Raw genomic sequence first — 126,375 nt, forward strand, 5'->3', positions numbered from 1 at the left:
GAGTATGAACTTAGCCTAATCCAGATGGAGACCAACACATCACCCTTCAAAACTTACTTGAATGTCCCATCAGTTCAATAATGACTTTCTGCATTTCACTCTTCAGAGACATTGAAACAACACTTACAACTGTTCCTGACATTAATATTCTATTCTCAGCCATATACTTTGGGTTTAATGCCAAATTGGAAAGCCAGTGCTGTTAATTTGTATCTTTTAACACAAGTTTTGATAAGAGTCACTTGTATTAATTGATGTTAATAAACTAATGAGAACTAAGAAACTAAGAACATGATCCCAGTGAACCTAGTTCGACACAGAAATGATTCATCTTCCTACAGCTGCAATGAATTGTGGTGGAGTCATGGTCAGTGTTTCACCCATTTCACGCAGCAGGAGCTGAGAACAACTAAAGTCCTTTGACAGTTTGGACTTAACGCTTTGTAGCCAAAATAAAGGTGAAAAGGTCAGATATCTCATGTGGCATCTCCTGAACAAAGACTACGCCCTTATTTCAATTTGTACACACTCTAGCATAGTTGTAAGCTAGAAGAACAATCTGTACAGCATTATTACAGAAATAAAGGTTTCAACAAGTCCATGCTACCAGCTCTGTGAGGCTCTTCATTGCAGAAGTCTGACACCAGTCAACATGATGAAAATGACAATACTCACATGTGTAGCATAGGTCACCTTGTTCTTAGTTTACCTGTTTGCAGACTAAGATTTGATTTCAAGCACTGAATGGAAAGTACTTCTAAGGCTGAATGCATGCAGTTTTGCAGGTATTTGGACAAACTGAAAAATCTAACCTGACTTGAAAGGAAATACAATTCATTCTGAGGGTGACATGAATGTGTGTACCAAATTACATATCCGTCCTTCCTTATCAACACATTACATTAAAATCCCCCCAAAATGCCAATTTGCTGATGTGGTGGTAAAGAAAAAGTCAGGGGCTTTCCACATTCAGCAGGATTCATAACGACCATGAAAGTCTGTTCAAAGAGAAATTGCTGTGATATTTCAGTCTGGCCCAAAGTGTTGTGCCAACCAAGGAACAGACTAACATTTGTTCATCAAAAAAGGGAAAAGCAGAGATGAATACAGTACGTCAGCCTATTCATTTTATTCTGAATAAGGTCTTTCTTATATTAACACCTACGTACACAAATATTCTCATATCTGACTCTGCACTTAGTCATTCAGTCTCCTTCAGGACAGGAACTGGATTCAAAAATAGATACACAAACAGATACACAAGGCCTTCAGTGATAGTGAACAGCTTCTTTCAAAATAACCTAAAGGATAGTATTAACAAATGCTGTCAAACAATTCTGAACGTGACCAAGCTAGACTGTATACTGTATCTGAGCCCCGCATGGGCTCAAAAAGTCTGTGTCAATGGGCTCATTCAGCCCACTTAAATGTGCGTAAAGAGGCTGAATGTCCTCATTTAGCTACAGTACAGTAGATTACAGTGTATATGAAAACACACACACTGGTACCACAGCTATGCTAACTGCTGGGCACTGCAACATTTATTAAAGCCACCAAATAAACAAAACACGTGACAATGTTGTTGCTAGTTACCAGCTGCAATAGCATGGCTCAAATCTGTTTCATACATATGTCTATTTGTGTGTCATCATCGCAAAACAAGGCCCTGGAGAGAACTACTGTAGTTGAAACTACCACAGAGGCAAGTTAGAGTCTTTGGAAGGAGTGTAAATGTCTGTCTGCGGAGAGATCTTGTCTACAAAATTTTGCTCCTTGCAGGTGAGTCACAAAACTTTAAAGAGGTGCAGCTGAGATTGAAATGAAGTTAAATGTGTAGTCTGACCCATGAGTACTGAATACTCATTTAATAATTACTACATTATAACATAAGTATGTTGACAGATGGGTGTGATCCCCTCGCAAGTTGGTTGTGATTGTATGTAACTAAATGTAGTTTCAATTCATCAATTTAAAAATAATTTAATGTTCTCGTTATGCGTTTACATGTGAATCCCAATGAAACCAGTGTTATGTCAACGCCGTAATGCCATCACACTATATTAAGTTGTGGTGTGGTGTAGTATGATAGATATCATTGATAGTCATCCATATTCATATTAGTCATGCCAAATTAACTGGGTCAGTGTCTGTGTCCCTGGGGACTGTTCAAAAAATTTCAGAAGTTCACATTTCAGAGGTTTTGCAGGTCCGAATGTGGAAGTTTGGAGTTTTGGGAGATTCACTTCTTAGTTCTTGTTGTTCTTTTCATTTACAAACATCTCTTAAAATCTGTTCTCACTTGAGAAGCCATCAGAACTGCGAGGCATTACTACATTAACATTCAGTAAATCCAGCGGCACAGTGATGCTACAAGATCCTAGATTTGAACCTGCTGGTCAGCTGGAGACTTGCTGTGTGGAGTTTGCATGTTTTCTGTGGGTGAAATGGCTTCCTCCAACAATCCAGAGACATGCATTGGGATTCTAAAATGACTGTAGGTGAGAGAATGAGAAGTCTTGGCTGTCCGTCTATCTGTGTCGGCCCTGTGATGGATTGTCCAGGGTGGACCCAGTCTGTCTCTCTATTTCAGCTGGGAGAGGCTCCAGCGCCCAGTTACCCTCAACAGGATAAAGCGTGTATAGCGGATGGATTGATGGATACAATAAAGCAAACTATTCAGATGTTTCACATGAAAAGCCTTTCATGAGTGAACCACCGCTCTCACTGACACTACAGGAATGGTTGACATAGTTTTGTGAGCGACATCAAAATACAGACATTTCTGGAAAACACGTCCTGAAGAGAGGAAATGCAGAAAGAAAAGAGGCAGATGCTACTATTCAGTAATGCATTATCTCCAGATAGGCATATACTATCAATGTCCTGATCATTTGTTGTGCCATGGTTAACCATATTTGCTCTCTTTTTTGTCATTTGTTGAAGCTGAAGTATCAAAAGATGTGATAGTGCTCTTAAACTCTCTGGCATGACTGCAGTAGCACAGCTGTTTGGACAATTTGAACTTATGGGGGACTTACAAAAATGTTCTTGTTTTTATACTTCCATCAGAGCAAAAGTAAGTTAAAGATTGTTAGCACTGTGAGCATTAGATAATTACCTGCAGCTCACCCTGTCCCTTCGCTCCCCATTCTTCTGGCAGATGGATTGCCACTGCAGATATGGATGTGAATGGCAAAGTAAATATGCAAGGTGGACTGACTGCGTTGGCACTGAAGAGCCCTTGGAAAGGCACTTGAATGGCCTCCTGTTCTCAAGTAGCTATACCTTGCAATGGAATCATCTTTTATCATGCAAACATTTGCTTTTGTCAAACAAAATGACCCTCTCTGTTTTGTCTACTTGCTGTCCATAGTACAATACTCGGTACAATATGCCTCAGACACTAGATCGGAGAAAAAAGACATTATTTTCAAACAGCTTTGGGTGCGAAATCATCAATTGTTTTCATCAAAGTAAAACTCTCATTTCTTAAAAATGACACAGGATCTTATGTGTCTTTTTGCTGGAGCCACAAACCACAAAAATGGAACCATGGTCAACCAAAGAGATGAACTTGATTGCTTTTTTTGAACACAGACACAAGTGTGAATAGGGAATTAGATACTCTATTTCATGCTGAGAAACAGTGTGGAGTCTGTGGTCTTGTTTACATGAAGAAATTACATTTTCCAATCAGCTGACAAGAGAATGAGGCCTGCTCAGTCTTTCTATATGGTAGTCTTTGAACAGGACTGACAAGCATTCTTGCAGTCATTCTATGGCATACTACAACATACTGCATCATTGTTTAGGTTGCCTGAAGGTTTCATCACCGAGGTTACTGGGAGAGCATGCATTTTACAGGTCATGGCTGTGTTTATTTCATGATATGGGATGTTATATAGAAACTGTGAGACAAACAGAAATATGTGGCTGCATTATGTTTCATATGATGAATGGAAAATTAAGTCTAGTAAGCAATACAAGTCCCCAAAGTAAAAGCAATCCTTAATAAAGGATGTGGAAGCTCAGTGTTGCAACATCATCGTCCAGCTTGACTAAGAACATTTCTGCAGCCCAATTACGGTATTCAATAGAAAGGTTAATATCTCTGTAAGCGAAAAAGAAAGGGGTCATATCCTAAATAAAGACAAAGATTAAAAAAACTAACACATAACGACTCAAATTAAGTGGCAGTTCTGTTAATATTTGAGGCGTGCTGTGTCAAAGAAAGACCAATCTGCAGAGAACAAAGGGGCTGCGTTCTCTTCAGTGAATGCCAATGGGATGCAGGGGGCAGAGTGTATTACAGATCAACTGCTGATGTAAGCAATCACACTGACCTATCAAAATGCCAACTACAATGGTATTCAAGGCCACTGTTAAACACAAAAGCTAACTGTCTGCTTCATATTGGAAAGCAGGTGTTGCAACTGTTCCACAACAGGGCTGAAATATACTACATACAATGATTTCTAACACAGTGGCTCAGTTAGAATCCCTCATGACATAAGGTTACTGTAAAGCTTTATTTTCCATAAATATTGAAATGTACACTTTAATGTAGACAAATTACACATCTTTGTATGTTCAGCTGATCTGGCTAGAAAACTATCCAAGCTACATGAGTAGTTAATTGGAATTAATCACTTAAAAGTGCACTAATCGGTAAATAATTAGGGGTCATGTATTGGAGTAAACAAGTCTATTGAGAAGCCCAACAAGGCCTAATGACAAATCTAGTACAATTGTCAGCTTTGGTTATGTTTTGTTAATTTTTGTAGAAAGGTTGTAAGACTTTATCATAGGTTTTTCTACACAGTCCTGAGTGTGTTTTGTAAAAGAGCTCCGAGAAGCAGCTGTGCACAGTGTTTCAATAGATTCAGGGTATTAATCAAACTTCCTTAAAACTAAAAAAAAAAAAACACTTCCAATGAAGCAAAAAAATCAGTTTGTGTAGCTCCACCAAACAGCTTTTCTAGCACAGCATCATCCTCACGTCATTGTGGTGTGCCAAACCACAACAGGCATACTACCACCTCTTGAGGCAAGATGGTGGAAAACGCCATGTGATATTTGACATTTGGTAGAAATAGCAGTTGTAGCTTACTCCAGCAGCCAAAGCAGGCCACAATACATCCATTTCACACTGAAAAACATCAATAAACAACATAAAGATGAGATTTATGCTGTACAATATGAAAGACTTAACAAACTATCTGTATAGACATCTATAATATAGACATCTGGTTAAACTACAGACCTCTGTGTAAGTGCTGCAAACACAACGTTCTCAAAGTTTTTCAAATGGATTATCCAGGGTTGTCTCCCATGTAGTCCTGTGCTAGTATTGTAGTGTGCTACTCTTGCAAAGTCAGACCTATCTCTATGCCATTATTCTGTGACAGAGGGAAAACACACATATTATTTCTTTAACCGAACTGCAATCGTCTTAGGCGGAACTAAGCCCAGGATACAGGGGTGGTGTCCCTGCACAATAGTGTCATGGGTCTTTGCGTCAGTGGAACATTTGCATGTTCAGAAGAAGAACTCTCATTGAAATAGCTAAATCACTGTCAGAAAATGCCGTTTTTAGCGTGCCGGTTACCGCTCTGGGGTTGTTGATGTTTCACTTAGTAAATGGGATTTTGAAAACAGAAAGACACGGATAGATAAAGGAGAGGAGAATGCTGCATGAAATCTGCAGCATAAATGGCTGGCTTATACCAACAGTCTACATCTGTTGAGTCACACTAGCAGTTAGTTATCCTATGTGTACCTGAAACTGAATAGAGCCACTCCTAGCTTATTGGGTACAGCTGGTAACATGTTGACATACATTCACCCACAAAATTGTGAAGGAAGTGATCACATACAAGGTTGCGTCATTCAACGCTTGCACTCTTACAGGAACAGCTGAATTTGTCCTGAAGACAACTTGAACTCAGTGGCTGCTCAAGTTAATCTAAAGACAACAATAAATTGCAAAGGACATCATTAAGCTGATTTTGTTTTTCCAGAGAATGTCTTTGAATTTTTTTGGGAAGCTAGGAACACATAAAATGAAATGCCAACAAAGTCTTGCTTTTGCATGCAGTTCCTACAATGACTGCCTATAATGTGTATTAGTGTTTCCAGTGTCACCTGGTCAAGAAGCCCACACACATTGATGTTACTACTAAATAAAAAATTCTGCACAGCTCAGCCAAGCTGTAACAGTCTCCGCTTGTTATCAAGTAAATACATTTTTCCGAGACTACTTTTAACACATGCACACACAACACATACACCCACACAACACTTGTCTTCGAGATGAGGCTGTCAGGCATGCAGTTGCACATGGGCACCTGTTCACCATTCGACCATTAAAAAAAACACTTTGCTGACTGTGTGTCTGCTGCTCAGTATCCTGTAAAGTCTGAAGTGGGCCACTTAGAAACACAGGGGACATATGTGTGCAAAGACATCACTTGACTTCACGGCACATATTTCTTTTTCTAAAATATAAACAATAAAATACTATGTCAAATCTCACACAGAATACACAAACGCATACCAAATAAATGAATGAACAAACTATACGGTGCCATTTTTGACTGCACATTAATACAACGTGTGCATACTTTATTGTAACTTCGACCTCACCTACTTTTGTCACCTTATCTTGTTTATGCTTCTACATCTGATACCTCGCTATTAATGTACAAAATGTGAATCTTAATGGTTGATCATTAAGCAGTAACAGCAGTCACATCAGATCCACTTTACAACAGAAAGCTACAAGAATAACACGCAGGACGATTGGAACAAAAGCTGTTTTGATACAAATGATGGCATTCCACAAACCTGCAGGCGCGAATACAGACACACAGAATCTGCACAGTCATCAAACCAGATGACTGAGACAGATAAACACTCACTCACAGTCGCACATGTGAACTGTGAAGATGATTAGCTGGTCTGTAAATTATTAGTATATTCATTCTTACCCTCCATAGGCTCCAAAAGTGAAACTCCTCTTTCTCTGCGGCATACCGGCTAACAGATAGCAGTGAGTCAGTCAACTCAGTGCTGAATGGAGCCAGCACTTGTGTCACTTACGCTGACTGAGCATGTGTGTGTGTGTGTGTGTGTGTGTGTGTGTGCTCTGTGCGTGTCAGTGTGTGTGTTTGTATGCTTTGCCTGCCGTCTGAGTTCCACTCCCCCAGCCTGGACTAACGTGCCCTGCCTCTTCCTTGCTCACACGCCTCCTTCACAAACAGGGGAGAAACGATGAGAGGATGAGGGAGGATGAGGGAGGATGAGGGGGAGGGGGCTGCTGACCATGCCAGTCTCCCAGGGAACCAGGACGGCTGTAGGGGCAGTCACGTACAGGCTACATCTCCTCCCTTACATCAAGAAAACAGGGATCACTGAACTGACACCAGTCACACAATGGAATTTCTAATTAATTGATAATATAATATAAAAAACGGCTACAGGCAAAGATCATAGAGGAGTTCTTGGCATTCTGGGAGTTTGCCTAGAACAAGTCTAGCAACACTAGTCCTCCCTCACTCTGTCACTGGAAGGCAGCTTGTTAAACAAGCTGTAGACATCGGCGCAACAGTTCATCAGTCTTCACAAATGTCGTAATCACAGAACCTTGCCCCAGGTGAGCAGCTCCTCTCCTGCATGCTGCAAACAGTGACCTCTGAACATGGTTCTAATCAGCTCATTCATCTCCCTCCTAATTCTTTCCTTTTGTAAGCCCATCACCTCCGGTATGCACACAAAAGGAGGGTTAATGTAGCACAGAGTTGTCCCGCATTACTAATGGCCGCGTCGATTAAATGGAGTAAATGTCTGGACATAGAGACTCTCCGTGTGCAGGCTGTTGTGTCTGATAAACTGGCAGCAGTGACAAGAATGCATTAATGCTGCCATAGATTATTGAATAAAGTAGGATTGCAGTCTCAAGCGTCTGATAGACATTCACTTCCAAAGCATTTGCACTATGCTGGATGAAACAGACTCCTGTTCTCATGGCCAAGTCCAGTCCTGCTGCACAGACGTATCATATGGAGAGAAGCAGTGTTTTTAGTTGACAACAGTTAATTGAACCCTAAACCGTGAATAAATAAAATCTCACCAGTCAAGGACCTTAATCTCCCCAAGGGCCAATGATGTCTTCATCACATTAACTGCAAAGCACTCATAGCAACGGAGCAGACAAGCACTTAATTAATTAATGGGTCTACCAAACAAGAGCAATCATGCTGATAGGCAATTACATCATCTCTCCACAATTACGTCACCCCTTTTTACTCTGAGAGTGCAGTTGTCTAAAAAACATTTCACCACAGTCCTTGGCTGACTTTGCTTGTAACAGGTTTCACTTTGTCTCTTGGCCATGCTGTAATTTATCTAACTTGATAGATCTTTGGCTGATAGAGACTTGATTGACAGTGATTACTGATTTGATTGACATTTTGTTTTTAGCCATGTGAGGGGTTTGGCTCTAGGGATGGTCCTGTCAGTCCGTCTGACAGTTGGTCGGATTGTCATTTTGGAAAAATCTCTGAAAATATTCATTGATTTTGCCATGAAGCTTTGTGCAGATATCCGTGTTCACACAAGATGACACCTACTGATTTTGTTGATATCCTGACTTCACCTCTAGCACCACCATGAGGCTGACAGTAGCTGTTCTGAGTGGAATCTCTCAACAACTATTATGATCATACTTGATGGAATCATTTGTGCTCTTTTAATAATTTATTGTAATAACTTTGGTGACTCCTTAACTCTTATAAGGTTAAAACTGGAGTTTGTCTTACCTGTGCTTTGTGTTTGGTATTAATTAGAATGCTGACATACTAAACTAAGGTGGTGACCTGCTAAACATCAATACAGTAGCACTGTCACAGAGTATTGGCATGCTGACATTAGCAATTTGTTTAAAGCACTGCTTTGCCTAAGTACACTCTAAAAAGTAATTAAAGGGGCCTTTTTCCACCACTGAATTAAATGCATAGCTACAAGATAAAAAGTCATTTTGTAAAATTTAGATTAACCTTTTACATGGAAAATATTATTTTGATGGGTTGCGTTAACATACTAATGTTGGTAAGCGCATCAACTTAATATTTCATGTAATTTCTGCATCAGTTGATTTAAAACTTAATCAAGTTGATGTAAGTTAATGTAACTGACTTGATAGCTTCATTGTTCCTCAGCTTGAGGTCAGAATTCAAACTCCCTTCCTTTACTAACGTAAAACTGGAGCAAGATTTTTTAATTTGCTAACTTAAAAACTCACTTAAAAATGACTTAAATATTCAGTTTAAATATTCTGGAAATACTATTTGGAACAACTTAATTTTTCTGAGTAATCAACTTCAAGTCTTGAGTTTATGCTACCAATTATGATATAATTAAAAATGCCTTAGATTAAGAAGGGAAAGCTAATTTCCTTAACTCAGTGTAGGCAGTTGTTTGAATATAATTTCATTAGAAGTTGTCAAACTCAAACAGATTGATGCAAACTGTTAAGTAAATTAAGCCTAAATTTTATATTTTAGAATGCAGATCCTAACAGACCTGCCATACTCATTGTAGACTCTCATCCAGAGTGTCAGCTACTGTTATATTTGATATTTTTAATCTGTTGCATTTTCTCAATTGTTAAAAATTTTGTGTTACAATATCTGGTGATCCGAGCTCACATAAAAAAATAAGTTTGCTAAACAAAAAGCATGAAAAAAATACAGTGCAGTACATATCCACCAATAAATACTACACCATTACACAGAGTAGTTAGCTAAAATCCACAAGTACAAAAAAAATCCAAAGAAAGGAGAAGCTTAGATGTCAAGAATTTGAATACAACTATGTGAAATTGTCATTTTAGACTTGTTTTATATATCAAACAGTTCATAGCTCATCTGACATAAAAAAGAAATCTTCAATAAAACAATTAGTTCAGTTACTTTAACAAAGAGACAGCTCTCTGGCTCCTCGGTATCCCCATAGACTGACTTTATTTAAGTGCCACTCTATTGATTTAGCACATCAGTCTTGGTGCTACCTTCACTGCTGTCCGCTTTCCTGACAATTCAATTAACTAAAGCAGCTGCGGTGTGTGTGAGGCATCAGAATGGGCAGAGCGCAGACAGAAGCCTTTAATCACATCACCTCAGGAACAAGGCTCAGTCCTCCAAGCAGCTTTGGCTCCTCTTTTGTTTTAAAAGGAAGTAGATGGCCAGGAAGACGGGCAGGAAAACTCTTGAGACGACAAAAAATGGTGATTCCTGTGCGATAGCCATGCCGTCCAACTACTGATACCACAATATCAACAAACACCCCTGGGCTCACACCACAGAAGCTTGTGAAAGTCCTATCTCTTGAGGTACAATGTCAATTTTCCCATCCCTCTGTTTCACGTACACCTGAGCGGTCGTAATATTAATCATGAACATATTTAAAACCATCCTAAAGCCGTAATGATCGTTAATTCATAAGGCAACACCGATGGATGTTATTGTTAGTGCAGGTGTAAATAGATGTGGGTTGCCTCCTCCCATCTGCAGTCTGTGAATGGGAAAATACAGCCCCATAAACTCAATAATTTATTTCCAGTCTGGGCTGAGGAACGGTAGCAGTAGCAGTTGGGCAGCTGTTGAGGCAGAGCTGGTGTGTGGTATACGAGAAGTGAACAGTGGACACAACTGAGGCGAAGATCTTTCATTCATGCTCAGCTTCGCTTTCATAAGGCAGGAAATTTGCTGCCGAATAAATGAGCGTTGTGCCCGTCTAAGGAGAAGCAGATGCTGATTAAACAAGCAACACGTGGAGAGGCTTTTGTTAAGGGAACTGGCTTGTAATTTATCATTTCTGTTAAAAAGAAACTCAGTTTTCTATATGCAGGGGATTAAACGTGTCTAAGGCTACAGACAAACATCATAAATCAACTGCAGCACAAAGTAACATGAAGTTAAGGGTGAAGTATAGCCATGCTGGCTCAACAAAAGCTTTATTCAAATAGAAAACAATGCAGCAATTCAGCTGTGTTTATCCTCATTAAAATTTAACTTATTCTGTAATGTATGTTTCTCACGGTTTATTTTAGCCATTTTCTGGTTTGGTGTGGAAAAATCCTGCGATGTTTTGTTATTGATTTTTGTTACATTAAATAGATAAAGAAAAAACATTACTGAATCAGTTTCTTTTTATGTTCCTTTAGCCTCAAATAACTATAAAAATAAACCCAAAATGAGTCATAAATACTTTTTAATGATCATTTATTCTATATTTATGAAAGGGTATCATATTTGTTAATATTCAGCATGAGAAACCAAGCATTAGCTGGCTGAATTTTCACAGGACCTCTACCCTAAAAACAGCTCATTAAAGAACGAGGTCAATCATTCCACAATATTTTGACTGTATTGGGAGGAACAAGCTGCCTATGGCCACTGTATACATTGTAAATATTTTCCTGATACTCGACTCAACAAGGAGCATACATATGTGCGGGTATTTGGAGAGGGTCAGCGAGTGGAGGAAGGGGTACCATACAAATATTTGAAGGCAGTGAATATTCAAAGGGCAATTGTGCTTTGAAGCATGAGGAAATAAGCTGAGCTTTATCTCTAAGTATTTCGTATTCATTACACTTTTCCAACTTCAGCAGCTTATTGAGTGTAAGAGTGCATGACTGGTGCCAAGGCAGACGTAATAATTTGAAGTCATTTTGTTATGTTTGGACGGTTCATATTACCTGTCAAGTCACACTGGACAGAAGAGGGTCTATTAACTCACTTCACTTGCATTTTTTTGTCAATTCAAGGGATTTGAAGGGACGTTTAATATTAAATTTGGTTTGCAATTTGGCACTCCTTCACTTCTCCTTCAATTTATGCAGAATTTACATCAGTTTCACATCCTGGATTTTCTAGACATGCCAGGAGAGCAGACTCCTGCAGCAGACAGCTGAAAATAACACAGCTGAGAAGAAGTTACAGTACAGATTGTTGACTGGCTGACGGGGAGGAGTGGAGGAGTCCAGTGAAGTGGACCATCCTCCTCCCAGTGAGGTCACGTGGCCCTCAGGCCCCTCAGGAGGCAGCTACACACACACACACACACACACACACACACACACACACACACACACACACACACACACTGTGGCCTTTCATAGCCTCCATAGTGTTTTGGGTTCAGGATACTATGAAGAAAAGAGGTGCTGTTTCAACGTCCTCACATTAAATAAATATCCCACTTTAAGTTTCACTTTTTCGAGCTCCCTGTATTGCTCTCCTTATGTTTTTAAATCACCAGGATGCTGGCCATTATCTCTAGCTGACAGGTCTGATTATACATGTTTTTGTGTGTCACTCTTTCTCATTTTTGCAATAACAAATGGTTCCATGTTGAATATTTCAAATCAGGTGACCAATAATTTAATATCGGAGCAATTTCTATACAGCATCAGCCATGAGATCAATTAATCATGGCAGTCTGACGTCCTCAGACGATTATTATCCGATAGAGGATGAGGCTAACAGCTACAGGGACATGTTGCTCATTGATCTCGGTTGCAGAAAAAGATCTATTTCAGTTATAATGGATCCTCGGTGCCATGCTATCTCTCCGCTGTGTCCCAGGCAGCTCCATGATGGATGGTTCTCTGCGACTGAGAAGGACTTTGCCTTCACGCCAGGTGATCAATAGATGACTCGCCACAGCAGAGACAGACTCGACTCGACACCACTCAGCTTTAAATCCCCCAGCTGGTAGAGGAAATGTCACCAGGCGAAAGGGTAACTTTTAATCCCTTTTCTTTGCTTTTTATTTCTTCTGACTACTGTGGCAGAATTGACCGGTGTAATATTAGCTGTTTGTGTATTCCAGTGATGTTTGCAGCGAAAAGGTCAATAGGAAAGTTAGCAACGAAAGTGGGCATCTTTATGTTGCGAGTAACTTTAGGTGGTATGAAGAGAAAGTCTTCATGGGCATGCGTTTATTACTGAGAGTGTAAGTGATGCTCAGGATAAAGCAGAGTTGCAGTGCCCTCTCCTGGACATGGAGGTGTAACTATTATGACACTATCCTCAGTCAATTTATTCTAAAACACAATAAATGAACTAATAACTAAAAGTATTAAGGTCTGATGAGGGTAATTTGTTGGAAAACATTGACAACACAAAAACTACATACAAAATGTTTTAAAAATCTATTTTTCTGACTAATAACGATTAAAAACGATTTTTTAACTATTTCAAGGTTACAATATATATTTTTTAAATTTTTGATTTTTGATATTTGACTGCTGGACTGCAGAATAGTGTTTTCACTGCTGTTAAAGGTTGTGCAGGGATTTAATATTTCAAAGCAACAAATGTTATAGTGCGACAGCTGGCAGACAGAGTGCATTAATGTCATCGAACATGCTTTTTTAAATTATTGAGCATAACTTCTTTTCCTTCCCTGCATGATTTCATTGCAGTTTTTAGGTCAGACCCATTTGAGACGATCTTAGAGATGAGGAGAGGATTGCAAGGTTGAGCATAATCTTCAAAAAGACACTTGAAATAACTGTACTAAGACGTCTTTCAGAGAAAAATCTTATAAAAAAAACTGGTTCTTTATCACATCAGATGGAATGAGTCAAACCAAGTCTTCAGGTTTGACATCCATGTTGGTTATCAGCTCGATATGAGCCTAATGAAATAGTTTGCAGGGTCACAGCTTCAACACTGCAACAGCAGGTGTCTCCAAAAATAGAGGCAAAGTGCTGCATGTGTCACCCAGAAAACAGCACTGCAGGGTCACAGAGGGCAGACGTGGTGATGAGTCAGAACTGTGCTTAGAGTCCAGCAACAGACAACATATGAGTCACACAAAAGCAAACACAGAATATTACAAATTATGTGCACGGTTGCCATAATGGCAATTTTAGAGCCCTCTTTCTTCCGAACAAACATCCATATGGGGGCCCCACACACCAGATTGCGTGGACTCCCTGTCATACAGCTCAGCGGTGCAGAAACAAGAAGCAACATAAGGCTATTATGGAGAGCAACGGCACACACTGTTCATCATTTATGCTAACTTCATGCTTAAATGACAATAACCTTTAGATTCATGAATATTCATACTATCTCAAGAAGGTGGCACATTTGCTACGGATGACGAGCGAATGCTAAATTGCAGTAGGCTACAGAATCGCATACATTAAAATGACATAAGTGGCACATGTGATTATAATAAGCTTCTCTGGTACGAATCCATAAGTGATGTTTCTGCATATATTAAAGGGACGATTAAGCAGTTTGGTGTCTTGTAAAAGAGCTGAAACGATAACAAACAGGTTATATGTTTTGCAGTCTCCATCCATGAATAGCAGCCTACAGGTTATGCAGTTATACCAATAATTTATAAGTCAAATAGTGCAACTGACCCAATACTGCAATGTACTACCCCTATATTTACTACGTTCTGCACTATTAAAAAATGTGTCCGCTTTATCTAAATGCGCAGTTTATAACCTATGTGCAGCATGAAAAAAAATAGTCACAGTGACATTACATTAATTTAATGAAAGTATTACTCTGTTGTTGGACTGGTTCTATGCACTGAAGAGCTGTGGCACTATAAAAAGAACTTTTCAGTAATGATCTTTTTACAGGACCACCTCCATCAAACAGGATAAAGACATTAAGGATATGTCTCTTCCCAGGGACATAAACAAGAGCCTAAAGCACAGAGCCAAAGTGATGACAAGACCCTTCTCTGAATGTTAATAAGCTGACATCAAAGAGTGAGGATGTGAGGTACAGCACTGCGTAAACCAATTCAAATAAAACTCACTGATCATGCCCATACGCTCTTGTAGGCATTGAAACTGCTGAGTGGGAAACAGTACAAAGGCAACTTGTGATGGAAATCAAGAATAAATATAGAAGCCCCACAGATCCAGAAGTAGAGCGAGGGTGACTCATTCAAAGCCCATCAAAGAGATAGCACACTTTCACTCTAATAAGCTGCTTGCACTGGTCCAGTTGACAGCCTCTTCTGCGCAGAGAATGTACATAAATGCAGTCTGCAGATGAATAATTCAACAGTAAGGGAAACATTGCATCCAATTTCTAAATAAAAAGGCCTATAAGTATCAACAAGAGGCTTTAAATATTGTTTGTTTGGTAGCGGCAGCGGAAGCACCCGGACAGCTCTATAATTAAGACATCTCAAAGTACAACAGTGACTTTTAAATAAGAAGAACGGTGGCACATTTATGGCAAAAAAAAACCCCCAACACAACGAATGTGGTTGCTAATAATATATGTCTCTTGCCCATTCACATAAACCATCTCCATGTTCTCATCAGAGTAACAGCACAGCTTCATTTAATGCAGCTTCTCTTCCCTCGCTCACACAGGGTAACACCAGCAGCTTGTATTTTAGACTTCAGAGACAGGGCTGTAATTTACAAAAGGGTTCAGTAATATATGAGACATAAGACTATAGCATTAAAAGGAAACAGGAAGGGTGAGACAAAACTGCGCTGCCAGAAAGTGTCTGTTCACACACGTGTATGTTTGACACAGTGCCAAAGCAGCATCTTACATGTATGATGATCAGAGCGTGTCTCAGTAGCAGCCAGTGGCCTCACATAAACCAGCGTATAAATAATCTATGTGAAATCTGCCAAACCTTCAGTGGAAAGTGACTGAGGAAGAAAGAAAGAAACAGACAGGAAACAATAAGGAAAAAAGTGACTGCTGAGGGGGCTTGTACATACATATATCTATATGAATCAGACTTATGATTTATCTAAATATAGAGACAGACAAACACGCTCTGTTTGTAAACTACAGGGTCAAGAGGAGGATCAAGAGGTCAGACAGGTCATTATAGACCAGCACATTAAAAGTTTCAGTTAAACTTCCAAAACAGTCACTTCCCAAAACAAAAAAGATATCTACTCAAGCAGGCATTAAAAGAAGAGATATGAGCTTATCTGCTTGTATAAAGAACAAAAATATATGCAAGTATTTTGGGGGGGGGGGTTTATGTAGTTGCCATTGTTGCAATAGCAACACAAATGAAGACTCATGATAGATTTATCTATGTTGTATGTATGATGTTTGTATTACTCATATGTTTCTCTGTGCAAAACTAATGCAACATGTCTCATAACTGTACATCCACTTGCTGCTCAAGTAAAGATGGATGGATGGATGGATGGATGGATGGATGGATGGATGGATGGATGGATGGATGGATGGATGGATGGATGGATGGATGGATGGATGGATGGATGGATGGATGGATGGATGGATAGATAGATAGATAGATTCCATGAAAACACCTGTAATTATAAAGAGATAGCTCTAATTTAACAAAGAAATGTATATAAATATTTGTTTTTCTTGTAAATGTCACTAATTGTATCTAATTTTAGAAATATATTTACACTATTAAACCTGATTTTACAACCTGACAACTTAAAATAATTAATAAAAAGGATATATTTGTGAAGTTAAAACTGAAATTTTATGATTTTATAGTTTAATTTTTTAATTTAGACATAAATTCAGTTGTTTTTGGGAATTTTATTGATATTTTCCAGTATTTACAAATTATTTTTTATTTCACAGATTTACAGAAAAAATATTTTTTAAAAATCTCAAAATAAAATAAAAAATATATAGAAAGTGAAATACATCAAATAACTAGTCTACAAAAATGGCTTGCATATTTAGAACTCTCAACAGAAAAGAAAAATCTGCTTATAAACATATGTTCCTATACATGTTAAATATCCAATGTACATAAATCACTTGTATTTTTAAAAACCTCAAAATAAAATAAAAAAATCAACATAAACATATGTCCGCAAATATACGTAACATATGTATAGAAACAAACATTTGTACTAGTGCACTACATGACTGTTTCGTCTACATGAAAAATCAGTCATCTCTTTGAGTATCTTCTGTTATTAAATTAATAAACCCCCAACAACAAAACAGACACAAAAGCTTTTTGGGCTAATGGTGATTTAACCTCATTCATTACAGATTAATTGCCTATCATGTGAGATGTGATTCATGATTACACAACAGCGAGCTCCGCTCCAGGACTTTGGCAGAGGCCAATTAGGTTGCTGCCTGGAGGCCACTCTGCTCTACTCATCCTCCCAGTCTCTGTAACAGAAACTTAAGATTTCCAAATTCAGCAAGCCGAGTCCATCTGCTTGTTTATTCTTTGCTGGTTAACAGGAACGCAAACCTCATGAATTAACAAATCTGTTGTGGTGTTTTAATGCTTTTGCCGAAGAACAAGGATAGCAACACAGTACAACAAACTAAGTCTGTGTTTTTTCTGCAGGGTTTCTCTTTCTGTTTTAGTTTCACAAGGCAGACGGATGGAATATCATCTGCAACTGGTAAAATCTTCCTACAGTAAGCCGTTAAAGTAAAGGTCCTGTTACATTTAATAATAGAAAAGGTTGCTGCATGGTGGGACTGGCTGCCAGAGCACAGAAACCCGAGTGCACAGCTTCCCATGACTAGCGTAGTCACAGACACAGAGGCACTCAGCTGGAAATGTAGGGAAATGAAGAGAGGTTGGTTTGAGCAAGGAAGGGAATGGGAGAGATTTACAGGTGAGAAAATGTTGGAGTGAAGGACAGAGAGAGGAGGAAAAATAATGAAGAAATGAAACTGCAAACAGGAGGAGCAGTGTAACTGGAGAGATGCAAAACGGAGGCTTAAAAGTGGATAAAGTGTTGCAAGAACAGGGTGGCAGAGGAGAGTCTGATTTTAGAAACTAAAATCTGTGCAATCATTCCCTTTGAAGGACTGTCCCGTGGAGGTTTCTCTACCAGCTGAATCAGATCTGTGTTACAGCACACAATAAAGGCTGCATTTATTAAATGTATTAATTCCTGCTCATTTGTTTTTCAGTGAATTAAGACTTTCTGCTTTATTGCTTGATTGCAAATGCATCACATATAGAAGAGGCCAGCTGACATGAAAAAAGCTTGTGCTGGCAGCGTCTGCAGCTCAGATGTAGACTCATGCACTGAAGGCACAGAGCCATGAAATAAACTGAAACACCAGTCAGCCCTGCAGAAACACAGATGCACCACTAAAGATCACATGTGGTGTTCAGTAAACAAACAATGCCGCATTTGTAGCTGCAGCACATTCGTCTCTATGATGTGTTTTACAATGAAAACTGCTAATTAGTCACCAGTGTTGTCAGTAAATGCGATAAATCCAATTTCTACTGTTTTGCAATGTTGTCCTTAGAGTTTATAAAGAATTAAACTGGAATCAAATCAACCCCTTAAAAGCTTTGAATCTTCACTTTTCCTTGCATAGCTTCATCTTGCACAACCCAAAGTAGGTCAAATGTTATGTTTCTTGATGCGAATGTGATACTGTTACAGTGCTCCAGTGCTTTTCCAAGCCTAATTTTCCCAGCACACAATAGAACAAAACATCAAACCAAGGAGACCTGTAGCCGCGCACTCAGGATTCTCTAATCTGCCAAAGGGGTGAAGTTAAATATACAAACACGGGTAATATTGTGTTTCATCCCAAAGAGAACTGAACACTGAATGGAATATGAAGCCCAACAAGCAGACAGCCAAGAGAGGTGGTGATGTGCAGGAAGATGCAGTCTATTACTCATGCTGGAGGGTCAAACCCACACACTGGGCTTCATGAAGGAAACACAGCATTCCACAAGGAAAAGTTAACCACATATGGCTCAACTTCAGCCTGTCAGGATGTAATTCTCTCATCAAATGTTAAATCTATAGAGCCTGATCAGTGATGCTGAGGTGCAATTAATAAGTTAATCTTTAAATAAGGCGTTTAAGATGCAATCATCATAAACTAAAGGCGTAGCTGCAGAAACTGACATGAAAAGTGACATGAAATTTAAATATTATTGGGGAAAGGACTAAATAAACACCAAAGCAATGGCACTTCAAAGGGCATTTTGACATAACAGATTCTAACTAAATGACCAAATAAACCATATGAAACAGTTTTTTTTAAACAGTTTGGTTTTTTTTTAAAAATTTAGGCCTACATATTTTTTAAGTTTAGAATAATTATGTTTCAACTAGACAACATGCTACTATAATACTAAACCATAATTATTCTGCTGATACCTAACCGCTGTATTATTACTCAGCTGTCTTACACGCTTTATTTTCATTGATAAAGTGAAAAATGGCGACACGGGACGATCTATCTGCAGTGTCTTCTGCTTTGAGGTCACAAAAAAAGAAGCTCGACTTTTACCCGAAACGCTCGACTCGAAAAGTTCCAAAAAAATATTCGAAAAACTAACAAATACCCACCTCACGGGATAAATATCTAAAAGCTTGTAAGAAACGGTTTTGTTAAAATGGGGTCTCTCTTGAAAACAAACTTTTGGACGCTACTAGCTCAACAGCAAAAAGACTGCCGCCTCGTAAACAAGAATAACACATAAATTTAAGTATCTTTATGCGAGTCTTAATTATCTGCGTCAAAATACAGCGTGCATTTACGTCAGAAAACAAACGGGCATTACCTTGAAATGGTACAAATTAACAGCAGCTACACACCGGTTCCTGGACGGGACAGCACCATTAAACTTACACAGCTTCCTCTAACGGTTTAAAGCCACAACTTCTGACACAGAATAACAACAGCTACACATTTTACTGAACAAATACCTCCGAGGTGAAGCAGACAGAGCACAGTACCTTTGCTGTTCTGTTCAGGCAGGCGGCTGAAAGTGAAAGAATTCGTGATGCCGACTACGGTGGTGATGAATGGATGCTGCGCTGCCTAGCAACCGAACGACCAATTAAATAAATGCAATATTTTTATCAGAGAAAAACGAATTGTACACACACACACAGCATGTCATTAACTCTTCAAGTCTGTGCCACAGTTCTGCTCAATTCAGTCATCTCAAATTAACTTGCTTCATTGTAATTCATAATTACATATAAATGTGTAGTGTCCAGTATGGAAGGGGAAAAGAAGAAAACGCATATTTACATGCAACTTTAATACTTTATTTGTTAACATTGTGCGATTGCAGCCCAGTACTCCATAGCTTTATTCAGGCAGAAACCAGATTGTCAGTCCTGTAGTACATGTTTACATACGGTCTCTGTACAGCAGCGAGATCTATAGCACCCTCTTGTGAGCTCAACGGGGAAGTGCTCACTCTGCTGAACAGAAACTGTGTCCTGTGGAAGAGAATTGTGCGGAATCTTCTCAGACAAAATGTAAAATTTCTGTATAAAGGATAACCTCAGGCTATCTCAAGTGTTTGCCAGTCCTAAGATACGAAATCCCATCAGTCACTCAAGAGAGCACAGCTCTCATCCTCCGATTCTCTCATCTTATGATAGACATATCCTCCAGAAACGGCGTCTTCATGCAGCCTGTGCAAAGCTGATCCATCCACAGAGGGGCTTCGTGCTGCAGAGGGGTGCGACGGGGGTAGAAAGTGTACGACTGGTCATAATTCAAAAGGCTGCTAAGATTGGTCATGTAGATGTCTGAGAAACGGCTCAGACGCCTGGAGAAGTAGGTGGGGTTGTGACACGTTCGGAAGATGCTGCCAAAGTGAGGATTGAACAGGTTCTTTGTCATCACCCTGGGGTGTTAAAAAAAAACAAAAAACAAAGTTAGTATCACCTTAAGTGGATCTGCATTCATACAAGTTGTGAAAGACACTGCAGCTCAGTAGAACTAGACAGACCACCGAGTTCACTGAGGTGAAGGGTTAAGATAATGAGACTCACCTGAGTTCTTCCCTTTCCCTTTGCCATTCCTGAAAAACCTCTTTAGACTCTGTGCCTCGGTGCATCTAAGATAATGAGCAACAGCATGATCAAGTTGAGGTCTACATACACACAAAAGCACATGAAGACCAAAAAAAAAAAAAAAAAAATCTGATCCTCAGTTCCAAAGTAAAAAAACAAAACACAACTTGTATTCTTTGCTCTGAATCGGATTGAAAAAGTTGCACCGTTGCATTTCAGTCACACTAACCAAGAAAAGAGCAGCTTGTAAACAGACGTTACATGCACTACAGGACAGCTTGGAAACTGGAAACCTTTTTCCATACTGTTTTGTGATCATATCAGTTAAGAACTAAGGCAAATAGCTTAAATTGTAGGTTGACGGTGGTTAAACAATCAAGGGATTAACTTTGTACCTGCAGGCGTTCCATCAAGCCCGTTAAAGCCTGCAGCCAGGTGAGGTTCAGGGCGTATTTGTCAGTGCTCACCACTTTGGTTTCATTCTCCAGCTCAGGTACGATGGCTCCTGTACGCCAGCCATGTCGCAACATAAGGTCCTGCAACCAATAGCACAATTGATTTGGACAAGTTGGAGCAGTTACAAAGAATTCTTGTGTCCTACAGGGATCCATAAACATTCAGTATCTTTATTTAACAGAGGAACAACACAGCAAAACATATGGCTCCTAAAGTGGGATACATAAACACAGTTTAGCATTAAATTTTTTTTTTTTTTTTTAAATCAGGGTGGATGTCTTCATTATATGAGTGAAACTGTGGCTTGATAGATTTTAAAGTGTTGCTGCTGCTTTGAATTTCTAATCTACTTTAAACTTACAAACCCAGTAGATTTTCAGAAAGAAGTCAGTATCTGGTAGTACCTCACATAAAAACCTCACACTGAAATGTCTTTTAGCTGCTACGTTGTACATGACACTTAACTGGTCATTTTTCCTAGTGCAACTTTATGTCCTCCACTTAATTTGAGGCATCATGTCTCATTACAGTACATGATCTAGAACTGTACTGTATACTGGACAATAAACATTTGTCAGATTGCATACATTCATATCAGTTTAACCCGCTGAACCCCAAAACATCAGTCAGCAGCTTTAAAAGGTATGTCGATCATCTTCCAAAAATACACTTTTCAGAGTTAATTTTTAAGGCTTTTATCTTTCCAACCACATTTAAACTAGTTATGTGACTTAAAGATCTGTTGGGAAAATTAACCAAAACTAAGCTCACAATCTTTTTTTTTTTTTTTTTTTCCCCCATAAAGAGCAATCTGCTCAACATGCCTCTTTCAAAAGTTTGTCAAAAATACATTTAGCAGTTCTGTGCTCCTTGGCATAAGCAAGAAGAAATTCGCTCATAACAATTGAGGGACTATTCGGCTGAACTAGGCTGATCTGCAGGCTATGTTTACACATAGGATAGAAGACAAGTATAGAAACAAATTTCAGATGAAAGTAGTAGAATATCTACAGCATGCATAGTAACATTTTGTCTAATATTGGTGACACTTGTGGAACATGTTTATTTTTCATTAAATAATCAAAGAAATTCAACCTTTCGTTTGTTTTTCTTTGATGATATTTTGCAATAGTCCTTTTCCATACTGCCTTACAGACTTCTAGCAATGGTTGCATTGCTTCCATAGAGGTGCAGAATTTAATAAAACAGTAGAATTTTAGCCTGCAGTGAGTTAAAAAAAAAAAAAAAAAAGTGATCAAAAAGACTCAAAGTGCTTGAGGTTCAGAGGGTTATATCTCACTATTTTAATTGATCTTCTCTTGTGCGCTTGCCTTATGAAACACTTTGAACTGCATGTGTTTGAAAGGTCCAGCACAAGCTACCATGCCTTGCTTTCCTTTCTTACTGGACACAAAAGAAAAAAAAAAACTGTTTAGTTAATGCGTTTCTAAAGCCTTACAGTGCCCAGTAATCTAAACCTATCCATCCATCATCTATACTCTGCTTAATCCTCATTAGGTTCATGAGGGGGCTGGAGTCTATCCCAGCTGACTTGGGGTGAAGGCAGGGGACACCCTGGACAGATCACCAGTCTGTCACAGGCCTACACAGAGAGACCATCAATCACACCTATGGACAATTTAGAATTACCAATGATCCTCAGCATGTTTTGGACTGTGGGAGGAAGTCAGAGTACCCTGTGAGAACCCATGCATGCACAGAGAGAACATGCAAACTCCATGCAGAAAGATCCCAGGCCGAGGTGCAAACTGGGGATCTTCTAGCTGTGAGGCAACAGTGCTAACCACTGAGGCACTGTGCAGCCCTTAATCTAATCCCTTCATTCTGTATTTAGCTGCCATCTAGTGTTGGAAATGTTCACTGTGAAGTCTTCTCTGTCCACACCCAAAGCCACGCTGGACTTCCAGACTCGTGCTATAGATGGAGACAGCGGGCATCTGGTAGTGTGTGCATGTACACGACTATAATGGGAAATAATCAAGTCACAACCTTAATTTAATATTAACAAGGATGGGCAAAAAAACCAAAAACAATCCTATTTTGCTTTATTCTATGCTGAAAAACATGATTTAAACAAGAAATTCATTTTAATCACTAAAACACAGTCACCCATAATGTGGATCCTTTTGTACTTACAGCCAAGTCACTATAAAGATGGTCTCCAAAGTAAAGAACCTTTGAGCCTCGCCAGTGAGTCAGTCTGAGAAAGTCAAACAAGTTCCCCTGAAAAAAAAAAAAAAAAAAAAAAAAAAAAACAAGTGAAAACATGTAGCATTTACAACATGTAAAGACTCAGCCAGAAAGATAAGTCCAACTAACTAGATGACCAGGGGCTACTTGGTTTTCAAGGGAGTTAAACAACCTGAAGTATAACTGACCTGTTTGTAAATTTGTCCTTTGTCCAGACTGGTAATCTTTTCCCACCGAAGGGCTCCATTATCATCCAGGCGTCTGAAAGGTCTGCAAGAGGAACAATTGTGAAGGATACTTCTAAGATCACTGTCTGAAATTAGAAACTGAAGCGATTTTATCATCATGTCTGATGAGAAGGTCGTGCACAATGTTCACCAGTTTGAATTACTGCAAATAGTCGCTCACTTGATACAGTCGGTGAAGAAATGAGGTTTGTCTGCCTGCACAATGACAACATCAAAGAAGTCCCTCCAGTTTTTTCCCACCATGTGCGTCATTCCTTTATCCCTGTGCACAGAAAAAAAAAAAAAAACTCAATGTAATAATTTGCAACAGATTGGGTCAAAGTGAACTACTGCAGACATGGAGCTCTAATAAGCAACACTTACACAAAGCTGAAGGGACTGTTAGTAATGAGGAACAGTTTCTTTCCGTGAGTGACCAGTTGATGCAAAACGGCATCCGTCTCTTCTCCTCTCAAAATGAAGTTATCTGTAACACAAAGGAAAACCACCCAGTAACACACAGTAGCTGTAACGTCAGCAGATGTGCAGGCTTCAAGCAAAAATGAAAAAGGAATTCTTACCAAGATCTTGCATGACCCATTTGTACATGTAGCCTTTGAGATGAACCATGCCAATTGCTTCCTGCAGATTAAATATAAAGGTGTTAATATTTTTCACAACATGTTAAACAGTTACAGGGTAATTCCTTTAATCCAGATTGAGTATTTGCTACTGGGAGACAAGTCGAAGCTCCTGATACAAAGGAAGAAAAGGTCCAGTTATTTTTGTGCATGCTAAAGTTCTCCAAACTGAGTCTCAGTCCTCACCAAAAGTAGTTATTCTCTCTGTCACTCATTTACAGCACTATGTAACACATTTTCCTAACACCTGTCTAGTTTGGCCTTCAGACAAAGAATGAGCAGCGTCCTCCCAGTCCGCCATTATTTCTTCAATAAAGCCAGTTTGGCTAAAGCTTCATCTCTGCCCATCTCTGTATCTACACATCTCTACATTTTACAGCCAGCTGACTAGTTACAGCACGAGTTATTCAGGAGCCAAGCCTTAAAGAGACAAGAGCTAAAACTAAGCGTTTCAGATGAAGGATGAAAGGAGGTTCTTCAGAAATTAACTGAATTAGATTGTATTTTTGAATTTAACATGTAAACATGTTTTAGCAGGCCCCAAAAATAAAACCATGAACCTGTAAATGTGCATACTTTGAGCTCTTTAAGAACCTATGAGTTTGCATGCATGTTTATTATTAAAGAAATGGGTGCTGTAACTGAAACCGCTCACACCTCAGAACAAAAGGCCAAGCAGTTATTGTTCTTTGCTCTACCCAGATGAGTTCACTGCCAACATTTCCTACACTCAGCAGATTCCTGAGCCTCCAACTGAAGAATCAGAGAACATTAAAACAGTCAAACACACTGGATGACTGTGTTTCTCAGTGTGAGCTACGGGGTGAGGCCTGAACTGAAAACAGGCTAACATTTAATACAGCAAGTCATGGGGAAAACTTACAGAGACGTCCTTGAAGAGGTGAACCGGATCATAGTCAATGTCATTGGTGATGAAGAAATCGTTTGCCACGGCCAGGAGAGTCATCTCAGGAATGGAGAAGATGTCCATGAACTGCTTCACTTTTGGCCCCTGTGTAAAGAACGTATGTTAATGCCTGAAATTCACTTCTGTTAACTCAAAGGTCATTTGAATGACTTCCAAATCACAGTATGAACCATTTTCTACACAACCACTGCACATTAAGAGGCCTCCCTGAAGAGAGCCAATTCCCTGAAGGAGCTTAGAGCCACATGAAAACTATTTAGTGTAGGAATGTTTTTCAAGGAGGATTAGGAAATGGCAAGAGGGAAACTTCCTGCTGCAGGGAGGCACTTAAAAGACCTGTGTTGAAAGTTATTCCAGCCTCATTCCAAACATCTGAGTCCAAATGGCTCCTAATTGGTAAACATGTCACTGTAACTTCTGTAACTGACAGACTTAATAAAGATTTCTACTTTTTGTGACCAACTGAGTGCATCCTTGCAGAAAATCAGAACTAAAAACAAAAGAGGTCGGACACAGTTCTCATGGTCAGCTTTTTAGGGACTGGAACACTGCCTTCCAGCGGATTCATGACGACAATGGAACAGATGAGATTACAAAATTCCCCATTGGGACTTGTGTAATAACCAAGTCACGCAAAGCCTGACATTATGAATATCTGTCGACAGCACCAGATTAAACCCTGATCTTGGTGTCTGACAGTGGCCCAATCAGATTATTTTATTCTGTTGAGCCTGCAGTCCTAAAAGGGACTTTCACATCTGCCAAACCAAATGCATGTTTCACAGAAAGTAAGGCACAATAAGTATCATAAAGGTTAGGTTGTTATACTACTGAACTAATGTGCCTGACTGAGAATCTCCAGTTGTATCCATTTAACTGTGCAGAACTCCACAGCGAGCCTCCTCACCTTTCCATAGAAACCACTGTCCTGCTGCAGGGGCACATGGAAGGTCCCACCATAGAGCTGAAGAACCTCGTCGTCTGGTACTGGGCTCAAACCCCTGAGAACAAACATGAATTAATGCACTAAAGCTAAAAAGCATACAGAGCATTATCATATCAGACCCGACGTGGTGTTTAATCTGACAGTAATGCTCACTAAATTAAATATTATAACATTTTTAAGAAAAGGCAGGAAAAAATAGAGTTTTTGATCTTTGGACCACTTGTAGAGTTGTCGCTCACCACAGTAAAACAAGCTGGTCCCAAGGTCAACTGAAGCTAACCTCTAATTAAAATTATTTACATTGCCCAACATACATCACAGGCCTCCCCAAAGCATGACTATGTCTAGATTCAAACCTCATACAGCGTTTGTTTTTTGTACATCTTCTGACTTCAATGCAGAGGCCTGCAGAATGACCCCAATCAAACACAATGACACACTGAGGCTCACAGGACATCCTTATCAAAGCCTCTCTTCAGATGTCACGTGCTGACCATCTATTTCATGAGCCAAAAGATCAAATGGACCTATATGACAGTTTATTAGTATGGTTATGATTCTCCTAAACAGTTATTGTATTCTAACCTCTATGATTATATATTTCAACATATCTATTAAATATATGCAAACAGTGAAAATAGCCTGCTTCAACATATAATTGTTAATAATTTCTAAATAACAGAATCAAATTCATGTTACACATGTTGATTCAAACAAGCAGATTGTTCACCAAAATGCATTTCAGTGTGCTTGAAAGTGGCACTTGCATTTTGTAACCGCTGTAAACATCTTACCGATATACCGTTCCTGGCTCAATGTAATGGAAAGCATCGATCTTCATCAGAAGGCCCTACAAAAAGGAGAAAATGGGTTTCACTTGTAATCATCTGTGCTGGAAATGTAAAGATTTATATCCTGAAAGAGGGCTTTAAAAGAACATACCTTCTGGATGTCATAGTGAAGACCCCGAGTTGCAAAGTTTTGGATGTAGTCATATTTGCGGATGCCCTCTGGATACTGTCAACCAAGAGGACAAAGTGGATAAAATAACCTGAATTTAAAAGTAGTTGTATTGCCAATATACTGGAGACAACTACTGCAAAACACACCTTGAAGTGTTCGATGAGGAAGCGTCTTGCTGTGTTGTAAATCATTGTGTTGAGGGCGTCTGAGTACAGAGCCAGTGTGTAGTCATAGTCGAAGCCATAGATATCCACTTCAGCCAAGTTTACCTCATTGTTAGCATAGACAGCGGCAGCGTTCAGAGACTTGCATGCACCTGGTGGGATCAGATCTGATCCAGGAAGAAAAGACGAGAAACTATATTGAAAACAAACAATCAGATCAAATCACACAAAAGACAATGATTCAGCGAGAACAAAACTGGTTGTTTGAGATATGGTAGGATTAGAGCTTTTACATAACCCGACTCATGTTTTAATGTAAAATAAATCAGTATTGTACTCTTATTTTAATTAAGCGTACTGATTACGGCTTTCTGCAGAGAGGAAAGAAATAACTTTCCAATCCAGTGAGACTGGCAAGCTCACCGGAGGTTGTGTAACTTGTGGTTCTAAGATGTCAACTTATTGAATCCAAAAAGGAACATTTAGTACAGAACATCTCATGAATTCGATATGCACGTGCACGGAGATAAAGGAGACATTACGTCTTGTAACAGAGGTTACCTGCATGATCTTTTTTTAAAATCTACCCACTGTGTAGTGTAAATGCAGCCACACAGCTACCACATGCACACAGATTAAACAAACAGTTTACATTTGGTTTCTGAGTCAGTCTAATACCCTGACTGGAACAGGAACACAGAACTGTGTCACTGTTGACCTATGTGAGAAAGTGGGCCATGGCGTTTGTCCTGGGACAGCTGAATGAGGGCTGCAGCTGGGCAGCAGACATGCATCCGCCAAACATGAGGCGGTTTCCCTCCAGGCCTATCCACTACTGAAAACACCTTACTTCCATGCTGAGTGAAAAAATTTGATCTATTAAATTGAAATTCTAACCAGGAATCCATGAGGGGCTTAAATTAAAACCTTGCATGTCAAGAATTTGTGGTTTGCACAGAGAGCGAAAATTTTGCATGTCAATACTAAAGACCAAATGCACATCGATCAAACAGGAAAAACTGATGTGTTGTGATGGAATGCAATGAAGCACTATTCTGAATATTCAAATTTTATAATTTTTTTTCTGTCAGTTATACACATTTGCAAATTAATATTTTACATTAAAATTAAATTCATTAGTCTAATAATAAATAAAAGTAGTTACACTTTAGTGAAATGTTGCTTGCAAGGTAATGCATCACTAATACTAAATTCTTAGAATAAAGCCCAAGAGCCACTAAATGCAGAATACAATTTTAGATTCCCCCGACTACTTCTTAGTCTCTCCATGGTCTGGCACTGCTCTACATCTCAGAAGTGTTGACCCTTTATTCTGCACCTGGAACAGTCAGATCAGAGAATCAGCTGCTGTTTAAAGTTCCACAATCCGGGCTTAAAATAGAAGTTGGACTTACTGCCACGGTTTTAGCCCATTATTGTCAGAAGAGCCCAGCCTCAGTTCAAAAAGTTTGTTTTTAGTATTTTATTGCTTTTACTACTCTTTACTGTCTTCTGTTTTATTCCAACCTTTTCTCTGCATTTTAATGTTCACTTCTAGTTAACTACGATGTGGAATTCAGGGCTTTTAGTTGTAATTAGACGTAATCAAGCTGTTTGTTTACGGATACTCCGGATGCTTCATACTGCATACACAGTAGGGCTGGGTCGTGGACAAAATAAACTCTGACATTCAAATGTTTTTAGAACAAACACCCATGGCAATGCAAAATCATGTGTACCAACACATTTTAGTTGCTTGTATTTTAGCAGTTCAAATATCTCTAGAGGTCCACTTTGACTCTTATAATGCAGTTTCACAGTTGCCAAGAAGTGCTTGCAGCTCCTGCAATGTGATTGAAAGGTTATGTGTCAGAATGATTTCATTTTATTCATTAAAGTTGCATTTTAAAGATCATTGCCTATAGAAAAACTGCAAAAAAGATAATGTCCGTAAACCACGCTAATTATAGTCAGGTTTCAGAGACAATATTATATTGATGAGTAAATGTGATGCCTGATTACACTGTAAATTACAAACTTTTCCTTAGTCACAATTAGGAGAAATGCTCGATTTTCACAAAGACATACCAGAGCTACCACCACAGATGTGTATTTTCTCCTTATGACTGCCTGACTCAGACAAAAGCACACTGAGAAGTGGTTCAACCGGACAATAATCAGGTTTTAGCAGAACACTTGAATCTATTTTTACTAATTCCCACTGAATGCCAACATATACAATCACATGCAATCACACAAAAACTGCAAAACATGTTTCAGTCGCATGCAGAGACTGCAAAACCAGATAATACAAAGTACAGTTCAATTTCCAAATAAAGACAAAAATATGAGACATGTCAAATACATACAGTCTTAACATCAGAACAGAACTGTAATACTGATCAGTAAATGTGATGCCTGGTTACACTAAAGTACAAACAGTTTTGATCACAATTATTTGGTTAGAAATGTTAAACTCGTGCATTTGCACATAATGGCTGCTTAAGTCAGATAAAATCTCACGGAGACGAGTTTAAACTGGACTTTGTGGCAAAATACTTCAATCTGTTTTCACTTATTCTAGTCAGATGCCAACATATGCAATCACACCACAACTGCAACCCTCAAGTTTCCGTCGCATGCAGGACTGTACTCTGCAGTTTTCTCTGGGTTGTTGTCAAGGCCAAATAAAGGAAGTGCAGAACAACTTGTCCAGACTTCTCCTTACTGACTTTTTTTTTTTCTAACCGCTCGCTGTTGGGTAAGTTTTCGCCTAAAATGCGTTTGGCACAGAGGGAAGCAGTGGGCATTAACGTGTCATCTGTGCGATTTGGCCACTTGAAAAGCGGATGAACAAAATCCTCAAAAGTACAAAATGTCTTCAGTGTCAAACGGATCAACACGAAGTGACGTGAGGTGGCTATGTCAGGACAAAAGAAGGGGGGGGACGCTGGTCTTACCGTGCACCAGCCGCTTCAGGTCATTGTATCGAGCCCACAGGTAGGCTCTCTGGTCTGTGGCTGCAGCGTCGGAGGTGAACGACCGTCTCTTCACACCGGGGACACCCGGAGCACCCACGGTCTCCGGAGCTCTCTTCTTGTCCGCCGCTGTGCGCGTGTGAGGCGGCTCGCTGGGTGAGGGCGCGTCGCCAGTCGGCCTGCCCGAAATGCGTTCATGACTTTGCCCTTGTTGCCTGTCTGCGAGCAACGAGCAGGAGGTGGAGATTCTGCTCGCTTTAGTGGACCTGGCAACAGGAGGAGTCCCGTTTCCTCTCGCTAGTATTGTGCGGGTCAAAGCGGTGCCCACGGTCTTCAGAGACATTTCTGCCACGCGATGTAAACACATCGACAAAGCGCTGCTTCTGCTGGAAAAGGACGAAAACATATCCCTTTATGTAGCCCCGCCCCCAGGGGCCTCCCTCCGTTTCAAACGTGAAGCCAATCATGTCTTCACAGTGATTTATCGCTTCGATTGGACACACGAGGCAACCGTGTTTACTTTAGGTTTCCACAAGCAGTCAGGAGCTTCCTTTGTTTGAGTGATTTGTTTCAATGTTGGTAAATATACACAATACCAGCCAAAAGTTTGGACAAACCTTCTCATTGAATGGGTTCTCTTTATTTTCATGACTATTTACATTGTAGATTCTCACTGAAAGCATTGCACTTGGGGATACATTTAAAGTTTTTGCAATTTTCCAGACTGAATGACCTTCAGTTCTTAAAGTAATGACGGACTGTCATTTCTCTTTACTTAGCTGATTATTTCCTGCCATAATAGTTGTCAAATAGGGCTGCCAACTGTATACCAACCTGACCTCTGCACAACACAACTCATTAAGAAGGCAAGAAATTCCACAAATTAACACTGACAAGGCACGCCTGTGAAATGAAAATCATTGCAGGTGACTACCTCATGAAGCTCATCAGGATAATGCCAAGACTGTGCAAAGCAGAGTTTACTACATAATTCCAAATGTGCTCATTCATAGTTTTGATGCTTTCAGTGAGAATCTACAATGAAAATAGTCGTGAAAATAAGGAGAAAACATTCAGTGAGAAGGTGTGTCCAAACTTTTGACTGGTAGTGTATACATGAAAATAAATAGAAATGCAGTGTCTGTTAGAAAATCAAGATATGGCTGAAACAAGACTAGAATAGAAAAATGTAAAGTAATGCTAGAAATTATTATGAGTTGGTAGTAATGTCATATATTCATTGCAAATGAAAATGAAATATTGAACATGAAATTAAAGTTTTACAAGAAAAAAATGAAATGTTGCACAAGAAACAAACATTATCAAAGGCAACTTTATTGTGTATTCTGCCATATGTGCAGGACATAGACAGATTTAAAATGCCGTTTCTCTCAGACCCCAGTTTGAAAATGCAAGGCATAGTAGAAAAACAAAAAAGACAAAATACAGTGAGAAACAAGCAAAGACACTAAGATGTATATATGCAAACATTGTACGAGGAAATATAATACTGCACATGAAATTAAAAATATTGCACTAGAAAATTAAATACATATGAATTACATATTAAAGTGAAAACTGATATTGACATTATTGTGCTTTAAATGTCCAATGGTTCAGCTATCATTCCTGCAGAAAAGCTAGGTGTTTTTGCAGATATAATCATCATCATAATTACTATTGGTATATAATACTTTTTTAAAAACAAAGGTCTACTAAGTGCTTTGACAGACAAAATGAGGCAAAATCAACTACGATAAAGTCGAAATAAGAAGATGAAACAAATAATAAAGAAATAAAAACCTTCAAGTCCCTCTGGTCATTATCTTAACCAATAAAAAAGTCATCTGTCTATTGACGCTCCATATTTAAAAGCGTTTTTCAATATTAGAAAAATCAGCTCCTGCCTTAAAATAGTTTAGCTCTTTAATGTTGCCTCCTTTAATATATGCAGATTCAGATCTATGAAGCCCCCGTCATTATCTTCACTCATGCTTCTATACTTGCTGCAGCTCGAGCACATCAGCTCACCTATGACTGTGTTCAAACACTGTAAAACTGCTCTACAGCACAAAATGGTAGTCTGGTGTAATTCAGCCACACATGTTAGAACCAGAAGAAGAAGAAGAATACAGAGATCACAGCATTGCAGTTTGCAGGATTGGTTACTTGAGTTTGCTACATATGAAACAGAAATCTAAGTATATCTTTTTGGCAGTTGTAATTAGTAAACTGTAGTTTCATAGTGGAAATATTCAGCCATGGCTTATTTTGTTGATAATGTGACTTCTAGCATATAAAGGCATACCATATGAACAATGTAAAAAAATGTGGTTTTCATCAGTTGCGGTATTTTAATAAACAAAGAAGACCAGAAGGGGCCTCACCTGAGGATTTAAGGCTGTTAGCTGGTTCAAACGGGGCAAGTATTTCTGCTATGTAGCTTAGGGCCAGACCCAGACGTGCTTTAACTGATCAGCAGAATCTTAAAATCAATGGCAAAACAAACAGTGAGGCAATAGAGAGAGACGAGGAAATGGGTGATGTGATGCTGTCTGCTAAAACCAATGAGAATTTACTGATCCTTAATTAAATGGCAAAATGATCCATACAGATTATTTAGTGGTCTCTAATCAAATGTAAAGGTCCTTCATTAATGTTGCTAAAGTCAAAATATGTAAGAAATGTAAAAAAAAAATGCATGAAGCTGTGTGACCTTATATACTGGGTTTGTACTTCTACATTTGCATGTTATGTTTGCACTTGATTTATTTTATTTCTTAAAGGGATGACATGTTTTGTAGGCAAAGTTTTAATTTGGGAGGTACTTTGTAACTGAAGCTGTAAGATAAATGAGTCAGATAGAATAAATTTTGCCTCTGTGTGCTTTCCCTGTGCTGACTCACGCATCCTCTGACGTCCTGTTTAATTCTGAGGAACGCTGTGTAGGAACACCCTGCAGAGTGAGTTAAAGCAGTGACAAACTGGTTCGCAGCGAAGCTCAGACTGCTGAGGTTGGAAAACTAAGCAGTGATCAGGACAGGGGGCAAAACCAAGAGGCTAATTACAGGTTTAGCAAGGCGGTGAGAGCGGTTAAACGGTGTAAACGACAACTCTCTGCTTTGCTTTGAAGACAACTGATAGAGATCAACAGCTTTAGAACTAAATCCCCCAACTCCATTAAAAACAAGCTTGTGGGCATTGGCCTGAATGAGCTCTATTGTTGATCTGAAGCACAAAGGGGCAGTCTTGACACCATGTCTTCTGATTCCCGCCATCTTCTCCAGCCTGGGGTGCTGTTTATCCTCCAGCTCAGAGGCTCCTCCCTCCTTTACCATAACCATGATTTGTTCCACCCTCGAGACGGACAACAGGCTGCTCAAAAGTCAGAAGAGGTAGAACCAGACAATCTGTCTCTGCCTTCAAACTCTGCCGACCTGTTGTCTCTGCTGTCTAAAGACGTCTTTAAAAGCCCACTGAAGACCTGCCACATGTCAGCCTGCTTCAAAGCCTCGACTATCATCCCCATCCCCCAACACAAAGATCACAGGACTTGACGACTACTTGCTGACCTCTGTTCTAACGATTTCAATAGAGGGCTTCAGTTGTCCAACTCAAAGAAATCAATGGCCCAACAGGGGGTCCACCCAGTGGTTCTCCTACAGAGCCAGCAAATCTGTCCCATAAGTATTCTACTATGTTCTGCAGCCACTTGTCCCTTCAGGAACCTACCGTAGGATCCTATTTGTGGACTTAAGTTACACCTGCAGCTATAATCATGGCCTACTCCACCAGCGAGTCCAGCTTTTCTAGTATATCATCATTCACTCTGTTGCTGCTGCTGCAGAGGTCAAGAGCAGACTGCAGCGTATCATTTACTCTGCTGAGGAGCTGCGATCGTCCCTTAAAGGACCCCGAGGCTCTGCAGTCCATCTAGACCCAAACCACACACTGCTGACAGAAGTTTTTAAAAACTTTTCTTGTGAATGCATGGTGACAACTGATGATTGATTTGTGGCACCACAGAAGCTAAGCTCAACCTGAGCAATACTAGCTGTGAGGCTCCACTGTTGCTATGGAGCTTTTTAACAACCACATAAGATTTTCAAAAAAACCCACACTCATCAGCCATCATTGATCTAACTCTGGGAAGTAGATCAGAGGATTTAGCTGAAGCTTTGATTTAGGTGAAATCAAAGTCAATGCAACGTCATCTTAATAAAAGAGAAAAGAAGCAAAAATCATTTTGTCTGCAAGAGAAATACTTAGTAAATCCTTGATATTAAAATATTTCTCTTAGTTATTTCTAAGTAAAAAACAAAACAAGTATTTGTATAAGCACTAAAAGTCAACAGCAAAAAAAAACTAAATGTTCCTGACTAAATCAAGTAAATATGACTTCATGCTACTCCTCATGGATCCACTTGGATCAAATAATACAGGAACTGACAAGTTTAAAAGTACTGCTTTGGTTCGAGTGCAGAAATAAAACCTGTTTCTCCTGCAGCTGCAGTCCAAGATTATACCTATTTCTTCTGCATGTTTGTATAATAAGGCATCTCTTTATCTTTGATCGCTCCACTTTTATACATTCATAAGATGCAAAATCTCTATGTTCAGTTTGACCTGTCCTTTCTGTGTAACAGCACGTTGTGTAAATCAACAACCATTTCTAGTTATCTTAGCTTTTCATGAAGAGATCTGGAGCATGTCAAACTTGTTCAGCAGGCTGGTCTCAGAGACAACACAAGCTCCGTCAGTAAATACTGAGCTCGGACAGTCTGCTGCAAAATATGTGGCTCCATGCCTGAGTAAATAATCCACAAGAGATTAAGAAGCTTGATAGTCTGATGTCTGTAAGTAGCTCTGACTGAGGGACTTTCCTTTAATGCTTTAATCTTTGTTGTAAATAAACTTGGCTGATTTTGCTTCAAATCATACTGAAGTAATTTTGTATTTTGATACATCTGAGTAATTCTTTGCTTTTGTTTTACTGTTATTTATGTGTCATTTTGCTGTTGTTTTTAAGTTACTCTTGTAAAAGATTGCTCTTGTTCTTTTGGCCTGCCATTTTTATTAGCTTGTTGATGTGCCTCTTCACGAGGTCATTTATCTGCAGTGAATTATTATTATTAGTTTTTGAATTCAACAAATTTCAAACCATTTCCACAAGATTATGTCCAGATTCCCACCTCCACCCCACAACCCTCACTCTGCTTTGTCTCATCTGTCACGCTTAGTTTCCCAAAAATGGGAATTTTGTTATTAGTCACGCTGCTGACTGCATTAGCTCCATCTGACCTCAGCCTTAGTGGTTGATTTAAATGAAGACAAACACTGTGTTAATGTTTGAAAAGATCTTAGAATGAACACTTACCATCACACCCCTAGAATTGTGGACTATAACAAAGACACTTACCAGTACTGCACTTAAGACCAAATAATAGGTATTTTTTACACAAGTATTTCCACTTTATTCAACTTTCAATTCCTACTCTAGTCTATCTGAGAATGAACTATCATACTTTTACTCCTCTACATTTGTCTGACAGATTTATCAACTTTGTTAATCTTTCATTTTTCAGACACTTCCTGTCCAGTGAAAACCAACTATCTCTTAATCTGGCAATTTTAAATGTTAAATGATAAACAGAAAGATTAAGTGTTCCTTAATGGGCTGAGAAAATTCTCCTGATCCTTTATCTAAATAAACTATTCAATAACCCTGTTGGACGTGCTGGAAAATCCCCCAATGTCATGAAGCCCTTTCTGTCCAACTTCATGAAATGTTGACCTTGTAAACATGTGGTTCTCAGAAGACAGAATGCTTCAACGTGTGATGACCTCATCAAGCACAGCTGGAGATTTAACTGCCCGGCAGTATATACATGTGGTTTAAATTAGCTTGACCTTAAACCTGGAGGAAAACAAAATACACATCAATGGAGCAGCAGTATGAACAAAATCATGTACAATAGGATAACATGAACATCTAGTTTTTATATCTCAAGCAAATATTGTTGATAATACATACTTTACTGAAGTAATGTGCATGTAGGAATTTTACTTGTAGTGGAGTGTTTGCACATTGTGGTTCTTTGATCTGAATACTTGTTGTGTATACCACAAGCCTGCCACAAGAATTACCCACAAAATAATGGCCTGATATATCTATATCCCGTATCATAAACAGAAAGAATTCGTGTATTCGGTTATACCTGATTAGGGATAGACTGATTATCATGGCTGATTTTCCATTTTTCAGACTATCGTTTTCAGTGTATCAGCCTTCAGTGATTATTGATGAATTAAATGCGCTACTTCAGGTCTGATGCAACCATCTGTCTCTATCTGCTGTCATTCTGTGGTCTCAGAAATGCCTCTCAAGTAGAAACTGCAAATACTGAACAAGAAACAAGCAAACCAGGAAATTAGCTCTCTCACTGTGGCTAAGGTTATGCTAACGGATAGCGACTAAGTTAGAAGCCAGCAACAAATTAACCTGAAATAGAGTCTGGAAAACAATAACTAATAATGCTTTAAGATATGGATCCTAGTGGGTAGCGAAAGTGATAGAACAGTAAAAGATGAAGAAAATAGAGAACAGCAGACGTAACTACAGGAGACAAACTGATCAATCTCAGCCGATCCCACATAAACAGAGGAGAGTGTCCTAATTTAATCATTCCTGTTTCTATTTTACACATTCAGTTATAGTCACTCTTATTAATAAAGAAGCCTAGTTATAAATGACATGTTCCTGCTATCACATGCTGTTAAAACTTTACATTTAAGCTGGTTCCAAAGATCTGTTATCGGCCTTTCTTGATTAGCAACAATAAGCATCCCTATACCTGTCAAATACTGTTTACACTCAAGACCAAGATCAGCATACAGTGTTGGCTTGTTTTTATTTCTTCATGACAAAAGTGGGTCACAGGTCAATAAAACTTGTATACACATAAAAAGTTGAGGACCATCAAATGTGGTACGTGGAGTGGGTGCATGTTGTCTTCTAGAACAATTTACACAGAATGCTGACCACATAAATACAGTTAAAATATTATACAACAGTGGTAAATTAAATTATACACACATCTTCACAGAGAGAATTAAATAGATTAAGAAATCCATTTACAACCTTCAGTGTAATATGACATCATGATAAAGCATTTTCACTTTTTAGTGGGAGTCTGTGAACTTTCAACCATAAATAGCTGAGCTCCTCTTTCACTTCAGAAACTGCCAACATCATTTTCAAAACGTTACAGCAGCAACCATGAGCCATGAGTAATTCCTTCATAATCTTTACAGTAACCATGATTAGCATAACAGTTCTCTCAAATCAGTGAGCGTTAATTTCAAGGGAAATTCGTGTTAAATTATTCTTTAGGTAATATTAAAGAGTTGTTACAAGCTAAAAAGTGAAAATATTTTACCAAAATGTTATCACCTTATTCAGTGCTAACACTGCTCAATGAGCTTCCTCAAAAGCAATTAATACACACCTTTAAAAAAAATGTACAACTACAGTGCTGGACAGTAGTCTCTATTTAGAAAATGTGGTGTAGTCTAAAAACAACAGACAGAACCAAAACCAAGGCACAAAAACAAAACAAAAAAACAAACAAAAAATACGTCAGCAGAATGTGGCTTCTTCTAGAAAACCACACTCAGTAGTAACAGTAACAGGGCGGCTGAGCTTAAACAATTGGGGTCAAAGTTTTGTTGCGTTTACTCTTCAAACAACTGTTTCCAAATCTGGTCTAAAGGACTGTGATTGGTTTCATCAGGCAATTTAAATTTAGGCTGCTCTGGAAGAGACAGGTATAGTGCCAATAGTAACATATGGAATGCTGTCCTATAATTACAGCCCTGGTGTCAAACTACTTATTAAGCGATCCTTGTAGGGGTCATCCATGGACATTTATATGTTTTTTTTTTCTGGTTACCAATGCAATGTCATGTGTTAGTTACGATGCACTTTAAATGTGCAGCTTTCTAAAATTTAGTGCATTTGGATTAAAGTTAGAATGTGTTACTAGATGTAAAGTACAGTGTAATGCTTTTTCAAAATAAGGGGCATCATTATTACTTCAATTTTCTACAAGCAGCAACCCCAAAAACACCTGCGTACGCTATTAGCATTCCAAACTGAAAACAGTGGATGCTGCAGCCATAGAAGAAGCAACTCGCTGTGGGTGATACTACTTCCTTACTACAGGATGTGCGTATTTTGGAAGCACACAAAAGCATGGTGATCTAAAATGATGAAACACAGAACACGAATATTGTTGCTTAGCTGTTCAAAGGAGCAATAAAAAGCAGAAGTTGAATGGAGACGGTTGTCAGTGTCATTGAGAAAAATGGGCATGGAAGATGTATCAGTTTTAGGGCAAACCAAGCCACTTGAATTCTTGAGTGATGTGAGACAGTGTCTTTTAAAACTAACAGCCTAACAAGACGAAGCCTGTCAATGGGATGCCTGCAGTTGCACCACACTGCACTAAGAAATGATTTTCAAAAGCTGTTGATTCTAACAGATGTCAAATGTCTGTTGTAAAATAGCTGCAGCTGGCCACTTTTAATTGAAAGCGAACATACGCTTTAAAACTCACCTTGAGCCTAAACAACAGCAGGAAGTATACAGGCACTGTCCTGATTTGTTCTGCATAGTTTGCAAAGTAAGATGCACATTAAAAATTTCCTAAATCATGTGTCTGAATACTCAGTGTTTGACCTGAGGTGGTGAACTTATGGCTGATCTGTTTCCATATGAAATGGCATATTTACTGCCCTCTAGTTAAAGGGTGTGGCAGAGAGGCCCGAGTCAAAGAACTAGAAATGTCACAGAATAAAAAGGGCATGAAACTGCACCACCAGGAAAAGGAAGAAATCTCAAGACAACAGCAAGCTCTACTTTTAAGACAGCAATTCTGTGAATAAGGCTGCATTGTTCTATAAAAACAACTACCTGGGAAAGCTATCACAGATGACCTAATGGCTTACCAACACTAAAAGATGCCAGACAGGCCTGGACAGGATGCCAGACTAAAGGCAAGAGTGTAAAGACTTAGAGCCTTCGGAGAACAGATCATAGCCTTGAATCAATCTGAGGACAGGAAATATTGTACACAAGAAATCTTTCATTCTGGAATAAATACCGTCAACGGTTCACCGCTACACACAGCCTTGAACAAGACCAGATGGAAGTTGGAACCACTTTGGACAAGACACAGTCAATGACTTCACAGAGAAATGAGCAGCGCATTTGTCTCTTCATCCTTCTCCAGGCTGCATGCAGGTTTCTCCACTCCAAGCAGAGAAGACCAAGAGGGTGGGATGAGAGCTTTTTTTTTTTGTTTTTTTAAAACTTTTTTCAATCCATGGTTCTGGTGGGCAGAGAGGGTAATGTAGCATCATATCTGGGATGGACAGGATGTCTCAAGTCAGGAAAGGAGGAGGGAGCCGGGGAGTCAACATGAAGACAGGTCCTTATGGAGAAGAGGGGGTTTGGAGTAATGGAAGGAGTGTTTCAGCGCTACAGAGACAGGGTGAGACAGAGACAGAAGAAAACATATTTAGTTCAACTTAAAAACTTGGAAAAAAGTACATGAAAAAGGCGAGGGTAAATTATAAGGAGAAACAGATCAATACAACATGGAAAGGATGAGCAAATTAGGGCAATCAGCTAAATGTAGGCAACACAAACATCATTAGCTCTAAACAACATCTGTGCAAAAACACAACTGTTTCCATTGTTTATTAGATCTTATGTGCTATTTCATAACATAAGGTGTAGCTTATTTTATACTTATGCCAAAATGAATAGATACAGGTAAAGTAGTTAGGATTGAGTACAAATCTGCTGGCTTCTTTATCTTGCCTTCTTATCTCCTGCGAGATGATTTAGAGTGTGAGCTCCGAGCCCTGGAAGATGTAGCCGGAGCTTTATTACCAGCGTTCTTACTGACATTTGTGTGCAATTCCTCTGTGGTTCTATTAGTAGAGTTGGATAATATACGTCTAGACTCTCTACAGATTCCAGTCATCCTGGGTTTGCCAGGTGGATTCTGATAAGAAAGCGATGTGGTTGTCTGGGACCCTGAAGATTTTGCACTAAACTGTGAAGAGACCGAGTCTGACTGAAATGCGCTGCGGCATGCAGCTGCTGCTTGTACAGAATTAGACCTGTGAGGCAACTGTTTTCTCCTTACAGAAACATCTAAGTGTGGCTTTAGATCAGACTTCTGCTGGCATTCAGCCCATGCTTCAGATGTGTTAGGATACACACACACAGCTTTGGAAGAGGTTAGATTATCTATAGATGAAGAAAACAAGGAAGATTTTAGCCTGGTTGAAGATGCAGGTACAACCCGAGTTGTGATGAAGGTGTCCTGACGTGTAGGGACTGAAGCTCTCCGGCCTGACGTGTCCTTTCTTGAATCGCTGACATGTGTTTTGACTGTTAACTCACTGTTAACAGAACTGGTGGAGCCTTTACGCGTCAGGGAATAGCCATGACTCAACTCTGTGTTAAAAACATCACTGACACTACGACTTCTAATGAAGGTGGCATCTCTTGGGAGAGCCTTGCCTCTGTGAGACGGACTGCCTGTCTGGACAGGACTGTCAGGACAAAGAGAAAGAGGGGTTCTTACAGGGCTTGTGTGGAGGCTTCTTGTTAGAGCTCGCAGGTGGTGAGTGGCCATGGCAGGAACGCTGCTGCCGAGAACTGGGCTAGACCGTGGACTGCTTCTCAGTGGTGGGCGAGCAGGACTGCTTCGGGGGCTCCGAGGGGCCCGGCCTGACTTGGTAGCAAGCTCTTTGGCCCTGGAGCGACGGGGGCTGCTGTTCAAGCTGTGGGGAGACATAGGAGCCTCCAGGTCCTCCAAACGTTGGGTAAGAGCCAGTTTCTGCTGGATGGCCATACGCAACAGAGAATTCAGGGTCTTCTTCTCATCCTCAGCAGCTGCAAGCTGCCTCTGCATCTCATCCAGCTGGGTAACATACTGGTCACACCTGAGAGATGCAGACACCACAAAAAAATGCAACAGGCACACACAGGCAAGAACAAATTAGAGCAAACACACACGCAAAACTCATGCTAATCATGACTATAGTGGGTTAGACTTTAAACACCAGCTGGCACTGCAACTAAAGATTATTTTCATCATTGATTAATCTAGTGTGTTTTTTAGTTTGATTAATCAAAAACCATCAAATATTTACAAATACAAACACGTTACCAAAGTGCAAAGTCTTCAGATGGGTTACATTTTGTGTCTAATAAAATTACTGAATTTACTCTGATATTACACAGGAAAAAATTTGCCAAAGCTTCAGTATTTCAGAAGTTTATTAAAAACAAATGTGAATGGGCAGTTTATTAATTTTATGTTGACTGACTACTAATGATAACTTTGACCGCAGAAAAAGATCTTTGCATTTGTAGACAACAAAATTAAGCTGAGAGTGTGAGTTTAAAAATGGACATTGCCTCGTTGTCACACAAAGTAAAAATGCAGGCACTCCAGTTCTCCACATGGTGGCACCACTAAACTTAATAATAAGCAAAGAGTTTTTTTAAAGCTATAATCTTCAGCCTGTCGGAACAGACAGCAGTAGTCCTTGATCACTGTCTGTTCTCCAATCCTCCTTAGCAGACTGTCAAATGCCAGCTCATAGCTGTCTGGAAAGGGCCTAGACAGTCTAATGCGAGTGCAATAACCTTCTCTTTTATTTCAGTAGAGAAATAACAATACAAGCATTTTTGTTGTTTATGAAAAACAGAAAAAACTATTAGTTTAATCACTCAATCCAACACTCCAAATAATAATCAAAGTTAACAAATCGTCAGAAGAGATTAGTGAGTGAAATGTTGTGGTCTGCAAGTTTAACTCTTAACAATTCCCTTTGATAGCACCTCTATCTAATGACCACCCATCTCTTGCAAACATTAGCCTTCTCCCTCTTAAGGTGACCTGGCTTGATGGGACAAATCCGTCCTAGCCTCCTCCCCCGTCAGCACAGGGCAGAGCATGTGGTTTGTAATCTTCACGTGAACCAGTGGACTGTCCACAGGCATAATAAGCACTGTAAGCTTATTACATGAGTGATAGCAAAAGCTGTACCACAACAAGAGCACCATTACTAAGCATGAAGGACTACAGCACAGATTCAAAGATAACTGAAAAAAAATGAACATGATTTAGTTCAGAAAATTTTAAAGCAACCAAATATAAGCTAAAATATTTTTCCCCATATGGTAATATGTTTGGTTTATTTTATTTAGTCATTTATTTGATCAGGGACCATGCAATTAACATAGAAAACTTCTGATGTATTACATATAGAGTGTATAGCATTAAGCTAATTTTCAACTCCCGTCCCTTGCCAAATCATAACAAAAGGAAGTCTTACCGACTGGCAAACATGACTCGGAGTGAAGAGAAGGTGGCAGCGTCCTCTTTCAGGGCTTTGAGCTCATTCCTCAGTTTCATCATAGTCTCTGACACCATGCTCTTCTCTGTCTCATACTTGGTTTTCAAATTGGACAAGGCCAACTCTGCAGTCTGCAATGATCAAAATCAGAATTCACTTTTAAAGTTAGATGTTAAATACATATGCATGCATGGTTTGTATAAAATAATGCATGTTAGTAATTAAATTGTATCACAAATGATTAAATCATTTAGTCCAAGAATTCCAGGACATGTGCTGCAGGATAATAACACAAGCCAAAGTACTGAGCACGCTAACTGCTCCACTTGTTTTAGATTTTTATATTAAGTAACTTAGATATAAACACAGACACTGTAATTGCAACATATCCTCTGTTAAGACCAATCTGTCAGAGCAAATAGGATTGATGGAAAATCATTGCACTGATGATGACAGTAGTGCAAAACCAACACTGTGAGTCTTTATCATAAATACACATTTTCTTAGACATACAACAGAAGCCCTAAACCCACTTTGTCCCTCTAATGTGATCACTTTTTGGGTATCTGTTAACTAAACACAATAATCAGTGTAACAGTCTCACATGTTAATACTGTGATTACATCAGATGTACCAATGGGCAGCTATCATAGCTCTAGCAATCAGTCGAGAAGGTAAAACGCTGTAACTGAGTACTGCCAGCCAAGCAGATTACCCTGAGTGCGTGTAAAAGGACTGACAGCTCAGCAAAAGAGAGAAGCAGGCCATGCAGAGGTACAGGTACAGCAACTGGAAGGGGGAAGGAGAATTGAACATCTGAAGAGTGCAACAGCACAGTCTGCTCAAGGTGCAGGACCACGTGAGTGCAAGTGACTGTCTAGACAACACACTGATGAGACGGGTCAACCAAACTGCTTATGTCAAGATTATGCACGTATGGCCGACCCGATAGCCAAGTGGTTGGGTTGTATACCGCATGGGCTTAAACGCCTTGAAGCAGCGATTGCCAGTGATTAGCGGCCAGCCCGGACATTTTTAGCCCTCTTTTCCTGCATTTCCTGCCTCTCTCCACTGTAGCTATCAAAAAAAGGTAAAAATGGCTCAAATAATTATCTAAAAAAATAAACAAAGTTACGCAGTGATAACTTGCTCTCTTGCATAATCAAGCAATGAAGTTAATTAACAAAAAATGAGCACTTTGATTCTGTTATGTCAGAGCATGATCTCCACAAAACATGCATGTTCATAGTACTAGCTGATTATCATCAAAAATGCAATTTGCAAAAATGCTACAAATAAATAAGTTTTCTCTCACTAATATGTAAATATATGCAGAAAGGTGACCAAAATGTAATCAGATCATGTACTCCATATGGGTTACCCTATCTGTCATGAAAATATGATGCTTCTGCTACTTTATATTACATATTCACAAGAATGTGTTTAGAGAGAAACAGTCACAAACTGCATGGTTAAAAAGTAACAGAGTGAAGATTAATTTACAGACACTCTTCAGTACCAAGGCAGCTGTTCTCAGAATTCTTATCCATACAAAAAATATATCAAGCCAAAAGAGAGCAATTCATCTAGTAATAGCTAAACTCGGAGACACTTGTACGGTTAGATTTGATCCGGCTGAGCAAGCTAATCCCTCTTTAAAAAACAAATACATGAACATTAAATATTACATAACTGAACAACATGAAATACCACAGGGATGAGGCTGGGTGGTGGAAGGAGGTGTGACAGCAAATGGTGTTGGCATGAATGAGCTTGTCAGAGTCAAAGTGTGACTGGTTGTAGTCAGTGCCAATTACACCACAAGTGCACCTCCATATCTCTGCCTAAACTAACACTATGCTTCATTTGTAGACGAACTGCTTCAAAACACTGCAAAAAGAACAAAACAAATCACTCGAGTGTAGTCGCTGCCTGCTATGGAATACCTGTTTGTTAGCCTTAAGGACAGTCCTGAGGGTAGCAATCTGTTCTCTCTTGGTGCTGAGGAGGGACTTGAGTTTTAGAACTTCCTCCAAAAGGCTTTCAGCATCCCGCTCTGCCTCGCCGCTGCTGCTGAATCCTGAGTAAGGCATTGCACCCCTCTGACGACAAAGGTCCACTGCCACCTGAAAGAACACAAAGGCAGTGTGTTTAATTCAAATGTCAGTTTGGCAATGTAAAATTTCTTACAGTATTGGAGCAACGTTTAATTATACAGTATATCACTTTATCATTAATGATAAAACACTAAGTCTGTTTTACAATGTTTAAAATTGATCTCAAATTTCTTAATAATATTACTGAGTTGGGTGAAATTTATCGAAAGAAATGTTGAAGAGCAACTGCTTTTTCATAATATGCAATTCCACACATAAAAACACATGTTCCTAGTGCCTCAGACACGGTTGTTTTCACAAAGGATTCTGTGTAATGGACAGCCACAACTCAGCTTTGACCCCTGATAATCCTATCCATTCAAACGCATACACGTGTTAACGCAGCCGTCACCAGGCCTTGGATTTGTGTAGCACGGGAACTACTCCACTAAGTTCAGAGTCTAGTAAGAGTATTAGGTTCAGTGAAAAATCTCTGAGGGAGAAAAGGCTTTAACCCAATACAAAACCCTGGCTTTCACAATGAAAAAGTTTAAGAATTCTCTGTTCTCTAATAAATGTGATATGTGAGTTGCGGTGCTGCCTTACCCGCAGGTGTTTGATCTGGCAACGGATGACTGCTACCAAGTTACGAACGTTGGAAGGGTCCCTGAAATCCAGGGTGGGAGATCCAGGGCAATTTGGAGAATCCACACTGGCTCCTGCACTGTCTACCTCTCCCATAAATTGCAATGCTGCAGCTTTGGAAATGAACATGTCATTGGCTCGAGGCTTCTTCTGGGTGTTGGGAGGATAGACGTGTGATCTTCGTGCACTGCCTCCTCCACCGCTTGCCCTGGCGCCATCACGGTAATAGTCCAGGGTGACCCGTTTGGGTGTTAGGTTGTTGCACACACAGATGTGGTGGTAGAGGTTGGACAGCTCCTCAGAGAAAGCCAGCAGCTCTTCCTGAGCAACGCTCAAGTGCCCTTCAGAATCAATTGCCACCTTACGAGTGGCTCCAATCTCCTTCTCCAGATCGCTGATGCGCTCTTGATCTTGCTTACTGGACTTGATGCACTGACGGATTTTGTCAGCCAGCTCCTGGGCCTCTGCCCTCCAACGATCCTTCTCCTGCTTGTATCTCTGCTCCAGGGTGTTATAACGAGCTCCTGCCTGAGACAGTTCATCTCGCAGCTTCAGAAGCTCTTCGCTAGCTGAGCGCATGCGAGCCTCCAGCACCTCCTTGCTCTTGGTGTCCACCTCATAGTCAAAGACGGCACCGTCTCCATTTTCTGTCTCATCATCTCCATGGTCGTCGGTGTCTTGGTTGTGATGCTGACTGCTCTGCACTGCTTCAAGCTGCTGGGTCAGAGAGCCAACTTTGTCTTCCTGCTGACTGAGTGCTTGTTTGGACATTACCAGCTGCATCTGCAGTTCCTCCACCTTGCTGACCAGGCCGGACTTCTCTCGTTCCGCCTGCATACACACACACAGACATACAAAACATGAAAAACTTCAAACCACCCATTTCAGTCCTGACCCAGGTCACCTGAACTAATTATTCACTCATTTCCATAAAATAAAGGACCATGTACAACAGTTCACCCCCACCACCTTTATTCCTAATACATATTTTATGTTTAACACAGGCTGACCCCATTCATTTCCACAGTCGAAACATCTGTCGAGTAGGAGCTTTCTAACCCAACCCGATTTAAGTGCATCGTGAATAATTTAGCATCTTCAGACAGAGACGAATGACAGTTCAAGACATTCTTAATTTTCTAAAGCGCCCTTTGTTTGTGAAGATGTGAAAGTGTATCAGATGGGAGCTGACTACATTGCTTGGTGAAGTAGACATTAGATTATATTATTACTCCTCCTCTTCCCTCTCCAACACGAGCGGATGTGGTATAAAGCAGGAAGTGGCAGACATTAGTGTTAACAGCTCAGCCACACACAAAACTGAGTGACAACAACCTCACTGAGTGCAACAAAGGGAGGCGGTATTTAAAGCTAGCATGACAGAGCAGATGCTTCCAAATGCACTCAAATGAATCAAAAGAATTCAGACAGATTTCAAAATATATTGAATCTGTATTTGCAATTAGAATGTAGTGCATAGGACACACACAGTCCGTTACCTTTCATACTGTTACGTAGAAGCCATTTTGTGTTCCTCCATCACTGTCTAAACATCCCTGTACTTTAAAAATTCATATTTAAAAGCTCCAAGACATTACCACAAGGTAAATATCACAGTAAATACAATGTTATCTTTGGTAGTTTGTCTCTATAGTGCTAAAACACTAATTCCAAACAATGCACTGATCACTGCAACACCAGATAATATTTTAAAACATTAAAAATCAATTTTAGACACACTCATAAGCTCAAACCAATATCCAGGGGATTGCTGACTGGCATTTGAATTTAGCCACTCTACACTTAACGGTTGTAGTATTATCAATTTAGATAATGTTCACACTACCGAGCCCATTCGGTAAGTTTCTTGCAAATCCTCACTTGTTACTCTATACACAAGATATCCCAAAATAAAACAAAGAGGCAGACTGTCATAGTAAAATATGGCAATAATCTTCTTTTTCTTTGGTGCACAATATGAAAAGCATGATTTAAAATGTGTTTATGTGTTGTCCTGTTGCCTACCTGTAGGAGCTGCTGTTTAAGTTTCTGACTGTCTGAAAAGTGCAGCTCGCTCAGCAGGTCTGACACCAGCCCGGAGGCTGGAGCACGCAGGAACACGTCACTGTTGCGTGGAGTGGAGTAGCGATGGATGAGGCCGTTGCTTTTAGAGCCACCCAAGTGAGGAGGGTGAGCAGAACTGGAAGCAGATCCAGGACCATTATTAAAACCGCTGTCCTGGTTCTCTTCCTCACCTTCACCTTCTCCCTCTCCACCCTGGCCCTCCTCCTGGCTATCATCCAGCTGCTCCAGGTGGAGCTCCAGGTTCCCCACAGAATCAAAGGGGTTAAGGGTCAAGGCAGAGAGCTCTCGCCGCAGACTGTTCTTCTGCTCCCTCTCCTCCTTTAGGGCTTCAAGGGCCTCATCCAGCTGCCTCTCTGCAATCTCCCTCAATCTTGCTGCCTCGTCCAGCTGTCCTCGCAGTTCCTCCTGCTCCTCATTCTTGTGGGTCAGCTCTAGCTTTATTGACTCAAATTCAACCTGAAATGTGATTAGAAGCACAACCGGAAGATTCAATTTAATAGGTTTTTCTCTGCTGTTTTTCTGCTGCAACACAGTTGAATGCACATTCTATCCTGCACCGACTACATTCAACACAGGCAAGATGAAAAAGTACAGGTAAAGAAAACTCCATTGCCCATGATGTTTCTATTGTAAAAATTAACAATCCAAAGACAGATACAGCAGATGAATAAATATTTCTCAATTTCAGCCAAGTTCAATATTTCTATGGACACAATCCTGCTGACTAGATTTTCTGTGTGGCCTCTAGTTGGGGCTTGGCTCGGGCCATGTGACATTCCCCACCATCTCTTCCTTTCTGTGCTACTCTAATGTCAAATGTCTCACAGTTAAAGAGATGCTATGTTTTATCTAAAAGTCAAATCACAGGTCATGTGCACACTAACAAACCTCTGCTACATTTAGAACTAGTCAGGGGCAGTTTGACAGAGGTCAGTACACATCAGTATCCACATCCTGTATCACGTAAGACAATATTTTTGTAAGCCATTTTGAGCACATAGAGATAAAGTTGTGATTGAAAGTCCTCCAAAACTTCAAAAATACTCTGAAATAGAAGGTCCCGATATCACTCACGAAACTGTCACATTGAGGACTGGTTGCCATGGTGCTACTCGCAAGCGTAATTATTTCATTTAGATTGTACTGTCAGCGGAATGCTTCACTAGCTTTAGTATCTGGCTTCCAAAGGAAGCTATATGGGGAATTTGCTGAAAAATGAAAAAGCAGGTAAGATGAATTCTTCCTCTGCTATGGTAGCAACTGAATTTTCTGCACAACATTAATCACCTAATAACTGCACAGTCCAGTCTATTCAAGAATGGCCATCTTGTAAAGGGAGTGGAAAGTTTCTCAGCAAATATTTGAAGATTACAAGTTTGTTTTGCTCTAATATATGAAACAAACACAAAAAAACAGTACACTAAACAATAACCATATGATAGAGATAGTGTGATAGTGAAGAGCTTCACTATCACACATATTATAAAAAACTTCAAACTAATTTAGAAATATGTAGATCAACACATTTCACACTTCAGTGTTATTCTGAATATCCACAATTCCACAATATTACAGCCAGTGGGCAGAACTTAGCAAAGTGCTGGGTAACAACTGACCTGGTTTTCCTTGAGCACAGACACCTGCTTTTGCAGAGATATGTTCTCTTCTTCTAGCTCACCATTGTCCTGCAATTGCCGCAGCTCACGGACTTTATATTCCTTCATTTCATCCCTCAGATGGCCCTTCTCTGCTTCCAGACATTCGCATTCCTGTGGAACACAACCCTCTGTCATTTCAGTTCATTGCAAGGAATTAAATTTTAAATCCACAATTGCTTATTTCATGTCATGTCCAGTTAACTTTGGTTTGGGAATGATGTGCACAGCTAAAATATCCTTCAGTGATTCCGAGTAATTTCTATAAATCATGAGGAGATGGGGTTTAACATGTATATGATACAACACAGGTGTACTGAGTAAGTACGCCAAACCTTCTTTAGTTGGGTGGAGACTACCCCCAGTCTATCGATTTCTGCGTGGGCATTGCTTAGAGCAAGACGTGCTTGCTTGAGTTCTGCCTGAACTTCCTCTATGCGGGTTGCCATGGCAGCCTCTTTAGTGGCAGTCTCCTGCAGCAGGCTCTCCTCCCTGCACTCTCCATCAGCAGCTGCACGCTTCTGGCTGCTCACGGAATCTGCAAACGCCTTTAGGCAAACAAAAATGATTAATGAAAGGGCAAAATTTGCAGTATTGGATAGTGTATACTATGATACACGTAGGAAGGACGTTAATGGTGCTGGGATATAGTGCATATCATATCAAGACAGGAAATACAATCATTTTAAACAAAGGAGAGGCAAAAGGACTTCCCTGATAATCAGTATCTGAAACCTGCTTGCAATGAGGAAACAGCTGATATGGTTCAGTAACCTTAGACCTGAACAGCCGCTTCCACATGATTTGATACTGTGTATTTGCCTCGTCAATACGAGACGATAAGTCTGTTCCACTTAACACTATAATAACATGCATGTCTTCACAGCTTGCCATTGTCAGGATTCTTGACACATTACGCATCAATGACTGCTGATGAAAGAACCATCAAATAAGGTGTTAAATGAGATGAACATGCTAGTAAACATGCTCTATTTAACATTGTGGCATGGTTATATAACGATGCTAATTTACAACACACGAGTTTGTCCTGCTTTGCTAAAACCCTGCCAAAGCCTAGGTGGGTAAATAGCCAAGAAAGGAGGTTTATGCAGATTATAAAAAATAACTGAAATTCTGTACCACTACGCCCCTTAAGACATAAAGAGCTTTTCTTGATATGTAGTTACAAAACCTCCCAGGGGAGCAATTTTACTGTTATTCTGACACATTTACTGCCAAGTGTCTGTAATTGCCAATAAGCCTGATTTTAAACAGGGTTTCCTTCTTTAATATAAATAGGTAGATGGAAAAACTACAAAACCAAAACTCTGTCCACATGATGAGATTTAGTTTTATGGGATTACTTTCTTACATAAACTTGTTTAAAAAGCCTGTTCGAGCAAAACTAAATACCGTCAAGGGCCATCTGGTGCATTTGTGGCGAAATTTACATCAGGGCACAGTATTAACCCCTGAGACATTTCAACACATCAGTGAAATCATGAGCAATAGATATTTTCAAAAAAAGACCTTCAAAGACAAACTGTAACAGTCAGCTGGAGTGCAAATGTATAAACAACACTCCAACACAGTAAACACAGTTGATGCGGTTGTTAGTTTTACTGCATAGTCAACTATGATCAATTGTTGTTAGAAGCATATACCATAATTTCAATACGTCTGCAACACGAATGACATAATAATCTGAGCTTTGACTTATAGGTCTATACTTTTTTTATCTTGACGATCTGGTGCATACCTCATTCAATTCTTAAGGCTTCGGAGTTTAGAATTAAAAGTAACAGTTTAAGACACACAGAGAAACAGCAGCATAATAAAAACCACATGCTGACTAACTGGCTGTGGACAACGTTGTCATCACTAAATCGTCTTCTCCTCCTCTCATGATGCCTCTAACGTCAGATGATATGCGAGGGCAAAGCTGACTCAGCATGCAATCACAAGCCACTTCATTCAAAGTATAACGTCAGGTCACAACCGCAACAGAACGCTTATTGTGGCAGCAGATACTCGGAGTTAAGAAATAAAATTAAGGGATAAGCCATCAAATTCATGTCACACTATAAGTGGAACATGTTAAAAAAAAAAAAACAGCCAGTCCACAGACGTTAAAATTGAAATGAACAGCATGAGAAGGGACACTGTGCCCTTATATTTCAGCCACTGAAATGTTTACAGCATTTAAATTGTGGCAACAGAAAAAGCGCCTGGAGGCAGATGTTTTTACAATACCATTTTTGTACACTGACAACGGATGGGAAACCGAATAATGACATTGATATCACTATCCCACTGTGTCATGCTTATGATATCCTGCAATAGTTTATGACAGATGTTTGCATATATTCCATAAGTAAACACAGAACAACGGTTACTGAGTTCATCCTTCCAATAGAACGACACATTCTGTAAAAATCCACTACATATGGTAGATGGTTGCCAAAATAAATTAAATGCACCTTATTGGCAAATCTCAAGTTTCGACTACTGTTTATTGGATTGTTAGTGTGAAATGTGAACACAGGAAATTCTTGTTTTAATCAACAATAGGTAATAAAAAAATCCTAAAATTGTTGTGTGTTATCTAAAAATTGTACAGAGACTGGGGAAATACTAACTTCAAAGCCTCCATGAAAAATCTATATCGAATGTGTTGTCTACACATAACTTGAGGGCACTGGGTGTTCCTACCTCTTTGAGCTGCTGTAGCTCCACTTTGAGGGTTTCATGCTCTTCTTCCAGCTGCCTGTGTTTCATCTTGAGGGCAGAACTTTCCTCCAGCACCACCAGACCATAGCGGGCTGCCTGTAGCTTTTCCTCTGTGGCCTCTTGGAGCTCCAGGGTCAACCGCACCACCTCAGCCTTCAAGTCTCTGCTCCCCATCTCTGCTTCCCCTTCTCCCTCGACTGCTGCACCTGCTGGGTCTGCATCCGCCTCCAGCATCCTTGCCCGGCCTCCCACTCGTCTGCCAATGTTCTACTGGGACACCTGCCTCATTCACTCCTCCACTCTCATTACCCCAAACTACAAATGGCAAAACACAAAAAAGGTGGTTACATAAACTACTTGGAACAATGGCCAGGATGGCAAAGAGGTTTTGTATAAATCATATTGTGGCACTAATTAAGCCAACTGCAAAGATTAACTTTGAGATCGCAGTTAGGAAACACTTCTACTTAAGCTCAAAAGGCCAAAGGGGCACTAGACAAATCCAAGCCTTAATTACCTAACTGTTGCAGTTTGCAAATATGTGAACACCAGCTAGCAATGCCGACTCTGGTTATATCATGCTATATATAAAGATGTGGGGCTACAACTAACATAGTGCTTAGGATAGATTTCTACTTATGATTCCTAGAATCTCCACAACAGAAACAGGATGCCACTACTAAAATGAGAAGCAAGACTAGATTGTATTTAACAGAGGTGTTTTATAATCATCATCTTTCAGGATATGCAGATAGTTACTAATGTTAGCTACACATTCCTGACAGCTGGTTGAGGAGTAATTGCCCCTAAATGTTCTGCACAAACAAACCGAAGAAAGGATATTAATTTGCGTTACTTGGATCAACAGTATATTGACTGGGTGGGGCAGATGCTCCCCCATTTCCTCGTGTCCTCTTGTTTGACCGAAGATGGAAACACCAGCCGCCGGTTGTCAGGTGCCAAATGATGAAGTTAGTCATCCAGAAAGCATCTGTTTCCCCTGGGCGGTTAATCATAACATCAGCTAAAAGTTTTCAGCTCATATTGACCACTGTGCTTCCAAATACAGTTGATATCTGGGGGATGTAAACTATTCAGACAGGGATACAAAATCGAAGACGACACCGGACTGGAAACAGGACACGGCCGGACAGCTAGCAACAGTAGCGTTAGCCTAACGCTGATGTAGATAGTCAATGAAACCGCAATGCTAACTTACTAGCTCCGAGGAGCTCAAGAGAATGCAGCTATCTAGCTTCGAGGCTTCGTAGTTGCATATATTTACATAGCCTTTACTGATTATCCACCATCGCCTACCCGACCAGCGGGGCTGTTCTCCCATCGCAACGTCATTCGGACCCTGTCAGACAAGCTAATTAGCCGGATAGCCATCATTAGCCAAACTCACCCTGTGGTTTTATCTCAAAGATGGGACTCGCCGCTTTGAAGCAAACGTGAATTCTGCGCCTCCCTCAGGAGCTGCCAGCAGCGGCGGCGGCTAGTCACGATGCTAGGCAGGGGTAGCAGCGCAGCTTACCGAACAGCCGCGTCCCTTCCTCCCACCCGGTTCTCCCGTTTCACAGCGAGGTCGAGTGTCAAACGCGCGCCGAAAACGCGAAGGCACCATTACCCCCTCTAGCTTAGCAACGGGGCAATGCAACCATAGCAAGCGTCGACCTTATTTTTCGTATTTTGCAGGCATGGTCGGTGCTGTCTGCCCAGACATAAATATAAACATCAAATAACCGAATACAATATTTATAATTTAATAATACATTTAAAATATGAAAAATAACAAAAGACTACAACGGAAATACTTCCGTTTTACTTCCGCATGTGCGCATTGGCAGATTGAGAGTGTCCACAATGAAGGTTATTACCTGGAATATAAACGGTATCAGGACTTTCAGAAGCGGCATAAAAAGGGCCCTTGACTCACTAGATGCAGATATTATCTGTGTTCAGGAGACCAAAGTGACAAGTAAGTGACTAGCAGTGGCAGGTATGAAAACGCGGGAGTTTGGCATGGAGTTCCCCTCAGGCAGACGTCTGCCATGAAAATAATAAAATCAAAGTTAACCCTCGCTTTGTCTCTCACAGGAGACCTGCTGGATGAAAGGACTGCTATTGTTGACGGCTACAACTCCTATTTCAGCTACAGTCGAGGACGCAGCGGCTACTCAGGTTCATTTATTTTTTTTAAAGTTATTTTTTTGGCCTTTTTTTTATTAGATAGGCGCACTGAGAGAGAGACAGGGGAAGACATGCAGCAAAGGGCCGCGAGCGGGAATCGAACCCGGTCCAGCTGCGTCGGGGACCAGCCCCTGTACATGGGTCGCCTGCACAACGCGTTGAGCTATACGGGCGCCCATACTCAATTTCATTCAATTGTCATTGTGTGTCTGGTATTGTACTTACATTCAGTGGCACCCCATACTGAAATCAGTTATTATTAGTTAACAGAAGATCCTACTGCACTGCACTTGCTCTATGGCTGCTGCTGACTGACTATGCCAACTTATTCTCATCCCTGATGTGCACAGGGGTTGCCACTTACTGTAAGGACAGCGCCACTCCATTTGCTGCTGAGGAGGGTCTCACAGGTCTGCTGACCAACCATGAAGGTGCTGTTGGTTGCTACGGTGACCACACTGAGTTTTCAAGCGAGGAGCTGCAGCTTTTGGACAATGAAGGACGAGCCGTTATCACACAACACAAAGTCATGTAAGGGAAAATATTCTACACTGACTTTTCATCAGCAAAGCATGTTATTTGTGCTGTGTAGGGTGCTTATCTTTGTGTATTTGTATCTTTTCAGAAGAAAATGATCAACTATCTATGCATCTGGCAAAAAACATTCGTCTGACCTGTCTGTGCCTCTTTTTGACTTCCACAGGTGTCAGGACAAAGAGCAAACTCTTACTGTAATAAATGTATACTGTCCACGGGCTGACCCTGAAAAGCCGGAGCGAAAGCAGTTCAAACTACAGTTCTACAAGTTGCTTCAGTGTCGGGCTGAAGCTTTACTCAAAGATGGGAGGTGAGCGTTTCCAGACTGAAAATATGACTGCAGCTATGATGAGGCACAGGTGCAGCCTGCTTTCACCACAAATGGAACCATTCAAATTTTTAACGGAGCAGTCGTTTGCCAGTTGTTGTACACTGTTGTTTTTATTTTTTAAAAGCATAATTATGTAGGTGTTTATACATTCACTGAATCTTAAAGCAGGAGGCTATAGGAAAAAACATCTGTATTTGCTAAGACAAGTTCCAGATATAAAATAAGGCTAGCATAATTTTCCAGTTTGGTGATAAAATCCTCATTTTTGGACGATATATGTACCTCTCCCACTTTGAAATTGAGCTGTCTGAGTTAATTGTTTTGTTCTGTTCTGTTTTCCAGCCATGTGATTGTTTTAGGAGACGTAAATACATCTCATCGGCAAATAGACCACTGTGACCCCAGTGATGCTGTAAGTAAAAGGTTAAAGGAATAGTTCAACATCTTTTTTTATATCTTGTAGAAAGTCAGATTTGAGTTACAGAGATGTATACCAATGTCTTGACTGTACAGTAAATTTGAAGTTACAGCTGGTAGGTAGTTAGCTTAGCATTGAGATGGGAAACAGCTTGCCAAGCTTTGTCCAAAGTTACCAAATGTTTGATCAGAAGTAAAAAAGCAAAGATGCATGTTTCCCAAAATGTCTCCGTTATGCAAAGCAATAAAATAATAATACAAAAAATGATGGATATGTTCCTGTGTATGTATCCTAATAATGCATTTGTCATCACTTAGGATGATTTTGGTGAAAACCCTGGGAGGAAATGGCTGAATGGCTTCTTGCATAGCCTCACAGAAGAAGAGGACAGGGATGAGGAGGAACGTGATGAAGAATCTGAGGTAACAGATCCCGTCAACGGTGGAAAATTTGTGGATACTTTTCGCTATTTCCACCCATCTCGCACCAACGCTTTCACGTGCTGGTCAACTCTGACTGGAGCGCGGCAGACCAACTATGGCACACGCATTGACTACATATTTGCCAATTACCAGCTGGCCAAGGAGCAGTTTGTGGCAGCAGACATCATGCCAGAAGTGGAGGGGTCGGACCACTGCCCTGTGTGGGGGCAGTTGAGCTGCTCTCTCCTTCCCAGTTCCAAGCCTCCCCGCCTCTGTACTCGCTATCTGCCGGAGTTTGCTGGAAAACAGCAGAAACTCTCACACTTCCTCGTTAAAGTGGACCAAAAATCTATTGAATCTGAGCAGAAGAAAGATTTACCTGGATCTCAAGAAGAGGAGGAAAGGAGGGAGAATTTAAACCCACTGGGAGCTGGAAACAATGCCAGTAAAAAGCGGTTATTAACATCAGACACTGTCATCCCAAAGGGGAAAAAGACTAAGACTGCAAATACTTCTTCAAAGCCACAGGGCAATCTGCTTTCCTTTTTCAAACCCAAGCTCACAAATGTCAAGCATTGTGAAAAAGCAACAAGTGGGGATGAAGTTACCTCATCACACAGCGACCAAATATCGTCCTCCACTAAACAAGAGTCATCAGTCTCAGATGCCGTAGCTGCTGATACTGAACGAGTCTTCGACACCACAGCAGAAACTGACAAAAAGATGAAACATTTAACCCCTCAGCCTGCCGTCGGGCACTCAGAAGCCAAGAAAGGAGCAACATTAGGGTTTTGGAAGTCAGTGCTCCATGGACCACCCCCACCACCCTGCTGTAAAGGCCACGGGGAACCCTGTGTACTTCGTACTGTGAAAAAGGATGGACCAAACATGGGCAAACAGTTTTTTGTGTGTGCCCGTCCTCAGGGACACGCCTCCAACCCAGAGGCTCGGTGTAATTTCTTTGCGTGGGTCGACAAGGGGAAGTGACATGTTTACTGTACGGACCACAAGTTGTTCTCTCAGTAAAACCTCTAGTTCCAACAAGTGTTATGACAACATTATGCTTTCATCTGTTTTAAGTGTTCACTATTTGTTTTTTTTTTTTAGCTTAATAATAAAAGACAGTAGTTTTGTATTAATTTGAGTTTGATTTTATTTGTTCCTTAAGCTGAAACAATTAGGCAATAGAGTAATTATTCAACAGGAAAATGATCTGTTTTGATAATCAACTGTGACAATGATTTTACCCCAAAGTGATATATGTCTTCAGGTTGCAGCTTCTAAAATGCAGGAATTTGCAACTTTTCTGTGTTTTTTGTAATCAAAAAATGAATCACCTACAGTTTTGGGCAGTTCTTTATACAAGCTAAACTATCTGAAGACACTACCAAGGGTCCCGGCAAAGCCCACACTGTGAAAAAAATTTATTAAAATTAAATTAAAGTTAAATTACAGATTGTAGCAGATAGTTCAAATTTGCATGATAACATAAAAAACTAATTTGTTGTATTATAACATTTGACTATAAAGTTGCACAATGTTTTACTGTATTTAAATCATCAAAAATACTGTTATTTTTACAGATATTTTCCATTATTTGAAAGAAAAATTATGTATTTTAGAGACTGAAAAATGGTTAATAGTTATTTAAGGGTTATTTTGCTGATTTTCCTTGTTTTGTTAAATTACTGATCTAATCTAATGCCTAATGAAATCACACATACACTTAATGTTCACATCAAAAATATGCGTTATTACACATAGTAATTTGTTCTTTTACAGCGTGTAATCATAAAATTCCACAATATAACTGTATTTCAATCAGGTAAATGTATAATTTTACTGATATTTGTTTTTGATATAAATTATTTCATTGTTTTTAATGTATTTTTTTATGGCACCCTTGCTGCCTGATTTTTTTTTTTTTTTTTAATCGGTGTAGCATTTCCCCCCCCCCCCCCCCCTTTTTTTTTTGCCACATTACAGAATGAATGGTCAATTACGCAATTGCTGTTAGGTTAATCAGTGATGAAAACGGCTGTTAGTTGCGGTCTTACCTTTTCTCGTTCCGTAATATTGTACAAAGAGTGTGAAACTGGCCTGTTTACTTCGGAGAATGTTGAGTTAATGTGCCTCACGTCATGTGGCTTCTGATGGTCAAAATGCCAGATAGTTTGATAACAAACTGGATATTTAGTAATTACTTCTGGTTGCCGCCGTTGGTCATTGTTTTTGATGTAATTTACTGAGAAGACTTCCTTTTTTTAACCTTAGTATTTGCGTCCACTAGATGGCAATGTCAGTGAGCTGACAACACAAAGCTGAGAAGAAAAGAAAAGTAACTTTCCATAGCAACATGTTATATTGACAGTACCAGCTGCACAGCCACACCACAGACACTGTAATGTAGGTTAGTGTACAGACTGTCTCAATTATAATTCAGTTTTGCTGTAAGGGTTTAATGAAACCTCAAATCAACCTCATATTTTTTTATTATGTTTTTTTTCAAAGGCTGAATAATTAGAATGACATTTATCAAATTACAGACACTATAATAAAAAAGGGGTCAGAAATTTACAGCCTGAAATATAGAGCATGTCAGTGGTTTCATAATGCTACTAAAAATTTCATATCCCCATCATTATGCTTATGAGGGCAGGTATATACTTTGTGTACATGGTATTGCCAGATTTTTAAAAATCTTTTGGGATTTGTGTCAGGTTACTACTAAAAAATGTGATAGGTCTTGAGTGTTTTTTTTTTCACCAATATTTTTAACATTTACTGCTCGAAAAATATATAAAATCTCCAACTCATATTTGTTCTGTTGCTTTACAGCAAACCTTTGTGGGGATCTGTGCGTTCTCAACACCATACGGAGTTTAATCTGGCAGAAACCAACTGATAAAGATTGTTTCAGGTTGAAAATTCATGAAAAAATGTTACTGTTGTGGCCCAAATAACTGGATTAATAAAGGCTGAATTCCAAATAGATTTCTATAGTTAACTTTCATCAAATAATGAAGCCTTTTAAATGTATAGAAGTTGTTGTGTTAGAAAATATGAAAGAAAAAATAAGGACAATTTGATGAGAAGCTTATCCTGCATGCCTCACAGTATATTTCCTTGAAATCTTTGGTTGTGCATTCCAACAAAAATTATTAGTTAATTCAGAAAAAATCTAAATAGATTTGCGTTCATTTTTTGCATGATTAATACACACAGTTGTGTTCTTTGTGAGAATTTCTTTGAAACTTTTGTTCCATGAGTCCCACATTTAATTCTTTCTATCTTTCAAATATGTGAAATTTGACACTTTCTTTCGAGAGCCATCTTTAAAATGGAGTTTCTGCCAGATAAAACCGCCTGTGGCCTTGAGACTGCACAGATCTTATACAAGTTTGTTTTCCAGCAAGAACAGAAATATTGCTGGAACATCTTTAACACTTAATGAGCATTAGATGTTTAAAACTGGAAAGGAAAAAACCTTTTAAAGTGTTTTTTGTTCCTTATTTTTTGTTTTGGGTGCCGGTTTCTGACAAAACTCAATGAAATGTGCCAAACTATGCAAAACCCTGTAGACCAACAGCATATCTGTCTCCATATGCAAAATAATTGGTATGCAGCATTTTTAAGCAGCCCTTTGAAACCCTAACTTGCTCTATAAGTCCCAAGTGTAACTCCATGGCTGTAATTTGATAAATTAATCCCCTCTTGACTCTATCGATCCATCTTCCATCAGAACAGAAGGCCAAAAAAGAAGTCATTATGTTACTATGCACAACTGGATTATAGTATTTTATAATGTAGCAGAGGACCACGTGTGGCCTGGTCAGTCTGAAAGAACAGGGAGTGACTTGGCTTGTGACATGGCAGGAAATTTCTTTACGCGCGCAATCACTACCGCCCTCCTTCCCCCATTCTTTTTTTTTCTCTCCTCTGGCAGCTGCAGAGACCTTCATGACTGTAAAAAGCAGACTTTGGACGCAAACCCACCAACAAGTTTTAACTTCAATCCTGCTGCTTCTTCTGTCCACACTGAAGAAGTCCATCTGACTGTTACTGCAGAGGTGAGTAGAAGAACTGCATTCTGGCACTCTGCATGTGTTTCACTGTATGGGCTGCAGTACACCTCCTTTGCACATACCGGGGAAGAGAATGAAAGTAGTTGTTATCATTACCACTGCTGATGTGCTGGCAGTAGAAATAATATACACAGAATGTTGTATCCATTTTTATTTTTGCTGGGTTTCTCTTCAACTGAGGGTATATATATATATTCTCGTTTGCAGTGTGATGTGCTGGCAATACACAGCACAGAGGTTGGATTTTAAATGACTAACTGAAATGGGAGCTCATCTTGGCTACAAATGCTGGCATAGCTGCTGGAACAAAAATAACATGTTTGATGCATGGTTTTATCAAGACACGATGTCTCCTGATGAACTATATTTTACATGAGTTTGTAATGTTAGATGGTAGTTGCATTGGTGTTTCCAACTCACCACGTCCCTGGGGTTATTTAAGGTCACTGACGTAGTCATTATCTTTAAAATATTTATATACATCTTATCTATACAGGCCTTCATTCTGATATGTTACTCGCAAACTGTTCTCAATAACCAAGCCTTAACAAAAATATTGAAATATGGTAGTGATGTTTTGTTTTTCTTTAACTATGACTATAAAGATGACGGAAACATTCTTTAAAAGGTGTTCAAAAAAATGTGGCCACAAGAACTAGATATGATCTTTAGAGAACAGAAAGCTGCATGTTGTAGTACAGGATTTGTGTCAAAGTGAGATAAACGAATTGTGGGTGTTTCTTGGGTGTGCAAGCCAAGCTTATATCTCTGTTAAAATGAACTTTATCAGTCAACTGAAATGTCTCTGAGGAGTAGATGATATTTTGTTCTGATGAACTACTAAAGGACTGACCACGTGTGCTGCTCTCAGGACATATAATGTCCTATTTTATAATGTTACTCATATATATGGTGTCTGTCATATATATTTATGTATATGATGTAAAAATGGAAATGCCATCTTTGGACTGTCATTGACAAATCTTCAGTTTTCCTGAGATCCTACTGGGGACATTTAAAACATCCCATATTTTGTATCATGTGTGTTCATTTCCACTATTGCACATCAGTTCAGGTCTGGCTACTGGAATCACTTTAAATCACTGTGCCTTGAAATGTGTAAATAGTGTAGATTGACTTTTGAGTTCACATTTAGTGTTTCTATAGATATTAAAATTAGAAGTTTTTTGTTTATATTATTGTATAAACAATATAGTATATACTAACCTTTAATGTTAATCTTGTTACTAATCTGTCTTTTTTGTTGTATATAAGCTGCTGAATATTTGAGTTTCCTCCCAGATTAATAAAATATCTATCTATCTATCTATCTATCTATCTATCTATCTATCTATCTATCTGGTTTTGAATCTAGCACACACAATGTTTCCACTCTTAAGCACAATCACATGTGAGCAATCTTTAAAAAAAGCGCTTATCTCCTAAGCTAATTACCATCACTATGACTTCCAACAGGATGCAAACTGTCAGTGAGAATCCGCCCAGTGCTGAAACAAAGCCCACCCCAGCTGACATCCACTTGACCCCTCCTTTCTGCTTGCTTCGTCCATAATGACAGGGTTACTCTTTTGCATGAACGCCACAAGCCTTTTTATGATTGATGACCCTGTGGGATTAGCTGTAGTCTTGAAGTTCAGACTGTCACTGAAACCTACAGATAATTCATTGCCTTTGTATGGGGTCCAGTGCTGCCATGATTTCAGTGCAGACAGCTGGTGAGAGCATCCCCGCTGAGCCTTTTGCAGCACCGACACTACCTGTGGCTGGTTTAACAAAGGGTTAAGTCTGGGTGTTCCCATTTCCTGCTCGCTCTCGCTCTCTCCCAGCCCTCTAATCTCCCTCACTCTCTCCTCTCTTCACTACCAAGGAGCTTTGGAGAGCCTCCCAAGAACAAACCTATATATAAACATTGGTTGAGTGAAACTTGAATGAACTTGTACAAGGATTTGTTCTGTCTGTGTTCAGAGACGTAGCTTTCTGCTCAATCACCAGGGTAAGTTGCTGATAAAAATGCATGTGTGTGTGTCCTTTAGATGAGTCCTTGTTTCTAATGTTGAGGAAGAGAAGGGAAGGGCTTACTGTCAATAGTGTGCTGGTCTTGCGTCAGACGAGTGCCATGTGGTACGCTCTGCTGAATAGTAAAAAACTATTATCTCCTGTGTTTGACTTCAAATATTTTTTTGTTCATTCAAAAGACTGAACAGTTGGTAAAGAGAACAATGGTAGTTTGGTTGTATAAATGAATGGAAAGTAGTTTTTCTTTTTTTTTTAACCATTTTTCACTCTTTCCACTGTGTAGAAGCTGCTTTTATGGCCAGTGAAATATCTAACATTGCACAAGTTCTCAGGCAGCTAGGTTTGTCTAGTTTTTTCCACCTTCCAACTGTTAAAATGTAAGGCTTGAGACAGTAGTAAAATCTACGTTTTGTCAATATGAGACAAGGTAATAATCTATCAAAACTGTGAATGTTAAATTACAAACCATTCCTGACATTTAAACTATGCTTTGTTGGCTTTATGTTTTGGCTAGAGGCCATGGGAAAGTCGTCAGGTATGTAGCTAAAGAAAGTCACTCAAACCAAACTTGACCTGAGGCCAGTATGCAGGGAAAAGGCTACTCTGTATTTAGACTAAATAGCACCATTTACACAGGAACCCTTTGTTTATCTCCGTTGCCCACTGCTATCAAGCACCAAGCTGTATGGATTGTTGTGAGTCCACAGGCCTGTTCAGCACCGAGCGTAGGAACACAGAGAAATTCCAGTTTTGTGTGAAACTCTTAAGGAATGGCAAAATGTAGCACAACAGTGTCCTTAGGGGTTAGATGTGAAAATCCTGAGGGCAGTTTGACCCACAGACAAGGGAAGTATCCCATGACCCCGTGGCAGCAGCACAGACCTACGCTCATTCCCAAAGTGTGTCCATGCCAGCTTTGTGTGGCCTGTAGCAGATTAGAGCAACATAAGTCCTCTGACAACATTTGTTATATAAAGCCTTTCATGTCACATGAGCTTTAAATGGATTGACACCTCGAGTGAAAGTGTCCCATTTTCTGGAATTTAGTTTTGTGGACCAAAACAGTCATGCGGAATACTTTTAGGGAGTGAGCAGGAGTCCAAAATAAAGGAGAGTGAAAGGACTTTTTGCATTGCCGCAAGAAAAAGCAGCATTCTTGCTGGTCTTGGCAAGTGGGAAAAATTACAGTGGTGTGTCTCAGAGCTTTAAAAATAGGTCTGCCCTTTGAGAAACATTTCGTGTTTGTGTTGTATTAGCCATATTCAGTGTTTCTTGAATGCTGTGGCTCCTTCTTAAGTACTAGTTTACTGTTAACAGCGTAGTTCAGCACGTTTCCCATTCTGCAACTGTTACATCACTCAATATCATTTCATTGGTGAACATAGCCAACGCCTTACATCGTAAATATATCACAGTTTCCAGCTTCCTGAAAGACCCACTCTCAGATCTTGGCTCAACTTTAGCAAGTTAAGACAGATCAGAGAAAAGGTAATGCATGCAGAAGGAGCATAAAAGAGCTAAAGACACGTGGTGAGGTCAGCCTGCTGGTAGTTATTTCACAAATAAAGGAAAGTTGGCAAGATTGGTGCTTTTTCCATGTGGGAATGTTAAACGCTCTGTAAAAAAATTCCCAGCCGGCATGATAATTCCTGATTTTATAGTAGATTATTCTTAAGTGTATCATAAATTTAACACCTGTTTTGTCCACTTTCAGCCATTTAAAAGTTTAAAGAAGATTCTTTCCGTTCGGCAAAAGTAGATCAACCTCACCAACCAAAATGGAGCTTCAGAAGATAAACGGACACAGCAGGGATGATGGGTAATAATAACAATAAGCACATCATATCAGCTGTTGAAAGTCCAGCTCAAGAGATTAAAATGTTTTTAATCCATCATTCTACATTTCCTCCACCAAATATAAAAGCTAATTCCGTATCTTTATTGTACTTATTGATTATTCTTCCATTGCAGGTTTGATGGACTCGATGCTTTGGCAGAACATGAAGAGTTTCTCCCCCATAAAACTGGCGTAAAAAAAGAACTCCACTTCACAGATGTGAGTGCTTTTGCTCTGCCGTATGTTTGCTGCGGTAAAATGAAAATGCAGTTAATACTCCTCATGCCGTTCATGTGATTTATGGTTTTGAACTGAGTCACCCTCTGTCGTCCTCTTTTTGCAGTTCGAGGGAAAGACTTCATTTGGCATGTCCATCTTTAACCTCAGTAACGCCATAATGGGCAGCGGAATTCTGGGATTGGCTTATGCGATGTCCAACACTGGAATCATTCTTTTTCTGTGAGTGTTCCAGCCAAACACACAATCCCAACTTTGGCTAAACTGTGTGTCTTCTGCTGGTGTGTTTATGTACATCTCCACATATGTAGGTCATTGTATAGCTCGCTGCGTAGCATTTAAGTTGTCCCCTCTTGTGCAAAGGGAACAATAGAGTATATATTTCAGCCTCTTGTGATTTATATTTAGTATTTGGGTAAAGCCAAATGTGCACACTGCTAGAGGCTACAGAAATAGAGCAAGGCTGTGTGTCATGTGAGAGTTTGAATTCATGAATAGGAGACGGACAAGAGCAGTGCTGGTCCTCACTTTTTATGGCTTTTCTTAACAACTACTGCTTTTTAGCTTTTATGTTGAGTCGTTTTAGCTGTTTTCTGTATTTGTGTGCCTTTTATGATGAAATGTTATGTTGTGTCAATTGTTGCTCCGGGTGTTTGTGTTTCAACTCACTAACTGTAAAACTCTTTGTGCCTTTTGCCTGGATATCATAAATAATCATTATCATCATTTTAGACCAAAGCTGTGGGTGACAGTTCACCAGAATAAGCGTTAGATTAGAGTTTGTGGATGCAGATTCGATATGGTCAACAGAGGGTCCTTATAAGGTCAGGAGTTGGCCCACGTGAGTGTGTATCATCTGACTGTGTGTACTTGTGTTTGGACACGTATGTGTGGTGGCAGGAGGATGTCAGTGTTTCTGTGTGTTTACCTGTCTGTAGCACATACAGTGTTACACCTAGAGCTTAGTATAACCGCTACTGTACACGCCCTGATCTGTCAGAATGTACATTAGAGCTCATACACACGCAGCTTCTCTAAATCAGATTTGAGTGGTTAAATTTAGACCCCAGTGATCAGATCCAAGACACGCCTGCTTGGATCAGTCCTGCACTATGTGGCGGCTGGAGTCAGTTTCTCACAGCTAAACTCTCTTGTGTGGATGGGACAAAAAAATCAAATGCTTCAAGAATAATCATGACAATATCTTAATAAGCAGAATGATTGTCTAAAGGAGTTTCTAAAAAAATGTTTCTGTCATGTTGTAAGTGAGTTGCATTTCCAAACAGAGCGTGTTCTTTTGTGTTTCAGAATCCTGTTAGTCTTCATCGCTGTTCTGTCTGCATATTCAATTCATCTGCTGCTGAGAAGTGCTGGAGTTGTGGGTAAGAGAGAGATATGACTTAGGGTACACTGTAAAAAAAACCAATAACAAATCAACAACAAATCTGCAAATTTAAAAAAAAGATTTTGTTATTTTACTGATTTTTTCTGCATTATTAAAATATAGCAATATATCAACACAATTACAAAAAAGACAGTAAATTTACATGTCTAAACTTTTGAAAACTTGTAACTGTTAATGGGCATAACATTTCCATTTTAATTTCACAAATTACTTTTTATTTAATAGATGACACTGTTAAATTGAAATTTAATACTGTAAATATATTTCTAAAACTACATACAATTTGCCATAAGTACCAAGAAAAAATATTGGTTCTTTAATTTACACAAATTTTGTTTGCTAGCTGAGAGATGCTTTGCATAAAGGTTTTCACAATAAAAATGTTGAATGAATGTGTTATCATATGAATCACATGTATATGTTATATATATCCATAAAAATTGCTAATCTATCAAAATACAGCTTTTGTCATCATATCAAGGATACAAATAAATACATAATATAGGCAATTTCACAGTTTTTCCACATGTATATATCCTTTACTAAACACCAAAAAGCCAAAGAATTATACATAATCTCTCAGGATTAAGGCTGTAAAATTAATCCTAATTATGGAAAACGTATTTAATGAGATGGTTATTTTCTTTTTCTTTTTTTTTTTTTTTACAGTATTTTGGGCACCTCAGCTGCTGATTATACTTTTGTTTAAGTTTATTTCAGCCACAGAGTCATTTATATACCTGAACAAATTGCATAGAATAATAATATTTGTGTGTATTCAGGCATCCGGGCGTATGAACAACTTGGGAATCGGGCTTTCGGCCCTCCAGGGAAAATGCTGGCTGCCTGCATCATTACGGTCCACAATATTGGAGGTAATGGGATGCCATTTCTTCCCTTTGATTTCATGTCTGATATCTGTCTTTAAAAGTTTTTGTATTCAGTTAGATAAGATTAAACAAACATAGCTAAGCAACACAAGTTAAGCTTGTTTTCATTCATCTTTAGCAATGTCCAGCTATCTCTTCATCGTAAAATCTGAGCTCCCACTGGTTATTCAAGCTTTCCTCGGTAAACATGAAAACACGGGGTGAGTGTCAAAATGATTCTTAGGTGTAGATTCACGCATAGTAGTTTCATTTTTTTTGTTTGATGGTATACTGATTTTACATCTGTTTGTCTGGCTGTTTTGTAGAGAGTGGTTCTTGAATGGAAACTACTTGATCATCATAGTTAGTGCTCTCATCATCCTCCCTCTAGCACTCATGAAACAACTTGGTATGTTTTGCATTCCGTTGTCACGTTTTCCTTTCTCATTATTCCTCATATTCTCCCATCACGTCTCCACTGTGATTTTCTGTTGTATACAATTTCATATCTTGCACTACAGTTACAATATCATCACTTCAACACCCTGTCTACTGTCTGCAATAAGTAATAACTGTACAACGTGTTGCTATTACTGAAATCCAGGTTACCTTGGCTATACAAGTGGCTTCTCTCTGTCCTGCATGGTGTTTTTCCTCATTTCGGTGAGTCAACAAAGATAAAAACAATACAACCAACTGTTCTTCCATTGAATATTTACCTTGATTAAACTATTCCTGTGCCTCCTCAGGTTATATACAAGAAATTCAACATCCCTTGTCCGCTGGATGATGAACATGATAACATAACTCATATTGCTGACCACTTCCACGAACATAACAGCACAGATGACTTCTGTGAGGCCAAGATGTTTACCATCAACCCTCAGGTGAGAGAATAAAACGTTTTCACATCACCTGTGTCTACTTTATTGAATCGTTGTGTGTGTTTTTATTTCATGGTGAGTCCAGCAGATTCACCGCCACATATTCTGCACTGGAGTGTGTTAAGTCAACAGCACCAAGGCGTGTTAAGTCAACAGCAGTGGCAGGAATAAAACCGTAAATCATGTGTAAGCTATTGACCTTTGCTGTGTTTTGTCTTTCAGACAGCGTACACCATTCCCATCCTGGCTTTCGCCTTTGTTTGCCATCCAGAGGTGCTACCAATCTACACTGAGCTGCGAGAGTAAGCCAAAATGTTGTAATCTCTTTCACAAAATATGAATGCGGTTGTTTTACTGGCACACACAGGATTGTGCTAAATGTTGTTTAAACTAAGGGGATTTTTCTGCTCCACTTTACCGTAGTGCCACCAAGAAACGCATGCAGAACGTTGCCAACATCTCCATAATGGCCATGTTTGTCATGTACCTACTGACTGCTCTGTTCGGTTACCTCACCTTTTTCGGTAAGGCTTAGGGAGAGTCAAAGATCACTTTGTCCTGATGTTGTGACATTTCAAATGAATGACTTACTTGTACGCAGACCCCATATGCATTTTGCAGTGTTTTGAATGAGAGAGTACACTATGCCATATATGTCATCGGCCGTCTGCTCCTGTGTTTAGGTGCTGTGGAGTCCGAGCTGCTCCACACCTACAGTCGCGTGGACCCGCTGGATGTCCTGGTTCTCTGTGTCCGTCTGGCTGTGCTGGTGGCTGTAACTCTGACTGTCCCTGTGGTTCTCTTCCCAGTAAGGAAACAAGTTACTGTATATCAGAAACAAGACCAATAACTCCTCTAGTAATTGTATTATGGATTACATTAAATTGTCTATAGACAGAAAATGCATCAATCATAGGTTAATTGTTAAAAAATATTTGGTGTGTTGGTCAGGCAAACAAGACGGTTGAATCTTGAGCTCTCTAAATTTGTAATGGATTTGTTGTATGGACCAATCGATTAATCAGGAAATTCTAAAAATGAAATGTAGCTACAGCCCTAAGAGAATATTTAAATCTTAGTGTTTAAAACATATATAAAAACTGACATCCAAGGATATATAAAAATATACTAGATATAAATATTGATAACGCGTGTTAAAGAACCTTATCACACTATAGTGAAACCTGCTAACAACAGCAGTGACAAAGTTCTCCACAAAAAAAGGTCCAACCCAAGTAAAAGACTTTAAAAGATAAAATGTATTTATGTGTGTGATGTCCCCTGTGAGAGTGGGCCCAGTCTTGAGCCAGGAGGAACTCCACATTTGCATGAACATTTGCTTTTTCTTATGAGGATATTCGTTTGGATAGACTTAAGACCGAATTATTAATTTTGGCACATTTTTTACTCAGGGTGGTTATGTTTGAATACTACCACATGTTCCTGTTAGACATGCATAACAATTCTAAAATCTGTTCCTTTGCTTCCTAATCACTGTTACCCAGGCAGATCTCATACTCACAATCTTCATATCACAGAGCCAAAACACTGCTTATGTAGACTCTGCACCAAATAAATCCTTCTGCCGAATGATGACTGTCTCAGAGAGTGAAACCCTTCATCCCAGCTGTTGCTGTTTCAGTAGTGTGTCGACTGTGAGGAGCTATTTTAATGGTCAGACTCAGCTTTTCAAGATAACAGAAAAAGATTAAAAACATACACATTAGAAGAACACACAGCAGATCCTTCACAGGCCAAATTAAAGAAACAGTTTGACATTTTGGGAATTACGTTCATTCAGTTGAGAGTTCAATTAAAAGATCTAAGTCACTCTCGTGTCCCGACATGTTTGTCTACATGCGAAGCTAAAGCCAAGAGACAGTTAAGTTCAGCAACCACAGAGAACAACAACAAGCCTAGCTCTGTTCAAAAGTTAGAAGATCAGTCTAACAACATGTGTAAACCTCTTTAATTGACACTTTTTCTTTGGGTTTTTAATCCATGCAAAAATTACAGGAGGACGAAGTACTCGGATCTTTTGCCAGTGCAACAGTGTAGAAATACTCTTTCACAAATAAACGCCATGAATTGCATTTTTATTTACAGAAGTACAAAGATATCAGAATCAAAATACTAGTATGCTTTCTTCTGAATGGAGAATCAATAAAGTTTATTTTTAATCATTTATGTAACTTCTGTTTATAACATGTTATCATTATTTGTCATTAGATTTGTCATTAGACAACCAATGTCATTTTTATTCATGTATAGTGTTTATTTAGTATAAATTATACTAAATGTATTTAATTGTTATGTAATTATAATTAAAATGAGAACAAATGTATACCAAATTTATTAGAATAATAATTAATCCAGACAATGTAGTGAAAAAAAAGCAGAATATTTGCCTCTACACCAGGGCTATTCAATTAAAAATTCACTGGGGCCGGATTTTCAGACTAAGAACATGAGCTGGGCCGGATGTTTTTAGCAGACACTGAGCAAAGTTAACCATTTAAAATAAACACAAACAGATAACAAACACACTGGATGTTTATAAACGTATTGCCACATCCAAAAGGACATAAACACAATAGAAGAGCAGTACTTAAACTAAACCTGTGCTGAAATACTGCTTCTTTAAATTTTACATTTCAAACACACAACTTCAACACATTTTGATAGGTAAATATAAGCACATGTTAAGGTGCATATGAACATAAAAACTAAGTGCCGATTAGAAACACCATCTTTTGTTTTGGTCACATCTCAAAGTGCATTAAAAAGTAACTTGGATAACAGTAACTTTTCAGAACTTGAGACATTTTTCTTCTTTTGAAATAATAAAAAACAGAGTTTGTCCCTGTCCATATTTGGTCTCATCTGAGACAGTCACATCTTCAGTGCATATAATCAAAAAAATAAACAGTAGGCACAGTGATAGTTACTATCCCTTTGAAATGAAATAAAGCTGACATCAAAGTGCATAATAAAGTGCAACTAAGTGAAATAACTGTCAAAACAAAATGTATTTCTTAAATATTAAACTTATAATAAGTGAACAGAAAATAGTCACATAAATACATAAAACTACCTTTAGTGTCTGCTACAGCACGCTGCTTTGTTGCACTTACCATGTCTCGAAGACATCTGTGGCGAGAATGTTTGACGTGTCAGACCTGTTTGATAGCAGATGTCACACTCGTCTTAACTTTATCGTCCGTTAAAACTTCATCCACGACAGCCAACATGCAGTCCTTCACAGTTTCTGAGTCTGTGAACAGCCTCTTTTTCGTGGCCCTTTCATGGGCTGTGCAGGTCTGTTTCATTGTAGTACAGCTCCGGTTGTAAGATGCAGTCAAACTCTGAATTATAGCCGCTCTCTCAACGCAGCATGTTTTTCAATGTGGTGTCTTCGGACATGATAATCTTTCAGCGCTGCAAAGCACTCGTTGCAGAGTAAACACATTGGTTTGGCGTTCGGACTTGGTAGTAAATAAATAAATACTTGTCAGTCCACGCAGGATTAAACCGACGGTTTTCCTCGCCGATTTGTCATTTCAGGATAGAAAAAGACATGATGCTATTTTCGCCTGTATAGAACTGCTAATGTTAACTTTTCAAACACGTCTCCTCAACGCAATGCATTGTGGGTTAGTTGCTAGGTTACGGCAAGTGTTGCATTCAATGTTCGCAATAATGTTGGAATTTTTGTAAGAACTTGTCGTCTCGAGGGTTGCTTTCGGGCCGCATGTGGCCCGCGGGCCGCTAGTTGAATAGGGCTGCTTTAGATGGTTGGAAAGGGGTCATTGGGGGGTGGGCCAGTTGTGAGGGGTCCGCGGGCCGGATGTGGCCCGCGGGCCGCCAATTGAATAGGCCCACTCTACACTGTAGTAAAGTACAAAATAGCAGAAAATGGCAATACTTAAATAAAGTACAAGTACTGAAACTCAGAATTGTACCTGAATACCCAGAGTAAATGTACTTAATCACTTTCCACCCCTGGCAAGAATGACTGTGGTTTTATAAGAGGTTCTGCTTCTGACTCTTGGCTGAAACCTTCAAGTATGTTGAACTACAAAGTTTTACACCACAAAGTTTCAAAGCAGGTATTTTGCCTTTAGCAAGTCAGAAATTCCCTGTTAAAATGTCAGCTAGTTGATGCATGTAGGACTTTATTTAACAGGGGGCTTTAAAAAACAGCTTCTGTAACACTTCAATCTCACCTGTAGTGAGGGGACAAGACCAGCCTTTACTTTTACAGATTTTTGGGTATCAGTGTTGACGCTTGGTATCTTATTTGTAACAAAAATACATGACATTCTTCCTCTTTCCTTCCTGCATGTGTGCAGATTCGCAGGGCCTTGCTTCAGATCTTGTTCCCTGACAAACCTTTCCACTGGGCCCGACACATCGCCATTGCATTTTGTCTCATCTTCCTGGTCAACCTACTAGTAATATTTGTGCCCTCTATCCGTGACATCTTCGGCCTAATTGGTAAGTTTGCACAGAGTGAATCTTCTGGGCTATGATGTGAACTGTATCTCCTGTGAACTGTGTAATGACAAACTGCTTTCAACCTAAATAAACTAATATCTTTCACATCATCTGCAGGAGCCACATCCGCCCCAAGCCTAATTTTCATCCTACCTGGAATCTTCTACGTCCGGATTGTTCCTGAAGACCAAGAGCCTATGAAGTCAAGACCTAAGATTCAGGTACAGATCAGCTCCTTTACCTATCAAATGTTTTTCTTGGTAATTTAAACGTCATGTGTTCTTGATATAGATGTTGTTTTCTTGCAGGCCGCGTGCTTCGCTGCATTGGGATTCATTTTCATGATCATGAGTTTGTCATTTATTATCACTGACTGGGTGACTGGAGAGTCCCGAAGTGGAGGTGGGCACTAGCTGCCATGACTGAAAAGAGGTACTACAAGCAGAATGTGAACCAAAACTCTCCCTCTTATTAAATTACCCCGATCTGCAAAGTCCTCATCCTAAAGCCGAACAGGAAAGTTTGGCTACACAAGGCGGAGAATATGTGAAGGACCTTCACCTACTTAAAAAAAAAGGAAATATTTCAACATGTGATGGGGCAGAAAAACATCATCCTGTAACGGAGGAGAGAACACAGATGTATGAAAATACAAAGTAATGTGTTCATACTGAATCAAACCTGTTTGGGGGTCATGTGCAGCAAAAGGATGAATGGGAACATTGTGACTAAAATGGAAATCCCATTTTAGAGTATGGATGTGTACAGTTCCACGGAATAGCTCAGTCACTGCCGACATCCTTCTACTCTACTTCCCTACATCTCAGATTATACACGACCTTAATTTGACAGAGTTGTGAGGCAATCCTTTCCTTTTCCCAGGTGTTTGTTTTTGATCAAACAAAACCACACATTTCAGTTTGTTCCTTCGTCAGTTGCAGTTTGAAAACTGTCAAATTTGCCACTGCAGTGTTGCTCAAATTTCCCTAAAACTTGACAGACTCAGTTAAATGTGAGCAGCAGTCGTACATAAACAATTTCATTCAATCGAAATACAATTTTCTGTGACTCTTACCTGGAATTTAACTAATGTGCTTAATGTGAAGTAATCTTGTTGTTTTTGACACGTAACATGAGTGTTGTAAAGGTGATCCTCTTCAGAGCTGAGTCTGAGCTGCCCACCAGTCCAACAAATATGGTGCAATTAGTGGGATTTTGCTGCTGTTCATGAAGGTTAACCACACAATTACTGACAATCATGTGTGAGTAAACACACACACAGAGGTGGTTTGTACAATGCAAAGTTTTTATGTGAGCCTGAACATCCGTAGCTGCAAACCAAAGACTATATTTATTGTGTCGCATTAAGAGAGAGTGTAACACACTATTTTTTTTACCATGTTCGGCAAAAAGCCAATTCAAAATTGTGCATTAAAACATCAGCAGTGTTAGAAATGCTGTGTTTGTTTCAGCCGTCCCAGAAACTATTCTGTATGTTGAATAATATTAAGTTAAAATGAATGGAGTCTCTTTTTTGTCTTTAAAATTTGACTACATAAAACTTTGTTATTCATCTTGTACATTTTTAAATTAATTTGAATGTTGTCAATAAAAGGTATTTCATTTGTACGTGTTTTGTGTTGCTTTTTAATTCAGATAAGAAGTTGTAAAATAAATGTACTCACAGCAGGAGATGAGATGAGTTGCCTCCTGAAAATGGAAGTAACACATTCGTTTGTGCTCGGCATCTGAGTGAAAGAAGAAAAGTGGGGGTTAGAGAAGTGTGGTTGTCTGTTTCCTGCTTTGAGTTGGTGTGTGCACAGAACAGAACAGAGAAGAGAAACTTCCTTGACTGTAGAGCTGACTTCTGACAGAGTGGCGAGGACGCTTTTTCAAATGCTCAATGCATTTTAATTTAAGATAACCTGAGAGGTTTATCAGAGGACCATGAGCCGAGGATCTAAAAGTAAAACGGACAGCATACCGAGCTCTCTGCTGAGCCTTCAGGAGAATGAGAAGCTGGAGGAGCTGCTGGGCAGAAGGTGTGCTGTAAGTTCTGAGCTGACCTGACCCTAACCCATGTTCTGCTTCATCTGTCTTCACTTGTGTCAGTTGTGACAAGAGATTTTCTCTAAAACTGAAAGGACAATGTATACATGACAGCACAGGATGTACTGACTGCTCCATAAAACTAAGTTCAGTTTCCCTCAAAGAATTCTCTCTCTTGCCCTTAAACTGTAAATGTGCACAGTTAAGAGTTAAATGAGTTGAGGACCGTTACTTCCTATATTTATCTCTGCTAACATCAGTGTAGAAGCTGCATCCTTTTCTCTACTGCTTTTTGTTAGTTTCTTATTTCATTTAACCTATTTTACTCCATTAGAAAACCAGTATTTTCTTTTTTAAAAAAAATATCTTCTTCGAGCAAATCTAACGTATGTCGATATAAATGCAGTTTAAAATACTAGCTGACATTAGGTCATCAAAAAAGGAGGTAGCAGTAACAGGAAATGGTGGCTGAACCATTTCTTCCTCTGCTGTCAGAATTAGACACTCTAGTTGGTTTACTCTTAGAGTAGAGCAGAAGTTGCTTTGTTCCTGACTCTCCTCTGGCTGCTGAGGTAAACATTCTGTAGATGTAGCTGACTGGTATAACAGCAAAACACTAGACTGCCACAGGCTGCTGATTTCAATCATTTAGACATTTGCTGTTGGGAATAAAGAGCATCACAAGACTTTAGGAGCTTATCTGAGTAAATGAAAGCAATGAGGAAGTTAATCTTCCCCGTGAAACTGCAAATTTACATGTGAACTGTAATAAAGTGCTCTCAAGTGTCCTATCAGAGCTGAACTGTTTCCACTGTCTGTTTTGTCTGTGTTTTAGTCCATGGCCACTGCAGTGGCTCAGTTGTTCATGGCTCTGCCTCACAGTCCATCCATGTGGAGCCTGCAGCACACTGGAGTGGTTTGCTTCGTCAAAGACAACCCTCAGCGCTCCTACTTCATCCGGATGTTTGATTTGAAGGTAACCTCCCAGATAATGTACTAATCCACGTATCAACCCCCTTTTAGACGATGATCTAATTACTGAGAATGTGTTGTCTATTTGAAAACCATTAAACTGTGACTCAAACATTACGTGAGTAATACTGAGAGACTGAGCTATGAATGATGTTTTTCCACAGGCAGGAAGACTGGTTTGGGAGCAGGAGCTTTACAACCAGATTGTTTATTCGTCACCACAGCCGTTCTTTCATACCTTCCATGCAGATGTAAGCACACCCTTATTTGACCCCTGCAGCCACTTCTAGCTGTGATGCAAGAGTTTCTGTCAAAATTATCATTGTAGGTCACAAATCGTCATCAAGTGCTATTGAAGAGACGCCTGTCTTTGATCTTTGGTGCACTTGTTGCACAATGTAGGACTGTCAAGTGGGGCTGAACTTCTCAGAGCAACGGGAAGCAGAGGCCTTCCAAAATGCTGTCGAGGAGAAAATCAACCAGAGAAACAACCGTCAAGGTCAGTGAGGCCACAGCCTCTGCTTTGATGAATATTTTTAGAGTTGGACAGCAAGAATAACATTTTTGAAAATTATAGTGCATAATTGCAGTATCTTTCTGTGTAGGCTATGTTCTTGTCTATTATTTGGACTGTGGAAAACATTGTGGAAGAAAGTTTAAATCAGCTTGAATAAGGCAGATTTCTGCTAAAGTCTTTGTCTTTAAGTAGACCACTGCAGACATTGTATTCTCATGATATTCTTTGAAAATCTTAAAATTCCTGACAGACTGATTTAATATTATTGAAAAATAATGTCTTTAAACATATATGACACAGTCACTTACTGATTTTAAGGAGCCTGGAGTGGAATGCAACTAAGCACTTTTACTTACGTGTTGTACTTCTACTTAAGTATTTCCATATTGTGCTACTTTGTGCTTCTATTCCACTGTATTTTAGACTCAAATATTCAGTTTTGTACTCCACTTCATTTATTCAAAATATTTAGTTAGTAGTTATTTTGTAATCAAATTATTAATATAAAACATACATCAAATAATAAATTGAGCTCCATTACTATAGGTTAAGCTATCTGACAGTGTATAAAGTTACTAAAATAAGCTCCAGCATGATGCACATATCAATGGATCATAATTATAATCTAATAATATAAAATATAGGATGCTGAAAGTGGTCATAAAGAGTATTTTTACTTTAGGTGCTTCACGCATATGTTGATGCTTATTTTGCACTTTTTAAAAAAGTAGTAAGTAGTAGTTTTGCACTGCAATATTGCTACTTTTACTCAAGCAAAGGTTCTAAATACCACTGACTTTAGCTGTGTAAATGTGTTCTGGTGATGCAAAATGGTTTCTCCCTCTCCCTATTTGCAGAAAAGAAACAGCGCCCTCTGCCGACTAATGGTGAGAAAGCACTAGGTTTAAGAACTGTGGTTTTCTATTTTTAAACGGGTCGCAAACTATGAGGTTAAATGTATATTTTTCTCTTTTCCTGTCACTGCAGACAGAAGTTCCCTGCCTCCGCTCCCACCAGAAAAAGGTGCTTCACCTCATCATGTCCCTGCTGTAATTTGATGCTGATGGTGTATTAAGTTCAATAATACCAACATATCAACCGATATATGCTCTGTAATTCCTCTAAAAACAGGATCTGGAGGCCCTGGTTCTTTCCACATGGCCACAGTGGATATCCAGAACCCAGATATCCAGTCTTCACGCTATCGCTCGATGCCTTCACCTGCTGCTACCTCAGTTCTGTCTGGCAAAGGAAAAAAGGACAAAAAGAACAAGAAAAAGGGCCCCAAACTCTCCAAAGCAGATATAGGAGCACCCAGTGGGTTTAAGTGAGTGTATAAGTCAGTGAATGTATTTCTATGATGTCAACTAGCAAAGTGTGGTTGTTATTTACAGAATATGTTTACAGAATAGCATTACATTCTTTCCTTCCTCTCAGACATGTCTCTCATGTCGGCTGGGACCCCACCAACCTTGACCCCGACCTGTTGAAGCTTCTCTCTCAAGCTGGCATCGGAGAGGCTGACATGAAGGATGAACACACCTCCCAGCTCATCTACAACGTCATCGAGCAGTCAGGAGGCATGGAGGCGGTCAAAAGGGAGGTGAACAGAGGAGGTCAGAGTCACGCTGCGTTACTTTTAATCTATTTATTAGTCCGGCTGGTCCACACAGGCTGATGTCATGGTGTAAAGCCTGGACTGAGTTGTAATGTTCATCTTGTTGTGTTGCATCACAGCTGCTGGACCTCCACCACCTCCACCTGGCAGACAGGGACCCCTGCCTCCTCTGCCGGGCTCTGCTCCAACCCCTCCACCCCCACGAGGCCGCTCTGGCCCCCTGCCTCCCATCCCCGGCCAATCACAGCGAGGACCCCCGCCCCACCAGCCTCCTCCAGCACGTGGAGGCGTGCCACCCCCACCTCCATCAAGCCGAGGCGGCCCTCCACCACCGCCGCCACCGGCACACTCATCACCTTCTCATTTCTCTTCACCACCATCCTCCAGACCTTCTCATGGCTCACCCTCCATGTCCTCCCACAACCTGCCTCCTCCTCCTCCGCCAAGCCAACAGCGCTCTACGGGTTTCCCACCTCCTCCTGTCCCATCTACACCCAGCAGAGGAGGAGGAGGAGGAGGAGGAGGCCCGCCACCTCCGCCTCCTCCTCCACCACCTCCTCCTGCTCAAACAGCTTTCCCACCTCCTCCTCCTCCTGTCTCTGGTGGACCTCCACCACCTCCTCCACCATCCGTTGGAGGAGGAGACAGCAGAGGAGCTTTGCTCGATCAGATCCGACTGGGGAAGAAGCTCAGAAATGTAAAGCAACTTGTTTTTTCTCAAGAGTGTAATTATTCTAAATGCAAAGTTTTTGATTCACATGCTGTCATGTGTCATAATTAAAAGTGTGTTTGGACATTTTTAGGAGATAATAAACATTGTCTTCCTTTTCTGATGTGTCTTGCAGGTGACAGACACTCCTGATTCAGCTCCACCTACACCATCAGAGTCAGGCGAGGGCATCGTTGGTGCTCTCATGATGGTTATGCAGAAGCGGAGCAAAGTCATCCATTCGTCTGGTAAATATCAGAATACCAGTAACGTCTTTTCACATGTGATACATGAGCTGAACCATCAGGGTGATAAAACCATTATATTTGTTCTCTCTTTCAGGTGAAAGCGAAGATGAAGGCGGTGATGATGATGATGATGACGATGAATGGGATGACTGATGTGTTTGCGTATTTGTGGTTTTTAGTTTTAACCTCTGAGCTGGAACACTGTTCCATGTGAAGATCTGTTACATGTTCAATATGTGCAAACTTGAGTCTTATAAGTGAGAAAGTGTATAGGCAATTAAGTAAATAAACAAGAATTTCAATATACAAAACTGGAAAGAACAAATTTATGAGAAATCTGAGATGTTTTTATAGATCTTCCAACATTTCCAGTGGAGGGTTCTTTTGCAAAACAACACATAGCAGTGTGTTACTCATTGTGAAGGTGAATGGTGGCTCTGACTGGAAAATACCTTGTTCGTTGTCCTTCCTTTAAAAAGAGTAATTTAAAAAAATCTGTAAATGTAGCTTATGACTGAACATCAACAAACAATACTAAATCTGAGCCAGTTTCATTCCCATTTTTATAACATAAAAAACTTAGGTTCCTGTATCATTTTCTCATACATCTGTGCAAAGATCCCCAAATTCCCTCGAATACCACCACCGACAAAGTGCATAACTGGAAGAACACTGTACGCTATACATATCTTCAACACTCACATACTCTAGATCACTAAAGCACAGGACAGAAAGGGTGTCATTACATGACAACATCCAATGGAATTAGCTTAACAGAATACATTACACCTTACAAACATCATAACACACCGAGGTTGGAAACAGTAAAATGTACAACTTGCAACAAACAACAACAGTACGCATGCAAAATATGCATTTATGCCATCATATTATCTTCATACAATACAAGAGTAATCCATATCATGACCATATATATTATATTCACAATCAATATATTACATTTTCTGTTTCAAGATACTTAAAAGAAACCATACCTGTGTTTGTGCATGTTGGAGCCCGTTAACTATACGTTGCATATACTTTACATCACAGTCTGCCTTTTTCCAGAACAACACCAAGTTTGCGTGAGTTAAGTGATCAATCCCAATGTGCAGTCTTTGTTCTTTCTCACCACACTAACGGTACAGTTGCGTGGCAAATACGGCCGTGTTTGGAAAACCAGAGATGTATATTATTATTTAGAATGTGGTCATCAGTAGTGTAAAATATATTTAATATGTCTTTACTGGACTGACACTTGCAAAACCACCAATATAGTACTTTAATGACAGAATGACAGCAGCATTACCTGCCTGATGAATGGAAGTGACACCCAATGTGTCAAAACGAAAAGTCCACCATGAAGTCCAGACAGGCCAGTGTTGGACAGCGCTGTGCCTGTCCTCTAGCCGAGGCCTTGGTCCTGGCTTTCTGTGTGCCTGCGGCTGGTCCTCTTGCGCTGCTGCTGCTGCTGCTGCTGCTGCTGCTGCTGTTTGGGGCTGAGTTGTTCCCAGTAGGACTGGCAGTACTGGTTAATCAGTCTAATCTCAGGTGGGAAGGGGGTGGAGAGGAGGGACGGCTGAGGGAAAGGCCCCGCCTGGCGAGTTTTTGGCTCTTCGTCATCATCTTGAGCAGTGAGAGCTAAAACGATGTCTCGGTCGAGGATACGCAAAGCCACGCGGGCCACTGTGTGTTTAAAGTTGTTTTCTGTGGCGAGGCAGTGGTAGAGGCCAGCGTCTGACTGGTTCAGAGACTTCAGAAGGATGCCATGGTTGGTCTTCAGAACTCCCACACGGTTGAGCTGCAAAAAAAAAGAATGAAACAGCTTGAAAGTCCAAAAGAAACAGCTAAATATTTACATTTGTGTCTTTATTATAAGTAATAGAAAAATAAATAGTCTGCGGTGAAGCAAAATGCACTTATTTGCTTTCTTGCTGACGGTGGGATGAGAAAACAGAAATTTTTCATGTCTGTCTGGTGAGTAAGAAACCATAGCCAGCTGCTTGTATGTTTACTTTAGATTAAAACGTGCAAACAGCCTAGCTTGGAATAAAAGGTTACGTCAGAAACAAAAGTTTACTGATTAAGATGTAATATGTGGTTTGTATGTAAACACAAACTGTGCTTTACAGGATCATGTGCTGGACTGTATCTTTATATTTATGGGACAGACATGATAGTGCTCTGGATCTTCTCTCACCTGACTTTGAGCTAGAAAGAAAAGAAGAGTGGTTCCCAAAATTGCCCAATGATTCCATTTATATTTTGCAACATTTGATTTCTCTTCCTCACCACTTTCCTCTTTCCCTCCCTCTGAAAGAGCCACTTGACAGTAGCCTGAGGAGACCGAGGCTGACACTCCAGGAAGGTGCTGCTGCCTTCCACCCCAAACTGTACCGTCTCTCTCAGACGCTTCTCCACTGCACATGTAGACAGAAAATTAGTCATGAAAACTGCCTATAACTAAAAATTCGAAGCGTGTGATCAGTAATACATAAAAAAAATGCCTCACCTTTAGCGTTAAAGCCTCTGCACTGCCTCAGTGGATCACCATGTTTAACATCCTGTCTTCTGCTCCTCCTGTGACACAAATCGGAATTAAAGTTGAGACATAATTGACACATTCTTACTTTATTGTCTAGAAGCGTTTCGGACCTCTTGGTCGACGGGGTGAAGGCAGAGCAGCTTTCTCCATCCCAGGCACAGTAGGGGTCCCGGGCCAGACAGCAGTCGGAGCAGGCCCTGCCGTACACACCACAGCGGTGCAGCGACACCTGGGTTAGCCCCGCGTCCGAAGATACGTACAGTTGTTGCTGCAGTGACAAAAGCGAAACAAGTTAAACTCAGTGAGGTTGTGAATAACTGGCTTCACTATATGCAGTGGAATGTGTATTACACAGTCTTTAGGAACAAGGTGCTCACTCTTTTAGATGATATCTTCATTGTTTTGACTGGAGCTCTGGTCTGTAAATTAACAAATAGTGAAAAATGTAAAAAAATCTTCATCTTTTAGAATATTGTATTAAAAGTCTTTTCAGGACCATGTAGTGAAACACACCCGAAAAACCTCCACTTCCTCCAGTGTCAGTTCCTCCATGCTGGTTGGGTCCTTAGGCAAGACTATGACTTTTTGCACAGTGCCTCGGTCTAAAGGTGACATACATTACAATTAACACCTACAGTTTGTTTGTTTGTTTTTTTTTAAATCCTTTAAGCAGGCTTCAGTCCTGCAGCTGCCTCACCTGTCCCCAGGAAGAGAACCTCGTAGCGTCCATCCACAGCATCCACCTGATCCACCACCAGAGCGGTGAAACGGTAGTCCACCCCGGTTCTCACCACCAGAGGGCGGCGATGGATTGGATAAACAGGGTGAAACATCAGGGGATGGGCTCTGATGAAATTCACAGCCTCATCTGAGAAGTTCTTGGAGGATCGGATACCAGGAGTGAAGGTTCCTCCTGGACACTGGATGGGAAAAAGAAGGTGGTGGAATTTCTTTGTGTGTGTATATTTGTTCTAATAATATGTTAACTTTCTTTTTGATGCAGATTTCAACGTCAGTGATTCATTTGAGTGTATGACTTTAGAGACAACATGACTGAAACCTACTGTTCCAGGTCGAGGATAAGGGATCTTGCCAGTGTATTCTGTCCATTGGTAATTATGTCCGTGTTTGTGAGCAAATGGTCCATTGAAAACATTGCGGATATCAGCCATTGAGTACACACATACTGCTGAGCCTTTGAAGACAGAGCTGGAGCACAAACAGACAATTAAGGTGAGAGTTAGAGGCAGAAGACAGCGTGCACCCAACCCATGAAATTAAAGTGTGAATTAACCACAAAAATGTGTTAAAAAAAAAAAAAAAACCCAAAAAACAAAACAGAGTTAATGAGGCTGAGTGAACCACACCTCCAAGAATTACTTACCCTGCAGTAGTGAAGAGAGCGTACACCATGGGGTTTCTTTCATCCTGCGTTGGCTGAATAAAGACGTCCCCTGCAAGAGGAACGATATGCAAATCAATAACACAAAGCAAGTCCAACCACTTGCAATTACAATGCAATCAGTTCAAACGCAGTGCTTATTTTATTATGGCTTTACGTAGTTCATCAAATCGTGTCTCCACTCCATCTTCTCCTATCACCGAACAGATAAGACGAGCCTTCAGGAACGTGGTCCAGCGGTTCACCAGGGACTTCTGCCCTCCTTCATCATTCTAGACAGGAGAGAAATTAGGTCATGATTCAATATGTGCAACGCGTTTCTTATCACAAGGTATGGCGCATATATTTTCACATTGTGTACAGTGTGGTTGGGCTCACCAGACACACTCTTCCCACCCGGGCTAAAACGGTGGGGCTCGCCCCGCCGCTCGAGTCTAGACTCTTCTCACGGAAAAAGAAGTAAAGTTTGTCGTCGTTCTTTTCTGCACTGTCAGGGATCTGCTGGATCTGAATAAACACAGGTTCTAGAGGATAAAAACACATGAGCAGAGAGAGGATTGACACAAGTGGTTGTCAAATAAAATGAGAGGAACCATAACCTGTAATCTTCAACATTTACCTCCTCACACCCTCACTTACTCACCGTTGAGCCACCTGGAGTCATACTGCTCTGTCCTGATTGCTGTTCTCCCTCCCATGGTCCTAAACACAGCAGCATCTGTGCTCATGAAGTCTATATGAACCCCTGCATACAGGTTATTATCTGCAGAAGTGGGACAGTAAGAGAACAAAGCGGTGAAATGTTTATAGTTTAAGGAATTTGAGAAGATTTTTTTTCCTGTCTGTAAATCAAACATGTCTTACTGATCAGAACCGCAGCGTTCTCCTGTTTGGGATCGTAGGAACATTTTCCCTTCCCTGAATCCACATACCCAGGGACCAGCCGAAACAGGTAGTCCTGCAGAGGCGGATTAGACAGGGAGTATGTGTAAAAATAGGCTGCTAACATGTCACAAGGGAACATGGGAAAATCATAAACAAATCAGTGTCCTAGTTTGTAGTCCTGAAATATTTATCAGGACAAAGCTTTCCAGGTCTACTGCTGGGGGACTTCAGCTGTAAGATCCCACTTGGGGGTACTGTAATTGTCTGGTTCACCTCTGCCCTCCAACCTCGGTTGATGAATGTGCAGATGGGTTGGTACGCCCCCGTTCCACAGGTGTAGAGGTGGGTGCGGTTCCACGGCTCTATCAGCCGCACAAAGTTGGCACATTCACCCTGGACAAAAGGAGAGTAAGACAAATGGAATTCAAACAACGCTGCGCCGTCTTGAAAGCAATTTGTGAAAGAGCAGGATGTAAACACATGATCCCACCTGTCTTCCCTTTCCTGTCATCTGACATTCTCCCTTTCTCTTAGCAGATGCTGGCCAATGGATCTGTTTTTGAAAACACCCAAAAATTGTGAATTATTAGGGACTTAGAGGCTTAATACCACACAGCAAATAGCAGACTGGATTTACGAAGCAAGCTGCTGGAATGTGTACGCACTATAAGTGGCTCCTTGTTGACATTGTGCATGTCCAGAGCCACCAGGTACTCCCGGCTGCCCAAGTACAGACGGCCCTGATCCTGGTCCATCAGGAGGATACGGTAGTCGCTGGTGTTGAAGGAGAAGCTGAAGGGTCGTGCTGCTCTTGTGTCCATGAGTTCTGTACAAAAAGTGTTGTCGTTTTGTTGAAAAATACAAAAGAAAACCAACAGCGAAGCTAGCAAACCTCTCACATCTTTTCACATGATTCCCTTTATGACTTTAACACGTTTCATTACCGACTTGGATGAACTTGTGGTCCTTTAAACAACACCTCTCAGTGGAAAATGTGTGTCACTGATTAAATATAACTCAACTTAGAGCATTTTAAGAAACATATTCGCTTTTAAGATCTCAATATTTTATGTGTCCCGGCTGCCTGATTGAGTTTAAGGCGCTGCATGCCCTTTGGAGTTAGACGAAAAAGCAGGTCCCTTAGGAAACATGGTCAGTGGAACTCGCAGCTAATTCTCAAGATCAGGTTTGTGTTCAGCGGAGCATAACCTGTTAAGACATGCTGCGGTGGAAAATGTTTCTCGTTTTTTTTTTTTTTTGTTCTCCTGAAAGCTTTGATTGAACAATTTTCATCGCTGCGAGACAAATGGACTCTGAGCAGCACTCTGCCTGTGAACACTCGTTTCCATTATTCCATCCAGCAATTTAATGCATGAGTTTAAACACAGAAGGAGCCACACACACACACACACACACAGACATGCACACACACACACACACACACATCTGTGGCATGTGCAGAATATTGACCGCCATATGTGCACACTGGGACATGGCGGAGACATGTCAAAGACAGCAGGCTTATATAATGACAAATGTTCGCAGAGACCCTTAGAAGCAGGCTTACAGGGGTTCAAGAGGAAGCAGAATCTTTATTTACATCAAAGTGCCTGCCATCTTCCGTTGGAGGCCAGTGTTAACAGGATGCAGTCAAGGTGCCACTAAAATAAGCTATGCAATCGGATCTCCGGACAACACGGGATGGAGTCACAGAGGTGGGACAAGGTCCGGTTCTGTTCCCGGGAGGTAAACACAGGATAACAAGGCTCTGGCCGAGCTCCACTGGGCCATAGTGGATTCACTGGACAGGCTAAATGTAGAAACACCACACCCCTATACATGTCTCCATTCTCCAAAAATAGCAAACAATGTACTGCCATCATCTGGTAAACATTCAGCAAACACTTATCCCCTGACAACATTCTGACACTGATAGGGAAACACTGGGAAGGACATACAATTGAAGTATGAAGCTACAGCTGGGCCACTATGAGCTCTCATGTTACAACTTGACAACATATTGTCACTAAGGCACTAATGACTACTGCCATTTAGTCCCAGACTTATCTCTAGTATGAACAAACTGGTGACAGCACGGCAGGAGCATGAGATTCTAAAACGTGGCTTCGGTTACGCTGCGCATTTTGCTCTCTAGCAACGCTGACTAATTCTCTCAAATGAGTGTCAGTCGATCCCTTTGAAGTGTCTATAACTGACACAACTTCCAGCAGCAGAGGAAACAATACAAGGCCTCTATCCTCTGAAGGCCTCCTGTACCCCAGAGTGTCACTTAGGCCGACTCATTCGCTCAGAAGAGTCACATGTTCTCCAGCCGCCCCAAAACCTCCTCCACAGGCGCCTCAGGGAACAAAGAGACTCGCTGTCACAAACAATGAACAATAAATCCTTGGAGTGGCAGAAAACAGTTGGAGAGTAAATCCAACTTTTCGCCGTTTTGTTTGGTATTAAGGGGAAGGGTGAGTGAGGTTGGTGAATGTGGGTGCTTTATCGGTGAGACCTCACCAACGATCTAAAATTCAACACGTCTCGGCTGCGCTGAACAAGCTCCTGTGTATGAATAAGTTATGAAGAGCTCTGTGCAGATGTGAATTCCTTCATCTGAGAGGGACATGATCGAGCTCAAGACCAAACTTGTGTAATTGGTCAGACTACTACTTTGTTCACCATGCTGCAAAAACACATTGGTACTTATAAGCTGTTTACTGAAAGGGGATTAGTGTTAAAGGTCATGTAGAAATGCACTGCAATTACTCTCTCAAGCCTCAGATGTAAGTGTGTCTCTGTACACCAGCACAGCTATCAACAGCATGTAGACAGCTGTTTTCAGTCTCATCAAATCGTCTGAATTCAAAACAGCTCTGCATCTGAATTCCAACTGCCACTTGTTATCAACCACAGATCTCGTCGTCTAGCTCACCTCTAATCTGTCTCAGATGACTTTTGTTCGGATTGCACCAAATCGTTCTCATGGAATCGCTGCACTTTAACAAGATAAGCCACCAAATGCGTTAACGCTGCCTGGACCTGACATGCAAACCAGAACGCTGTGACTCAGCTCCACATGAAAGCACGCAAGAATGTTATAAATCTGATTCCCGCCTCTAATTCTCACTTGCGTGTAGTTCAGGTGTGACGTGTTCGTGAGCATCCACACATTGAGGTGACAACATGACAGGGATGCAGAAATAACTATAATCATCCAGCATTGTTTTCATCAAAGGTGTCTTCCACATATTTGTAACATGACTCTCTACCGTTACACTCAATGAGGACTGGAGTTGACTACATGGGAAAACCCCAAATGCCCACAAAAAAGGCCTTAAAATCACTATCCGCCTCTTCTTGAATTTACACCCAGTGGCCGTTCTAAAATATCATTTTGCTTTTGCGATCAAATTTCAGGTGCTTCCTTTTTTGTGGCGTCATGTCAGACATCAAAACCAAAGAAGAACTGACAGATCAGGACATAGTGTGTGTGGGCTTTAGGGTGTGGACATAAACTCTGCCAAAGGGCACCGCAAGTAACCAGCCACACGTAATATCCACCTTTTGTTTTCAGTGTTGCACTGTTTGACATGTGGCAGGAAGCAATGTTCTTTACATATGCATAAAAAGGAAACATAACCGCCGTGTGGGTGTGAGTTTGTGTGCATGAGAGTGATTCAGTGGGAGAAACCAAACAAGCAAAATAAACCATTATGAAAATCCTTACTGCCAGAGGAGTTTTAGTTAATCTGTGTGAACTCACCTTTGAAGGAGAGGCGAACCCGCGGAGCAGACTGCTGCAGGCCCGAGCCTCTGTAAACACATAAGGCCAACAGGAGGAGTTGGGCTCCAGATGCTGTCATGGTAACAGCCATGCAGGTAGCCCACAGAGATCTAAATCTAGAAGAAAGAGGAATGAACTATTATTATAGAGTGCCCCATGAGAAATATGAGACAGAAAAAGAAGGAAGGACAGGCAAGACACACTCTCTCTCTCTTTCTCTGATCTCTCTGATCAGAAGTTTGGCCTGCAGCCTTCCAAGGCAAGGCGTATAGTTTGGCAGGAGAGAACAACGTCCAAATCTTCACACCTGCTCTGGAAAATATGACAGGCCTATTATTTATTTAAAGTGTAAATGTAGTGAGGTATGTGTCAGGACTGTATAAAGGCACTTGCAGTCATTTGGAAAAAGTCTGAAGAAAAGCAGATTAATGTCTTGTGGTGTGTACGTTCTATTAAACACGTTACATTTTCTTGTGCATATATTTCGCTGGTGTTTTTCACTGAAGACTGTATAATAAAAGATGATGAAGATGCCCATCAATGATTCCCTCCGGCTCTCCCTCAGTCTTTCAACAAAGCCCGTCCACGTACCTCCAGAAGTTGAAGAGTGAAATACATGACAGTTCAAAGAAACAGGTAGTCCTCGCTGAAACAATTTCTGACAGTTTAGGGGTGTTGAAACGTTGCCTAACTGTTAGACCTTAACTCAAGCATTCATTATGCATCTGCACTTTGCTGGAGAGGATCCCATATAAATTATGAATACTAAAAGCTGAGTCCATAACATCCATTAAATTGTCTCCCTGAAGGTGTGCTTTGCTCGGGGTATAAGCTATCCCGTGGGCTTTTTCTTTTTCTCATGACATCCATGTAGCCGAGGCCTCCGGTGCACATGGTACAAGCCTGGAAATGAGGGGAGCTTTTAGGGAAGAGTTGTTCATGGTGAAAAAGGGGTGTGATCGCACAAAAAATGCTGATTGTTTTTGCTTTTCTCCAATAACTCATGATTTTTGCGCGTGACACATAATGCAACCCATATGCTCCCATAAAAAATAAATCTGAACATTGTGATGAAATGACTGGCATGGTGACCATTTAGAAATTTGAAACAGAAGCTACTGGGAACACCTAACAGCCTTCCTGGCATCATCCTTATCTGCTCATCAGGGGGGTTCTGATTTCTGTTCCCTCTGTCAAACACTGTATATTAACTGCTAATAATACACCCGCAGACGTGTGTTCAAAATGAGGCAAAATGACAGCTAGAAGAGAGCCTGTGTGACTTCAGAAATAAAAGGCTGTCAACAAATATGCCATTAATCATCTGGTCACTATTGAACATATGGTAACAGACACATATTTGAATGCATGTATAAATGTCAATGAGCTGGTGAATTTCTATCTGTGCGTAATTTGTGTCACATTCTTTACATTTAACCTGCTCTCATCCAAAAAAAATTTTTTAAAGTCAAATTTGAGTATTGAAAATCTTAAAATACTTCAAATTCACCAAACAGGCATTATTAAACTACTAAATCTTTGTATCGTGCCTTAGGGGCTTTCAGTAGTATTAAGTGATGGCCTGATTTCGAGGTATTTCCACGGTGGTTCTGTTGGTTTTCTGCGCAGGGTGGGAACGGGAGGACAGATTAAAGTTCTGCTGTAATAATATATGGTTCCCCTTTAAGAAATAATTATAGGATTTTCTATAACCGAGTTCTTTTTTCAGCAGAGGAGTGTGCACTTACCTGTGAACTCAACATCCAGAAATAGGAACCGTACAAATGCGTGCGCTTCAGCCATCTACCAACGCAGAGCTACGCTACAGAGTAACCAAACGTGGGTTAAAAGTTAAACCAGAGGCAAGTTAAATGTCCTACCTTTGATTTCTGGCTCTGTCGGTCGCCGCTGTGCCTCTCAGATCCACTCAAACTTGCGGGATGTTACCGCTGCATTCCCTGCGTTTTGCGCTTCGGGAACTGGGCTGGAAATTTTTCCCTTTCAGCGCGACTGTGCGCAGACAGAAAGCAATCCGATAGGTTTGAAAATCCCTTCCAGAGAAGAAAAAAAAACCTAATCAGTCGCTATTCACCGACGGTATTCTTCCAGGCAAAAAAAAAAGAGAGAGAAAATCACACACATACAGCTGATCCCTGAACGCTTGTTCCACTTTTATCCAAAAGAAAAAGTTTACGCCTGGATGGCAGCACCCATCACCGTGATGTGGTCGAGATGTTGGTCCATGGATCCGTCAAAGGGGGAGTTTTTGGGGGGTGACTGAGTGAGAATCAAGTGACCAGGTGCAGGTGTTGGGAGAGCGTCTGCCCTGCTGTCCTCTCCCTTCTGTTCTGCCCCCACCCAGCCTTCCCTCTCCTGTTGGCCCACAGCAGCATTGGACCAAACCTCTTGGTACACCATATGGGTATGATTAACCCTGTCACTGCTGGTGAGCTCAACACTGCTCCACTCTACTGTAAACTGTTACTAATCTATGTCAGTCCCACACTTTTCCTCTGGCAAAGCTTTGTTAGACTGAATAATTTAGTCAAACTGTTGGACTCTTTTTATAAAAGAGGCACCAGGGGGGCTGGAGACTATTCTTGTGCATGATGCAGGGACTTAAATTTACTATTAAACACCGAGAGGCTACCGGGACAATGTCACCATTACTCTTCAGCTCTACATGAGAGCCAGGTCAGCCGAAAAAGATTCCAGGGATTCCTTCCTGGCTGGCTCCAGCGCTCATGACAACAGTGACAAAGCAAGCAGAAGGTGGGGGGGCTGGATGTAAAGGCCATCCATCCTTTTAACAGAGCCTTGAGAATGAAATTAAAACCGCTTTTACAGCTTCTCTCATCATTACTGGCTTTGTGGATGAGCTTTGACGCAGTATGGTGCACTGAAGACACAAAAGCAGAGGGTGAGTGCATTCTGAGGAGCAGTCCTGGAAGACAGTAAAATAAAATAAACACATGAGCCAGTGTGATGTGTTAGTGTGCAAAAGGTCACAGAGGAGGGCAGTTCCTAGCAAACCTCAGACAGGTTTACTTTACACGTTTTTGAAATCGTCTTTATTGCACGTACTCAGGTTTGATTCATCTTGTCTCAGAGCATGCAAGCAGTGACTTTATCTGAAGTTGGGTATCGGCCAGATGTGATGTAGGCGGCGGTGTGTCAGAATGTGTCCAGGAGGGAGTCTTTGTTTCCCGCCCCACAGGAGGCATCGCTGTGTTTCCAGCTGAGGAAATGAGTCATGAGTGTGTTCCAAGTTCAGGTTTCCGTCTCCTCTCAGCTTTGTCCATGGACACCGGCACACTGACCAGCTCCCACCACTTCACGAGCCCCCCTTTAACGTCATCTGTATCTTTCCCTCCATCATCCGGTGGTCTTATCTGACCGGCATACACGCACCACTGCCTCAACTTGCTGAAAAGATAGCAGCAGCTCTTCACTCACCATAGAAGCAGGTATTTTCGCTTTGTGTACGTGAGTAGGCAATAGTAGCTCAGGAGTGCTGCTACCTCCAATGTGATGGATGGACTTTGTACCATGGAGACAGTGTGGATTAGAAAACAACAGTGGCTGTTTTTCTGGTCCACAAAAAGCTCTGTCAAGAGGACCCTCTTGCCTAATGGATAGGTAATGTGAAATGTGAGGTAGACATTTATCCCTGTAGGCCAACCAAAAGCTCCGGATGAATCCTGGGCCCTCAGACACATCAATCATGACTATTTCTAGGGGCAGAGTATTGTCCCCTCGAGGGAAAACAACCCATTATTTGGCCCTGGGATGGTCTTTCCTGAAGTATATTGATGAAGTGAATGGTGTTGGAACATGCCCGTAACTTTGAGACATCCAGGCCATCAGCAGTAGGTTAGACTGCAGCAGCCCTGAGTGGAAATTACAGGGTAAAGAAAATAAAGGTACAATACACACTGGGGTCATTGCACTATATTCAACCACAACACTTCTGACACAGCTTTACAAGCCTTCTAATTATTATCTTACAGGTCGGAAAAAAATGTAAACATCAAAATGCAAGATAAGGGAACAGGTGCTGTGTGACATCCATGAACGTCACACGCCAATGATTATCAAAGGAGAGCAACTTTGGAAAACATCTTTGACATGAAGGCCGCATACGTGGCGCGCATTCCAGTTGCAGCCTGCTCACCTCGTACTGAATTGGAAGTGAGGTGACTGCAGGCTTTCACTGAGAACACTGTACAGGCAGGCATATTGTAGCTGCAGCTTCCCCGAGATGGAGCAGGCGTCCAACATGCCACGTGTCCACCGGGCCAGCCAGCCACCATCTGCCTTGAAGACAAGACTGGCACTCTCCCTTGCTATAAAATGCAGCTGGGAGAATCAACAGCTGTTGAAGAGGAGCTCTTTCCAAATAACAAGGGGTGTGTGTTTGAGAGGGAGGGAGGGTAACTGTACATGAAAAGAGGATCGTGAGGATGTGAGGCGGATGAGTGAAAGTACAGTCCTTGCGTCTTAAAAGGTAAATCTGTCAGCACTCTTGCAAAAGGCTTCAGTAATAGCTGGTTAATGGTTAAGTGTCCCCGTGAAATAACAGTCCAAAATGTTATTTGTTTTCTGCAAAGCTCCATCTTAACCTCTATGACAGACATTGTTTGTGCACAGAGAATCCGTGAAAGAAATCTGCCATGCTGAAAAAACAAGTGAGAATGAGAGTGCATGTGGCTTTCACTTTGGCAGACAAATTTGTGTTCCCACATACATGTGTAAAGTGTGTGCAGACACAGATGCACACACATGCACTCTCTGCTCTCCTACTTGAATTAAAACGAAATTGATTTCTCTTATCTCTGTCCACACCCTTGCTCTCTGCTCTCTTTTCACACATCCTTGAGACACCAGACTCCAGGTGAATTTCAATGTCAAAGACATGAAGGTAACGCAGGCGCTGCAATCTGTTCATTCTGTCAAGTACTTGTGTGTGTGTGTGTGTGTGTAGGTGTGCGCGTGCACTCACGTGCGTGTGTCTACAGTATGTGCAGTGTGATTGGTGGGGGTTAGGCCTATTCATCTGTCTGGTGTGATCATGGCTCTCGGTAACTGGGCCTAGGCGTGAGTATGCACTCTGTGATCTCCCAGATAAGAGTCATCCATCTGCTGTGTGTATCTGTCAGGGCCCAGGCAGCTCCGCTTATCACTGCACTCATCCATTTCCTTCAATCATACTCACTCTATTCTCTTCTCTCATCCTTCACTGTTTTCCCTTTTGCACAGTTCAAATGCTGTGCTTCATCTTGATTACCTGAAAAGCAGACGATCACGCATACACACATGATGGTGTGAAAAACCTGCAAGTCTGCGTGTGATGTGCAGCTCTGCATGCATTTGTGGAGGTGCAAGGAGGAATGCACGCTTTAGCAAGCAAAACTACACTCATACACGCACACACACACACACACAAGTATGCACACACACACAAACACACACACACACACACACACACACAAGTATGCGCACACACACACACACACACACACACACACACACACACACACACACACACACACACACACACACACACACACACACACACATGGGTAGTTGGTATTCAAGGGCCCTACCTCAACCTCCCAGATTATTCTCCATAGATGAGCCTCAGAGAGCAGCACAAAACCCTTTTCTTGTTCACTATACAGCAGTAAATATCCTTCCCGACATCAATAACACAGATAAAGAATTAACTCCTGTGTGTTATCTTTTCATTTTTCAGTCTACTCCGAGACTCCAAAGAATCTCTGAAAACGTGAGAACAAGAAACCACATGACAAGATGATTTGTGTACAATAGCAACGTGAGCTCAACCCAGGGGAGTGTAGTTTACACTAGAGAAGCCATTTAGGATTTTGCTTCCCCATACATAACAAAGGCTTCACAGACAACACTCAGACCTCAAAGCATCCCAACCATGGTTTTTCTGTCCCAGCAATCTGTATTTAGTTTGTCACAATCAATATTGTAGGAACCAACCCTATTATTAATTCATAGTCATAAAAACATGTTGTGCTCTGAGGTGGGCTGCATAAAGCTGCTTCAAAGAGAAGACAAACACTGCGTTTCACATGGGATCACTTTATGGGGTATAATGCGTTTCATCATCAGTATTAATAGTATATGCCCATCCTAGACGGCATACCCTGGCTGCTACTGGGCCTGCAACAGGACAGGTTTTTGCTCGTGGAATATTTATAGCTGTGCATTAAAAGTGGAATCAAGGGTTTAAGTGTACCATTGCAGCAGCGCTGCTGTTCCTTTGTCTGGGCCTGTCCAAAAATGTCTTGCCCCAGGCTATTTGCAGTGCTACATTCAAAATGTCAGCGATATCACAAACTGCCGTCATATCAAAGGACAAATACATTAAAGAACAGCTGTAGCTCAGCGGGTTTTGTTTGAATTTTCCCTTCAAGAATGTGTTGCAGTCAAACTTAGTGGAAATGGCTTTAATAAGTTACACTTGTATGCTTTATTGAGTCCTTTCTTGGTGCTTCAGATAGTTGAGCACCAATATTTATATTTTTCATTTATCACATCTGAAACCGAAATACTTTTATGAAAATACTTATATGACATACTGTATTTACTCATAACTAAAACTTACAGCTAGTCGAAAAAGGCCAATAAGCTGAACTGCACTGCCATCTTGTGGCTAATTTAATGCATAAATTCCACATCGATGCGCTCACCACCTACAAAATATAGCCATGTATTATTATAACTGAACGCTACTGTATATGTGAAGCAGAAAGACACAAAGCTGAAACAACTGTCTATTTTATTAAGTCTGAGCCAAAAGGTGGACATGTATCTTTAAGCAAACAAAATCAACCAAAAGCAACATACAGGTAGGTATCTTTAACTACAGTGTTCTATAAAACACAGCACACAAAATATAACTTTTTAATCATGTTTATGAAAAAACTCCAGATTATTAGATAAATTCATCCATGGATTAAACATGTATTGTCTTATCCAAAAGACAATGCTGAAGTTGTATTTACAGGTTCATTGCTAAGAAAAGTAAGCAAATACAAATACTAGTTTTGTTACAGTGCACCCCATGATGTTGCTATGAATTTAACAACATTTACTAACACTGTGCACAGCAAATTAGTTCTTCTACACAGCCTTGTAGGTAATGTAATCAACCTGTCTTACATTTCGTGCTCACAGGCATGCCGTAATGTGGACGTGTAGAAAAACAAAGCAATAATTACCATAGCTTTAAGAACACAATTCTTGAACACGTTACATGAAATTAAACCTTAATGTCTTAGAAAGCAAATTAAGTTGAAATCTAAGGAAACAAAAATACAAACCTCTACTCAGTGTAGGAGCGTATTACGAAAACGTAGGAATCCACGGAAACATTGGTCAAACTACGCCATGATTTTAAACATCAGAGATGGTTTACAGATTGTTAACAGGAGTGGAGGTTGGTGTGTAACAAGACAGAACATGTAGAATAGGGATAAACACAGGTAGCCTATTAAACAATAATTGCTTCTATTTACTACAGTAGAGTACACATTTCTTTATACACAACCAACAACAACCAGAGTGTGTAAATGTCTGAAAATCAGGTTCTTTCAACACAACTACCATCATGATCATCCCTGAGAACAAATTTTGGTTCAGTACTCAGTGCATCTGAAGTGTACTGTCATTATGTCAAATTTAGTTTGTGACGTATTTGCAATGTCACAAGTCAATTCCAAAAACAGCCAAAGCTTTCTCGCCTTGAAATGACCAACAAGTAACGCCTCTGAAGGTTTCAGTGTTCATTAAAGAATTTGCAATGCAAAATTTTATGCCACTATGTAGCGGCAATCAAAATCTCACCTACATTTGAGTAGGCTGTTTCGCAATGTTCCTCATTAAATAGAAGAACACTATTTGTATGAAGTGACGGGCATAATATGCCCAAGAACCTGTTTAGAAAACAAACATTTTTGCAAAGTATATCAGAATGCACAGTACTGACTGTATAAAATAGAGGGGGAAACATGTTGCCTTGGCTTTATTTTGATAGTTAACCCTGATTTAAAATGCTTTTGTGTATTTTAGGTATAGAAAAAAAATCAAAAACTGATATTCTGTGCATAAAAAGGACTAACATCAGGAAGAAGGTTTCAATGTTTGTTCCGTTAGTCTTCGACAACCAAGGATCCTCATCATCTTCTCTGGTCCCCATGGTGACTCGCCTTCTTCAACTCATACCTCCTCTTCATCTTCGTCTTAGGCCTCCTCATCCTCCTCCTCCTCCTCCTGGTCGCTGTCATCAGAGCCTGCAGGACAAAAATGAGGCAGCTATAATTTCAAAGGATGGTTGTAATTATTGCAAACATTCTATATAAAGAAGAAAAACTCCATAATAAACACATCATAATGAAGAAAGTAGAAAAGGAAGATGAACTGCCACCCAATAGGTTCCCAATCCTCTCATTGATTATTTATAATAATGGTGAATTTGTAACACTGCTGTTAAGAGTGATGTCTTACCGTCAATCACAATTTCTCCACCATCATCCTCCTCCTCTGGACTCTCATCTGAGGAGGAGATATTTCTTGTCTATTCAGTTTAGCCCGTATTACTCAGACATAAATATTTCAGCTACAACACAACCCAGTGAACTCTGTGCTAATAAAACCTCAGCCTCTCATTCACAGATTTCATACATGAGAATCATTTTACTACTGTCTCTATTAGGAAGCCATCTCCCTCTCCATGTTCAAAATAAGCTAAAAGGTAAAATGAGTTTCAGATGTGGCTTTCGGGGTCTGAACTGTCTTTGTCAGTTTTGCTTTTGCACTGACCTGCACTCGGCCCCCTGTCCTCCTCTTCCTCCTCTTCTTCTTCCTCCTCCTCTTCCTCCCTACTGTGGCCTTGTTCAGCTTCACCAGTCTCCTCTCCGGGCTCGTCATCAGAGTCAGAGATCACCACACAGTCATCTCCATTCCCGTTATCAGCTGCTCTGGCCCCGGTGCCGCTACTGGAGGGAAAAAAAAAAAAAAAAAACAACACACACACACACACACATATATATGATCTTGTTAACAGTGAACACACTCATTGTTTCGGTATGCATCCCACCTGGTTTTGGTGGCAGGAAAAGAAAAAAAATCAGGAAACTGTTAAAGTTTACACATGGACTATAATTTCAAGGCTATTTCTAGAATTTACAGCTTAATAAGTGGTTTATCCACCGAGTGCACATTACTGTATAGTTGCCAGCAATTTCAATAAACACATGAGAATTTGTTTGTTTTACCTGCCATTCTCCCTCGGTTCCCAGAGAGGAGTGAGGTAATATCTCAGAGGGTCTCTGTACAGGTCGTCCTTAAGTATCTAAATAACAGCACAATCGTCGGTATATGTGGAAGCACATGTCTTAAGTGTTTCAATACACCGTACACCTTCCTGCTTACCAGAGACAAAAGTTTGACTACAATATTGCACATGCAGACATTGTAAGTTTTGAGATTGTATTGTTTGAAAAATTACTTATTGCATCTCAAAGAAAACAACATTAGTTTGTACATATCTATCAATAAATCTTGCACAACATTGTAAATCGGCTGCATTTCATTCAAAACATTTAGGCTTTTCTTTTCTGGCAGACAGCTGAAACATCGTGATGGCAATTCATGACAATTTAGTGCGATCGAATGTCAAAGAGATAACAAAACACCACTGAAAAACAGATGCAGGTTGGAAGGTCTGAATAAATTTTTACCACACTTTTAAAGACAGCAGATCCCATATCAAACTTGTTGATTTCTCTCTTCTGTTGTCATCAAAAACATGTATTAGCACAATGTTGCAGTCATCTGTACCTGAGCTACATCATCTTGCCCTGGGTTGCTGTGGTCACTGAACCAGCTGAAAAACGTCTCATAAACCCCACGCGATGACTTCCTGGGTTCACTGTGGGCTGTCAGGTTGTGTCCACGATGCCACAGGATAGGGTTGGAGAATGACATGGGGGATCCTGAAGACATGAGCGGAGAGGAACAGATTTTTATGCAGATTTCAGTTTGCCTTAAAATACAATCAAAACCTCATCTTTAGATATGCTGTACTATATTAGCTTAGTCTGAGAGATAACAAAAGTAAGTGGTTTTTCTGAACATTAACCTCATGAACTGTATCTAAATGAAACACAGCATAAGCCAACATTGTAATTGTGGTATAGACTTAGAATTGTCTTCTATATAGATATTATGTTTACAGTGTCGAGATGCAAATTCTGACTCTTACCATCATATATATAGAAGTTCATTCAATATTCAGGACGACTATGTCTTGAGTTCACGACCACATGTTTATTTTTACCTGTCATCCCGAGGTGCAGCTCCTTCATAATGATGTTATTCTGGAAGTAAGGGTTCCGTCTGAAGTGGAAGCGAATCCTGTAGCCCAGTTTGTTATTCTTGAAAGACTCAATCTGAGAACGACACGAGGAAAAGCATGAATTTCACTGCTGGGTACATCCAACTGCCAGACATGTAAGAACATAACACCAACACAGCCTACCTCAAGATCGGTCATGTAACTAAGAGCGTCTTCATCAGTCTCATCAATGTGAGCTGAGAGATGAGGATGGTTCAACAGCTGGCACACTGAAGCTAAGAAAAATACTCAACACATGTTCATTTTAAATATACAAACACAGAGCAGGAGTGGAAGGTGAGACACTTTTCATTTTAAGGATACAGCTGTCACCCAAAAGCCAGGAATAGTTTTTGTGATGGAGCTTCTCTGATCCAGATGTGGGCGCCGCTGACGACTAATCTTCAGCTCCAGCCGCTGGTGAAGTCGGGCACTTTTCTTCTCAAGAGCCTCCAGTCTCATTTGTACTTGTGCCAGGAGAGCCACTGATTGCCTCATCTCCGGGGCCATCTTAACTGACACAATGGCACACTCCCCATCATCATTGTCCTCATTGTCTGATGGAAAAGAGGAGCTCGGCGTGGATGAAGATCCAGATACGGATTCATCACCTTCGTCTGCTTCAGGCATTTCATCTGCATCTTCTCTGTCAGTACTGTGCACAGATGTGGAGCTATCTGCAGCTGCTGCCTGTGTTTTAGAGCCTAATCTTGACGACTGGTGGCCCCCACGTTGTTTGAGCTTACTCCCCTGTTTCACCTGTTTAGCTTTCTCGGATGAGCAAGGAGTCTCTTGACTGTCTTCTCCGTCTCCTCCTGTGAGACTGGCAAGTGCTTCAGCAGCTGCTATGGCTGCTGAGTCGGATTGGTCCATGGGAGTTTTGGGACGCCGCTCCTTTCCTGCTGTCTTTTCTGCTTTTTCTTTTGCATCTGTAGATCCCTGTGCATCTGAGGACTGTGGTTTGTCAGTGCTGCTGGCATCGTGGCCGTCAGCAATGGAGCTGTTGACAGGTTGTGCACCGGTGCCATCCGTGTTGTCCGTTTGCACAACAGCTGGCTCGTCTTTTGACTGGCCCTCGCTTCCAGCTGCTTCTTTACTCTCAGCCTCGCCGTTTTTGCAACTTTCTGAATGAGCACCCGTTTCATTTGACTCGTCACTTACTTTTGCAGACTTGCAGGGAATCGTGCTGCCCTCATCGTGCTCGGGTGATGGACACCGTTTCCTTGATGCAGAGTCAGCGGACTGTTTGCAGTCCGTCAGTTCACTCATGCTAGCTGGCTAGCTAAATAGCGAACAAGCTAAGTGGCCCGCAAGCTCGCACAAATTAAACTTAAATGCAATCGACTACACCACTGAACTATCTGCTTAGATAACAGTTATGGTTTTGATGCTTGGCTCGTAGTGCAACCTACATTCTCAATGAAGCTAGAACAGGAAGCAGTTCTCGTATTTCTCCGCGGCCTTGCGGAACGTTAAAAATTAGCAAACTGTGGCTAACGGTAGTTAGCCTGCGTTACCCAATTCTTGTGTCCTCGCGGGGACGGCCGCACCACATTTTCACCAATAAAATCCCGACAAGGAAGACTCGGCACAAATATTGGAATCCTTCCGAGGTATATCGCCATAAACTACAACGCGCCTTCTTTATATTAGTTTATATTTGGATTATCCGTTAGCTTACTATCTGTACAACGACGTGAGAGAAAAACAATCCTCTGATTGGCTGCGGCACGCCGCGCTAAAATGTCTCCACCAATCAGCTGCAAGGGTGTGTTTACACGGTAATCTGAGGCAGTGGGTTCACTGCGCAGCGAATGCAGAGCTGTGTCGTGAGAGCATCATCACGCTAATAATTGCACAATATATTTTCACACGAAAGCATCAGAACAAACTATAAATGGCACTATTTCTAACATGCGAACAATTTGAAAGTGTGATATTAAAATGTGGAAATTTGTGATTATAATGACGCAAGAGCACAAATGCAAAACCAGATGTGAATACACATTTGGCTTTGTGTGCCTAACAATTTATTAGAGGCAGTGGGCGTGAACAGTGGCTTTAACACGGCGTCAGATGTAGGTGGGGTTTCAGACCTATTCCCAGAAAAGATTTGGGACCACATATCACTATAAATAGCTTCTCAATCAACCTTGTGTAGCCTTTCTCCACTCAGTTGCTGCAGGTTAGGCAGCAAAGATCATCTGGACCAGATCAGGCCTAGAGTCAGATATCAGGGAATACCCCCTTGACAATAAAGAAATAACATAATCCTTGTATCATCTATGTTAGGATAAATTTCTCTCTGGATTGCTGGTCCTTTCAAAGAAGGCTTATTTAGAGATACAGTTTGAATGGCATTAAATTACAAAAGCAGCACTACACAAAGACAGTAGTGGGAGGTCAAATCAAACTGCACAATCTGTGATAAATTTAGACATGCAGCATTTGCATGTATAATGAAACATGCAGTGTTGAAATGATCATTTTCACCTGATGATATAGGCCTATGCAGAGGTTTCAATAGGTTATAACCCCATTTCATCTATATTTTGAGTTAAAAAATAATGATACAGAAAATAGAAAACAAATAACAATAAAATAATACACATAAAATAAGATTTTAAATTTTTTTAAAGGTTCCTCAGAAGGGTTCCTGGGAATCCTTGGTTTTGTTGGCTTTTCATGTGTATTTTTATAAGGTCACATCTTTCGTTCAAAACTAGCCAGGCGCAGTGTCCATAATTATTAATGCTGTTAGGTTTCATGTATCATGTATATGTACCATAGTCAGGTAAAATCGTATTTTGTGTAATTTGTGTAAGGTTTACATCCTTAATATGTAAAATGTTTTGGTAAATCCAAATCATAAATAAAACTGCATGGTCTTTACCCCAGTATTGAAACTTATTAGGTAATTTGTTACGCTAGTTATATTGTTTTACACTGGAAAGCACTTTAGAACAACGGTTGTTGATTTAATGTTCTATACAAATATCTTGACCTGACTTGACTTAACGCCGGCATTTAGCCGATCTGATAATAATCTTAAATCCTATTTCCAGTAGTGGGCGTATAGCCAGCCCGAACCAAACAGAACAAGGGGGAGTCGCAGGATTATACCACTTTAAACACAAATTTGGGGCATGGAAAACCCGGTTGGTCAGTGCTAAAATTAGAAGCTGCTGCTTCCACTACAGCAGTCAAACTGCGATGCATAAAGTCATGCAAACCCGGAGATACACTATCACAAGGGCAGTAAAGACAAGTTTCCCATGCGTGACATTTAACGCCAGACGCTGACTGAGGAGGCTCTGTGCGTAACGCTAGGACGGCGCTGGATCAACACTGGCCACTGCTGCGCAAACCTTGGCTGTTTGGTCGTGTTTTCTGGAGACGCCATATGTACTCTTTTCAGCGTAAAGCTCCCCTGAGTGCTCACTTCTGCAAAACATGTCTTTTTTGACCATACCAAGTCAGGAGGGCCTTTTTACCACGATTAAAACAAGCAAGTCAGACGAGGAGGCAGAGAGCAGGTCACCCATGGACGCCGAGGACAATAATGATGATGACGATGAAGATGATGACACCGACGTTCGCCTCATCCCAAGATGCTCCCCGGTGCCCAGAAAGCGAGGTGCGTCCATCTACGATGAGACTGCTGAGTACATGCGGATCCATTTGGCGTTGTCCGCCGGAAAGAGGGTGTCATTCGCCGATACAACAGGTGGGGACCTGGTGGATATGAGGGAATTTGTAGCCTTCGATACGGACGAGGAAGAGGGGAGCGCAAGGTGGGAGGAAGAGGAGGCAAAGTACCGAAAACCAGAGCGAGAGCCGACCTACACTGTGCACCCAGAGTTTAACGCAGCCGCCGGCGGTGCCCTGCAGCAGGCTGTGCGCTCCAACAAAGTGGAGGTTGAGCAGGTGTCTCCAGTAGAGAATGAGCCACTTGCCTTCAGGGTGCTAATAAGAGTCTTGAACGTCTCCTTCCACAAATCAGTTTACATCAGAACCACCATGGACAACTGGGCTACTTACTTTGACCACCCAGCAGAGTATGTCCAGGGATCTAATGATGGGGACACTGATCAGTTCTCCCTCAAGCTGTCTTTTGCACCTCCTTATCTCACACATGGCTCCCGCATTGAGTTTGTTGTTCGGTATGAAACCTCAGATGGTGACTACTGGGCCAATAACTCCTCTATGAATTACGTGATAACTCTGCTCCTGTCCTATGAAGAAGATCCGGCTCTGGCAAACGCCGATGTAAAACAAATCAGAAGTATCCTGAAACCTCCAAAAGCTTACAGGTACATCTCCTGTCGTACGTGTCAGACATCCACCAAAGGGATAAAGATTTTGCAGCCTGAGATTCCTTGCAGATTGATCAGCTCACTGTTGATCAAACTTCAGTATGCTTAAGGGCCTTGAAAGCTGTTCATCCTTATAATCAGCGGGGAAATTAGGATGCTCAAAAGCCTGATGATCCTGAATAATAAAACTGATCTACATATTTCAGTCTTCAAATCATAAAAAGGCAGGGATAGATAACAAAAACACAGGGCATGTGCATCAGCTACAGAGTTGTTCACTGAGAGGTTTTTCAGCTTCATTCAGTGCTTCTGCCTGGAGACTGTATAGTAAAATTCAGCATAGTAAATACTCCAGTCTAAAGCAGAACAGGATGTTAATAAACAAAGTCACACAATCTGTTGCATAATCAGTGTACAAGGACAGTGAGCAACTTAGTTGAGTTCATGATCTGTTTCTACTTCAGGTTTTGCTCTGGTGTCTGCAGTGCTATACAGAAAGAGTTTTTTAGAGCCTACACACCCCTCTCAGAATGCCATTCACCCAGTGGCGTTTGAGGCGATCAAAATAGGCAAAGGGCAGGTGTCGTTTTCAGCCCCGGCGTTTCTGTGCACTAAAATTTACCTCTGACCTTTTCTATCAGAGTCACGGGGGAGCCGAGCAATTTCAAAGGAGCCCGACTGAAGATTGGCTCGTCTCCCTTGTGTAATTAGAAGGCTGGCACACAGACCATTTTGCTTCCCTCTGTACTCCATTAAAGTCAACTAATCCCCTATTTTATTGCGGCATCAACATGAAAGTGTGTGCTGAATCTCACAATGCGCAGCGACGGAGACAGAGGACAGTAGCAAAGGTCCCCAGGCTTGTTAGGGCCTATAAAAGGAGTACACAGTGTATAAACCAGTGTGGTTGTCATGTAGGGTCTTTGCTGCTGCAGCTGTTTGGAAGCAGGGAGAGGCCAGATGGGCTGTTAGGGATGGATGAGTCACTGATTGAAAAGAAGAAGTTCGCAGAGCAGAAACTGCATCAGAACACCCACCATAACAGCAATTACAGGTTGATTAGGTCCTTTGAAGTTGGCTGATAATTGGATTTTTAACATATTAACAGGGCTGCCAGTGAGAGGAAAGGTTATTATGGGTTGGAACAAGTCTAGACACCAGATTGTATTTCTGTGCTGATGGTAATTACTCATAGTTCAGTTTCTGTTTTGAAGTAAGCCAATGCAGCCTGTTAGGTTTGAATCCAGGTAGCAGTAAATATTACACAGTAAAGCCCTGTAGCTCATAGTGAATATACTGAGACACAACCATGATGCTCTTTTATGTCAGTGTTGTCTGCCTTGATGACCTCAGTTTTGCTTTGATATTAGTCTTTTTCGCATCTATTCATCATTGTGGCCTCGGCCAAACAGGGCCACATCTCCAGATCCAGCTTGAGCCGAGCTTGCAGAATAAGTTTTATTAACTGCGGTTAAATCATTTGTTAAATTTATACTGCACAAGCCGTACAGCACTAACCCACCTGCCCATACAACCACACTGACCCTTGTCATTTCTGCTGTCAGGGTCAGTTCAAGGTTGGGAACATACGCGTGGCTGAATGTCTAAGGTCAGACGAACCTGGCATCTCAGTTGTAACATGTATAGCCAGTGATGAAGAGCGTAGCTGTGAGTGATTTTTCCAAAAATTTCAAAAGAATTAAATAACTTTTGCATTTATTGTGTAGGATGCCATGCTTGCCATTAAGCTTGAAAGCAACATAAAATAGTCACCTGAGTACGGAGCCAATCAAATGATGGTTTTGTGTCGCCAGACCTGTAAAGTGAAAAAATCTGAGCCAAATCTGCATCATATTTCATTTTCTAGAACTAGAATTAAAGTGCGTAACAAGTAGAAGCTGCTTACGTTGCCCTTGTCACATGCTGATCACACTTCTTGACCTTTACTTCATTTGGCATCCTCTGCTGGTCTCTTAGCAATGTTACGTCCCCCCTCTTTCAAAAGAGGTGCCTTCTTACAGTAAACATTTCTCCTTTATGATTGTGAGCGACTATCATTGGTGTCAGAAGAGCATAGGCTGTGCTACTGGGTATAAAATAGAAGAAATATATTCATTCTGTTTAGCTCCATTACTGGTTTAGTAATTACTGTCACCACAGTTCCATTTAATACATCAACTTTAGTATGACTTCTGTTGACATGTATTGTGCTTGCACTTACCCTGAGGCACTCAGTAATTTTTCCACCATCTATTTTAACAAAGGTTTTTGGCCTTTAAAGCTCTCTGCTCAGCTGGTGCAGGAGCTTAGAAACAGAAATGTATAAAATAGGCAATACGGTACAAAGAGATACCCAAGTATATTCAGTAAAAATAGCTAATTCAGCACGTTAGCACTGCGCTGTGTCAGCAATTGCTCAGTCTAATTATCCAAAGCAGGTGTTAATGATGGAGTTGATGACCGTCGTCTTCTGCTACTGTAAATTTGCATTCTCTACACATAAACCTGGTGAAAATGAAAATGATATGATTTCTTTATAGACATGCATAACTAATGCATCTGCTGAATGATTCAAAGTTTGCCTTTATAGCATGAGATGAGCATAGAATACAGAACTGCCTGAGTGAACCAGGATGTGGCTGTAAATCCATTATTTTGCTGTTCAGCCTCAGCTCACTTAAACAACATCTTTATTCAATCTTTAATAGGTTTTGCCTTGTGCATCTGCCCATGGTTCATTTACATCGGTATATAGACCCGTCTATACACTGTGTATTTTCATTGTGTGTCATTAGGTCTCAGATTGCATCATTATCACACTGTTGGTAGCTACGCATTATGCGTTGATCGATATGATTTTTTCAGGGGCCAATTAAAGATAGCTGCTATTTGGAAGAAATATGTATTTGCAGTTTTAACAAAAAGAACAATCTTGCGGTCAGAATTTAGAAAAACCTAAATACTAACACAAAAATATAGTAGAAATGTCTTATTTATGCTTTATGAAAGTTTTAATTAAAATTGCATTTTTCATCGAATTATTTTCAAGTATTTATATGCTGTTATTCACGAGTGTTCCCCAATCAGATAACAAACATGTGGGAAACATTTCACAAAACCACAGGGGCAGACTACAGATAGAGAGAGGTGGCTGCATCAGAGCCAAAGCATTTTTAAAGTAATTTATTTTCTCTGAAACTGGTAAAAAAAACCAAAAAACTAAGTGATGCCGATAATCAGATAAATGCTTAATATCACATCCAATGATGGGCCAGTAGAGGTTGATTTCTAATCGGCATGTAGTCTCTTTGGAGGTTTCAGCTGTTTTGTGTGTAGCAGTGTTTAATGTGATTTACTACTGAGTGATATTGCCATGCCTTTATATTATCTAATAACCCAAATGTCTCTCTTTTCTTTCAGCATGAACGACCATTTCGATTCAGAGGATGAGCTGGAAAAGGAAGAAGGTACAGAATCACCGCTTTTGTTTCAAAATCACTATTGTCATGTCTCTTCACTATGACAAAAAGAGGACATAAATAGCTCCATGTCCATAATGCAACTCAGTGGCAGCTTTCATTAATATCTTTATCATGTAAATAGAGACAAATCCAGTTTAAAGCCACAGCCTCTGAATAAAAGATGGATGTAGTCACCATGATGTCAACAGTTGGTTTGTAGGCTACTGTTTTCACGGATGGAGTTTGGCATTTGGCTGTTGTTATCTTGCTATTTTGAACCTGGACAGGCAAGAGGTGCAACTGACTGAAAGCTCAAACATAGCAACCTGTCAATCACAAGGTAGCTTTACCCAAAAGCTCTAAATCGGACCATATTTTACAAAACAAACCCTATGTTGTATTTTTGAAGACTTAAAATTAGCAACTGAGACCATAAACTCTTTAGTTAACTGTTTAGAGGCATTAAATTAAGTGAGAAGTAGGGCAGGATCATTTTCACATAGACATCGATACAATGAAACTTGTTTTTGCTGCTAGAGAAGTCTATCTATCTATCTATCTATCTATCTATCTATCTATCTATCTATCTATCTATCTATCTATCTATCTATCTATCTATCTATCTATCTATCTATCTATCTATCTATCTATCTATCTGTCTATCTATCTATCTATCACAACTTATTCATGTGTTTTACATCAGCAGAAGAAGCAGCGACCTCCAAGTCACAGCTAGTCCGTCCTACAGTCACCTGCCCAGTCATCGTGCAGCCAGAGATTGATGTAGAGGTAAGGGGTAAATTAAGAAGAATGATGAATAAAGAGAATACACTTTAATAGGATAAATTGTGGGCTATCTGAAAAGTTAATTGTTCTTATTTTTTATGTATAACTTTATCTTACAAAGGAAAAATAGGATTGGAATGTACTACCATGTTGGCTCTCTTGCCAGCAGAGGACACATTTACTAAATTACATGTAGGATTAGGTCTTGCCCTGCGTGCATTAGTCGACACATTTAACAGGTAAACAGGCTAAGTGCTTTATCCCTTTATACAAGTCATGTGTCTAACAAAGCATAACAGACATTTCTGTTCAACTTTTAAAGCTTCTCATCATTGGCTTGTTTGTTTATGTTGTTCACAGCTCATTGAAGCTTCAGCAACAACTTAGGTAACGTTTCGCTTCTCACTGCTGTAGCACGAGTCCTGTATGTTATTTTCTGTATCAGCTTCTCATTGGATTCATATCATGACGCATGCTGTTCCACTTTTGTGCCCGTCTAATTTCAAGTTTTTTTTTCATCTTTTTTAATTCAGAACACTAATATTTTTTCATGTGTATTCACTTCTGATATCTTGTATGTTTACATTATTTGAGACAGTATGGTGGAGTCCACTGCTGTTATGCTTTTGTCAGTGTAATTATATACAAGTTTTTGTGTGGAAATGTCACTGAGTCTCATTTTAGATTGTGCAGTCTTTGAAAAAGTGCAGTTTAGCCACTGTGACCCCACTGCTGTCTTAAAGGAAAAGTTCAACATTTTGGGAAAAAACACGTTTTGTGTTAAATATGAAACTCAAACTTAGCATAAAGACTGTAAAACATTGCAAGACAGAGAGATGAATCTACCAACCAGATTTATTTCTTATTATTTGTTTAATCTACATGAAAACCTAAATATAAATAATAGGCTTACTTAGCAAGATATTTAATCATTCTTTTAAATGTACATGTTCCATGTTGTAATGAATTAGTTTTACTGCGAAAAACAATACCATGAAAAACCTATTAATGTCTTCTTTACAGTAAAATGGTCAGAGAAAGCTGTCCAGCTGCTTAAGACTGAAAATCAGATTGTGGGGAATTTGTATTTTAATAGAAGGAAAACCTTTATATTACATAACACTGACATAACTACCTCAGACAGACCAGAGTCAGTGAAAAACATGATGTCGTTCCACCTCCTAATGAATAACACAATAACTTGATCTGATATTAATATCTAACTCATACACAGGTGCATCTGTTAGGCATGTGTTCATCCAGCTCATCCTCATGTCTGTTACACTTCAGTATTCACATGCATGCATTTTCCTTTAGGTACAGCATTACCATTAATGATGAAATGTAATTATGTATTTTGATAATAATACAATATTTTGAGGATCTAATTCAGATGTTAAACATTCAGACTTTATAATTCCTGGCAAATTAATTTTCCAACTTTTATGTAATAATTTTTAAGTTAAATATGGACACTGCAATTGTCAGTATCTATTGTTTCCATCGTTCACTTGCCAAGCATTCAGCTGAGCACAAATGTGTGGTTTCCCTGAAGCTTTTTACATATATTGTGGAGGTAGGAAATCATTTCTTACTTGATTTGGATGTAAGATTTACTGAAAATCTCTCAAGTGAAACTGAAAACAGGGTTCTTAGGAAGTATTTGGTATACATTTGTAAGGCATATTTCCAGTGACAAGAACTGCAGCATACAAACATTCAAAAATGTCCAATCCACTCACTTTTATTTGGTAACATGAAGGAAACATAAAATATGATGTTAAAATCCAAACAGGGTCATTTGTATTTACTGTCTAACACCTACATGCTCTATCTTAGCCCTTCTGTTACTTGTGTTTTATGTGTCTTGCTGTTGCATTTGTTTTATCTGGATGCTGTTTTTTCTTATCAGTCTTTTGGTTTTACATTGTAATGATTTCACTGTGATATAACCTTGAATGTTTGTCACAGCAGCCTCAGAGCAGTCAGAGTTCTTTATACATTATTTGCTATTTTCTTTTTGAATTAAGTCAAGTGCAAATGATTTTTTGTTGTTGTTGATAAAATTAGGTGCAGTTCCTGCTGTTCAAAAGGAAAACAGCTATTCCCCAGTTGTGAATATGTATATTTGGTAAACGTAAGGATAAAATAAATAGGAAAATTTGCATTCATCTTTTATTCACTTGTTCCATATGGACTCCCTGTAAAGAAAAGCATCTTCAAACTATTTCTATCATTTTTTTACTCATGGTAGGGGGAAGTCAAGGCATTAGATCAAACATTTTTGCCATGAATGTTGAAAAAGTTTCCAGTCCATCTCATCATGCTGCTCATGTTTGATTGCATTGCCTCATAGTTACAATGTGAGCATGGGGTCCATTTCACAGAAAAGCATTAGTATGCAGTAAAATGCTTTTCTTCCCTCTGTGTGCAATGCTAATGTAGAATACAAATTTTTCCCCTTTGTCTTTATACTCTTCTAGCTGTCACTGTTGTCTCACTGTTTCACTCCAACAGATAGCACTTCACCCATCTGGTCCCTCTGTCCCACCCAACCAAGAGCTTCCATCTGCTGATGGCACATTGTCCGCTCACACTGTATTCCCAGGTGAACAATTCCCTTGTACGTCTTCCGAAACCACACTTCAAACTAATTCATCCTTTGTACTCTGTGCCAGTGAATCAGTTCAGCCAAATAAGTCACAGCCTTTACCAAGACACCACTGTGAATTAGGCAACCAAACGTCAGAGCAGCCCATAGACTGTAGTCCCTCTGCACTGCTGCCGTCCCGACAACACGAGTCCAAACCGAGATCAGACAACTCCAAGGCCGACAGGGAGGAAATCCCTCCTTCAGAGGCCTCTTGCATGTGTGTTCCTACAGCAGAAACGAATCTGTGGTCGACAACAGGAGAGGATGGATCGACCAAAAAGGCAGACAGTCGTCCTTGCCTCGAATCACTTGCCGAGTGTGTCTCTTCTCCCAGTGTGACTCAGGGCTTTGAGCGAGACATTGCAGTGGGACTGAGTGAACTTGTTGAAGGTTTATCAGAAAGTTCCAGCAGGTCTGCAGCTCATCACGAAGACAGTATGTCTGCACTTTTGTCTACCGTGGCAGAGACTCGGGCATATCTGGGAGCAGAGGGTGAAGTTCCACCATCACCTCAACTCACCTCAGTGAATACAGGCGTTACTGAGGTGAACCAAAGCGAAGCTCTTCAGTCTGTCTCAGCCGAGGAAGAGAAGGAAGATGCTCCCTACATTTCCCCAGACACATTATTAGAGAGTGCACCAGGCATGTTGTCAGAGGTTTCTGCTCCCCAGTCTGCACATGACGTAAACAGAAGTCTGATGCCATCCATCGTCTTTCTGAGTGGACTTGTCTCCCTCTCCATAGTGTTGCAGGAACCCAGCACCCTCTTCTTCATTGGACTGCTCTTGGTTTTGCACCGTTTGTGAGGTTTGTTCTGATCTTTTCTCAAGTGAAGTGCCTTTTCATGATTCCAAAATAAGCCATCAAGTTAAACAACACACGATTCTCCTGTTGAAGTTGTTGAAGTTGTGGTTATTTTTATGCAAAGTCTAATGCAAGTAGAAAATAAGTGTTACGTAAGAGAATAGAAATCACTTTATTTCTCTAAATCACTCAAATATCAAAGCATAGTTACTATCAGAGAAGTTTTCTAAGTGGTCTATGATTACCTTTTTCTTGTCATGTTGAGAAAGTGTATGTGGTGTTATATTTGGATTTATTCAATCAGTACTACAATGCACTTTTTCGCTTGCTGTTGTCAATGTAGCTAAGGCTGTTGTCGCAGCACACTGCCATGAGTGTCACTTGTGTATTCCATGTTATCTTTAAAGGAGGACAAAAACATTACCATAAATAACTTAAGAGACTTGTTATACAAATGGAATTTTGTTTACAAAATGCAAAACGTGGTTACGTGAAGATGTTTGCCTTAATATTTAGTTAACAAAGGATTATAATGAATGCTGCTTGAAGGACAAAACAAGTGGGAAACTGTCCAGTGGGGCATGCAAAAGTGATATTAAATATCAAAGAACGCCAGTCACCTCACTACTGCACCTTTCCCCCGATAGGTCTTCCTGTTGATTCTTGCTGGTAAACCAATATTGTTGTTGCTGCACAACATAAAACTTTATAACACTATTTTGACGACCTCACAGACAGACTGAAGCACTGAATTACATGTTTGAAGTGGTGACAGTTTTTGCAGTGTATTGCCATTAAACGTGGTCTCATACCCTGTATCAACTTGTGTCCTTGTGAATTTCATTTTATATTCATCCAGTCGTGTACGTAAAGGTTGTGTGCACCGTTTTGCCTCAGCAGTGTGGAGCAGAGCATTATGGAAGCACTGACACACCTTTAAAATAACAGCAGAGGCTTCACCACTGGAGCATGTTCAGGGTGCTTGAAGTGAAAAGACACAGACAGCAACATGAGTTGCAGATAGAAGGCAAAGGTCACACATTGCACTGAAGTCATGGTGTCTTATCGTACACACTGGCAATTGTAAGCTGAGATCAGTGTTTGAAAGCTGGAAATTCTCAGAAAACTTCCTCGGATGCTATTTCTTATTATAGTTATGACAGGCTGATATTTTAAAGACGTCAACTTCTTTTTTTGACCATGCAAATCTGCAAGTTATGCAAACTACTTCAGTTTTTTCCTGTTTGTCAATCCGTTCTTTATCAAACTAACTGTACAATCTTAAGACCCATATTTATTTCTGTCAGATGGTAATATGTAACCATATGTTAGGTATCCTGTGGATTATATGTGGATTAATGTATTTGGCCTTAAAACAACATAATTAATGAGAGCACATTGACATTCCATAGACTATTGCAAGGAAAACTGTAGGAGTGATTCATTTGTGTGATGGTCACATAGCTTCAGTGTGGAAAGTATTACAAAATTTAAGCAGACTTAAAACTGATGCAAAGAGGATAATCAGTCTGAATTTTATAACAGACACCCACTTTGAAATAATCAGTGCCTTTTTAAACCACTGAAAACCATGTAGAACAGCGATTACAAAAGTGCTTTGATGAGTGTTGTGACATAGTTACCAAACAGCAGTTAACGGGCGTGTGTTCTTCCTTCCTTGCCCATTGTGGCATCGCTCTAAGGAGCAGCTGACTTATTCAATCAGTTATTTCGTCACAGGTATTAGCTGAAACAGGAGTACCAGCTTTAACTTAAATAACATCTTTGACAGTAAAATCCTCCAAGATGAAACAGACTCTGTTTTCTGTAACACACCTCTTTTGTCATTGTACTAAAAAAGAATCTCCACCAGTGATCCATGGATGTTTGCTGGCCGTCACAGCTGTTAATCCACCCATATTTCACTGTTTAGTACACTTGTTTTGGTCAGACGGACATCTCCGTTTCACAGTTCCACAGATGTCTACAAATTTTATGATAACATTGATTAAAAAGGAATAAAAATGCACATCAGTCTTTACATAAATTTTAAATCTTCACATGCATTTCCTAATATCTAATCCTCTAAATGTAATGTCTGTGGTTGGTGAATGTGGTTGTTAGATTTTTTTAACTTGTGCGTGCCAGAGATGGTTCATTCATCCGTATATACAGTCTATGTTTAAGCTAGATTTTTTTTTGTATAATTCATTCAAAAATGCAAATGCCATCATCAAAGATTCATAACAACCCATCATAGATTGTATATAAAAGATGAACGTCCCCTGTGCCCTAAACCTACATTCTCTCTAACAGCCAGCAGGGGGCGACACCTCCGGTTGCAAAAATTTGTTGGATTGCCTATGAGAAAATGATTGTACTTTACACTTGATATATTACCTCAGTAAGCATCTTCTTAATGGGTTTATAGTCTCAATTGCCAATTTCAGGTCTTTACCAATACAGCATGAGTTATGGCCCCATTAAGAGGAAAACAGACAAAAAATAAAGTATGTTTAACCTGGGGCTACCCTGTGATTGAAGGATTACTAACATATAGGCATGCATAGTGTCCTCGAGTTTATAGTCAAACTCAAATTGTATTTATTTGTGTCTTAGAGAGTAAGTTAAAAATTCCATTTCTGTTGTTATGGTTAGAAAATGATTAAATTTATTTTTTTGTGCACAAAACCGTTTCGAGCTATTCAACTGGAGATAAATTCTCAACCGCTGAGTTAATCCACAGCATAGTCAGTGTGACTTTAAAGGACAGTGATCAGACAGCATGACCAGTACACAGACACTACTTTGACCAGTGACTTCAAACGACCACTTTAAAATGCAGCTTTATTTAAATGACACAGTGCCACAGATGACAAGAGAAAGGTGAGAACAGGCTGTTTGCATGCTGGGTGCTGCCATGTCAGGTAGGGCCGGAGTCAGGCATTAATTGTCCAGAACTGCACCATTTATTACCTCCTGAAATATCCGCCAACTTTTCCAAGTCATTAAGGAAGAGTGAGGAGACTGCAGTCCACCAACCAGCATCGACAACCTCAATAACTCTCTGTGTCATAAATGTGTGACTCACTAGCGACTTGTGATTTCTGGTCTATGGCCCCACCATCTGTCCATTATCATTTCCAATATAGTGCATAATTGGTTGTTTCATGACGTCCATTCTGCTGTAGAGATGCCGTGTGTTGGAACAAGTACTGAGTCCCCTATGCTGAAAAGACTGGATAGATTTTAATAAAATATTACATGCTACATTTAGATTCAACTGGGATAAGAAGCCCCACCCCAACATAGAAGGTTATCTATTAGTTTGAACAAAAAATAAAACCTTTTTCTTTAATATGTGAAAATTAGATCTTTTTTTAAATAAATCCCTCACCTAAGAAATTTACATGTTAGAGCAGCTGGATACAGAAAAGGCATGAAATAAGCAGGACAAGAATTACAAAAGTACACTAAGGCCAAAGAATAAAGATAAAACACGAATTTTTTTTTCGAGACAATATATGACATAGTGAATTTACATATGGATTCTTACTGATATGGCATGGTGAGTTTACATATGGGTATGTAAACTCCCCATGGGTATGGTTAAAAACATTATTTCGAGAAAAGACAACAAACACCATGTTACAGAGTACTGAACAGTGTTATATTCTTTCGATTGATCTTCAAGAGCTGTAAAGAGAGAACACAATTTTGCATTTTGTTGATGGGTTAAATAGGAGCAAACTTTGATTATTTGCTATTGGGAGAAGAAAACTGTGTTAAGAGATGCTGTGGCACTGGAAGAGCTATAACGAGAAGAAAAACAGTGTTCGATGATACGATACTGTTGCAAACTGGAGGAGCTGTAGCCAGAAAAAAAACTGTGATTAGGAAATGTTATTGACTTAGAGGGGCTACAGGATAAACAATGCTTTATTTTAAGCTGTATATATAACTAGCTGACTTAGGATTAAACTAATAACAGCATACTACATTCGCCATCTTGAATTCTTGGCTACTGTCAGCTAAACATTCCTTGTAATTTGTCATTAAGTCATGAATTTAAATATACATGATAATTACTTAAAGTTAGATCTTTTGTCCTCTGCCCCTCAGCTGTAAATTAACAGGCAATACTTTACAATTGAGTTGAAGACACAATTATATTAATTATTATATATTAATTTTACATTAATTAGTAGTAATAATAATAATAATAATAATAATAATAATAATAATAATAATAATAATAATAATAATAATAATAATAATAATAATAATTATTATTATTATTATTATTATTATTATTATTATTATTATTATTATTATTATTATTATTATTATTATGATATTCTAACATTTGTGTTTCAGGTAAAGTCAGAGCAACATCAACATTTGAAAATAAAGTTAATCTGTTGAATGACTTTCAACACGAAAACCTTGCTATAAAGGCTAACTAGCTGTCTGTATGTTAAACTAAAAATACTGTATTAGCTTGCTGTAGCACTAGCTAGCTACGCATCCCTGTCAGTTTAGCATTATTTTAATGCCATGAGTTTAATTAGCAAAAATGACAAACATTTGTTATAGTCCTCTCAACTATAAATTGTCAATAAACAAACTGTTTAAAAAGAAAAAAAAATACTGTATGTGTTTTCTAACATTCATGTTGAAGTTAAAGTCAGCGCATGATTGAAATTTGAAAATAAAGTTAATTTTATGTGTATGTAGCTGAGATGAATGATAAATATAAAGCACTGTAGGACTGCTAATGGTCCGTGTATTTATCTGGCAATTGGATATAGTGGTTATTTGATCTTCGTTTTAAAATACAAAAATTAAAATTGAAATACAAGTCGTTTTTCCTTTTCATGATCAAAAGGGATGTACGAAATTTTAAAAATGCTTTGATTTTCATTTTATATTTAGAATAATAAAAAAATAAAATCAGTAAGAGACAGAAACGAAAAAAGGTCAGTTTTTTTCATTTTCTGAGACCGGATGTGGTCATCAGCAAGTGTGGAGCCAAACGACAACAAAGATTCTCAGAGGGCGGAGCCAGAGAGCAGTGATTGGTCAGACCATAGATAATATAGAAGATAGCGCGCTATCGTATCTAGTCTATGTATATCTATGGTCGGCACGTCTGGTAGCATCTCTGGCTGCTGTTGACCTTATTTTTGGAGTAAAACACGGTAAGAATATAAATACTTCTAACCAGTAGCGTTGTCTTGTTGTACGGTAAGTCAGCGACTTGTGAAGAGTTGTGTTTTGTCGTGTTTGAGCAGTTGGTCCGGACGCGTTAGCTAGCTAAGCGGCTAAGTTAGCTAGCTAAGCGGCTAAGTTCGCTAGCTAAGCGGCTAAGTTCGCTAGCGGGCTAATTATCACAGGTGGCTAACTTACCGCTGAACACCTGTGTTAGTTGCTGCCGCAATTGTCTTGTCATTATTAGATTGAACTTCTCAACTTGTATTTCTCTGCTGTGTATTTTGTCCTTTAAAAAAGTTATTTTACTTTAAGGTTAACTGAAACCCATTGAGCTGCACTGAAGTTTAACATTCAGCTGGTTTGAATTAAACCGCGCTTAACTTAACATTGCGCAACATTACCTCTCTGAATCTCCATAATTTCATTAAATTCCTTCTCTCTTCCACTGCTCAAGTTCAATCCAGTATATAAAATGACATTAATAGTGAATAAACTAACAATCAGCCATTGTATTTTTTTATTACTGTATGTATTTGTAGTAAAACATGAGTTGAAACATCCTACTTTTGGATCTAGAACTGCACAAGCCGTTCATTTTCAGTCACCTGATGAGTTAAACTCCCCTTTTTATGTGAGGTTGAAGCAGAAAATCTGAGTTAACAAAGAAAGTTCTTTATAATTTGCGATACCTGCTATCTCTGAGGCTTTAGTTTTTGTTGAGCTGATTTACACGTAGAAACTTTGTTCAGGAAAATTTCTCAGTAGCTCAGAGGACAGGCTGCTTTTTACACAACCTTGTAAGAGAATGTCTGTCGATGGTTTCAGCAGAATTTAGAAACACAACACTTTCTAAACAGATATTTTGAGGCTGTGAGGTTGAATGTTTGAGAGTATATCAGTGTGTTTGTTTGTGGTCTTTCTGTTTCTAGGTGGAAGCTGAATTAGTGAGGATGACTCCTGCTACTGTCATCTCTAAGCTCCTCACACATCTTTACCTGCACATGAGGAAAATCACTCCTGTAGAATGCAGGTATGTTTGTCATTATTATAAAAAGGTGTTGCCTGGTGACCTGTCAGAAACCCATTATACAGAGTCAGCCAAAATAATGTTTACACACATCAGGAAAAGAAAAACTTGCATAAATATTTCAATACCAAATTTATTCAGACATCATGAGATTAATAAAAGTTATCTTTGGCCTCTACAATTACAAGAGGTGCTCAAAGTGGTGGCCACTGGCTTCCAGACATTTCTGTTGTGTTGTAGACGTCACTTGTTGATGCTCCATTCATGAGGGTAGCGCCATCTGTTGGGAAAACATTGTACAACAGGACACAGAGTTATCGTGATTTGATCAAACTTACAAAGAGGTATCTATATGTGTAGAAGTACTTATACAAATGAAATATCAAGATGATGGATGTTGTTCTCTTCAGCTGTCAGTGGTCAGAATGTTGTGGCTGATTGGTGGATTTGTCTGCCTTTACTCTGACATCCAGAGTTATACAAAAGTGTAGTATGTGTGCAGTGCAGAAGAGATTTACTTTATTGTATGCATTTTTTTTTTTTAAGGGAGAGCATTTTTTTTATCCACCTGAAGAAGACCTAATTTTTCCCTTCAAAGGATAGTTAATAATTACTACAGCTTCCATAGTGGTCCCATCAGAGAAAATCATATCCATATACAGATTTTTATTAATTCCAGGGCTGGTTCAGTAACGATTATAATAATAACTACATCAGATAATTCTTGGTCGCAGTTGGAATTTTGCAGCCTGAGAGATGGTTGAGAAGGTTTGCAGTTCTTGTTTTAGCAAAATATGTTATAATAGAAGATCTTTATTGTCATTGTACATGAAATTATCTGCAAACCAGCAAAGTGTATCAGTCTGAGGTATCTGAAAATAAATAAGTAAAGAAAAATACTTCTAAAGCCAATAATAAACAGAATATTTTGAGGGAATATTCTATAAAGGAAAGAAAAGCTCCATTCTCACTCCTCTCAGGATAAACTGTCATTAAAATTGACTTTAAATTTAGCTTCAACACAAGATAAAAACATTTACTTTCATTACTGATGTTCTCAAGTTTTAATAAAGTTCATGCTACTTTTATAAAATAATGAAAGTGAATAAATTGTATTTCTGTGATCTGTGTTTGATTTCTGTCTTTTCTCCTGTCATCCAGATGTTCAGAGGGAGATGATGCCACATCTGGTCCAGCTGATGGAAGGTCTTGAAGTTCTCTGACTGGCCTCGACTGAAGATGGTCGTCTCACTGGATTTAAGGTTCAGATGCTCAGTAACAAACTCCACCAATGTGCCAACAGGGAAGCTTTAGGTTTATTAAATGTTGCTATGAAGGTTTCGCTGTTTTTCTTTGTGAATGCAATGTGCTCCAACTGAAACTTGAATTAGAACTTAGAAGTAAATCCTTCCATCTGAAAGGGTTTAGTTGCATTAATAACCTCATAACATTCTAATTTTTATTCCAGTCTTGGTTGGAAATAGAATCTCTGTATTGATTCAGGTAAAAACTGAACTTCACAGCATGTTGGAGCAAAACAACCAGATGAAAACTGTGATGGTGTTGGATTGTCAGGCCGTAATGTTGCAGCTCAAAGCAGCTTTTCTATCTCAGTTCATTCTGACATTCAGCTATGAATCAACACAGCAGATGGTGATCCATGCTGTGGAAGTCTCACATCTCCTGATTTAATGGAGCTGCTTTGCACTTTTTACACTGTTTATTCACCAACACTTTATTTAATAAAAGTCCCATCTAGTTTTTATGAGGAATGTGATGTTTTAATTTCTCTGTGAATAACTGCAGTCTAATGCAACAGCTGGAGTTGTAACATCTGTCCTGATATTGATCATGAAGTATTGATCAGAATACTTATGGTCAGCAGTCATCCCTGAAGTTTTACAGTAAAATCTTTACTTGTGTTGTGAACTTTGGTAAGAAGCAGAAACGTTAGCGTTGCCATGGATACATGAGTGTTAAATTCAGTCCATGTTTCCATTTTGGGAAATTCAGTCCAGTTCCAGAATGTGGAGGAATTTAGTCTCACAATCACAGACAACAAATATTATCTGAAAGTCGGGTTATTGTTGTTTATCAGCACAATACAAAAAGATTAATGTTAGAAATATTCTAGTTAAGACTCTAGAATATCATGATTTATGTAAATTTACCTCAATAATATGAATGCTCAGGTTAAGATTGTACAGTGATATTTATTATGTAAGTTTAGCTGATTAAAGTTTATGACTCTGCACTAAAATATTATTTAAATTGACATCATTATTATAATATTTAGGGTCAGACCCTACAGTATTGAGATTAAGAAATCAAATATTCTATAAAATGTAAATACACTGAACTCATTTGGATATATTTAAGTGAGACTCTACAATATTATTTGACACAAATCTATCTAAATCAAAATTTTAATAATTTTCACACCAAACATTTACTGGACTGATTTAAATATTAAAATCACTCCTTTCTAATCCTCTGCTGTACGTTCAAACCTGAGGCCTTAAATAGAAACACACAAGTATCTGATTGAAGGAACTTCTGCAGAGTCCTGGTTCCAGAACATGATGATAGAATTATAGACAAACTTTAACAAAAGCTGCCTGAGAGTTTACAGGTTTTTATGTTGGATTTCTTCAGTAATTTAATGAGAGTTATCAGCAATAATCAAGTGTTCATTTGATGAACTTCATTTCCTCAAACATCCAGAATTGGAGCTCATATCTTTGGCAGCTGTAAAGTTTCTGCTCCTTCAAAGTTCACAACACAATGAATGAATTCCTAAAACACTCTCAATGCTGGAGAGCGTTTGTGATGCTGAAGCAGTGATCAGTTTTTCTGTTTCTTCTCTGGAGATGCACAATGAGGGACGTCTGCAGAGACTGAGAAAGAGTCTCACCACATCCTGACATGAGGAAAAAGACTTTATTGAAGACTGCAATGAGAAAAACTATCGGACAGCAGACGGCTGCATTCAAGGTGAGCTCTGAACATTTGATCTGGAACAGGAATTCAATAACGGCAGCATGAGCTTCATTTCAGTCTGTAGCTGCTGAATTCATGGATGAATCATCTGGCACTAGAGAGGAAGACCATCAAACATCCACGTCAGCTGATGGAGGTCCAAGAGTCTCACTGAACAACCAACCTACAGAGTAAAGACCTCGAATCTAATTGGACGGCCTCCTATTCAGCCACGTGTGAACAAATGCCTCTAAGTTGATTTGTTTTCTAAAATAAATCTAGTTTGAGTCCTAATCTATGCCTGAGTGTTTGCTTCTTTACACCGCTGTTAACAGTTTAGGCTGTTAGATTGTTCCAGATAAGACAAGTACAAGATTCTTCAGAGCCGTTCTACCACGAGCCTGACAGGAAGAACTCCAACAGCTACTGAATGTTCCTGTGGTTCCCTCAAGGCTACAGGAGGAGCCCTACGAGGACGAGCCGGTCCACCTGATGGCGGCCAATCGCTGCGGTTCAAAGCCAACACCGATTACGTGGACTTCTACTGGACCACACGGAGGCCTTCAAACCGGACCAACAAGTTCACGACTCCCCGACTCGTGGGTCTGAGGACGCTGCCGAGCCTCGGTCCAGCCGGCCTCCTGTCTGTGGGTGTTTGAGTGCTGAGAGGTTTGTGGATGCATGTGAACGTGTCTGTGTTGAAACAGCAGCTTTTGACTCACTAACGCTGGTAAAAACAAGGAGCTCCTTTATTTGTGACTTCCACTAAAAAACTGATGAAAATAAGTTTGCCAGGGTTCTGACTGATAACAGATTATTAAATAATGAAAATAATCGTTTAAATATTCCTTTAAACAATCCTTTTAGGTCTACATTTCCTTTACACTGACTTCTTGGTATATGTACAAGTATTTTGGGTGGAATATACCATTAAGCCCAATGTTCAAGGGTTCTTCTGGGAATATACCATTAAATCAACCTTTCAGGTAAATATTCCAGGATGTTGGGTAGAATATACCATCAGATCAACCTTTTAGGTCTACATTGGAAGATTTTAGAGTAGAATATTACTCCAAACCATCCTTTAGGTCTACATTTAAGGTGGAATACTCCTTTACACCAAGATTTTTTGGTCTACATTGAAGGATTTTAGGTGGAATATTCCTTTGAACGAACTTTTTAAGTTTATGTTAAAGGATGTTGGGTGGAATAGACCATCAGACCAACCTCCAAGGTCTACAGTAGTGAATTTTAGGTGGAATATACCATTAAACTCACCTTTTAGGTCTACATTGGAGGATTTTAGATGGAATTTTCTTCCAAACCATCTTTTAGTCTACATTTAAGGATGTTTAGGATGGTATATTCTTCCGAACCAACTTGTCAGGTCTACATTTCAGGTGGAATATTCCTCCATACTAACCTTTTTTGGTCTACATTGAAGGATTTTTTCTAAACCACCCTTTCGGGTCTATATTTGGGGTTTTAGGTGGAATATTCCTTTTAACCAGCCCCTCAGGTCTTTGAGGATTTTGGATGGAATACTCGGTTAAACCAACATTTTAGGTGCATGTCCAAGGATTTTTGGTGGAATGTTCCTTTAAGGTGGATGTTTGAGGACCTTGTAGGTGGAATACTTCCTGAAACCAACATTTTAGGTCAACATTCAAAGATTTAAGGTGGAATATTCCTTTAAACCAACCTAAATTTCATGTTTTGATCATTATCAAGTGAGAAACATCAATCCAGACTCCTCATAATGACGTTTGAGATTTATGCTGCTGTTATTTGTTTAGTCCAGACTAAATGACAGAAATCCACAACTGTAATTTTATTTCAGGACTCGGTTATTAAATGTCAAAACAATCCATGTGACTCTAAAAACTCAACAGCTGTACACACTCTAAGATTAAACTCTCCACAAGGATCCAAAATAAGTTGGACTTCTACATGAGAGCTTTAATTATTCTTCATCTACTTCCTGAAAAGTTTGGTCAATAAAAAAGACAAAAACTAACTAAAGACAGACTGTGATTTTTCTGCTCACATGTTGTGTAGTTGTAAACTTACTATTCAAATAAATAGCCGTCTAACCCCCTGGAAACCAGCGTTTGTCCTTTTGTTGTGTTGCTCCTCGGCGACCCTAGACAGCCGGGTCGTAATGTTTTTTGAGCAACACACCATACTATGACGTTTTTACAATGATGGTTCTACTATGAAACCAGTTTGACATGTTCAGGTGTTCTTTGTGTGAAAACTTAGAGATTTCAGGTATCAGAAGGTGGTTTTCAACTTTCTGCCTCAACTTTAAACTAAATTTCCTTCACTAACCCAGCCCTCTGGACTCCCAGTAAGCTGTGTTCCTATTGGCTGTCCAGGTGGCTGCTTGGTGTTATCAGGAACACCTGAGCAGCTCAGTGTCTTCCTGCTTTATTTAGCTGCAGACAAACATTTCCTCTGCTTCACTTCACCACTGACCTGGGTTTGGCTCCATTGCTTTAGTTTGTTCTTTAGGCGTTGGCTTGCAGCTTCCAGCAGTAAAATCGTCTTTAATGTGTTTCTTGGTGTGTTTTAGGGCTTTGTACTGGATAGTTGTCTTGGTAAATGTGGTTCTTTAGCTACAGTTAGCACATGGTGCTAACATGTGATTAGTGGATTTGGTGCAGCTGAGTTGTGTCTTTATCTTGGCTGTAGTGAGTCTTTAGAGGTTTTTGGTCAGACACATTCTGTATTCTTGTTTGTGAAGCAGCGTTGGTTGTCCAGAAGGTAAGAGTTCTTGTCCTGATTCTCTGTTCTCAGAGGTTCTCTGGTAGGCTGCAGGAGACTTTAGCGTTTGGGTTGTGTTAGTTTGGTTTTTGTATGGTTTCATTTGGACGACTATCTTGAGGCCCCTCCATGTGGTTTTTAGTGAGGTTTTCTGGAACAGTTCTACAAAGCAACCTGCAGCAGAAGAGACTTTGAGAGTTTTTAGGAAGTTCTGGAGACCAGACTTTAGAGCAGCAGAAACATTTGTCAGCAGTTTGAGCAGGAGAAGGTGATCTTCAGAGTTGAAATGAGACGGAAACCTTCTTGACCCGTGTGGTGAGGTCCTGTACCAAGAGTTTGAGCAGGTTGTGAAGAGTCTGTAGTTCTTTGGTCTGAAAGCACAAGAAGAGTCGACTCATTAAAGGAGAAAACAGGAGATATTGTTGGTTCTTCTGTCGCTCTGCAGTTTCCTTAGACTGAATACCAAGTTTATATTTTAAATGATTTCCCATATGAGCCCAAGAAGACTTCAATAAACTCCCTCCATCCCCTGGACACAACATATTTTATTACCATGTTAAATTTATTTATTTTTTTTATGTTTTTGAGTTTTAATCATAGTTTAGCATAGTTTTTTTTTCTCTTTGCTTGTTTAGTTTTGTCATCTGTGTAATAGGTGCTAAACAAATAAAGTTGAATTGATAAACTGAATAATTGACTAACTCATGATTGTGACAACAGAAGTATTTTCATTGTGATTTAAGGGTTTATTTCATTTTTAAGGTTTGGGTTAAAATCTTGACAGGAAAAGAAGATTAAAGAAATAAACTACATAACAAAAAGCAATTAAATCAAAGGAAAAAAATTTAATACAATAAAACTTTTAAAAAGTTATAGTTATAAGATAAGTTTAAGATATAGTTAAACATTAAAGACAATTAAATTAAACAGACAAAATATTGAATTAGATAATTCAACAAGATACATGTCATTATGAAATTAAACAAAATTTTTAAAATACAAATATTAGAAATTACAGATAAAATGTTTTCCATAATTAAACATTTAAAAAATACAATTAAACAAGAAGACTATTAAACATTTTTCAAAAAATGCAAAACATTTAATTAAATTATTAAACCTTTAAAAAGACAAAATATTTAATTAAAAAATTAAATGTTTAATTAGAAAATTGCACCTTTAAGACAATAAAACTTCAAATAGGAATTAAACAGAAAATACAATGAAGCATTTAAAAAGAAAATTAAACATTAAAAGGTGGTAAAACATTTAAAAACAAAAACCTTAAAGATTTAATCGAAACATTAAATATTGGGAAAGGAAAAAACACTCAAACAAGCCGATAAAACATTTGAAAAAACAATTAAACATTAAAAAGACAAAACATTTGGAAATCAAATCAGACATTAGAAAAGAATAAAAGGTGAGAAAAGAGCAAAACTAAACATTTAAGAAGAATCAAACTAAAGACAAAACATTTGAAAAGACACCAGTTAGACTTTATAAGTTCAAAGTAAACAGAAGAGACAATAAAACGATCAAAAAGAGCAAAAACAGATAAAGAGCTTAAAGCGTTTTCTAGTCTGAAATGAAAACAAGTTGTTTGTTCAAACATTTCCTCTTTCTATGTTTTTGGTTTGATTGTGGACAGATTCACTAAGAACTCGTTTCAGAAAACTGCTTTCCAGATAAAGTCTACTAGTAGTTGAAGGCATTGATCAAACTAATGTTACCTTCTGATCTCCACAAACTTTACTGTTCAGTGAAGAGAATCAAAGTTTAAGGATTTCTAAAAAACCCACAGGTGAAGGTCTGAGAAGAACTCAGATGGATGGTCTAAATGTGAAATCAAGACTCATGGTCACAAGTTTTAAGGCTTCTGTTAACCAGAAAGTTCAAACTAACAGAGAAGTACTGAGAAACTTTTAAGATTTCAGTCCTCAGACTGTCTGAAGGTTCAAACTAACAGAGAACTTCTCAGGAACTTAGAAGATATCAGTCCTTGGACTGTCTGAAAGTTCAATCTAACAGAGAACTACTGTGGGACTTAGAAAATTTCAGCCCTCAGACTGTCTGAAAGCTCAGGACCTGAGGACTCGGGAGGTCTGGAGGCTTTGGAAAGTCTTGGAACTGAGGGTTCAACCCTCCAGCACAAAGGCTGAAGTCCAACCTCCTGAGAAAAACGGTCGAGTCGAGACTCGAGTTAAAAAAAAACTCGAAAACGACAAAAAATAGATGATAAATGCGCAAAAAAAAGAAGAATTAGTATCTGAGCGAATAGCTCAGGGGATAAGAAGACGGACTACCAAGTGGAAGGTCGCAGGTTCAAGACCGGCCACCGGCAGTTTTCTTTCTTTGTCTTTGTCAGGATTTTGATAAAATCTAAGAAGGGTCTGGTCTTGAACCAGCGACCTGCAGCTCCATAGGCAAATCCTTAACTCACTGAGCTACAGATCAGATAAAAAGAAATAAATTCGTCGTCCCTTTGACATCGTAGTTGGTGAAGTGACCACATGGGTGGAGCCAAGGCGGAGTCTGGGTGGAGTCAGGGCGGAGAGTAGGCGGGGAGGTGGGTGGCGGCCTCCCCCCTCTACTCCCCCACCTCCCCACACCACCCACCACACCTTCCCCCGCCCGACGAGTTCTTCGAGTCTCCACAGGTTTTCCCGAGTTTCTGGAGTTTCCACCAGGTCGGAGGCAGAACAAGTTGTCATGAAGAGGTGTTGAAGTCGGCCAGGATGGACTGCGTTTTTACAGCGACTAGAAGGAAGACGACTAGAAGAGCAGGTCTTTAACCACCATCCATAAAATCCATGGAGTCAACTCCAGAGAAATGAAAGAAGGTCAACTTTTATCAACCTCCATCTAGATGTTCAACTTGATATCTTTACTTTGACATTTTCAGCACCACAAACCTTTAGTATCACACTTTATTATCATTTATTAGGACTTTCATGGAATCCACCAGCAGATTTAGTTTTTGTTGACAAACTTTATTCTTGTCGTCATGGGACTGCAGTATTTAAAACTGTTCCTTCTATTTGACCTCATGTTTATTAGTTTTAGTGGAGAAAGTTATTTTAGTTGTCGATTAGTCTCTTAAAAACCAAATAATAAATTGGATTAGTCAAGAGGTTTAAATTTCTTACTTAGTCATATTTTAAATATGACAAAAAATATAAAGTGTCCTAAGACAATTTGACCTGTATTTGGCGTTATAGAAATAAAATTGTATGTATCTTGTAATGTTAGAGTAATTCAGCCATATATGTTGGAAAACACATTTTCTTTGTCCATTAATCTGTTGATTGTTTTCTCCAGTAATTCATTTCTTGTTTTGGTTTATAAAATGTCAAACCCAAATATATTCAGTTTCCTGTCATAAAAACCAAAAAGATTTACATTCATGGTGCAGGAATCAGGCAGTTTTTACTTTTTATCTTAGTTTAGTCAGAAAGATAGTTGATAATGTGTGAATTGTTGCAGCTTGTGAGCCGTAGAAGGTTTTAATCTTTGGGGCCGACTGTCAAAAAACATTTAGAAACCAACATCAACAAAACACCCAAGAAAGATTTGAACATCATTAAAGGGAAATCCAACTTTTGCAGGACAATGTCTAATTAAAGGACATTTATTTCCAATGTAAATGTGTGATATTCATCCTCTGGACCTTTCTCTTCACATCATCTTCCACCTGGACTGGTTTGGTCGGGAGCATGTGCAACAAACATTTGAAAAACTGCACTTTAACATCAATGAATGACACTGAAGTTTAATCTCTACATAAATGAGAGTGAGTCTGGATGTGCTGCTCTGTCATTAACTCCTAAGTTTAGGGAAAGTTCAAACAAAAGAGTTCAGATAAGACTTGAGAATGAGCTTATTTTGAACAAACATCTCAGACTTTCTGAGCTTCAGCACCTACAGCAAGATATTTTAACAACAAGCAACTCAAGAGATCCAGAAGTTGGAGAGAGTTAGCTTTAGCTGAGCCGAAGAACATGTGGGACGCTAACCTAGCAAACATTTCAGACATTTCTCTGTGAATTCAGTGAAATAATTTCCTATTTAATGACAGAGCTACACATCTGAACTCAGTCTCATTAAAACAGACTCTAATTCAGTGTCATCCATCCATATTAAAGTGCAGTTACCCAAAATGTTTGTTGCATGAGCTCCAACAAAACCTGTCCAGGTAGAAGGCCACTCTGACAAACAGGAAGTGGAAGATTCCAAGCAGATTTATAGAAGGGGGAACCGGACTGTACTAAGTGTGGTTGAGTATAGAGGGGTGTTTTGTGGGTTTTTAAGGCTGATAATGATTATTAGTGAGACATTTGGAGTAGATATTCATTTGCAGTAAATGAAAGTATTTAAAATCTTAGAGTTAAACTTACAAGAACACAAACTCTAACAGGAAACTTTGTTGATACATTTTTGTTTTGTTTACAGATGTTAAGTTAAAGGAGTTTTATTCGTGACGTATAACCAATCAAATCACTCCAGAAGACAGAGCGACCACAGGTAGATAAAGGTTCAGAGCCAAAGTAGCACCATTTTTAAATTTATTTATTACCGTAAATCAGTAAAAAATAAACTACTGATAATCAGTAAATCAGTCAGCCCACAATTACTACAATTCTACAATGTATGTCTCTTTCCTTTGACTTGTTATTTGTACAATATACGATGTATATGATGCTGTTTTTTCATACCAAAGGCTATGCTACCATACCACTACTCTGTCTGTTCTGGCCCTGGGCCACTGCACTCCTCCTCTGTTGTTTTCTGGATTGTACTCAGCTGCATGCCTTCGTCCACCCGGCCTCCGTTGACTCGTCCCGCCTGCCGTCTCTGGAGCTGAAGCTGGATTGGAACAGACCAAAGTACAGTCCAATCACGATGCCAGCTGCCTCTCAAAAGGTTCCTTCCTCTGGCAGGTGGTTGCACTTCTTCTGAGGGGAAGCTGAGCTGGCCCGGCAGAACTTTGGAGATGTGTTCCAGTGGTTGGTGGATGTATAGGGAGATAGAGAGAGACCTTTGAATTGTTCAGAAAGGAAAACAGGAAACCCATTGGTAGTTTTAGTTTAGGGTGCTACTGCGGTGTGTTTTTGGGCTTGAAGAGGTGAACAGGAAGTTTTTTTTCGTATTGATTATCTTTTACTTTGTTCCTGGTTTGAATGCCCATCAATGTCAACATGAAGTTCACTTTTAGTTCTGTTTATTTATTTTTATTTTACAAACACCCATTTGCTTTTAACACCCTCACATGTTGTGTTGTTGTAAACTTCCTCTTTCAAATAAATACTCATCTAACCCTCTGGAAACCAGCGTTTAGACTGTTTTGGTGTTGCTCCTCACCTACTTCAGACAGCCAGGACAAAACAACGTTTTGTGGACCAAAGGCTATACTATGACGTTTTTAGCCCAAAGGCTATACTCTGA

At 39.8% G+C, this 126,375-nt stretch overlaps 9 protein-coding genes and 1 long non-coding RNA gene across 24 annotated transcripts in view; 5 read left to right on the plus strand and 5 right to left on the minus strand.

The window, feature by feature from the left end:
- LOC111588333 (rap1 GTPase-activating protein 1-like) overlaps nt 1-7,145 on the minus strand; it is a 45,825-nt gene extending 38,680 nt beyond the window's left edge. For 3 of the 6 annotated variants that reach the window (XM_023298662.3, XM_023298667.3, XM_023298665.3), the window contains exon 1: nt 6,990-7,141. In XM_023298662.3, the coding sequence (XP_023154430.2) occupies nt 6,990-7,033 (44 nt within the window). In that variant the 5' untranslated portion in view covers nt 7,034-7,141. Of the gene's footprint in view, nt 1-6,989 lie in introns of all 6 variants that reach the window. The other 3 variants (XM_023298664.3, XM_023298658.3, XM_023298659.3) reach the window with 2 other exon arrangements.
- Nucleotides 7,146-20,055: 12,910 nt separating this feature from the next.
- nt5dc2 (5'-nucleotidase domain containing 2) lies at nt 20,056-30,756 on the minus strand. The gene is made up of 14 exons (XM_023298708.3): nt 30,333-30,756; nt 27,355-27,539; nt 27,188-27,262; nt 27,040-27,095; nt 26,207-26,300; nt 25,255-25,383; nt 24,312-24,372; nt 24,115-24,217; nt 23,912-24,013; nt 23,692-23,773; nt 23,450-23,536; nt 21,232-21,372; nt 20,816-20,880; nt 20,056-20,667 (listed from the first exon to the last, which is right to left on the minus strand). Exons 1-14 carry the CDS (start codon nt 30,754-30,756, stop codon nt 20,406-20,408), a joined length of 1,866 nt encoding a protein of 621 aa, XP_023154476.3. The 3' UTR covers nt 20,056-20,405.
- Nucleotides 30,757-37,242: 6,486 nt separating this feature from the next.
- Nucleotides 37,243-53,573, minus strand: zgc:162200 (uncharacterized protein LOC558638 homolog). 3 transcript variants are annotated; one of them, XM_023298685.3, is made up of 10 exons: nt 53,414-53,572; nt 51,988-52,320; nt 49,611-49,823; nt 49,237-49,389; nt 47,561-48,076; nt 45,497-46,366; nt 44,741-44,920; nt 42,774-42,925; nt 41,012-41,372; nt 37,243-39,891 (listed from the first exon to the last, which is right to left on the minus strand). In XM_023298685.3, exons 2-10 carry the CDS (start codon nt 52,237-52,239, stop codon nt 39,886-39,888), a joined length of 2,703 nt encoding a protein of 900 aa, XP_023154453.2. In that variant the 5' UTR covers nt 52,240-52,320; nt 53,414-53,572; the 3' UTR covers nt 37,243-39,885. The 3 variants fall into 3 exon arrangements, with proteins under 3 accessions (XP_023154453.2, XP_054868970.1, XP_023154455.2); XM_055012995.1 differs by lacking the exon at nt 53,414-53,572 and adding an exon at nt 52,862-53,002; XM_023298687.3 differs by lacking the exon at nt 41,012-41,372 and having other exon boundaries at nt 53,414-53,573.
- A 75-nt stretch (nt 53,574-53,648) lies between these two features.
- apex2 (APEX nuclease (apurinic/apyrimidinic endonuclease) 2) lies at nt 53,649-58,109 on the plus strand. Its single transcript, XM_023298688.3, has 6 exons — nt 53,649-53,986; nt 54,106-54,189; nt 54,549-54,729; nt 54,902-55,045; nt 55,409-55,478; nt 55,802-58,109. Exons 1-6 carry the CDS (start codon nt 53,872-53,874, stop codon nt 56,891-56,893), a joined length of 1,686 nt encoding a protein of 561 aa, XP_023154456.1. The 5' UTR covers nt 53,649-53,871; the 3' UTR covers nt 56,894-58,109.
- A 1,730-nt stretch (nt 58,110-59,839) lies between these two features.
- LOC111588332 (sodium-coupled neutral amino acid transporter 3-like) lies at nt 59,840-73,386 on the plus strand. 2 transcript variants are annotated; one of them, XM_023298657.3, is made up of 16 exons: nt 59,840-59,976; nt 63,743-63,847; nt 64,000-64,084; nt 64,209-64,324; nt 65,411-65,484; nt 66,290-66,382; nt 66,516-66,597; nt 66,703-66,785; nt 66,981-67,039; nt 67,126-67,263; nt 67,483-67,562; nt 67,684-67,784; nt 67,944-68,068; nt 71,613-71,757; nt 71,875-71,978; nt 72,066-73,386. In XM_023298657.3, the coding sequence occupies exons 2-16, from the start codon at nt 63,807-63,809 to the stop codon at nt 72,168-72,170; spliced, it is 1,431 nt and encodes a 476-aa protein (XP_023154425.1). In that variant the 5' UTR covers nt 59,840-59,976; nt 63,743-63,806; the 3' UTR covers nt 72,171-73,386. The 2 variants fall into 2 exon arrangements, with proteins under 2 accessions (XP_023154425.1, XP_023154424.1); XM_023298656.3 differs by lacking the exon at nt 59,840-59,976 and adding an exon at nt 61,847-62,005.
- Nucleotides 73,387-73,564: 178 nt separating this feature from the next.
- On the plus strand, nt 73,565-78,181 carry LOC111588329 (actin nucleation-promoting factor WAS). Of its 2 annotated transcripts, none has more exons than XM_023298653.3 (11): nt 73,565-73,806; nt 74,642-74,782; nt 74,943-75,029; nt 75,181-75,277; nt 76,153-76,182; nt 76,283-76,318; nt 76,427-76,622; nt 76,733-76,911; nt 77,033-77,610; nt 77,759-77,870; nt 77,965-78,181. In XM_023298653.3, exons 1-11 carry the CDS (start codon nt 73,705-73,707, stop codon nt 78,021-78,023), a joined length of 1,617 nt encoding a protein of 538 aa, XP_023154421.2. In that variant the 5' UTR covers nt 73,565-73,704; the 3' UTR covers nt 78,024-78,181. The 2 variants fall into 2 exon arrangements, with proteins under 2 accessions (XP_023154421.2, XP_023154422.2); XM_023298654.3 differs by having other exon boundaries at nt 73,651-73,799.
- Nucleotides 78,182-78,415: 234 nt separating this feature from the next.
- LOC111588328 (semaphorin-3F-like) lies at nt 78,416-88,907 on the minus strand. Of its 2 annotated transcripts, none has more exons than XM_023298651.3 (18): nt 88,637-88,907; nt 88,373-88,543; nt 86,472-86,608; nt 83,368-83,528; nt 83,193-83,255; nt 82,976-83,095; nt 82,682-82,775; nt 82,461-82,580; nt 82,196-82,341; nt 81,975-82,089; nt 81,800-81,869; nt 81,480-81,624; nt 81,113-81,335; nt 80,929-81,017; nt 80,793-80,834; nt 80,383-80,683; nt 80,163-80,290; nt 78,416-79,671 (listed from the first exon to the last, which is right to left on the minus strand). In XM_023298651.3, exons 3-18 carry the CDS (start codon nt 86,581-86,583, stop codon nt 79,276-79,278), a joined length of 2,325 nt encoding a protein of 774 aa, XP_023154419.2. In that variant the 5' UTR covers nt 86,584-86,608; nt 88,373-88,543; nt 88,637-88,907; the 3' UTR covers nt 78,416-79,275. The 2 variants fall into 2 exon arrangements, with proteins under 2 accessions (XP_023154419.2, XP_023154420.2); XM_023298652.3 differs by having other exon boundaries at nt 80,383-80,450; nt 80,526-80,683; nt 88,373-88,896.
- A 4,382-nt stretch (nt 88,908-93,289) lies between these two features.
- On the minus strand, nt 93,290-99,195 carry tspy (testis specific protein Y-linked). 2 transcript variants are annotated; one of them, XM_023298731.3, is made up of 8 exons: nt 97,249-99,195; nt 97,069-97,146; nt 96,868-96,979; nt 96,369-96,523; nt 95,804-95,880; nt 95,349-95,524; nt 95,034-95,081; nt 93,290-94,819 (listed from the first exon to the last, which is right to left on the minus strand). In XM_023298731.3, the coding sequence occupies exons 1-8, from the start codon at nt 98,191-98,193 to the stop codon at nt 94,770-94,772; spliced, it is 1,641 nt and encodes a 546-aa protein (XP_023154499.1). In that variant the 5' UTR covers nt 98,194-99,195; the 3' UTR covers nt 93,290-94,769. The 2 variants fall into 2 exon arrangements, with proteins under 2 accessions (XP_023154499.1, XP_023154501.1); XM_023298733.3 differs by lacking the exon at nt 95,034-95,081 and having other exon boundaries at nt 97,249-98,818.
- A 904-nt stretch (nt 99,196-100,099) lies between these two features.
- On the plus strand, nt 100,100-109,762 carry si:ch211-167b20.8 (protein phosphatase 1 regulatory subunit 3A). Of its 4 annotated transcripts, none has more exons than XM_023298720.3 (5): nt 100,100-101,237; nt 104,661-104,707; nt 105,408-105,490; nt 105,848-105,874; nt 108,005-108,143. In XM_023298720.3, exons 1-4 carry the CDS (start codon nt 100,378-100,380, stop codon nt 105,872-105,874), a joined length of 1,017 nt encoding a protein of 338 aa, XP_023154488.1. In that variant the 5' UTR covers nt 100,100-100,377; the 3' UTR covers nt 108,005-108,143. The 4 variants fall into 4 exon arrangements, with proteins under 4 accessions (XP_023154488.1, XP_023154487.1, XP_023154486.1 ...); XM_023298719.3 differs by having other exon boundaries at nt 100,101-101,237; nt 105,405-105,490; XM_023298718.3 differs by lacking the exon at nt 105,848-105,874 and having other exon boundaries at nt 100,101-101,237; nt 108,005-109,762.
- A 4,318-nt stretch (nt 109,763-114,080) lies between these two features.
- On the plus strand, nt 114,081-120,153 carry LOC129349437 (uncharacterized). The gene is made up of 3 exons (XR_008602439.1): nt 114,081-114,145; nt 115,088-115,188; nt 116,347-120,153. It is a non-coding gene; the product is annotated as an uncharacterized LOC129349437 (long non-coding RNA).
- Nucleotides 120,154-126,375: the final 6,222 nt, after the last annotated feature.

Source organism: Amphiprion ocellaris, chromosome 8 (assembly GCF_022539595.1).
Source record: "Amphiprion ocellaris isolate individual 3 ecotype Okinawa chromosome 8, ASM2253959v1, whole genome shotgun sequence".
NCBI classification, from domain to species: domain Eukaryota; kingdom Metazoa; phylum Chordata; class Actinopteri; family Pomacentridae; genus Amphiprion; species Amphiprion ocellaris.

Coding starts and splice junctions, on each gene's coding strand:
- apex2 (XM_023298688.3), top strand. CDS start 53,872: ATGAAGGTTATTACCTGGAATATAAACGGTATCAGGACTTTCAGAAGC. Junction 53,987..54,105: donor TCAGGAGACCAAAGTGACAA/GTAAGTGACTAG, acceptor TGTCTCTCACAG/GAGACCTGCTGGATGAAAGG. Junction 54,730..54,901: donor ATCACACAACACAAAGTCAT/GTAAGGGAAAAT, acceptor TGACTTCCACAG/GTGTCAGGACAAAGAGCAAA.
- si:ch211-167b20.8 (XM_023298717.3), top strand. CDS start 100,378: ATGTCTTTTTTGACCATACCAAGTCAGGAGGGCCTTTTTACCACGATT. Junction 101,238..104,660: donor AAACCTCCAAAAGCTTACAG/GTACATCTCCTG, acceptor CTTTTCTTTCAG/CATGAACGACCATTTCGATT. Junction 104,708..105,404: donor TGAGCTGGAAAAGGAAGAAG/GTACAGAATCAC, acceptor GTTTTACATCAG/CAGAAGAAGCAGCGACCTCC.
- zgc:162200 (XM_023298685.3), bottom strand. CDS start 52,239: ATGCTGGAGGCGGATGCAGACCCAGCAGGTGCAGCAGTCGAGGGAGAA. Junction 44,921..45,496: donor GCCAGATCAAACACCTGCGG/GTAAGGCAGCAC, acceptor GTGTTCTTTCAG/GTGGCAGTGGACCTTTGTCG. Junction 42,926..44,740: donor TCCTTAAGGCTAACAAACAG/GTATTCCATAGC, acceptor TGATCATTGCAG/ACTGCAGAGTTGGCCTTGTC.
- nt5dc2 (XM_023298708.3), bottom strand. CDS start 30,756: ATGTTTTCGTCCTTTTCCAGCAGAAGCAGCGCTTTGTCGATGTGTTTA. Junction 26,301..27,039: donor GAGCCAGGAACGGTATATCG/GTAAGATGTTTA, acceptor GTTTGTTCTCAG/GGGTTTGAGCCCAGTACCAG. Junction 23,774..23,911: donor TTCTTCACCGACTGTATCAA/GTGAGCGACTAT, acceptor TTCCTCTTGCAG/ACCTTTCAGACGCCTGGATG.
- tspy (XM_023298731.3), bottom strand. CDS start 98,193: ATGAGTGAACTGACGGACTGCAAACAGTCCGCTGACTCTGCATCAAGG. Junction 97,147..97,248: donor CTGGCTTTTGGGTGACAGCT/GTATCCTTAAAA, acceptor TCAGTGTGCCAG/CTGTTGAACCATCCTCATCT. Junction 95,082..95,348: donor GGACAGGGGGCCGAGTGCAG/GTCAGTGCAAAA, acceptor TCTCCTCCTCAG/ATGAGAGTCCAGAGGAGGAG.
- LOC111588332 (XM_023298657.3), top strand. CDS start 63,807: ATGGAGCTTCAGAAGATAAACGGACACAGCAGGGATGATGG. Junction 65,485..66,289: donor GAGAAGTGCTGGAGTTGTGG/GTAAGAGAGAGA, acceptor GTGTGTATTCAG/GCATCCGGGCGTATGAACAA. Junction 71,979..72,065: donor AGTCAAGACCTAAGATTCAG/GTACAGATCAGC, acceptor GTTTTCTTGCAG/GCCGCGTGCTTCGCTGCATT.
- LOC111588328 (XM_023298651.3), bottom strand. CDS start 86,583: ATGGCTGTTACCATGACAGCATCTGGAGCCCAACTCCTCCTGTTGGCC. Junction 83,096..83,192: donor TGACAGGAAAGGGAAGACAG/GTGGGATCATGT, acceptor CCTTTTGTCCAG/GGTGAATGTGCCAACTTTGT. Junction 79,672..80,162: donor GGGAGGGAAAGAGGAAAGTG/GTGAGGAAGAGA, acceptor TTTTTTTTGCAG/CTCAACCGTGTGGGAGTTCT.
- LOC111588329 (XM_023298653.3), top strand. CDS start 73,705: ATGAGCCGAGGATCTAAAAGTAAAACGGACAGCATACCGAGCTCTCTG. Junction 74,783..74,942: donor TCCGGATGTTTGATTTGAAG/GTAACCTCCCAG, acceptor GTTTTTCCACAG/GCAGGAAGACTGGTTTGGGA. Junction 76,623..76,732: donor GGAGCACCCAGTGGGTTTAA/GTGAGTGTATAA, acceptor CCTTCCTCTCAG/ACATGTCTCTCATGTCGGCT.